This window comes from Trichoplax adhaerens, genomic scaffold (assembly GCF_000150275.1).
Source record: "Trichoplax adhaerens TRIADscaffold_4 genomic scaffold, whole genome shotgun sequence".
Lineage (NCBI taxonomy): Eukaryota > Metazoa > Placozoa > Uniplacotomia > Trichoplacea > Trichoplacidae > Trichoplax > Trichoplax adhaerens.
Window position 1 is genome coordinate 1,756,538 of NW_002060946.1, and position 144,179 is coordinate 1,900,716.

Genomic DNA, 144,179 nt, shown 5'->3' on the forward strand with positions numbered 1-144,179 from the left:
TTTCGGGGATATTAGAATTTGATGAATAGTCCATGAATTAATCGGGTAAAGTAAATTCCTAACGGAAAGTCATATATACTAGCATCCTTAATGAGAAGCTACGCATGAAATGAAATGATAATTTGCGCAGAGAGAGTTATCATGTTCCACTATTTAAAATGATTTAAAAATAACGTATCTAGAGAAATAAAATATGGAATTATTGAATACGAATTTCTTAACGGAAAAAATCTGATATGAAGTATGAGTGAATAAGGGATATGGTAGCAAGTATAATTTATTCATAAAATACCAGGATATAAAGATTTGATTACTGATCTTACAGCAATCATTTTTTAATACTATTCAACTTCTGGACCATCAATTCCGATAAACAACTTAGCGGATTGATAAATCTCTTCTGACCAGAGATCATCTTTAGGATAGAACTCTGTTTAGTTCGTAGAAGACAATACAGTATCTTAAGTTATTTTGCAATTATTATAAATTGGATAGAATACTGTAGGCTCTTTAATTCGATATTATCTATTTGATGGCAATATGCATGTTTTGATGAACAATTACGCAAACATTTATTTAAAGCCATATGAAATCGATGCTATAGCATTAAACGATAAAAGCATCCATAGTACGTATGAAAAGACTTAATAGCTATGTGGCGATATAGAAATAATAATCATAATTTCAACTACATATTTATTAGAGGATATTTATTTTCTGGTATCTTAATGTATGTAACATATACATTGAGTCATTAGATAAGATTTGATAAATATTGATATTAGAGCTTGATGGTTTATACTCCAAGATACCTTACTGTATCACTACATTCGATATCTTTGACGATATTCTGACTAATATTTTGTATAATCTAGTTTAGAAATAGTAGAGTAATGACGTCTAAAAGGAAAGCGATAGAACCTTCTCGCGAATCTGCCCACTATCAAAGTGAAGATAGTTGAAATTATTTCATTTCTTATTTCGTCGCATGCGAACTTCTACCTGTAGGACTATCCGTCATTTAAGGCTATGGACTAAATCAATTTTAGTCTAAATACCGAGTTATCTAAATACCTTTTGGACAGGGGAAAAACTGAGTGGTCTTAATTTTACAGCTTGATTAATTTGCAGTATTATCAGGATTAATACGTTGCCGGCTTATCCTTAATTAATCTTATTCTTATTACTGATAACTAAGTTATATCATCTTTGATGGTGATTTGGGTTAATAATCCTTTATGTACAGATTACACAGATATATACTGTACTATTTAAAAACACCATCCAATTCTAGTTCGATGAAAAGCCATTTCAAGAAATAACTTGTATTCTTTAGGTATCTATTTCTCCTAAGGTTGGCATGATATTATTTTACTCTATGGCACTTCCATTCTTATTTATACACTTTATTTTACTTAAATAGCATTTTAAGTACCTTAAGATCGTTATCCATGATCAAAAATTCTTCAAATACTGTAAAACTACACGATGATAGCAAAGGGAATTGTTCTTAATCATGTCCATTAAAAGGATATTGATATATCACATTAGCACGTATCATGTCTATGTAACTATCTCATCAATTTATCAATATAGAACATTAACATGAGTTTGCTAAAATGGCTAACCTAATATTTCGGTCTCTCTATGGAGTAAGAAAAATAACAATATGTACGCGTCCTATTGGCTTCATTTCATTTTTGTTCATATCGTTTATGGTCCAATAACCATGATGATATGATAGGCTAATCTATGATTATTCATTTAGAAAGTCAATGAATTTTTTTTCTACTTATGCAAGTTTAAGAAACTGAGTAGAATAAATTGAAAAAGGAATAACTAGGTCTTGTAGAAACTGCAATCTTCTAGAACGGATAGAAGTCATTTATGTATAGGGAAATTAGACTATGCTACTAATGAATAACATAGTTTTAACTATACGCAATCCTATCGAATGGCAATCATTCAAAAATAGAGTAATTCTACCCTATCACGATAGATATTATCATGATGACACAGGCAATAAACAATTTAAAGAAGGATTAAATAGCAAAAAGAACTATTTCTTTTATTGATTGGCTTAGTAGAATTGATGACGATGAAAAGATGCCATAAATAGTTTTGCTATTGTCCATTTGAAGAAAGTCTTTCACTTTCAAGACTATAACTATTCAAATTTTAATTGACTCAAATACCGGTTAAACAATATCAGTCTATATTGTCTTAAGAAGGTATTCATCAACTCTTTTTTTTCTTCCCTTTGGCTATTCCTTCTAGTTGCTGCAATATCGATCTCTTTTTTTCTCCATTGCTTTTATCTATTCGTCCACAATTTCATCTACGTGACGTGAATCCGTCTGTTATAAATAGTTTGGAAACCATTTTTTTGCTTCCAATTAGAAGTTTACAAGACTCCTTTTTCTTCTTTTAGAATAATTATCTTATCAAGGTAATCTTACTGCTTGATTTCTACTTCATTTGATATCTTGAATGCAAGTTTACCTATAGTAAAATAAAGCCATCTAACTCATCATGTTTTGAATATTAATTTGGCCGGAGAAATTAACCATTCGATTATTACGCCATCAAGACGATCCGAGAACGACAGCACCGTTGACTTTTTTAATAACAAGAAAGACTCGATCCGTTTTAAATTTGAATATTGTCCGATTTTCTACACTTTCAACTTCATCATTGAAAGAAGAACTAGCCAAAATTGATCTACTAGACATTCAATGACAAACAGTCGATTTAAAGAAATAGTGTAGTGTTTAGATCCTCCGTTTCTTTGACAACGGACCGCCTAGTTTCCTGGATGACCATTTCCATTTTGACTAGTCGTTACCGAGAGTAATCATAACAACAGCAACGTCCACTTTCACCAGACATTCAATATTTTCATCCATTTTTTAAGGCTGATCGCGTGCTATTAGCCCCATTGATAGTTGTTATCCACTGGAAATACTGGTGTTATTACATTGTAGAAGAGCATTTATAGCAAGTGATAGAGGATTGGCTTGCTTGGTCTAATTCGCTTTCAAATCTCCACGGCAACAAAACATTTCACGTTCGGCTCAGAAAGTGAATATTGGCAAACAATTCCTTGACATAAGACGACGACTTTTATTTTCTTTTCGATCCAGCTTTCATGTATTAAATTGATTATTACTTTATCGTCTTCGTTTTACCTTTCGAATCTCCACGACAACCCATTATTTCACGTTCGGTTCAGAAAGTGAATATTGGCAATCAATTCCTTGGCATAAGACGACACAAGTTAGTCGACGACTTTTATTTCTTTCCGATCTATTTTACATCCACTAAATTGACCACTACTTTATTATCTTGGTTTTACTTCCTCTATTTCCATCCAATCAGAAATACAAATTCGGGAAAAAAGTATCCTAGCCCAAGAAAATTTATGTGCGCTCATCTATAGACAATATCAAGTGTCGCTATAAAACAAGGAGTCCTTTGAAGACTTTCTTCTTCAAATCAGTTTAGCCAGTTAATAGATAAGAAATTGACGATTCCATTAAACTATTAACTAAACTTTTGATCATTGAAAGCAACATTTACTTCAATTCAAGATGACCGCTAACGATTTTGAAATTCCCAAAGGGTTAACAATGGCATTACAGGAATTCACTGTCAGTTTAATTAAAGAGAGGCCAAACAACATATACGATTATGCAGCAAGTTATTTTACTAGATTATTGAAAGAAAAGGAACGTTTGCTGAATGATGAAGGCGACTATGATGAAGGTAAGGCCATTTGGGATGATATCCATGCTACTTGCTTGACTGGAATACAGTAAGCGGAGGATTGCTTGTTCTTTTTCTTACTGTTATCCTACCCAACCGTAAAGAATTATATCAGCATGGATAGGTTGTTGTAACTGGAAATGAAGTTTAGGGTCTAGTCTTCTCCCTGTAATCTTTGTATCGTCTTTAAACGTTAGATTTCACTAAATATATTCGGTGGATGATAGGTTCTAATTTTTCCTGGATAAAAACACTCAAATCGCCACTATTGGCGATAGACTTTGTTATTATTTTTGTAAAATATTAGCCAATAGATCCACTTCACTTTGAGCTATTTTTCTTTCTCAGTCGGGGATAAATAGCGTAGATAAATTAATAATATCACGGGGATCTTAAGTTAAAAGCAATAGGCCTCTTTTCTTCCATGCTAGAAGATTAACTACGGTACTCAGACGCTACCAGCGAGCTAAAGTCAGTCTTAAATGAAAGTAAATTATCGATCTATTGATTAACCAGTAGTTCATAATTACTATATAGATTTCTTAGTTTCTTCTATCCATTAGTTTGCCTTATTCGTATCATATTCGTAATAGCGTTCTATTAGCACTAGTGTAGGACTATCCAATTCATTAATTAGTTTACGTATAGCATAGCAATATAGCATATTCCAATAGCATATTCATTCGGTGATGATATTTTTGTTGATTTTTTAATTATAATTTGCTATTGATGGAGAAGGCAAGTAAATTTCCAAAGGCACTGATAGTTTTCAGGGCTTTTAAACCTTATAACTTTAACCATAATGTACTGCGATGATCTCACTGAAATGATAGCTACTGAATATTTTAGCGATATTAACGGTTTAGAGAAACTTCTAGAGTAATATAAAGTTATTATGCTATTGTATGTTGGGAATGTTAATGCTATATGCTAGCCTAGTACCATTTTTACTCGGGAAATGGATAATTCTTCTTGTATGTGTTTGATCGTGAATAATTTACAAGCAGTAGCGCTATAGAAGATAAAAATGAGATTGAACGGTAAATAATGTCAAATCGATTCATTTTATTCCGTGCAATTGATGCTTGAAGGCTAAATATCAAGGGATCCCATACATTTTTGAACGGAATAGACTGTAGTTAAGCTAGAAAGCCAAGTAATATTTTATAAGAGACTTTAAGGAAAGTCAACCTTTAACTCGTCTCCTATAATTTTACTAAATAGCCAGAAATCGTTTAAACTATCTTCTATTTCACGGTATTAAATCTATATAGCTAGAAAGTAGTCTCAGAGATAATTTTCATATTTTTATTGCCTCTATTATTTAACAATTGTAGATGAAGAAATCGCAAAATTACGATATGCCAAGCGCCAATCCGGTAAGTAAAATTTCAAGTTGTTCAACTACCTTATGGTACCAAAGTTTTAAACCTGTACTTAAAATATATCTTATGCCACTAATTTGCAGTTGTGACGCTTGATTTAGTCTTTCTTAGTCTAATATAATCTCATTTTGATTTTAATGCGGAATAGAGAATATACGAGATACTAATTTCGATTCTATTTACGCTACCTAGTTTGTGCTGAATCATATCAACCTGAAGAGGATGAAGAAGGAGAAAACGCAGAAAAGGTTAGCCATTACATTCATTTCTATATAGAATAGACTGTAATACTTGAAGAAAAATGAATTTATATTTGATTTATTCTTCCTTCTGAATAGATTGTACTTCCTAAAACCGAAGAACAACGTAAACGATTGGAAGCATCTGTCAAGAGCTCTTTCTTATTTAAAGCACTGGATGAGGTCAGTTTTTAACTAGTTATGCACATTGGATTTTGATATAAATGATAGTGGTAATGACTCACTTTTAAATCTATACTGTGATCAAATGTTTTTGAATATCATCTTTTCAAAGATTTCCATTGCTAACCTCTTCATTAGTATGAACTCAATTTGGTTAATACTACACGCTATTGAAATAAATTAGCCTAGAGACCTTAAAGAAGTAGATAATCAAAGTGTTATTAATCATAACCCAGCTAATATCGAATAATTATAATCGTATTCTGCTTCAATATTATCGCAAAATACATTAGCTAAAATTCACAGACTTGTTTCTTACACAAGAGTGGAGCTATTGATAAGATCTTATGGAAGTAGACAGAATTAGTGCTTAATGATGGACTGGTTAAGATTGAGTAGTAGCACATTTTGCTCAAGTATCATCGCAAATGAGTTAAAAAATTCCAGACTGGCTCCATAAAAGTTACATTGCTGACAAAAATCTTATAGAAGTGGATAGTAATATTAGACATAATCTAGTTTTGCGTCGTGCAGTCCTATTCCGCTATAGTGCCATCGCGAAGAAATTAAAAACTTCGGGATATAGCTGGCACTGAGCAATTGCATTTTACTATAGTATCATCGCAAATAAGCTACAATTTTCGAGACTAGTTGTATCTAAGAATTTTGTTATTGATAGCTCTATAGTAGTCATTCTTGACTTCAATAGAGCCGCAGTTATCTATCCTTATTAGCAATTTATAGCCGTATTAATTATATTTACGTAAATGATCATCAACAATAATGAACTTTCTAGGATCAAACTATAGAAGTGTTGGACGCAATGTTTGAACGAAAGGTAATAGTGAAAGCTAAAACTATCTAAATAACATTATTAGTCAGTGACGAATAATAGTAGATTACTGATAATTTGTGTATATAGAATTGAATAGAAATTATTCTTCATTTCCCTTCAGTGCTACGTATTCTTTCTTCTCGAATAGCCCAATTAACTTGATGAATGTATTTTAAATTTGTAAAAAATGAATAGTCATCGATATACGTCCCTTTTCTATTTGTTTATAGCATAGTCATATTTTTGAAAAGCCTTAATACAGCACAAATAGCTTCAAGAGTAATGCAATTATTTTGGCATAACAATTTAAAAGTATTTTCATAATTAAAATAATATGAGAATATTTCTAAATAGTTAGAGAATGTAATGTTGATTTAGATTAGTATAGTCTTTAGTAGAATATCAAACATAATACTAGAGTAGTTAAATATCTTCCCTAGACTAAAGTAGGCAATAAATTTTGACGATTCTGGTTGATTATCGCAATAAGTGATGATAGTTTACATATATGCTGTTAACTTATATCGTCTCTTTAGTTAAGCTATCTCACATCACTAATATTAATATAAATATAATCGGCGGGTAAAGTCAATTAAAATCGATCTAATCATTGCTTTGATAGGTGAAAGTAAATGAAGATGTTATTGTTCAAGGAGATGATGGCGATAACTTTTATGTAATTGACCAGTAAGTTTTCTACTTAAATGAATGCTGTATATTAGTATCAAAAACTACTTGGCAAGAGTCTTTTACTATCACTTGCTTTTAAAAATACAAAACACTCATCATCCGTACTAACTTTCTTGTTTCTAGGGGCACTTACGATATCATCGTCGATATTAATGGAACTCCCAAAACGGTAAAAGATAATCCTTTTGAGTGTATTATGACTAATGGAATAATAATTTCGATTTCTTCATAACTAATTGATTGGATTCAGATTTTACAATAGCATTTAAGGATGTGTATAACTATGCATTATTCGTTAAACTTGCTTTATAACCATCGATATCGCTACCAAAGCATTTATTTTGATACTTTGACTTTATCAAACCACCATTAGTCGTATTTTTACTTTAAAATTCGTGTAGTGAATCCTAACGTTTACTCTATCTCGACATTTATTATGCTTATAACTGGCCTACAGTGCTAAATTTGTAATTGAGTATATTTAAATATTTTTTATACATAAATCTATAAAATTATACACTAATTTCTATTATTAAAGTATCTGTATAGTGCATGCTTGCATTAGAGCTAATTTTAAGTATTAAAGTACAAGAACTGTCTTGTTAGGTTGCGATTGAAAATACTTAAATATTTTCATACCTCGAATTATGTAAATGAACATCAGAGTCTGTTGCCAAAGCATCTATTTTGCTATTTATTAGTGTTAATTTCTGCTACTGTGGTAAAGCTTAAAATACGTTATTAACTGACCTTTAAGATTTATGAACATATTTAGGTATATTTTTTGATGCGGTACAAGTGATTTGTTAATCAGTATTTGAGTAATCGGGCTTATACTTTAAATCCATGCATACAATTGAAGGCCAATTTTTGCTATTAGTACTCTTATTATAGCACTCAAGGAACCGTGTAATTAATTAGAGTTTATCTATATCTTATTCTTGAAATTCATGCAGTTAAGCATTTGTTATTAGTGCTAAAGTCTTTATTAGTTATAAGAGACTCAGTTGCTTATATGATCAGCGTCTAAGCATACTTTCATTCTTAAAATTTATTTACTTGGCATCAATTTTTGCTATTAAAGCGTTTATTGAGATATTTATAACCCTGTTGATGAACATAATAGGTAGCAACATATACTGATTCAGGAAGTTTTGGTGAATTAGCTTTGATGTACAATACTCCTAGGTAACGATTAAGCTATATGAAGCAGCTGAAATAGCTACTTACAATTTACGGCATTTTTCTAACTATCATATCAAATTTTGAATTGTACTGATTCTTTTTAAGTATATATATAGTGAATAAATCTTATAAATTTAAAGTTTTATAATCTATAAGATACTTTGAATAATACTAATAATTAATGAATATCTTTTCACTTTTAGAGCCGCTACGATTACAGCAAGAACTGAAGGAGTACTTTGGGCTTTGGTAAGTCTGATAGTAAAGCTCTACGCGTACTTTTATTTCTGTAGCATTATTTTTTAATTACTAAGCTACCCAAAACCATGAATCTGAAAGGTGTTAGGGTCTATTGCGCATATGGAATTCATTTAGCTATCTGCACTGGGATAGCTAGTAGTTACGACAAATAATTCTTCCAAGGCTAACTTGTATGTGTTTCTTCAAACAGGATCGAAAAACATTCAGAAGAATTTTATTATCCGCTTCATCTAAAAAGGTATACTATTCATGAAATATCGGAACAAGACTTGCTCTTAAAATAAAGAACTCAGCATGATTTGATGAGGCTTTGGCCTATCTAAATTATCTTAAATATGCATTGTTTGGCTTAACGTTAATTATTTGTGCTAAAGCAAGATATACCATACTCCAAAATGAAATAATTTACATCTACAGTATTGCGCAAAAAATAGGAATAATTAACTCAGCCTTTCACCTGTCTAAAACTATTTTAATTACACATTGCTTGCCTTAGCGTAAAGTAAAGGTAGAATAAGGCATATCTAAAGATAGAGTATTTTAGATTTTTTGTAAAGAAATTATGAGAGATTTCATGGTACCTGTCTAGGATTCATTTTGTATATATTTTACTTATTTTAGCGTAAAATGTATGAGGAATTGATCGGTTCGGTCGAGATGCTGTCTGAATTGGAAGCTTATGAGAGAACGAATTTAGCAGATGCTTTAGAATCGAAGAAATTTAAAGATAACGATGTTATTATTAAACAGGTAAGGTAACAAACTGTTAAAGGTAGTAGAATTTATAGATGTGAAGAAATTACAACGACGATATTTAATTTAACTTATAGGGAGACGATGCTGATGCATTTTACTTTGTTGAGAAGGGCCAGTGTCGAGTTATTATCCAGGTAAGATTGACTAATTTAAAGTATTTTTCTAGATGGCTTGATTGCGCTCACTCTACTGTTTGGTGTACCGAATAGATAAAACTAATCTTTTATTTAAACTCAAAAATTTTAGAAAGGTAGCGAGGAAAAGGAAGTAGCACGACTAGGGAAAGGCGATTATTTTGGAGGTACAAAAGTTTTTGAAAATGGAATCCTAAGGTTTATTTATAAGCTTATATATATTTTTCCTTATTGTAGAATTAGCACTTGTAACGCATAGTAAAAGAGCAGCTTCTGTTTACGCAGTAGGAGACACTAGTATCGCAGGTAAGTCTTTGTTAACCGATAGATCTGAGACTGATATAATTTACAGTCTTGACATGATGAAATGGTGCAATTAATGATTCGTTTCACATTACTTGAATTAGCCCTCGAAGTTGGAGCTTTTGAACGCTTATTAGGTCCATGCATGGAAATTTTGAAAAGAAATATGACTAAATATCAAGATGTAGCAGACAAACTTCATAATTAATAATATTAATAGCAACTAAAAACTTCATGACTTTACTTAAAATCATATTCAATGCAAATATTTTTACTAACCATTCAATTTTCACCATCAAGTGAACTACTTTTATCATTATAAGTTAAGTAAGCTTTATTGCTGTGTGAACATTTATAAGTCACAATCGATATTAGAATATGATATACATAGTAATTAAAGACATCGTACAGTATTGTACGACAGCACTTCTTCTTAAAGACAACAATTTTTTAAATACAATAATAATACACAATACCGTAAATACAAGTTAAAGAAGGTAGCTACAAGGCTCACTTGCTGCTATCAATGTAACTATGTACTTAAAGAATTTATAATGAATTACTTAATAAAGGCATAATTATTATTAAATATTAAAAAGATTTACTAGGGATTTCAATGAGTAATCAGAAATTTATGATATGTCGTAACAATCATGTTATAATAGTATTATGATAACGCAGAAAATGATCTTGAAATTTACTGAAGTTACAATTTTTCAGGAACTCAATTACAGGAACGACATAAATGCATTCAGAATGCCAATAACTACTAGTATGTAATCATTTCATATAAATCAGCAGCACATCACAGATTCACATATGCAGGTATTGATTAATGACTGCGCTTAAAGCACAATAAGAAATATTCACCAAACATCAACAACAATTGCTGTTACATTAATTTCTAGTCCAAATCAGTTTGCAAGTTCTCACTGGACTCTATTGACGGAATATGGTGTGTACTTACAGCATCAACGCCGAAAGTAAATTTCTCTTCCTTACAGCCTATATCAAAATTCAATAGACGAAAACAATAGTATAGATAAGCAATAATAACTCAATAAGTTACCGGGCTATTTTATTTATAAAAGTTGTTGAAGCGCAGCTATTCAAACAAAGCGTGAGGTCTTGCCTACCGTAAGCAGTTGGAGATAGCTTGAAAACGGTATGCAAAGGTACTTCTAGCCACGGAAGTGCAGCTGATATTTACAGTGTTAAATCATAAAAGATAGTTAAGTCGTCAATACTACATCATTACTGCACAATTATTTCACTAAGCTATTTAGATTATTTGATATCATACTTAGTTCGTGATCCAAGAAGTATGCCAACAGACATCTCATAACACCCTATTAAATAGTAACAATCATTACAAATTAATGTATTTATGTTATAAGTCAAAAAGTTCGGAAATAAGCTAAATTTGGTATCGGATTCGATTAACTGAATTAAGGGAGGTATGAAGAAATTACAAGCCAGTTGTTATCGTTTATATCATACGAGCCTAAATTTTAATAGTTACTCACTTGATGACAAATTACTAATATGTCGCGTTTTCTTTCCAATTCCTAGCATATTTTAAAAATTAATTTAAGCGATTTCAAGATAAAATTGAAGTATAATAAAATTTGTCTTATAGTTACCATTATTACTGGCTCCAAACGATTAACTAGGTCTTCATACGACTAAATATAAAATAAGTAATATATAAAAAAGTTAAAAACGTATTTTAATCAAGGTAGCATACCATTATGCATTAATCAATTAGAATAGTAGAAATTCATTACTTCTCCACGAGGATATCGATAATAGAATTTACTCTCAGATCTAGCTTTATACTCTTCAGGAAATTTCTCTTTTATTTCATTGTATGTCAATTCATCACATATGCCCTTAAAAAGAAAGTGGTTATATATGTTAATAGACTATAAAGCTACGGCTCACTTTATTAAAATTAGGCCTACCGCATCGATTTCATTTAATGCCTTCCATTTTTCTGTGACTACATTAGAAACAGCAGCACTCACATACTCTGCTGATTGAACTGTTCTCCTTAACTGACTAGTCCAGACCTAGTTTTTGTGTCACATTATTGGTTAAAATTTTCTCAGTAATGATGATATATAGATCATTTTCATTTAAAAGAACCTTTAATTCTGGAATATTTTCACCGCTCATGAATTCAGCCAATTTTTCAGCAAACTGAATAAAAACCAAGGTAAAATTTATTTAGAATTTATGTATTTGCTAGTAGGAGGTATGCTTTAGAATGATGTAACACAAAATGAAAATTATATAATACTTGAACTCCACGATCAGATAGTTGCGGGTCACCACCAATTCTATTTTCTTGATTATATTCGGTTTCCCCATGCTGTTAAAAATAGTATTTGAGATATTTCGATCAAAGTAGAAGTGATAGACTCTTCATATTCGTATTTATAATGTTCTATGTGAGAAAAATGTTAATGTACCCTGACAAGGTATATCGTTCTGGGAATAATGTTCATGTTCATTAAATAGTACACTGATTTACTCTGGACGAAACCTATCAATTCCAGATTTTGTGTTATCGTGATATATATTCGGAAATATTAGATTATAGATATAACGTAGTGACTAGATAAAGTTTAATAAACCTTCAACTTTATTGATCTGGTATTGCTCTCCGACGTTCATGATCTTTATGAAGGATAATTTACTTATTTATAGAGAAAAAAAAGAATTTAATGATTGGAAAAAATAGCATATTATATTGAGACAATATTCCTTAAAATTTCTACCGATCATAATCCACACTTAATGGTTGATAAGCCAAGCGGTAATTCTCGATACGTGCTTTAAAATCTTTGATAGCGTCTTCAGCGTTCATATCTTTATAGTCAGGGCATCCAACTTTAACCTCCTGTAAAATAAGGTGAAATAAAATGAAGTTGTACCACCATTGAATGGATGTATCCAGTAGTACAGTCTCAATTAAAACTTTACTGCAAGATCATCACGGTTTAAAAAAATTTGCGGAAATAATTCACGATATTGTACATGCTAGCCAAATTACTAATCACGTGTACTAAAAGCTGTTTATAATCTTGTTCTTCGAAAAAGCATTAGATGATTACCGTTATATTCTGCATTTCTATCTCAGGATTTTCAAGGCAACTTTCAATAAAGAATACCTGCAAATAGTAAAAATGCATACAAAATGCTGTAATACGATCATCTAACAGATATTGCTATTTTCATAGCTACGCGTAACAACATTTCTACCTTGTGTCCGTTTTTGTCACAATGATCATAAATGAATTTACGCCGAGCTCTTGTTGTATTGGTTGCATCAAAAACCTTCAGAAAGATCAAATCCATAAGTATTTCTGGCGATCGTTAGCAGATCGACTTTCATCGATTTTTTATGATTTCAATTGACACGTTGTGATAATTGAATAATCGTTATTATAGGATATAGTAAATCATACAACGAATTACAATGCAATTGTGTAAATTGGATAAAAACTATGATGCAAATACGTACAGCTACTTCACCAGAGCCCGACTTTAAAAATTCCGTCATGTCTTCTAAAGCCAATGCACAGCATTTGCTAGTATAGAACATAATTTAGAGCGTAAGAATGGGGAAAGGGCTGCAAAGTGTTATCAGCACTATCGATAGATAGGGAATAGCTCCAACAAAAGTAGACAACAAAACAAGTTCAAAACTATAATTATTACTATTCTATTTGTATCATAGCTGGCTTATTATTTACAGGCGGGAGGCAACAGCTTCCTTGTTGTCAGGATGATAGAACGAAGGTGGCTTAGTGGCACCAAAATTTTTTCTTCGATATTCACCCAGGTTGAAAACTAAATGGCATGAAAAGGTTTGAATATTATAACTTACGTGTATAGCACATCATGATACTGTAAATAACTATCAATTAGCTAGGAATACATATGGCCGACTTGAATGATGATGATAGTTGCTAACAAAAACAATTTTTATCGTAAGGAGTTTATCATGGCTACAGCATAAAAAGAAACCAATACTTATTATGGGTCAAGAGAAGAGTAGGCTATCTCATCGTTGATGACAACGCCTCTCTAATTACTAGTTTATACCACATGGCACAATTGGGTTATCGCTTAGAATAGAATATTCTATGCGACTGAGTAAAATAATTGCAAGACAGATGCTATATTTTTTATTCCTGTAGACAACTCATCTTGTATCACTTTACTAGGGCCCGATTTCGACCGACTATTAATTTTGTATGCATGGATCGTGAAAAAGACTGCTACTGCAATGATACGTACTTCCGAGATATACATTATTTTCAGATATTTGAATAATTGAATTATTAATTGCATAATTATAAAGGTAAAATTTAGAACAGATTCTTCTTCAAGGCTAATTGTATTCTACCATTGGAACACTTCTTTAGCATCTATTGATGGTCATCAGGCTTAGTGCAGTGCCGATATGCTACGATGGACTCGTTTTAAGAGCAACATACGGTATGCTTCATCATTACGATCCATCTGCTGTAAGTATTGTGCGTTGATACTGGTAAAGACAAAAATGGGCATCGAACCCTAATGTAGATGTTTACTTCTGGTGTATATAAATAGATACATAATCAAAGGAATAAGAACGAAATATAGTGAGATAGTAGAACGGTAGTTTAGTAGTCATGTCTCTCTTCTTGAACTAAAATGATATTACTGCCATGACAGCATGGGCTACTAACTATAATGTAATCAATTTTTTTTTTTTTTTCTCGGCTGATTTTACTGTAACATTCGACTAGCTTGTGGCAAGTGATAAAATAGGAAATCAAAAAAGGAAAAAAAAAGTAGTAACATTACTCTACTGTACAAGTATTTCATCATCACAGTAAATGATTGCTTTACAAGTAATGTTACCTTTGGTTTTATAGCCAATCCAGTTTAGATAATGTGTTAATTTTCGAGCAATAAAAGTTTTCCCACGGGCTGGCAGCCCCACCATAACAATAACAGTGGGAACGTTACATAGCTTTGGACAAGGAGCTAAAAATGTAATTTCATCATTAATGTATCCATTAGCGGAAATGGATGAATTTACAGATTGACTTGATCGCATATTGTATGAATAAATTGTCTTTCTAGTATGTCAAAGTTGGCAACAACTTTATGATACAAGGATAGAAGAGGAGGAAAAGGAAAAGAAAAGAATGGACAAAATACTAGTATCATTCAAGCAACTCCACCATCGATTTGATAATCTGTCATGAATGAGCATAAGTAAATTGCAGATTGCTATCTTGGATGATTACTTTAGGCATAAATGATGGTAGTGAAGTTGTCCTACGTGGTTATATGGGAATGCAGATTGGGGAGTTGTTATTTTGGTAGCAGAGCAGTAAGCAATGTTGGATAGACTGGCAAAGGGCATACATTAATGACATGTGATACAATTTAACAATACTGATGGCTAAAAATACTGTGCAAAGAGCGTGAAATCCGCCCGATTGTTGCTTGCTATCACGTTGTCAGCTCGCGCCTTAAATAAATAATGAATTATTATCGGAAGTTCTTAATATAATAAAGAGGGAGGAGAAATAAGAGAGATCCAAAATTACAGTCGATAGGCAAGAATCTTCCCATGGATGTTATTGTTCCAAGTAGAATAAATCCATGATTGTATATACATCTGTCTACGCAGCATATACCTAGTCGAAGTCATGTAGAATGTCATTATTACTATTTTATTTTTGGATGGATCGATCTCTACTTTGGCCTACCATTCTAATGTGTTTGCATCGTAAGCTTCAAGCTGGCAACAGTGTATTGATTCTATTCAGGTTTACAACAGATTCGTATGCAGAATCGGAATATTGTACAATATGCAAACTTTCTCTTGAATACAAATAAATAAATAAAAACACTTGCAATAACGATGAAAAGATAGATATAGCAATGACGTCGAGTGTTTGGGATAAAATTTGGGGGGGGGGCAATCCAATAGAGCATAGGAAGAATGTTAAAGGGAATCCCTTTCAACTACAGCCTATTTCAATTTGATCTCTACCGTGTTGTCGTGATAGAAAAGTAGAAAGTAGAGTCTTATTTCTATGTCAATAAGGAATGGACGAGAGTATGTTCATTAAATTGAAGTTTGAATGATCCGATGATGGAGTAAGATCTAGTAAGATAATTGATCGACCTATACTGTAAGCGCTCCAGTACCATCGGCTGGATTGAGTAAATATATTTTATTTATGATGCCTACTTTTCATCCTTGCTGGAGCTATCTAAAAGTCTATCAATCTTTAATGTACTTTGCGTGCTGTGTATACAGTATGTGTAGTAAGGGAGACTACGGATATGGCCGACGTACCTACAAGGAAAAATTGGGAAATTTATTTGGCGATCGGTAAAACAGCTTCAACCAAGGCATAAAAGAATTGTAAGCAAACTAAGCTACGTGATGATTTTGGCAGTTCTCATTAAATAATTATGAAGTGGTATACACGGTACGACACGGTATGCAAAAACTTAAACAGCAGCTGTATCATGCCTAAGGAGGGCAGCCAACTCTTTGCAGGGACTCAGCATAGAAGTAGTACATCCTAAAGAATGCTAATCATTTACAGCGGTATATATTTATTTGGTAGCATGTACTGAAGCCACTTTAAGGATACCAACATCACAGGATTCATGAGTTGATGGCGTAGATGGCCGACAACGAAAAACTTACTCTGCAAAATTTCTGCAGCATACCGCTGTAAATGATTAACATTCTGCTTTAAGGATACCAAGATCACAGGATTTATGAGTTGATGGCGTAGAATGGCCGACAACGAAAAGCTTACTCTGCAAAATTTCTGCAGCATACCGCTGTATATGATTAACATTCTGCTTTAAGGATACCAAGATCACAGGATTTATGAGTTGATGGCGTAGAATGGCCGAGAACGAAAAGCTTACTCTGCAAAGTTTCTGCAGCATAACTGTTCTTATTTCTCCTTCTCCGATTCCATCGATAGTAATTTGGCAAAATGGAATTACATGCAGTGCTATAGTAGATCAAGTATCAACTTGCAAGCAAGATTTTCCATTACAATATTTTGTAGTATGATTGGACACATGTGACCTGAGAAACTTTCACAAGCATGAATATTTTAATAGTGTGGAGTAATTCCAAGGTTCTATGTTATGAATCCAATTAGTGTACTGTATGTATACGAATATATATATACACAGTATCAATATCAAAATGAAAATACTGGACATCAGTTACTTTAATTTTTAGAAATTGAAATTCCAACAGTTAATCTTAACGAGCTGTATTGAGAAATAAGTAGGATAAAATGATATAACAACAAATAGCATCTTGACATTTTCAAGATGACATACTGAATCTATTTTAATATACTGCATACTCGTATAAGTGGTATCGCTATCTTGACTGTTAAAGTAATTAGGGACTTTGTCCATATTGCAGTATCTCGTCGGGTATTGATGATTCTTCTACAAAAGTAATGACTGTTGTTTGACTGAAAACTCCATCGAATTATACTAACACATTTCGTCATCAATGTCAACAATCAGCACTATATTGTCCGACATAGTTAAAGGATAATCCCATACTATTCGGCAGTACTACGATCAAAGGGCACAGTATATCAACAATTTTACTACAGGTAGCAGGATAACAGATTAAGCCATTATGTATATAAAAAGGTTCTATCATTCAATTCTCTTACGTGTATGGGAAAATTCTTCAGATTCTTCCTGAGGTGTAGCCGAATCATCGAATAGTGACGACATGATCTAACCATACATAGGACAAATAGTTAAATGATATGTATGTACAAGATACTTTATTAATTAGCCATGCTATCAGACACTATGAATACACCCCTCTGTGTACAATCTATCGCATTGAATAATTATGATATCAATACCTATCGTTGATTGAAATTAGGATTGTATATACGTGGATAAAAAGGATACTTGAAAGGGGACTCCAAATGTCAGCAAGGATATTGACGATCTAAATAGTGTTGATCAAAGTCGTCAAAGTTGAATTTCATTGTGTATGAAGTTAATCTACTCCTCTCTACAATTAGATGATTACAAATCATTGAAGTTATGTTAAGTTCTTAGTCTATCAGCATCACTGTCTTGTACATTGGTATAACTGGTAAGCTTATGATGGATAATGATTCTTGTTTTATCTTTAACCTCACTATTTAGCAGAAACGTAGCATGAATAAATAAGGGGATGAAAAAAAAGTTCACAGTCAAAATGAACGGTTGTTGTTGGTTATACTATGGAATCGCTGATGCCTACTGTACAGTATGGATATTTGGATAGTCAATGTACGATTTTAAAGTATTGACAACTAGGTTTCGACTACAAGACATGATTATCCACTGATCGATTGGAATACCCGACACTAGGCGTCCAATAGTCCACACCAATCTTGATCATCCAGGTCGTTGGTTATCCCTTTGTAAAGATGGAAATGTCTTGAGATCCAACTCGTTGTACTTTTTACAATACCGTGGAAAATGTACCCAGTAGAATCTACTCTATCGATTGAGCTAATCCTCTACAAGGATGGCTCGATTGGAAGATCCATTCCATCAGGCTTGGTAGTCGGTGTATATTGATTATTTACTAATATCGTGCATCATCGACTGTTTACGATAAGTCAATTAATTTACTACTCGTCTATTTGATGAACTGCAGTCATGGTTTTACACTTAAGACACAAGATTGAACTTAACTGCAATGAGAATGTTGTTAGCTTAGGCAGTACCAGGCTAGCCAGTTCGATCGTTCAAGAATGAATTAATAGAAGATTGTCGATGGAAGAATTCCAAGCTTAGCAGGAAAAGGATTCAACGCCTAACTCGCTTTTAGGTCGTTGTTGTTTACTTAATAATATTGCGTTTTGAGCCAGCAGCGGAACCAAGTGGACCCATCCTGGCCGTGAGTGACTAACTCCTATACCGTCGGTTCAATGTGTGCAAAAAGATTGTCGTATAGAGCGTGGTCGTAGCTCAAGTCGTGACCCTAGAATTGAATGTATTTTGACTCGTCTTAGCAATCGGATTGTGGATGATAGTATGAAAGAGAGACGGAGGTCAAGAGATGACATTTGATTTGCACGGCATCGAACACCCAGCGGGTACGGTGGCACTTTTATTCCGTCTACTGTAGTATTGTTGAAGAGAGAGTAGGGCGGTCGTACCGGGTACCCGGTTTCGTACCATCAAGATCGACATGGCTACCCGGGTACCCGATTTGTATACTCATCAATACATCGACATGGCTACCCGGGTACCCGAATATTTTACCCGAGTTTGGAAACCCGGGTGCAATCCCTAGGCCGCTGTACCCTTGTTGGAGAGGAAAGGGGAAAACAACCGTTCGTTGGCCAAAATGAGAGTCCCGACATTTGTTATTGGTCATTTTACTATATAGAAACTCTAGTTGATGTCGAATCCCTCTATCTACTTCACGTCTAGAGACTGGAGCAGCCATCGACTTGATGGAAGCCTGGTCTGGCCGCTTACTCTCTTTTACACAGAGTGTACAGTGTACAGTCTCCTATCCGGAATTGCTCAACTATGTACTGTACACTGTACTCTTCCTCGTCGATAGTGGTAACGGAGCGGTACAACTACTGTCCAGTGTATCGTGTAGAGAGTCCGAGACCTACGTATAGTATAGTGAGTTGAGTAGTCCATGGGGTACAACCGTGGACTAATGGACTCTTGTCATTTCCAGTAGTCTGTCCGACTGGAGTCACTGGGGTGACAGGCTGTTACGTTACGTGGTGCAACAGCGCATCACACTGAAATAGTAATGAATGACCGTTACGGTACGGTACTGGTACGTCAGCGCTGGCCCCACACGTCAGTTCAAGGACCCGTTCTAGCCTGGGCCACTCGCATCGTTGTTGGCAGCCATTGCCCTGGCAGTCTTTCCATTCCACCTTCTCGCCATTTCTGGCTATTTCTGGCTATTTCTGGCCATTTCTCACCATTTCTCACCATTGATAGGAGTTGGACGATCCAATTGGATTAAGGCAGCCCTTGAAACGCTGATGAACATTAATTCATCACTATCAGTCAAGATTGAAAACCATTTGCAAACAACTTGCAACAAAGTCAATTGTATTGACGCTTGACTCCGTTGAACTCTTTTGCAATCTTGCCTGCAATCCAGTTGTTGTTGATTGATCCAAGATGGATATCAAGCAGCAAGATGATACAAGTAATCAAGAGGATGCTTCTCTTCCATCTTCAGAGAGCAATCCTACCATCATCTTGGATGAAAATGATTATTTCGATCGTAAGTGAAAGAAATGAACACGATGCGTAGAAAGCAGGGATAGATTGATCCACGATGATGTTTTTGTTGCTCTAATTTTCATCCTACTTTCATCTTCACACAACAACAAGTGCAAAACTTCATCTTAATTTATCCATTTTCAACGTATTAGACCAGTAGACTGTGCATCAATAAACTATTCCAATCCAATGCAACAATTTGCAATAGACCAGCATACCCTTTCAGTTGATGGGTTATACAGGGTACGAGTCGTATCTTTGTCTCTTGTCAAGAGCTACACATACGATAGGAATAAACTACAGTTGAAGAAGAAGAACGATGTGCCACAAGGAGTTGTCAAGTATAATCTAATTCTTGCAAAGTTGCCAATAGATCGATGGAGAAAGACTTCTTTCTCATCTCTCCAAGCTTAATGCATACTCCCTTTCGAAGGACTCCTTGCAAACCCTAAAGGTTACAAACCTAGCAATAGGAATAAACTACAGTTGAAGAAGAACGATGGGTCACAAAGAGCCGTCATAAGCTAGATGTAACTAATTCTTGCAAAGTTGCCAATAGATCGATGGAGAAAGACTTCTTTCTCATGTCTCCAAGCGTAATGTATACTCTCTTTCGAAGGACTCCTTGCAAACCCTAAAGGTTACAAACCTAGCAATAGGAATTAACTACTGTACAGTTGAAAAAGAACGATGGGTCACAAAGAGCCGCCATAAGCTAGATGTAACTAATTCTTGCAAAGTTGCCAATAGATCGATGGAGAAAGACTTCTTTCTCATCTCTCCAAGCGTAATGCATACTCCCTTTCGAAGGACTCATTGCATACCCTAAAAAAGGTTCAATAAACAAGAACGACCTCGTCCAACAACAGCAGACGATGATTCAGTAAAATCAATAAATTGACGTCAGCATTTCCAAATGGTTGTTTGCTTTTCTCCATATTTCATTTGCATGGATCGATCATTAATAATTAAATAAGTCAAAGGACATCAACGACCATCTTACCATCGATTGCTATCGCATTTAGCCTGTAGACAGTTTGAGCTCGATGCATTCTCTGTCAAGGCTATACTGCAGCGACGAGATGCTTTACTGTTTGGTCTATTCAATATCCAATAATGGAGTAGAGTTTATGGAAAGCATAAGCTACTGCTATTGAATTCAACAAGTCCCATGACAATACAACACTATGGAAATGGCGACGTCATTTGAAAAGACTTTTCAACAATCTACCTCTAGGATATTCTACTCATGTAATCGCCAGCCTTGAACCAATACTATACTGTTTTATTCTCTTGTGTCAAGATAGTCGACTCATAATCGTCATTGATTATCAATAATATGAAGAGTTATTATAATAAAACGACTTGGGATAGAATTGAAATGGAAATACTAACTTGAAAAACAATTCTTTACTGTTGTATCTTGACTATACCGTTCGACCTTACAGATTGCTTCTTTTCGTAGTCTTCCATCGGATCATGGACTTTGTATTGCTGCTTAGAAAATTCAATCAACTCTGTTTTTAGAGTTAGTAATGATGACTATATGACGACCAGCCGATAGTCAAACTGTCATTCGTTAATTTAGAATTGAATCTTGAGAAAAGCGTCTTTATTTGCCTCCCTCGACGATATCACTCCACGATTGCCACTGCCCTCTGTAGCAAGAAAGTGTTACTACTCATCGAGCAAGGACTAAACCAATCTGTCAAAATATTCATTATCACCAACGACGACTTGTGAAATTAGCTGCTGCCTACATACTGCAGCGTTCTTTACAGGACAATAAATAATGGCAAATCAATTTCCACGTTAGTTCACTGATAGATATTAAGCTATAAATATGAACTAATTAACATCCTGAAAATTCTTTCATCATGAGCGTGATTACTCCATTACAACAACTGCTTTTGCCGGCCCAATATCTGCACTCCAACAGTACAATAAGATTAATATTTGATTGATCGACAGTCATGGGTAAATTTCCATCTCATTCTTTTGAAGGCAATGTGTATATATAGACAACGTAGTTGAAGAAAATGCCCTTTTAAAATTGATCATTATGAATGAAAAACGTCGCTATCCATCATTTTGCGCAAAGGATGACATTTTTTTTTTTTCCTCAATGGGCGTACAACCATTTCATTACATTACTAGATATCAGGATAGACGGTAGTACTTGTTTTCGATATCAACTTTTTTTTATTTTGTAAAAGGATTTTTTTCAATTAGAGTTTATTGAATTCATCATATACTGTACGACTATATCGCTCTTTTTATTGGCATCTTCTAGTGTTCATGTCTATTTCGCTTCCCCTCAATTTCATCATTTCTAATACAAAGTACCGTTGTAGTAGCGTAGTTTGTGGATTGTAGATTGTATACAGCAATAGTTTTGTCACTTTGAAATGAGCTTAGTTCATCGCATTTTAAAAGCCACTAACTTCAAAAACAAGCTGGAAACGCGTATTCCTTTATACGAGTCTAAAGTTTGAGATACCCCCCTGAATGAGTACTTCCATCATGACAAAAATCCAATCAAGTACTACAGTATTGAATCTTAAATTGATTGAATATCCGCTATAAAATCAATTACATTATTTACCGCAATTATTACAATCATTAGCTCCTAATTCGTTTTGATTTTAAAAATGAATACTAATTGACGATTAAATCAATTTTTTGGGGCGGTAATTTCCAACGCCGTGTTATTAGCAACATGTCCAAGCTTATGTAATAAGCCGACTGTTATCGTCATGATGGGTCTTCCTGCTCGCGGCAAAACTTACCTCGCACGAAAATTAGCACGTTACTTTAATTGGATCAATATTTCTACCAAAGGTAAGTTAGCGTCGTACAACTTTCTTCCTCATAAAGTCTTCATATTACTGTATTACTAGTGAATGCCATTTCAATCAATATTGACATTTTTATACTAGACGTGGGTAGCGAGCTTTCTAAATTACTATACAGAATACTATAATATTGAGTTAGTGTTTTACTGTCGATTTCAGATTGTTAAGATAGCCTCTCTCGATGGCAATATTGAATGCACAACTACAATATATAGTCAATCTCTGCAAACTATTCAGTAAAACATTAGTAATTGCTATAGTATCCTACATACGGTGACGATGGTACTTGAACTGCTATCTTACAGCGAAAAGTAGCGAAATTACACTAACTACTGTACTTCCTGTGAACGCTTTCGATCCAACTATTCAGTAAAATATTAGTAATTCTCCATTGCTATAGTATTCTACGTAGATACAGTAACGATAGTAATTGAATTGCTATCTTGCCGCCAAAAGTGACGAAATTGCAGTAACTACTTCCTGTTAACGCTTTCGATCTAGTTGACTGCTTGATTATCCTCAATGACCGTTAATATACAACTGCTAGTAAACATACATGCTCGCCCACTAGGAGAAATGGTATTGGAAAGAGATCAACACAACAACTATCATAGCCGGTTATTACTGCACTACTTTACTAAAATTCTTCTTTTTTTTTTTAATTCGTTTTTCAAAGTCTTTTGCATTGGTGAGTATAGACGCCAACAGTATGGCCCTGGCAAACGTTTCGATTATTATGATCCTAGAAATAAGGAAGCAAAACAACAACTAAAGTAGGTATTCAATAATTATTCCTCTGGTTTATTGAGCAATTCAAACAGTTGCTTGTTCAACCGTTTGATTAAACAATATATCGACAACCCTTAACTTATCATTTATTTGTGACTGGCGATCTTGACGTCAATTGTATACAATACTTGTATAGTTCTAATATAAGTTTTCATAGAAGCAGTAAGTTGTAAATGATTACTTTATAAAATGATCAATAAAGCATGGATATTATAGAATCACTATGATAACCTTTTACTTTACAAAACTCTACTAATATCCTATGCTATAGTTAATTATTATCAGATAATACTAATTCTGATGGACGCGTAAAACGAAAATTTGTATTGAATAGATAAATTATTTATAGTCATCACTAGATAATTAACTCCGAATGATAATAATTTCAAAATAATCCTCTTAATCTATTCGCTTAGATGTTGTCTAAAAGTTGCTCTCGATGATATAGTTGAATTTTTAACTAAAGATGGCGAAGTGGCAGTAAGTTTGCGCTTGATACATCCATTCTTGCCAATATTGATTACTATAAATGATGGTCCAACCTTCATCATGAGTTACATACTTAATACTATTACTCTTGTATCTTATGGCTGCAATAATATCGCAATGATGTAATTATCTTATCACTGTTATACAACAATAATTAGGTACTGGATGGCTGCAATACAACTATGGGTCAGCGAAAAATGATTCTGGATTCATGCCAACACCAGTTCTTTAAAGTATGTTCAAATTGGGTGCACTATACCATAACGTATACACATTTCCTACCGCTGTTATACCAAAAACGTTACTGTAGCATATGGATTCAACTTACACATCGAAACCATGTATAATTTATAAATTTAGGTTTTTTGGATTGAATCAATTGTTGATGATCCTGAAGTTGAGCGTCATTATATCAAGGTATAAGCCGTTTATCATCATTGTTGTTAGACACTAAAGTGTCTATGTAACCGTTTTGTACTCTATGTTACACATAGTAAAAATGAATCAGCAAGTTTTAAGTTTGTCCGATATAACCATAACTGTATTCACAATATTTAGGAAGTGAAGTCGGATTCTCCTGATTATGTTGGAATGGATAGCGAACAATTTTTAGACGACTTTTATAAAAGAATAGAAAATTATAAGAAAACCTATGCTACCTTAAATGGCGAAAATGATAAGTAATGGCATTAACAACTGTAATTATCTATTTACTTATTGTATATATACATAATATACTATATTCATATTTCGTATAACTTCAACTTGTAGATGCTTATCCTATATAAAAGTGTTCAACTTGAGCAAAAAATTTCTGGTTCATAAGATATCTGGTATTTTTTAACCGACTAGTATATAATCTAGATTGAAAAATTTCAACTCCAGAAGGTTGTAACTAACCTGATCGTCTATTTCTAGGTCATATTCAAAGTCGTTCTGTATATTTTCTAATGAATACTCACATGGGCCATAGGGAAATATATTTAACCCGGGTAACACAGTAGAACTGCCATCATCATTGCATCAATGCAGTAATTGCAATAGTACTTCTAATTCTATGATTAAACTCTTTTTCGCAGCATGGCGAGAGCATGTACAATTTAGAAGGAAAAATTGGTGGTGATGCGGATCTATCTGAACGTGGCCTTTTAGTACGTATAATATTATGACTCTGTTTTACGCAAATCATTACTGACATATTTTAACTTCTTGATTTTCAGTAATTTACTCATAAAATACATATCACATAACAAGTTATCTCTGAATTGTTTTATCTATCCTCTAGTATGCTGAAAAGTTGGGAGAATTTATGAAGAATCAAAATGTATCGGGTCTTCAGGTTTCACTGCAGCATTAATTTTATTGAATCATGCTTTATATTCGCAGTTATTGACATATATTTTACATACCGATCTCATGAATAGATTTGGACTAGTCAACTAAAGCGAACTTACCAAACAGCTACATATATAGAAGAAGCTACAGTAGAAAAATGGAAAGCATTAAATGAAATTGATGCTGTAAATATAAATATGGTATACGAATTGAAAATTGAACGTAGTTTAAAACAAGATTATTACTTCTTTTATTTCTAGGGAGTTTGTGATGGATTGACATATAAAGAAATTGAGGAACGGTACCCACGTGATTTTGCATTGCGTGATGAAGATAAATATCACTATAGGTACCCTCGTGGTGAGGTAAGTACTCATATCAATTTTCAATGGAATTAGCGATGTTATAATAACAAACTGATTCATTGCGCTTCCATATTGAACTATGCTATTTACAGTCTTACGAGGATTTGGTCAACCGTCTAGAACCAGTTATCATGGTATGCTAGGCTGTTTTTAAATCACGGCTAAGCCTGAAGTGATATAAAGTATGTAAATCAATTTGATTCAGCTTAATCCTATAATTCTCTTTTGAATAACCCTCTAGGAATTAGAAAGGGCAAACAATGTTCTTGTTGTTTGTCATCAAGTGAGTTTCTTGTTATTCCTTTCTTTTATCGTGAATATAAACAATTTTTTGATAGTGATGAATTTCTATTATTAATCGATGTGGTCTTGATACTGTGTTATTAGGGTGTTATGAGATGTTTACTTTCATACTATCTGGAGAAGTCACCCCGTATGTAGATTATTTGGCACAAGTAATATATCTCTGAACAAATTTCGTTATTCGTATTCTTTTCTTATTCTATTAGGTGAGCTACCTTATTTGAAGATACCATTACACCATGTAATGAAACTTACGCCCGTTGCTTACGGTAGGTTTAGGTTTAATAATAAATTTCAGAAATCGATTCGTCATTTATGTAAGTCGAGATGAGATATCTTGCAGTATTTGGCATAATATAAGATTATTGACTGAGACCGTAACAAAGGATTATTTTTATCCTTAAACTCTTTAGGATGTAAGCAGGAATGTTTTTCGTTAAACATACAAGCTGTAGATACGCATAGAGAAAGACCTGCTGTTAGTAGAATAGTCTAATTTTATAGAAATTCTTTGAACTCAGATTTTCAACTAAAATACTTGCAATACTTCCATCTTGAATTACAGAGTGCGAGAGTTAGAAGTTTATCATCGGCAGTGAAAAAGAAAACGGAAAGCAAAACTGGCAAAACTATTGAAAGCCCTCCAGATGTAGGGGCGTTGCTTGAAAGTAGCTTAAATGTTTCAAATGCGACAACGTAAATCTTATCTTACCAGATCTTTGACTAGCAGTAAAGACTATAATTAAATATCTTAAAAGTTATATTGATATCTATATTGCTAATTATCAATATTAATTTACAAAGACAGTGATTTCAAATAAATTTTGTATTGCCTTTCTCATATTCATATTTATGAGGATGCTTTATACAGTATATGCTGAATTAATTTAACAAAAAGATGATGTATTATCTGTGCATTTGATTTCAATAATTCTACTTCCTATAAGATTGTAATTACTATAGAAGGCTACATATTTGAAAATTGATATTTTGAATAAAGTTTTTAATGGATAATGGTGCATGACTGAATGTATCAGCTAGAAAATGTATTATATTAGCAATAGTTCGTTTAAACCTGTTTACGAAAGCTAGTGCAGCTTGATAACGTAAATAAGCTGATAACTACCCAAGCATTGTCAATTAGTGGCTATAATATAGTAAAATAAAGTAATACTATAGATTTATAGACAATTACAGAGTATTTTAATTACTTTTAGCCGATAATGATTATCATATTAGTAGAAGTAACAGCAACAATTTTACGATTATAACGTTAGCTAGCATCCAATATTAGTTTTATTCGAACGCAAATTTCATAATCAAATAAGAAGCATTCATAGAGCTTATGATGGTGTATTATTGTTTATTGTTATACGTAAGTAATTTTTGTCGCCAATACGCATAGAACGTCAGTGAAGTATACTCTATTGTATGCATTCTACGCTGATAAGTAAAAGCTACCATTATTACTTTTCTACAAATCATGAATAATATTATACTGTACGTTGCAGCTCTAGATCATAACAAGCTCAAAAATTTCGCATACGTATACGTACTTCTAACAAATGAATACTTAAGCGTTACATCGATGGTTTATTCAATACAAAAATATGTTATGAAAGACAAAAGACATATATATATATCTTATTTACAACTTATAAGTATCGTGAAACAAATCTAAAGGCTTAGAAATATAAATTTGAATACAATAAAGCGTTTAGAACTCTTGGAAAGATAACAGCAAAAGAGTGGATAAATATAATAAAAGAAATATTTGTGTCTTAATATTCTATAGCAAATACAAAGTACCATAATCTTAATACTAAACATTATTACTAAACAGATTATCAAATTACTACGAAATGATTAATCATTTTGATATAAGCTAACAATTATGGCTGCATACTTGATTCTATGTGGCGGCCTTACACTTTTGATTGAAGTGAGCGATGTATATTTCTCGCGCGATTAGCTAAGTTAGCCCATGCCTCTGGGCGACGTCTGAAGTAAATGATAGATCCAATAATAACCACAAGTCCAGCTACAATGGCAATAACGATTCCGGCGATGGCTGCAGTGGCTGGCTGGGTCCTTGCTACGTAAAGTCCACCTTCGCGTTGACTAAATCTAGCAATATTATTCTCAATAGTAACATTGGGTACTCTTGTCCATGATTGAGCATTAATATAACTTGAGTGATAGATATGAATCTCTGATGAAATCTGAGAATCAAGCTTCAAAGTCACATCAAAAGATTTTGATGAAAAATTGGTGAAAGGATAAACGACCAAAAAATCGCTTGCGTAGCCATCTCCAACATTTACTGTACCATGAGCTTGCTTTATACGCTGTTCTCCATCATTACGATTCCACATTTCAAGTCGAATATTAACAAGCGACTCTAATGCACCCTGTTGGATCCATAACCCTTGTTGATTGCTTTAATGACATACGTACATAAATACATATATATGTTATTACGTCTTCTCAAGTCATACACATATATATATATATAATATATATAACTCGTAAATATATGTGTAAATCAGTGTAATTGAGCTATTATTCTTCCTTAAGTTAATTGCAGTATAACATACCTTCCGCTAACCGTCAAATTCCCACCGTTCCAACCAATTTTCTTTTCAGATATAACATAATCTATCACGACAATCCGGCCCTTTTGGCTGCGATTAGAAAAATTATTATTTCTTGTCGACATGTAGTAGTACACACCATTAGATGTAACTTTTCGCGGTCCTAAGTCAAAATAAGTGCCTGCATCATCCAATTCGGACATTTCACCACCAAATTGATCTAGCAGTGAGAGTAAAGTGTAAGCATTAAGCTCAATATCATAACTTAAAAACCGTTAGAATCAACAGTAGAAATTAGAACTGCTATTTTAACGGAGTTACTAAGTACTGCAACTATAATCATAGTACATAAAAACTGAAACATGAATTAAAGTACTGATGCATTTCTCAATGAAACACTAGAGCCTAAACTTACTTGGTGATAAGAGGGCTAAGTTTACCAAATCTTGTGCTGAAAATCCTGTGAAATTGGACCTTGCTAACATACTGGGATAGTTATTGCCCCAGTGACCAAATTGACTAGATCTAGTACTACCTTCTGGATAGTTTTTATTCCTTAACATGACGATGTTAGACCTATCTGTACCAGCCCTTCCTTGACCGTCGTTATTATTAGGATTAGTATTGGAACCAGTCCATCTATATTCAATATCAATATTAACATATTAGGCATTAACAGCCTAAACATAATCTTTTATTGATAGTAAAAATTAAAAAAATTATTATCACAAACTTACTGGACATGAACGTAGCTATTCTTAGACACCATTAATGTATTGGGCACAAAATCATACTCCACAGCAGGATAAACTTGAACAATATTACCACGCTTTCCTCGAACATTTAAATTATGTATCAACTTATCTTCCAATTCTTTCGGTCTTTTGCGAATAGCAAATCGATGAGAACTAACAAAAGGTACACAGATAAGATTATGCAATCTATAGCAATGTTGGCTAATCATGGAAAATAATACTAATGTAGTGAAGAAATAGCTAATATATTAACTTACCGATCTTGAAAAGTTCGTCCAAACTGATTAGTATTAATGGCTAACTGCAATTTAAAGCCGCTATTGCCAATCTTTTTAAATACTCGAACGTTAGGATTTTGTTCATAAACATAACCTCGGTTTTCTCCTTCTGTCTGGTTCAAGTTAAATCTACTGTGAACATCTAACCACGTTGGCTCATTCACTTTAACGCTATTTAAGGTAGAATTAATATCACCACTCCAGCCGTCAAATTCTTTGGTGGAAATGTTATATCTAGGGTAGTTAATATTTTACAGGTAACCAAGTTAAGAAACTTTGATTACTTTTACATTATTATAGAACGTATTATACACAGCAGAGATATTTTTGCTTTACCTCATTCGTAATACGCAATTTTCATGAAAATCATTTGGAATGGTCCAATTATACATCATTGGATAGCCACCTTTTGTGTTACCCAAATGGTTATCTCTACTCCAATCAGCTTCACGACAGTCTGGAGCTGGGATACCATGAGATGGATACTCCGACCATTTACCCCGCGTACCGTTTGGATCATTGCTTGGATAGACTAAGTTCTACAAATATTAAGGGAGATCATATGTTCAAGTTGTTAGTCAGTAACGAAATGCCTTTTTTATTTCCTTAAATTATTTGGCTTACTTCACAATCTTTCTTATTATTTGGTATAAAATCTTTGGAATTTCGCATGATATGAAAGCGATAGTAAGCATTTGGCACAACACACTGCCACCGTGACTTAACGTTGTGACTTTCTGCTTTGTAGTAAGGGCATCTAGTTGGCTCGGAAGTAAGGATGGCAATATCCTAAAGGAGGTATCCACCATCCCAATAGAATAACAATTCTAACTTTAATAATATATCAGGAATAAATTCAGCAATCTTGAAATACAAAATGAAATTACCTTCCATTGTGTGTGATGCCAGTAAGGGTAATAATCTCTTTCTTCAGGGCATTCATAGCCTCGTCGAGTACCAGCAGGATTCTGTCTAGTATAGATTGCACCGTTGCCTTTTAACTTCTATAAATTCAATTGATTAGGAAATTTACAAAGAATTTCAGTAACAAGTCATTTATTAAAGAGAAATGATTTTAACATTGATTAATGATACTCTACGATCAATGATATAAATCGCTAACAATATCTGCACAATGGTTACAATTACGTTTTGTTCTTTTGATTTTCATTACCTGATCAGCAGTAAATAAGCCTTTGTTACGAGTTCGATGTTCGCAGAGTTTGTAACTGTCGTAAGTTTCATGCATCCCATATCTGTATTACATGGACGAAATAATGTACGTAAATAAAGTGTTATCTACTCTAGAAGCGTACTTATGAATTCGACTAAAATCGAAGTATTATGCGGCCCACTGATCCTTTGTGTATTAAAAGTAATCATATACTACTATATATAGCGTAATCTATCGTTATATGGACGTATGAAATAAAAAGTGTACTACATCAACAAAAATTTTTAGATGGGTTAGCATGCTACATTGGACTACGTCTAATTACTCAAGTTACATAGTTAGTCGATTACCTGATGTCACGATTGCAATCATAGTTACTACACCCTGTTGGTGATTTCGGAATGGTCCTATTAAATTACCGACACAATTTACAATTTTAATGATGGCTGAAGGGCATCAATGGCTATGCAGTATTCGATCAATTTTTCCTATTAATACCTGGTAGTAACACCATCACGGATTAAATCATGACACATGTACTGCAAGATCAAATTGCAGTGGTTATTAGGATTGTTGCACGAATGTTGGTTCGTCCTATGTGATATTTAGTTATAGGTAACGAAATAGTTACATGTTAACAACCTAATAAAAAAATGCGTTGAATGCAAGATAGCGCATAGCATAGATAGCTAGTAATGAATCAACAATGACGACTATTAGATTTAATTGATTGACTGAAATGTTGAGGTAAAAACAGTATGTACAAACTTACCATTCAATATTCAAGACCGTACCAGCATAATAATACAAGTTTCCAACATTGTATCCACCGCGATTATTGTTTTCAGAATTAAAGAGCCTAAAGAGAGAGAGATTAATGTTTTATATTAAAATGATAGCGTAACAAAATGCTACTGTACTTGTTTTATTGGATGTATTCAGAACTACGGGTTTACTGTATGTTTGGTTAACTAAGTATCGCCGTCCAATTACTGTACATCCAAAAAATAATGATGATAATAACAACGGCGTCGATATCATCAAGCTACCGATAGATATTACAGTATTTGCAAGTAGCATGAATAGCTAATACTACAATCTTTCTATCCTATCGTACGCTGCTAAAACTGCAAAAAGTACAGTTAGTGTTGAAAAATTTACCTTGCGCATAGTATAGTATTACGGCACTAAGAAACGTAATTGGGTAGTAGAAACTAGATACTAACAATTGTAAAGAAATGCCATACTTTATACTCTACACTATTGCCTGTAGTATTTTTATTTGTCACGAGTTAATCTGATGTTCTGGCAGCGAAAAGACGCCATCATCATAATACTATTTCAATCGATCTAATAACAACACAGCCAGAAATCACGCTATTAATGTATCGTTGATGGTCACCAATTGCCAAAGACGCATCACTACTGTAAGCATTAGTATAGACTTGTGATTTATTAAAGTTACGTTACTAGCGAGTTCTAAATGATTCTTCGCACATCACTGTATGCAGTTAACCCATTGAGTATCATTAAAACTGACCTGTTGGCATTGGCACGAGGTCTAGTAGCTTCGTCCAGACGATTATTACTTCCTCTAAATAAAAGGATATATTCATCAAGAATTAGAAATTAAGCGTTGAATTATGTACAAAATTGAGATCCAAAATGGGAATCTAGCTTAGGAGAAAAGTCCCCCCAAAATACATTTTATAACGTTAATCTGGGTATTTACTCGTATAGAAAGATCAATGTCAGTCAACTGCAGCGAAAGTGATGTGTATCACGTTCAGTTGGCATGGGTTGGAGTATTTTGTTATTAACCTTTTTAATATCATTGCAAATATCTCCATTGCCTGGTCATGTAATGTAGACGATAAGTGTATTAGTATAATTACTCTTTTACAGTTATTAACATACTAGTGGAATGATATCATATCACTTGGTATTTTTCAATATTGTGTACTGTATTTGCCCTGTGTGATAAAGACTGATTCTCTTTCTACATTGAATATCGTGCGAAAATTATATACATACAGTATATAGTTAATCGGTAGTACTGCAGCATTGACTACATCATCGATCAAGAAAATCCCATAGGACAAATCATTTATTCATTATAGTATTAATCTACTGAGGCTAAAAGCGTTGTTAAGGGCGATTGATACTATCATCTTGATCATACAGTTGTGAAAATACAGTAGTGCAACGGTGGATTGATAGTCATTTGGTAACTATCGTCCTAGATAAGTTGAGTGTAATTAGGGACTAAGGGTAATTACTGAAAGTGTAATAATATCGACAATGAAGAGATGTGAAGTAGCAAGTATTGGTAAATTAGTCATAGGCTAATAGTTGCGACTTGTAGTAGGTTGACAATACCATCGATATTCAAGCTCTAGTCGTCCATGATAGTACTACCGTTATTATGGTTCTAAACTAAAGTAGATCAGCAGTAGATAAATATAATGATAATGGATAAAGTAAGGGTAATTCACGGCCATTACTCAAGCTCTAGTTGTCCATGACAGTATTACAGTCATAAGATAAAGTATACTCGTATAATTAATCTCGATAAATTGAATAATACTGCTGTTGACGGCGATCGAATACGATCACAGTGCAAGTAAGTAAGTAACGATTGGTTGATATTTTCTTCTAGTACTGTAGTACCACTTGATATCATAAGATAAAGTCAAGTAGATATTGGACTTGTCCTTGTTCCACTTACTTTATCTATTCCTTACAGTACAGTATCCTATGGCTAAGTGGAAGACAAAGTGTTGCTGAGGGCAACCGAATACGATCCTATCGATGACATTGATATATCCAGTAGTGGTACTGATCATGATTGATCGACATTATTTCTACTCGTTGGTGATGATAAGATTAGTTAGTAGATATAGAGTCGATCAATAACGGACAGTTAAGGGCAATCATTCGAATACACTAATAGAGCAGGTGGCAAGTACTACAGAATTCCTTATTGCCCCGATAAAATAAAAATTGTAACTGTTGTTTATGGGCGATCGATTACTGTATTTGATAACAAGTGGTAAATTGTCGAATGTTAGTCTAAAGTTATTGTTTGCTTTTCTACCTTGGATTATGGAGGTATACATCGCCATGGACAAAAAGGATAGCATGAAGAATGAATAGCAAGATCGCTATGAATTTCACCATCTTTAGTAATCCCACCGTATTCTATTTACGCGTACTGTAGTTGGCCAACGAAAACTATTTCCACCAATTCCACTGAGTGTAAGATTTTTTTTCAATTTTGGACACTCTTGTTTCTTGATATTGATTCAAGATTGAAAGATTAGTTTTTGTAATGAAGTTTGCTGTATAATGCTTGAACTCTTTGGTAATTATAGATGGAATTGAACGGATTCAAAATGATCATGTAGAAATTATAATGGACGATGAAAGGTAATTTTTGTTATTATTGGAGAAAAACGGTGATCTCCAAAAGCGAAGCGGAAATGTTGGCTTTAAAGCAAATAGTTCCCTGATAATGAATCGTTGGGTGGGTCACTGGTGCAAATCAACGTTGAGCAAATCAATCAAGTAAAGCAGTGAATGATGAAGAAATGCAATCCAAGTCAATCAATCAACGAAAGCGGTGGTATCCAAAAGCCAAGACCAAGCCGAAGCAGGAAGCAAGCGGAAATGTTGGTTTTAAAGTAAAATAGTTCCCTGATAATTCAATCGTTGGGTGGGTCACTGGTGCAAATCAACGTTGAACAAATCAATTAAGTAAAGCAGTGAAGGATGAAGAAATGCAATCCAAGTCAATCAATCAACGAAAGCGGTGGTATCCAAAAGCCGAAGCAGCAAGCAAGCGGAAATGTTGGCCCCTTAAAGTAAATAGTTCCTTGATAATGAATCGTTGGGTGGGTCACTAGTGCTAATCAACATGGACAAATCAATCAAGCAAAGCAGTGAACGGCAATAAGAATGGAGTAAATGATGGAAGAAATGCAATCCAAGTCAATCAATGGACGAAAGTGGTGATTTCCAAAGGCGAAGACCAAGTCAAGAAGGAAGCGAGCGTCAAGGTTGGGCCAAGGCTTTGAAGCCTTCAAGTCAATACTTGCCTTAATATATACAGTATGATTGATCGTTGGGTGGGTGACCGGTGCACGTCAACGTTGCTTGATTTAATTGACCTTATAAGGTAATTTATCAGCGTCAACACCGACTGGCTACAACATCCCGGACGCATCATCATCACTGCCAGCACGACACTGCACTACTGTAGACATTACAGTGTACAGTACAAGTGTACAGTCTACTGTAGACTGTAAACTCAGTGTACAGTACAGCACTGTACAGTGTACTGTACTGTAGAGACTGCCCGAGTGCCATACAGTTCTAAAGGTTGGCCAAGGCTTTCAAGGCTTCAAGCCAATACTTCCCTTATTATGTACAGTATGATTGATCGTTGGGTGGGTGACCGGTGCACGTCAACGTTGCTTGATTAAATTGAACCTTATTAGGTAATCGTCAGCGTCAACACCGACTGGCTACAGCTACACCTGTCGAAGGTTCAGGACGCATCACCATCACTTGCAGGTGAGTCGACATTACAGTCTACAGTACAGTTTACTGTAGACTGTAGACTGTAAACTCAGTGTACTGTAGAGGTTAGAGACTGCCCGAGTGCTGTACTGTACAGTGCTAGACCAGATCGCATTCTGACCCGGTCCCAGTCCCACTCCCGCTCCAATGATTTTGTACCAGACTGGAGCCTATGAATCGATCTCGGAATCATTTTCCTCTTCTGATCGCAAGCTTGTCTAAAATTAGCTATGAAGTCATGGCATGGATCAAGTTGCAAATTACAGGCAAGAAGGCAAGCAATAACATCATTCATCTCCTGCTATCCTAGTTGGAATAACAACGATGGATTCGGCACAAGTAGACAAACTCCATTGGGCGTACAAGTTCATCACACGATTGTCAACCATAGCTCATTACAAAAGGGATTTTTCATTTTTCCAATGGCCATTTTTCTTTCCTAGTCACCAAGCTGCACGTACCATTCACTTGAAAATCAAGGGTGGAGCTTGCCTATTGACTTAACATTCAACAAGAAAGCCTTCTATTATCCCTTTCACATGAATTTGTGTTGACAAAAATGCCATTAATTGACCTAATTCTCTATTCTCAAATATAGAATGGAGAACCCAATCCAAATTGATTCTTGGATTGGATAAATACGCTTATGCAAATGACTTGGACAGAAATAGTCTATAGCAATGGCTGGAGAAATTTCCGCCACTCTACTGTAGTATCCAATCCATAGTGGAGTTCCAGTAGCTCTTGGACTGTATGACGGCTCAATCCAAGCGCACTGCATCGATGACGTCACCATGGTATCATGAGGAGCAACTTGCCTCTCCCATTACCTTCAGGCTTCAGTACTGGACGACTTGCTGCTATATAGGTTCGATGGTTTGGCCATCACAACGATTCTTCTTCTTCCATCCATAGCTGCTTTCCTTGCTCTACTTTTGCACTTCATTATACCGACGACGTATTGATTGTATTCTTCACTCTTGATTCTTCTTCTATGTCAAGCTTGAAAGTGTTTGTTGCCATTTTCGATACGCCTTGATTCAATCCTAACCAAACTCCTAGTCACCGACCGACCATACGCTAAACCGTCAACAATGGCCAAAATGCCTACAACCACCTTGTTATTGCTTCTTGCCTTAACTTCAAATTGTTTCGCTGATATCTATCTCCATAATCCCCGTGGTAGTAATAATCGCCTCAATGAGAAATCAGCGAATCGACGAAATGCAAATCGATGCTTTGACTCTCAAGTAAGTAAACATATTCTCTTCAAATAGTGATTCAAGGCCAGATGATGTTCCACTTTCCTTCATACCTTACTGTAGGATCTATACCATCGACAATGATAATGATAACTAGGGAAAAGACACACGCTCTTACGTACAATATACTACACAACAAGGTTGATCCACTCTATCCAAACTATTCACCTATTGAAATAGTTTACAACCTAGAGTTCCTACACTCCATTTCTATCTTTAACTACAATCTTTCATGACAAAGCCAAAATAATTGGATAGTGTCTTTTCCAACACTCTCGTCGCTATGCTTTTAGTCTTGCCAGCAAAATGAATTCATCTAAACTATTCAACAACGATCTTTCCATTGGTGCCTTCTTCTACATTTCTCTTTACCCCTTTCCCATTTTACAAGGACATCATCAGTATCAACTGTAAACAAACCGATATTAGTTGCTAGTGTCTTTATTAAGTACTGAGTCAATTTTCAACTCAGCAATTCTATCCAACAATGAGTAGAAGAAGAAGAGCTTCTTCTTGTAGTTATCCAAGCTTCTCTTATCAGTACCCCAATGATATTGCCAAGAATGTGCTTCTAATAATAATCGTAAACTGTCAGTCGACTCAGATATGATCGTTACAAATCTCGCAAGCGTTACTTTGCGTCTTGACCATGATAATAAAACAAGATGCGTAATGATAATCATTGCCTAAATGAGCCGTCTTAATAAACTATATTGTTGTTGATCTTCTTTCGTATCTTAGAACAACAATCGTGGAGGTTACAACGTTGGCGACAAAACTAATCAAGCCTTTACTGCTGAGACGGGACAACATCGTATGGTAAGAAAGTTTAAATTACTTTACCTTATCTTACAGCAGTTCCTTCTGCATGAAAGAAATTCTAGTGATAAATAATTACTTGAAAATAAGATCCAATGGTGCTGATAATGTCCTATGTTAAAATAACGTAGAAAGTGCTTGAAGGAAGGAAGAGATTTTCATAAAACCATCTTACCATTTACTAGTTGATGACTGCCTAGTCATGATCAGGGTATCCATATTTGTAGCTATCTTTGCTACACAAGGTCAATAGTACGTTGTACAGTATCCGCAAAGGACAGCTGTAAACAATCTCTGATAATATTCTAGTTCATCAAGCACCTACTACAGTACTATAAAGCGATCAGATAGAGACTATTCTCAAACATATCATGGTCAATTCAAAACTACCCCAATAGTATATCCATAAAAGCACTTGATCGCTTAAAATCCTTTTCAATTAGTGATTATCAATTTTTAACGGTATTTCTATCCACAGTTTTAATTCCGGATTTCCCACTACCAAGTAACTTGATGATCAATGTTGTATTTTTCACGATGGGAAAATTAATATCGATAACTATACTTGTGTGATTGTTATCTCTCTTTGAAATATTTTTCCCATTGGAAATTAAGACTTGTTATTACTTCAATATATTAGCGATATTTTCAGAGCGGTCCCACTAGTGGTCGCGGAAAATCCACTCTATTATTGGAATGGACTAATCAACATGGCTGTGGTGGTAATGAAGATACTGATCCACATAAGGTCAATTGTAATCTAGTTATGCAGTATATGTGCCAACCGCAACAAGGAGGACCTGCTGATGACCGGGATAAACTCCGCAATGGCGCTAACACACTTCGACAAGATTATTCACCATTAAATAATGCTCGGGTAAATCTACTAGATGTTGCGCTCCAAATTGAGCGTTATTTTATCAATCTTTTAATCAAGTAATCATATTATTCATATTTCTGTCTTCCTAATTTATGTGTCTAATAACTTCAGGAACTAAGAACAGAAACTCAACAGCAAAAGCAGAATAGGAAAAATGGAAACGTAAAATCTGATCGAGCATTGCAGGAATCATGGGAATGGTATGATAAATGTCGCATCCGACAACGAAATCAAGGTATGTATTATTATTTGGTGTGTATAGTACTGTAATAGTTATTTATGGATATATAGTACAATATAATTTTAGCAGATCGTCCAATAAAAGATAATCTGTCCTATTGACTGTCTTCATTTTCCTTCTAGGGTTATTTACGGCTGATCAGAGATTAAGGACAAACAATGGCTTAGGCTATAGCGCTGCAATATATACTAGACAAAATCCAAACGGTAACCGCTACGGTTATGAATGCCCAGAAGAACGTGACTACTATCCATATTGGCATCCAACTGATTGGAAAGATATTGCTATCATGCCTTTTAATACATCATTATGTAATTGGTATCAAAGTGAAAGTTTCAACGTTAAAAAGCAGTTTGAGTGTATTGAAAATTATCCTAACAGCAACAATGTAAGACATCGATCACGGTGGAATAATGAAGCTGATTGTCAATCTAATGGAGGACAGTGGATCGGCTTTACTAATTACCTTGAATACGCACCACAATTGACGACCGAAACTGCATGCAATGCCGCTAATGGCAATGCTGCTAGTCCACGATATATTTGGGGTATTCCACATGATGCCCTTGCAACTCGATTGCAATCACGATGTCTTGTTGCTTTACCTGCTCCGGATTGTGTTACAGCACCATGGACGCGTGATAATCATCTCGGAAATACACGTGTAGGCCAAGCTTCTCGATACTTATGGACATTGCCTCACTTTCCATCAGGAAAAGAACATAATTGTATCATAAGAATTCGATATAATATCTCCACTGACGATTATGATCCTTTCAAAACAAATTCAAGCCATAATGAAAATAGGTAAGATAAACTAGTAGAGAGTTAGATTCATTCAAAATCTCATTGAAGGCTAGAACGACGATTTTATCTAAAAATCCCCATTTTAAGACTAGTAAGTGAATGACTTTATTATAGAGTATTGGGTATTCAATCGCCTGTTCAACAAAACCCTAATATCGACATTGGAGCCGGCAACTCACCCCTACGCTTGGCGATTAACACAGCGCAATATGGCCGTACGTTTCAAGATCGTTCCCACGTTATAAAATTAATGCCCCGTCCAGCTGGACTCGAGTCTTCAACTATCCATAACATCAACGTACGCGGCAAGCGTGGTAATATCGTGCAAACATATCCAGCTGTTGAATATGATTTTATACCAAACGATATAAAAATTAAAGCTAATGATTTAATCCATTTTCAATGGGCAGGTAAGATATCTGATGATTATTTTAAGAATGAAAAAATCGGATATTCTTGCCTACAAAATGTTTGCTTAGTTTACGGATAATAGAGGAACTTGCGCAAATGTGTCAGAAACTATAACTAACATACAGTTTTAGATTGTAATTTTCATTCCCGAATAACATCCTTATCTAATGAGGAAGCTAGCGCGCTCAGTGTATGTGTAATGTATACTTGCACAAATGTTGTGTAAGACTGTACTCAAGCGATGTAAATTGTACGAAGGACTTTGTATCCGATCGCATCATATTTATCGTTATATGTTTGTGCTCTTGTATCAGTTTATCTCCTATACTGTAGGTGTGTAGTAAATATGAAAGTCGTATATTAGAAGTAATTAGGAGACCTGTAGTTACCTCATCTTGCTTGTCAGTATGCATCTACTTTACTTTAGCAAAAATACACTACCTAAAATGATGTATACTTGCTCTTCTATTGATTATCTTAGGCTCTAACACCCACAATAATGGCAATCCAGCGGGCGACGGACAAGCTGGCGATGCCGGTGAAGGCACACGAGGTAGGAAAACGTATTGGTGCAAAACTTTTTATAGTTATGTAATCATATTATAAATCACCTTCTGATAGCACTTGCCCTATTATACTATATAATTATGATGGTGATTCTATTTATTCTATTATTTTCGTTTGATGCTAAATAAACCGACACAAATTTTCAACCTGTCATAACAATTTCAGGAACGGACAGGAATAATATTGCCCAAATTCGAGATAAAATGGAAAATTTCCCTGTTCCCTTTGAAAACAGTACTTTATGGAAGAATGCTGAGTTAATATGGTCTGGTGTAGGACAACCGTCTTCTTCATCTAGTGAAGATATCGCTGTCACTATGGCAAGTGCAGGTTACTATTTATGTATGAGAAACGCAAAATGTCAAAGCCAATCGGTTGAATCTAAAGCTGAACTGAATAATCTATTAAATAACGCTCCTGCTTCTTTTCCTGGAGCTCTATTGAGATTTAAAAGTCGTGGCACTTTTTATTACATTTGCTCTCGAAATAATAATTTTTCTAATCGTAGCCAGAAAGGAACTATTATAGTACAGTAATGAATAGATTAGCGTGAATATTTCTAGCATATCGAAAAATGTAGTAAAATCTTTTTTAATCATACTAAAAGTCGAAGAATCTGTTAGTTGATCTAGCAATAGCATATGGAAAGTCTAGGCTTTTACGTAGTTAATTATACGAATTCTTACTAATTTGGTAATATCATATAATATCGGTGCAATCTAGTTAAACTTTTATAAATAGAAAGCACATGTTTTATTTTTTTATACCTTCTTAACCAATAGATGTCTGTTTTAAAAGAATTCTTATATATCTAATACGAGTACATATTATTACTAACTGTAATAACTATTAAGTTAAAATATTCAACGATATTATTCCAGCCCATCTTGGCTGAAAGTAATCACCTAATTAACTGCAACATTGCTTTTGTCTATTTGTACATAATATTATTCCACGGACTCATCTATTAGATAATATCACTTGAATTAATTTAACGTCTGTAGAAGATTTATTCATGCATGTTTGCCTTAAAATATAACCTACTTATTTCTGACATGATACGTAATAAATAAATATTGGAAGTAGTTTCATTATAATGCCTACAATATAATTTTATTTATTGAGTTTGGAAGCGAATGCACTTTTGCGGATTGCGGTTTATAAATAGTATTTGTTGCTCTAGCATTTATTATCGTATAAGATTGCACGTTTAAATTAAATGCATCATAAGTTAGAGAATTACAATATTAAATAGAGTGCGAGTAAATTTAGAGTTTGTATCTACAGTAGAATGCTGATACGTTTTCGTTGGCTTAAATGAACAAATGCACTAGAAGGTTTAAGTATAAATTACCAAATTCCATATATTAAATTCTCCACTGACAGTATTGCACCCTTAAAGAAATAAAGTTGAATGCTGGTCTACTAGAAATTTGCAAAACTACATATTTAGAGTTGTTAGTCTAACCAACCTACGTCGTAATTATCGTGGCATGACAAAATCCTGTCTTGCTTTATTTTATTCAAGGAGTGGCATTGAAATGTAAAGTTTCTCATTCAAAAATTCTCATCTATCATCGATTTCTGAAACAAGTCTAATATTAACACATTCACGATATCACTTGTCTTCCTCTATATAATCTTATACACCGAAATTTCCTGAAACTTCATATCCTTTCAACATTCGTATCCGATATTGTCGGAAATACATTATGTGATATAATTAATTTATGAATCTAAGTAAATATGATATTTGCGAAGCCCCCAAAAAGGATGATAACAAGTTTAACAGCAGTGATCATTAATAAAACGCATTTTGCTTTTTCTAAATCGCTCTTACGAGAAATTTCTTACGTAACAATATCCACATATGACATTGTCTCTTGTCAGTTAACAATTTCTAGACCATAGTGCATCGATGAGAAACAACTCCACAACACTTTGTGGCCTAATTTAAAAGTTCTACTTGCAATAGATCAACGTTAGTGACCAGTACGTCTATACCTCGCATCATTACTAATATTGGCTATAAATTTCCACCCTATTTTTCATGTAGAAATTATTTCTCTTTAGCACCATGCCCGAAAATAATTACGTCGCATAATCATATTGAATTATATTTATTCAATTATGTCTTAAAAAAGGATTTAACGTAAACCTTAAATGATTGTTCTAGGTATCTAGAATGTATTCTGGCATAATTTAATTTAATTAGCAAAACGATTATATTTAAATGGCCAAGATCCTTCGTTTATAAGAAACATCCAACTTGCGTTACCATTGATGAACAATTTCGTATTATAATTGATCTCTAATTAATACAATAGAGAGATCCTAATGTTATAGCTTTATATGCATGGGATACATCCCACTTCTGCTAGTATTTAACAATTAAAAACTAATTTATATCCAAGCTAACAAGAGAATATTGTCTGTTTTCCTGATGTAAGTTTAACTTAGTTGGATATAATTGAAAGGCTTTACTTTACCTTCTATTGAAAAATACTAATATACATATAGATCTTTTCTACCGGTAATTAAGCTTAATATCATGCGTGTATTGTGTAGTAGGTGTTTTCCGGGAGATATTGATCGATTCTAATCTGAAGTGGATTATAAATATAGACCTTCGTCATGATCGCTACAATAGATAGATCCTGATGCCACAGCTTTATGTCCATGGGACACATCCCACTTCTACTATTAGTTAATAATTGAAAACAAATTTATATTCGAGTTAATAAGAGAATATTGCCTATTTTTCCTAATATGAGTTTAACTTAGTTGAATATAATTGAAAGGCTCTACTTTATCTTCTATTGGAAAGCACTAATATACCCGTAGATCTTTCCTACCGGTAATTATGCTTAAAATAATGTCATGCGTATATTGTAGGTGTTCTCAGGGAGATATCGATCGATTCCAGTCTGTAGAGGATTATCGATATTGAACTCCTTCTCTATGATCGCTCTGATTATAAAATATCACTAGTTGTTATTAATAATATATAACTACTTCATTTGATGAATTCAACTTATAGGTCGACGGAACTCTCGCTAACGTAGCTAGACTAGAACAATATTAATCTGCCTATGGTTTAGCTCTATTTTCATAACTCTACTCCTTCAGATTAAAATATTTTTAACCTATTTATCAAAGCTACTTCTAGCTACTATAGCAAGACTGTTGATAACCTTTTAATTATCTTCATTTTTTGCTACTCCAATTTAAGATACAGATGTCATTTATATAGGAAAATCTTTTTTATTATCTATGGTACTATTATTATTGCTTTATTATTTAATACTTTGAAATATTCCCTTAACGTATAATATTCAAATATCTAGTTTAGCGATTCCGATTTTAAAATAATGTAACCATATTCAGAACCTCCTTCAGTTATTGGAGATTCATCATTACTAATCTTAATTACTGTTCAATCTTACAGCTTCAACCTTAACTAAATACCTATTTAATTTAGGACCTAGCTTACGACATATTTATTAAGGATGACTAGAGTAATTACTAGTTCATATAGTCATAATTATAAGAAACTATTATATTATGGATGCCGCTTGAAATTTTAATCTTTTACGCTTTATTTTATCGTAACAGAATATTGTGAATCAACATATTATATACGCGTATATTACTCGATTTTGGTATAGCCAAATAATTAACATTCTTTAACGACTTTTAACATATTCTACATAGCCATAATAGGTCTTGAGCGATATTATTTTAACTATTTTAATGTTTTTATTATCTAGGGATATAAACTAAGTAAGAGTCTATTACTCATCCGCTGAGTATTATAAATTCAAATTAGTAGAATCTATTATTTTGTATCCTGTACAATAGTAAATTTTAACATAGGCTACAAATTTACAGTTATGGCTAGGTTAATAGTCTAGTATTGTTACTTTAGCAATTTAAAAGTATAAGTAAATGATATATCCTGTACTAGAGTACAGTGTTGTATATCATTTCGCTATGTAGGTTGTAAAAGATAGAATATTAACTGTTTACTTTCTTGAATACGGATTGTTTACGCCTTCCTCTAAATTGAACCATTATATCTAGATATAAAACGATAGATGTTGCAAAGCAAATTTATAAACACTGCTATTACAGTAAAATCCGGCTATTTATATAGAATACTAACAATCATTTAAGAACCTATTAATCCAATTATAATTAAATTTTTTACTATTGTAATGGCTTGCAGAAGAGCGATTACTCTAAATTGTATCCTATATTTTCTAGCTCAAACAGCGCTTTATTCTTACCAGGAGGCAATAATCTTTTTGAACCAATTTTAAATCGCTTTCATGCCAAATAAACATAGGAAATACAAATACTTGATATACCTATGTAGCCCTTCAACTCATAGCTTCAGAGCCATAGGATCTACGCAGTATACGTGCAATTGCATATCAAATCTGCGATATATTCATAAACTTTAACTATTTATAATAAAAAGATTAAATTTAATATTACTTTTCAGTTAGAGCAATTAAGATCAATACAATTTCAAATTTATTTCACTGCTATAAAAAATGTGATAATATATGTGTATAAATAATAAATATTTCACCTATTTCATGTATGTGAAGACCTAACAACTGATCAAATACATTTCCTTAACGCTTTTTAAAATTATCCAATCATTGATGCCCATGATATTGCTGAATTTAGTCTACCATAGGATGTCTTCTCTGAAGTAAGATTTATATTATTATGCATTAAGTTTGAAAAAATTCTGCTAAAAAATCAAGTACTTATTTCTGTTTTACGGAATACATAATATGAGGGTTATTATAATCATAACATTATTTCCTTAATTGATCATTTACAATATATTCTTGTTCAATATAGTCAAGCTACTATTACCGACTCTAAAGACTCTATAATCTGGTGTGGTGTATTAGTCAATATTTAGCAGATGAAGATACTCAATTAACTAACAGATGTAAAATTCTATGAATAGACTTAATTAGAATGACTTTAAATTGAAGGTATCGGTTACATCAAACCTGAGATAATGAAATTAATGACTATTGAAACTGATACGAGCATGCCAGCCATTAAGTTGAGTTATTTTATCTAAATTTTATCAATCATGTTATCAAGATCAATAGATCAAAAAGAGATAGTTGAAAGATAACCATTATACACGTATATGAGGGTATAGAATAGAAATAAAGTAATTGTCATTACTATCAAATACCTCTATAAGTATTCTTTGAAGGATGGCGTATTATGTAGTGTAGATAAATGTTAGCTACACAGGCTAATATTCTATATTCTTGATAAAATGAATACGCAAATTTTATAGATTTGATAAAAATTTTGATATAGAGTACAAGGACATTTCAAATGATAACCGAATTTATTAAATTAAATCATTTTGACAGGAAGAACCTCTAGAATAAGAGAAAATTACAATTTTCTTCTACAAGGTACCGTCATTAATCTCATCTTCACATCTTTATGTACTAGAAATAATTTAAACTCTGATTTAGATTAAGAAGAAAATTCAATCCAAATTAAAAATGGAGCATGGGAATACAATAACTAACGAATTCTTTGAAAGAGTATACGATAACCTTTCAATCTATAAACCTAATTGGATGGAGACTGATCAATTGTTATCAATCGGCTACATGTCTAACTGGTTTCGGATAGTTCAGAAAACTTTTCTATTTAGATAACTAGCCGTCAAAATAGTGGATTAAAGTGTTTGTAAAACACATTTTAGATTTCGAAGTAAAAATTCAAATTTCGATACACAGACTGTAATGCTGTGTCTAATCCTTTTATTGAATTAAAGATACTATTGCTTTTGTACAGGATATCCCTATGATCATTATGTGAGTCCATAGGTATGGTATTACAAGCTATGAATATGCTCTTTAGAGTAATTTCTTCTATCATCTCTAACGACAAGATAATCTTCATATTAAAGACATTAGAATCTTATGACAAATTATTGGATCATCATAGCGAAAAACAGAAATTCTTAATAGTTATTCAATACATTAATCGTTTCCTATTGTAATAGTTACAGAGAGAATAGAAACGGTGGCTACTTTAGCTCTTAAAGTAGATTAGCTGAAAATCTGATGAAATAATAATTTTTATCCTCTGTTTGTATAAGCTTCTCTATTGAATATCTCTAAAATACATGTAAAATAGTTCATTTTCTATATACCACCCATCACAATCCTGGCAATAATACTTTAATTAGGGCCATTCTTGAAGGACTAGCTATGTTAGAGATATTATTCATGACATAAAGGCTACATATATCAAGGTCAGCAAAACCTTTCCAACCTTCTACATTACAATCGCTAAAGGATTAGCAATGTTAGAAATATTATTTACGACGCAAAGGTTATGTGTGTTAAGGCTAGTTAAACCTTTCCAACTTTCTACGTTGCAATTCTCGAGGGATTAGTAATGTTAGAGATATTATCTACGACATAGAGGTCATATGTTAAGGTCTGTAAAACCTTTTTCAACTTTCTACATTACATAATTTATAGAGGCATTCAATAATAATAGCATTCAAACTGACTGTACCGTCAATATTTACTAATAAAAAAAACTATAATACATGATTAAACTATCCGTTAACGCCAAAAAAATCAATATCTATTCCAATCATGAATCAAATTAGAACTAGTTATCTATCCTAGATTACTGCATAACAGTATAGATTTTTTATATTTTTTTGCAACACTATCAATTAACGCAAAAATATTAACATCTAATCCAATTATAAGTCCAATTAGAACTAGTTATCTATCATAGTATGTCATATAAAAGCTTCAATTTTATATTTTTGCGATACTTGAATAGAATTTCAACCTGATAGAATCATTTAAATACTTGCGTAGCTCTTGGTTTATTCCTCTTTCCATGCTTTCTACTCTTGAGACTGCTGAATAATTTTATGATACCATCACGATATAGCTCGTTGGTTATGGCATACAGAAATGGATTAAGAGAGGAATTAGTTATAATTAGTATTTTAAAAGCTTTAGAAATATTTGGATCGAGCTGAATAACCTCAAACTGAAAGAGTGTAAAGTATAACTCATTCGGTAGCCAGCATACAATTAAAGCCATGGATGCAGTAAATGCAGTAATGGTTGCACGTCGGCGAGTTATCGATTTATTAACATTATCGTTTTGGCCAATTTTCGTTAGGAAAAATAATCGCCGAGCAATATCAATATAGCATAGGACAATAACGGTGACGGGTATAAATAAGCGTATAGTTTCCATAATTATAAAGAAGATATTTCGGGTTGCTTTATCATCAAAAACAGATCCCCACTGACATGGTGGTATAAAAGCAGGATTAAATGTCTCGTTTAGTATATTCTCTATGGTTAATATTAACTGTCCGATGATAATGCAAGCTACCATAATTCGACAATTTTTAACTGAGAATAATACTTTATAACGCCATGGTTGAGCAATAGCGAACCAACGTTCTAAAGTGATGGTTAAAACGAGGTAGATGGAGATAAAACCAAGTGAGAATAGGAAATATTCTGAATCAATTAGCTTGCAATATAGGACACCTGCTGTACCATTAGGATAAGGAAATGCCTCTGCCGGGATAACAAATCCAGGTGTAATAATTGCAAAAAGACCAGTGAGCATATCAATAATAGCTAAGCAAAATATTAAAGTATGTAGAGCTCCCTTCATAACTGCTCGTTGATGGATACTAACCAAGCAAACGAGTAAATTACCAATAATTGCAACACTAGCTAACATACCAAATACAATATGGATGCCAACTGAAGTTTTAGGATCTTCAACGATATTAGGAGTGGCCGTTACAGCTGTAGAAGCATTGGATGATAGTGTAGAATTCATAGTAGAATTGATCTGAGCAACAGTATCGGGAAATATGGTAAAATTCATCTCGATCTTGATTATCGTGAAATGATGATTGGAGAAATAATTTTAAGGTGAATTTCCACAACCAAACCTACTTGAAGGGTTGAAATTCTTACAAATTTGAACTGATCAGACAGGAATAAGAATAATGCAGTAGAAATCTTCGTATCACTAGATCGGACAGGATTGCTTTACCTATACTGCTATAATAATTGGTTGCAACTAACCTCCAAAATGACGACTTATTTGATTGACTAAAATATCAATTAGACATGATAGTTCTGTAAAGTTAGTCTATCAGAATGAATACTTTATCGATTTTGATTACAAAAGCCTTAACATATAATCCTTGCAATTTCGAATACCAATCTTTCAAATTTACAATCCAGTGGGATTAATGAGTGATTAGAAATAAAAAGCAAACGAATAAATGGTAAGAATAATAATTAATTTAATCGAGTGACAAAGTGTGCGGTAGAAATTGAGAAGTGAAAATAAAGGCCAATAGCTTCCCAATCGATTATCAATCAATTTAATCGAGTAACAAAGTATACAGTAAAATTGAGAGAGGGTAATGAAAGCCAATAACTGCTCAATTGATTATTAATCAATTTAATTGAGTAACAAAGTATATAGAGAAAATGAGAGAGGATAATGAAGGTCAATAGCTGCCCAATCTATTATTCTTTCACCAATGGAGTAACTTAAATATAGATTCAGTATTAAAATGGTAATAATGAAATAATCTTATCCCATGGCGCCGAAAAGATTTAAAAATAGAGATTCGTATAGATTCTATTTATCTAATTAAACGATTATTATGATATTGATTTAGAGAGATATTAATGATAGCATAAATTAATTAAAAGGATAGTTAAAAATGAGAAACTGACATCAAAATAGAAGAAAATGAACTGTAATAATATTTTTTTATTTTTAATTAATAAATAAATTAAATCAGCTGCAAATAGATGGATATCCACAAAAATTAGCTGATGAGTAATTTAAGCGGTAATATCATTAACTCATAGAAAATGTACAGCTTGGATTTGTTTTAACTTTCCAATTATAGCTAATACTCTATATTAAATTAGGTCTTTGTTACAAATAGTGCTATCTTCTTCAGTGCATGTAATTACCTTTTCCAGTATGATTTTGATTGATTGCTAATGGTGTCAATTTGGATTGAGAAATAATGACAAGAAATACCTTAGCATACATTTTGCCTATCTGTCCACCTGTGTTGATCACTAAGATGAATTGCAAACATACGGCAATATTCACGGATTGAAATATCTATATAGACCGAGAGAATGAGGAAGATCAATACTATTCCGCGATGATGAGATATTATTGGCTACTCTAGATCGCTACGGATATTGCTCCTGCAAGTTAGGATAACACTCAATTAAAACTCCAATTTATACAATAATATCATTGACTAATGTTGAATGCACCTGCTTCAGCTTCATAATGAACGGATTTGTCACTGTAGCAACAAAAAAAATTTAACAAAATAAAATAAAATATTGATTATGTGGGGGAAACAGATGCATTTTGCCGTGACGTCGTTGTGTGCCACTTAACGAAATTCATTTCTTTCGATAATATTCAGCAAAGATATTGGGCCCCTTCTATCCAGCCAGACTATCAAGCTAACAATATCAATTTTTTAGGCTATAGAATGCCGATTAAATATAGATGAAGGCATTTAAAAAAAATAGATCAATTTCTCTTCATGAATTTATTTATTTGTAATATGTATTAAGACCGATCAATAGTAAAAAATAAAAGCATATATTCATTCTCTATAGTTGCTATAAAAGATCATCAACAGATTAGCTTTGACCTGGGAAAATAATCAACAACAATATCTAAACATGATTAATGGACATTATTCTCCATTTTGATGAATGATAATAGCAGCGTTATAAAAAAAAAATAAGATAAACAAAATGGCGAAATGACAAAATGATTGGGCCTAGACTTGAAGACTTTGACTATTCATCATCAATAAACCATTAGCATAATATGGTTAAACAATTAACTGAGCATTTTCAATTGGAGCAACTGTATTATCATAAAAATTAGGCTTATTAAAATATCTGCCTGCCATTTTGAGCTATAATTAAGGACTTGATAATCTATCTTCTTTCTTGCTATATTTAAGACAGAGGAAATTATAGAATTACTTCTTATGATGCATAACAACGTGTTAAACAGCACAATTGATTCCTTACTCCAAAGTGATTAAACAGTCATTTTTTTTCTACAACAATAATACTTAAACATAGACCAATTCAATTTTCTATGCTTTCTACTTCCTCTGATTAGATATAGAATCGATAGGAAGTCATCAAATAGAAATTACAGTAAATAGTTCACTTTTACTGCGACAACAATAGTGAAATATGGAACAATCAATTTTTTATGCTTTCCACTTTCCTCCGATATAATCAATAAGTAATCATCAAACGGAAAATGCAATAAACAGTCCATATTTACTACGACAATAATACAATGTTGATCGACCCAATTTTCTATACTTTCTTCCAATAAGACGTATAATTAATATGTTGGCGTATTAATATAAGATTCATCAAACAGAAAACACACTAAACAGTCCATTTTTACAACGACAATAATAGTGAAATAGTCATCAATCGAATTTTCAAGATTTTCTGCTTTCCTCCGATATAATCAATAAGTAATCATCGAACGGAAAATGCAATAAACAGTCCATATTTACTACGATAATAAAAGTGAAATAGTGATTAATTGAATTTTTCGAGGTTTTCTACTTTTCTACGATATAATCAATGAATAATTACATTATCAAACTGAAAATACAGTAAACAGTCCATTTTACGACGATCATACTGTAATAGTTCAATAGTGGTTAATTTAATTTTCCATGCTTTCTACTTGCCTCCGGTTAGACGTATAGCTTATATATATAATCAATGAGTAGTCATCAAACGGAAAATACTATAAACAGTCCTATTACAATCATCGATGCAACCAATTTTTAGGTTAAAAAATATTTACTTCCATCAATATGAAATCATCTTTCGAATAGTCTTGAATCCCCAATAAGGATAGCATGGATCAGTAAGATTATACTGTGATTAAAACGACCAAGCTTGTTGATTACGATATGCAATTATAACGTTAATACAAAATAAGTTAATGATTAATGAATATAGTCAGTGGCCGGTCATCTTACGACATTATTGATCCATATATTTACCCTTCCTCAATAGAATAGCATTGGAGAGGAAATAGTGAACAATATTCTAGTAGATTATTGATTTATTCTATTAACCATATTTATTTGTATACCACTACATGGATACCAAGTAGAATACTAACTGAAGATTTTACCCTAATCTGTTATAAGCTAGTTATGCATGTAAATTAAATTAACTTATCTGTATGTTACGATCTTCATTGATCACTTCTCCTAATTCCTGCCCTTTACTTACATAGTACAGAGTTCAAGCGCTAAATTATTTATAGACTAAAGTTACTTTGCTCTGTATTTTAAAAGTACGGTTAATCTAACGTTTGATAGGTATCTGTGTTCGTAATCCAAGCTGAAACAGATGCAATTTAGTAGTAGATCGTTTTAATTCGAATAGTTGATAAAATCTTATCTAGCTGCCAGAGACATTTCAACAAGGATTCATTTTACCTGAGTTTCAATTTATTTCAATAAAGTCATGCAGCATCAAAGTATACCAAGGAGATGGCATATTTTCATTAAATCCTTGTTCGATCATAAATTATTACATAAACGATACCGGTTTTTTAATCTTGCTAGGTCGGAGTAATTAAAATTTAAATATCTGTTGTATGCGATCCTATGCAGGATTGCATATTGGGCAATCAATTAAAAAATAGGATCAATCATAAAAGTAAATCGAAGGCAGTCCATACTCTGCACCATAAAATTAAATAAATAATGAGATCAGGTATTAAATGCATCTATTTTCAAATAGCACTATGAAGTGATATCACACATGTATACCCCAATTTAGCGATTTCTAGCCAAGTAGGAAGTGGTTTGCCTCTATTCCTCTCTATATACTATGGAAGGCGAAATAAATGATCATTAATAATGATACTAATGTAACATGAATATCGTAACACTTTGGAGCTTTTAACAGATATAGATTAAATATTATAAGTAGTTTCTAAATACATTTTCCTTCACAATAATTAAAAGTTCAATGTTTATACAGGAAGAATTACCTTTTCTCTTAATCTCTATTCTCTATCAATCGTCATGATCTACCTGAAATTAATCACGGACTAGCCGTTATATATATATATATACCCGTATTACATATGTATAGGTTTCAGCTTTCGCAAATTATCCACTGTATCCCTTCTAATATTATTACTACAGGTAATATGAGAAGGATCACGGTACGGTATTTATTCAGACTTGCATCACAAGAGCAGATATTATTAGCCCCTATATAAATTCCTATTAAAGAGGCCGACTACTACTATAAACACTTTGTAATAATGGTACAATTCTACTAAAGAAACCCTCCGCTATGAATGATTCTAATTAAAATTATTTTTAGCAGATAAAAGAGACAGATTTGCGTATTTAAAAACTAGCCCTTGAACTATTAATGTTACATATTTAATCAGAACTTCATTTCCATTTATGATCTACTGATTAATATTTTTCATATTCGTTAGGAAGTAGGAAAATTGTGCAAAATATCATAATAAGAATGGCGTTGTTTATCGTTTACTATCCTGGAAAATTTTTAATATTTTGTGAAAATAATTATGTGATTAAAATTAATAGTTAAATATGAATTTCATTTATTTAGCATACTACATCATATAGCAAGTCATACGAGTGAGATAGATATATTAAGGTTAGGCTTGGGGTTACTGTAAGTCTAATTTAAATAAGCTTGCATAGTAAGATTTATTCTAGAAATAAGTTAAGATTAGGCTAGTAAACAAAACTCTTGTTTAGAATAATTGTGTATTGCTATTGTAATTTTCGATTACCTTTTTACTTCATTCAAAATCATAAAATTTAACTCCAATATTCTTTTCAACTCTGGATTACAAATAAGATATTCTAGCTTGTGTTTAAGATTATTAACTAAGTAGTTACCATAATCAATATATTGCAGACTTTTTCGATTTGTAGTTTAGGAATCATAAGTAATGATATTAAAAGAGAGAACAGATTATTTCATGTCCGAAATGCGCTACATGCTATATAAAACTTCATTCTAGTATATATCTTTTAGGTAATATGTTTATGACAGGCTAGGAATCTTTCCCATTGTAAGTATAACTTTTTTATTAGTATTTGTTATAAGATGATCATTTTAAGCTGTTAAGATGGCCATTTAAAGCTAAATACACAATAATTGATGATGAATGTATTAATAATTAATTTGCAGGTTGTTTATTAGGGTGAGCTATCACTTTAATCCGAGGAGAAAATAATTAATGACCTTGGGTTTCTTAGAAATATGTATACATGATAGTCTTCATAAATAGTATTTTACATAAATGTATGATCAGCTATTTTTATAGCATGATTATGAAATCATTATAGGAACAAAGACTAAACCGTATAAATTATATTGCTTTAATATTTCATATCATATACTAGATTCATCTATCGATTACTTAGATGTTCCTAACCCTGGTAAAGAAAAGATTTTTTTATAGGATGATTATAAATCTCATTTTCATATTTTTGTATAATTATTAAGACTGCGGACTAGTACTATGAACATCTTGGCGATCATACTTGTTATTAATAAATATAAATTATACTCTGAAAACTACAACAATAGTTAAAATTTTCATGTTAATTCATTCACTTTGCAATTGTAAAGAACTTATGAGTATTTAGAAATTAAATGCTGTCCTCATGCTGTATGGTTCGCCGTAAAGCAAAATTGTTAAGTTTGAGATTTGTTATATATCTGATGAAACTTTACTCCAATATCTAAAAGTATTTTATATCATCAAAAACTGTTATACAACGTCAGCAATTTTTTTCGATCTTATGCCGATATTGTCTTGTCTTGGCTATATTATAATCAACATCATTAATAATTCGTACTCTATCTCTATTTACGCTCTATAGACTCTCGTGGGTAAGTACGTACGCAAGTCATAATAGTATTTAGCATCCCAACTATTGTAGCTTCAGATTCTAGTCTCAGAAAATGAACTATAAAGGCAGAAAGGGTTTACTAATATTAATTATCATACAACAACATATAAAAATCACATTTGACATTTTATCTCTAGATGCAGTGCATGAACAGTTCTTAAAATTTTCAGATAGTCATATCGCAAAACGTTCGAATTAATCAAAAAAATTTTGAATTCATCTAGGACATCATTTTTATAATACGAACATATACAGTTTATAAATACGTATTTCTCTTTTTCAGATTTAAAGAATAATGAATCAAGAGGCGGGAAAACAAATACGAAGTCTATCTCTATCATTAACAATTCTCTCAATATTTAACTCTATCAGTATTATTTCTGGACTGGTTCAACCATACTATTTAACGATGTTAGAACTGGAATAAAACAAAATTTATTTCCAGCAAAAAATTGTATTCGGAAGCTGGCGATGTGAAGTACAATCAATCTATCAAGTGCAGAACAGTATGATCAATCTTACGCTACTGTTCTAGCCTTGTAAGATTACATCGAGGAAAATAAAATTATCTATATGATGTCGAAATCGAGTTAGCTATAGACAGATGAAATAATTATAATAAGATATGTTATCAGGAATGTTATTTTGTTTAGGATATATCCAGTCTATAGCAGTTTAAATAAAAACAGAATAGAGAATATATTTCCTAGCGTCTTTTCGAAAGGAGATATTACTATTCTATCAGATTATATAATAGCTGCGCTGCCCCTCTAGATTGTAAAAACAATTTATTTTTACATCGCGCAATATAGTACACGTGTAGAAAGTAAAAGTTAGTATACGCGTAAGTTTACGAATTATAGTTATTCATAACGATAGTTGTCTTCAGCTTTTGTTAGAACTGAATCTTCACCAAGAAGAGAACATAGTTCTAATAAGCGTTTTTGCATTAATGGAACACCAGCTAATTGCGATTCTAACTTTTCCTTTTCATCTTTAAGTGATAATCTTGCTTCCGTGTTTAATTCTTCTAAACGCCAGCCTCCTTCACCATCGAACTGTAGTACATGCGTATGATATTTCCTATAGTTGATATCATAGGAGTAGAGTAATTTTATTAATGGTTACTTAAAAATATGTGTGTATTGACTGTATATAATTTTGTAATTTATACAGCATTTAGAATTTTAACTACCATAATGAAGGCCGATGAGAAATGGACAGAAGAATGATTCCTTTATCTTTAGCAACTTGATAGATTTTACCTTCAACGTCAATGCTAACTGCACTCGTACATTCGTCTAAAAGAGCAAACTTTGGCCTGATAGAGAATTTATATCAGTTAACATAGCAAATACATAAATAAATGTCGACCAATAAACTAAAATGGTAACATAGTCATATATTACACTCACTTATGATAAAATAAACGAGCAGTGCCTACTCTTTGCTTTTCACCACCTGATAGCACATCCGACCAATCATTTATCGCATCCCATCCTTTGTAATAAAAATAGCAATTAGAAGAAGTAAGACCTCAAATGATTAATGATCAATTAATAAATCCATTTAAAATAGCTTGTATTAAGCAATCTTGAACATTTATACCTCCTTCCCGTTGGACTACATAATTTAAGCAAACAATGTCTAAAATATCCTCTAAATCGGCGTCAGATATCCCCTTTGATTCCATATCAGCCTTCGTATCAGGATAAATGATTTGATCTCGTAGAGTACCCAATGACATATATGGTCTGTAAAATGAATTTCATTGATTGTATTTTAATAGTTGTTTTGTAAAGTCAAAGTGAATTAATCGATATTCTGTTGGTTCATTACCTTTGTGGAATATAGAATAACGATGATACAGGAGGTTTTTTCATTTCACCCTTAAAAATTGGCCAAAGCCCGCTAAGAATTCGAAACAATGAGCTTTTACCGCAGCCATTAGGGCCAGTAATTAATAGATGCATGCCATCTGTAATCTATCATAACGATAGTCAAGTAATAATTCAATTTATATTCTATGAGCACAGATCTTTACGTTAGAATAGAGCTTTTTCTATCAACGAAGCCATGGACGATTATTACCTGTAATGTTAAATTGGGAACGATAACATCACCATTCGGTGTAACTACAGCCACTTTATTTAGCTGGATCGTAAAATCTTGGCTTTCTGTAACGTTGCCCCTTTTATTAATATCAAGGCTTCCAGTTTGTATCCCTTCATCATCATTAATATTATTGTTTTTGGAGACAGTTTTCCTTACATAATGTCCGTCACTAATATCTTTAAAGACCATCAACATGTCATAAACACGAGATGTATACCCAGCTAATTCCGTTATCTACAGTTTAATAAATTTATAATTTTAAAAATAAATGATTGATAATAATTTGTAAAAACCATTTAGAAAAGTCATCGGACAGTGTGACATAATTACACCAATCTCTTGTATACTTATGGCTTAACCTATTAACTATACCTTGTATATTTAACTAATTAATCCAACCTACCTCTTTTAACGATGACATAATCCTTTCAAATGCATCAGCTGTCGAAGCAAGGAGATGACGAGCGGTAGTTAAGGTTTGAGTTCTTTCGCTGACTACATCAATTTTGGGTAGAGTAGTTTCACCGGATTCCGTAGTAGAATCAACATCTTCATCTCGATTTAATAAGACAGGCAAAGCAATCATGACCATCCCAGTAGCACTCCAACAATATTTCATGAGGAATTGCTCCAGCACCACATACCAAAGTCTCTTTTTAAAGATCATTTCCAAATGGTTGGCTAAGACGCGATAGCTTTGATAAAGGAGATTGTGCTCGACCTAGATTACGATATATTAACAGGAAGTCATGATTACGGTTTAGGTAGATCATCACTCCATCTATTAGCAAACTAGTAAGTAAGTAAAGTATTGGATTATTGCCGCATGATATTATTTTCCAATTAAACCTCTATACTCGTTGATACCCTTAAGTACTGAAAAATGGAATTACTATTCTTTACTAAACCCTCGCAATTGAGCTACCAACTTACGATTAGAGTAGTAAAATAATTATATAGATTTATACTAAGGTAATTTTATTGATATGTGCTTCTATTCAAGGAGAAGAGATTCTAAGTAAATAGAATCGAATACTCAGGTAAGCAATAACAATGTTATAGAGTATTGAATGAATTAATTATTTATCATCCTGCCATTATTGAATGAATAAAGTAATTAACGTTAGTAAATAAAAAGCCCTTCTCCAATTAGAATAAGCAGGTAATGTCTAATCAGGCGGACAACCAACATCTTTAATCCAATATCTAGTGGTCCATCATTACTACTATTGGATCATCTACAACCTGCAGTACTATAGTCAAATATAGGCGTAGTTAGCATTACTAAAATACTGTACACTTTCTCTTAGTGTAATACGGTAGTCCTTAACGATATGAAATCAATATCCATTGGCCTTAACTGTAGAATAAAATTGGCTCCTTTTTCATAATTTAATTGTGAGTTTGTCCAGCTGAATGTGCAGTGCAGTTGCCGTAACTAAGGCATTTATTTAACTATCCATTTTCTTAACAAAGAAATTCTTGTCTAAAATTACGGTAAAATATTATGCGATCCAATAGCCATAGAATATCCTTCACAGTTTGCTGCTTCTTTTCAACATTTGGTTATGAATTATTTTACTGAATGTATAGCAGCCACAACGATAGTGTTCATTTACTGTATACTTTCCCAGTGAAGAAGTATAGAACATCCAATATGCATATGTGAAAAATAATTGCGGTAAAACATTAAGTGATCCCTTCTACAGAGATCAAAGTAATTTGATGATCAACTGATATAACTAAGGGGAATATCGAATTTTTAACATTCAATCGTCAGTTTACTTTGCTAGTGACTAATTTCTTCAGTTGAAGAAAAGGGTGATTAGAATTATGGAAGTGGATAGTATCCGATTTACAAGAGTCATTCAAAATGGATAACGACTACGATAGAGCATCTAATAATACGCATATATCAAAAAATTATAGTAAAACATGAAGTGATCCTTTGTACAGAGATGGAAATAATTTAATGATAAGCTGATATTTAGTCATGGGAATATCGAATTTTTAACATTCAATCATCAGTTTACTTTGATTGTCAATAATTTTTTTAGTTGAAGAAAAGGAGAGATTACGAGTTATCGAAATTGGATAGTATCTACTTTGCAAGGGTAATTGAAAATGGACAACGACAGTAGTAGCATTGGTGTAGAATTCATCGATTCCCTAGGGTAATATCTTTTATTTTAGTCCTACCTTATGGCCGGAATAAAATGCTATCTCTTCGGAATTGGTAATTAATCGAGAATGGACATATCTTAAATTACCACGTAATTGAGCCTCTTGAGCGGTTAATTTACCAAATTTAGGCGAGCATCGACGTAAAATTCTAGCTGTAACATAGACGACGGTATAAGCAAGTGATGGTGGAGCAATTAAGCCTAAATAACTGTAGCCACGCTGTTGAAGGCCTAGTCTAAAGAGTGCCGATGTCATGAGGATAACATCCAATACAGGCTTAGTCAATTGAGAATACAAATGTGAAATTGATGAACAAAATTCACGTATATCTTCAGTAAGGCATTCGTCGGCATTAGTTAGCCTACTGTCTAAGTTACTGACACGGTAATAAGTTTGATTTTGAAAATAAGCATTATAGGAATAATGAACTAATCGATCACGAAAAGCAAGACCCAGTTTATTTTCCATATATCGTATAGAACTATTGACAAATGTAGCCGGTATAGCAACCGCTAACCATTTGGCTATATTGATTAAGAAGATACGGAATCGTTTTTGTACAATGCATCGGACAACTCGACCCTCTAATCCAGCAACATAAATGGAAATAAATGAACGACATATTAAGGCTAATGAATGAATAGCAAGTAAAGCAAATTCAGGACTTTTCCAACTAGGAATTAGAATTTGAATGATCCATTTTAACTGTTTCATAAAGGCAGCATTTAAAGCTGGTGACGATTTCCTTTTATCCATGGATTTTGTCAAATTATGTATAAGATGATGATCGATGGTTGCATCGTTGGCAGTATCTGGAGAAGAACGACGATGGCGTCCAAACCAACGATGTAAATAACGTCTGATAAATTCATCGATCATTGATGATCGTGATACCGCTAGACCAGCACATGCTAATGCAGTAATGGTGGTTACATTTCTGAAACTGGCATGTTTATAGACTAATTTGGAAACATTGGCCATGGTAGATGTAGTTATTCCTCTTTTTCCTTTTCAATCGCAATCTCTCGGGAGAGTGGCAAAAGCGATGGCGATTGGATAAAATCACCAATACAAGGTTAATATACCTCGAAGAATGGATCGTTGACGATTAGCAATGATCGTCCAAGTAGTAACAGAGTAAATTGTCCTATTTTGAAGTAATGGATGATAATGAATCGTCTAAAATTGATCCAGGAAGAGAAATAATCATCAATCGAGAAGGATTGTTTACTTTACCGATGGCAGCTCTTGCAGTAGAAAATGAAAGATGAAAGTGCGGAAAGATGAATTTACGCCGCTATTTCTACTCGATTGAATAATGCATTAGTAACAAGGTAATTACAGTAGTACAGTACAATGTCCTGCAGTACTCTTCCACTTGAAAGAGGCCAAAAAAAAGCAGAAAAGAAGGACTTTTAACAGTTTTAATGGCTACTCCTGATGGTCTACGACAGCAAGGAAGGAACAAGCTGCTTTTGTTCTTGTCCAATTTGTGCTATGACTATAGATAGACTAACTGAGTCTCAAGTCAAAAACCTTATGAATAGAGTCATGATTAGGGATAGTGATAGACTGAGTGAGTTACCGTGATGGTGATGAGAACATGTGCTACTCAAACGTACCCTACCAATACTATGAAATGACCAGCATCGCCATCAATCTTCCCTTATGAGATCGCAATCCACGCCTTTTCTTCTCCAGGTGGCAAAAGGATTAGCTGTTAATCGAGCTACTTATACTTCAAATTTTGCACCATTGGACAGTCTATATCCTTCATTTTCCCTAGCAATCAATGGAGTAAAACTGTATAAAGAAAAGTGTAGCATGGAAAGCCATGTTGGCTCGTAGTTGATTAGATAGGGCAAGGGAGAGTTGCACACCTTAGCAGCTACGACAACTAGCTGACAACATGGGAGTAGCAAGTCTGCACTCGATGCCAACGCTTGAATACTGTGCATTGGCTAAAACGACTGCTCGATGTTACCCTTGTGCCATTATAGCACAAAATATTGAGCTAGATTGAACACTAGCATATTCCATTGATGCATGAAATGCTCAATCAACACCTTGGCAGCAGCTACAAGTAGCAAGCAAGTCTGCAGCCTATGCTGACACATTAATACTGTGCATTGGCTAAAACGACTGCTCTATGTTACCCTTGTGCTATCATGGCATAAAATACTGGACTAGATTGAACACTAGCCTATTCCATTGATGCATGAAAGCTCAATCAACACATTGACAGCAACTACAAGTAGCTGATCACATAGATTAGCAAGTCTGCAGGCTATGCCCACGCTGTGCATTAGATCCAGCCATTTTTGAATTGATTCTGAAGTGGATGGGTGTACTATGCATTGGCTAAAACGACTGCTCCATGTTATGCTTGTGCCATCACGGCACAAAATATTAGACTAGATTGGACACTAGCCTATTCCACTGATGCATGAAATGCTCAATCAACACCTTGGCAGCAGCTACAAGTAGCAAGCAAGTCTGAAGCCTATGCTGACACTTTAATACTGTGCATTGGCTAAAACGACTGCTCTATGTTACCCTTGTGCTATCATGGCATAAAATACTGGACTAGATTGAACACTAGCCTATTCCATTGATGCATAAAATGCTCAATCAACACCTTGGTAGCAGCTATAAGTAGCTGACAACATAGCGTAGTAGTCTACCGCCAATTTTGATTGCAGTCGATAGTCCATGCCGATACTTTTAATATTGTGCAATGTGCATTGGCTAAAATGACTGCTCCATGTTGCCACTATAGCCATTATAGCATAAAATATTGGCTAGATAGAACAGTAGCCTATTCCATATACGAGTGTATACATGTAATGCTCAACACTTTGCTCAAGGTGATAGTGAGTTCTTAAACCTATCTATAACAGTTTTGTACTCATTTTTTTCCAGTTATATCATGGTTATATAGGATATCAGCAGCACTAGTAATAATTATCATAAAATTGAACGAGTTTGGACGAAATAGAATCATACTAATTAATCATTGAATTTTCAATCTAGAAATATGCAAATATTTCCTGTCTATGTATTCACTACATCATCACTATTACCTAGTGGGTATCGTGAATGAAATCGAATAGGCTCGAAATAGAAATATCATATTGAACTTTCATTCTATAAACGCACATATTTCCCATTAATATATTCACTACATCCGCACTATTACCTAGTAGATATCATGAATGAAATCAAATAAATAGCTCGAAATAGAATTATCATATTATTGACTTTCCATTCCATAAACTACACTTTTATTTCTTTCAGTAATTCATATTCTACTGTACATCAATCTTGTACTATACTAACACAACCAAATTGGCTACTTGAAAGGGCACCATGATAAAGTAATATATTGCCAGAATACACTTATCATGGCATTTTAAGTCTATATTTTCATTGTAGAATGGTTCATGTAAAAACAATCACCCTTTTTCAGCATCTAAGCGATTACATAGTAGAAAATGATGATAAACGCCATCTACGTAAACATTAAGGTATACGTATTTAATATATCTATTTATGATAATTTCCTCTTCACATACATCTGATTTCTATAGATCATCCATCAGATTATTTAAGAGGAAATTTTATACCAATTCAGAATCTATTTTAACGCAATTTTTACAGGTTGCGACAAATTATCTCAATTTTTATTTCATATAACATCACACGGTATCATTTAGAGTAGTATAAGTAAGGTAATTTATATCAATATAAAATGCATATTAATATGATACCTGGAGACCAAAACCGACTATTATACTCTCGGTTTGACATAACCAAATATAATTTAAAGGTTTTTAATTCAATAGAGAATACTCTTCCATATACAGTGTATATATAATTCATATATCATATACATGATTATATTTAGAGAATACCATTGGTTATGTCAATGTTTGATTATGCAATCATAATGAATATAAAAGCTATCGTAACGCATAAAAGCGACCAATGGCGATATAAATGAAATATACAAAATCACCAAAATGGAGCTAAAATTCCCTTAGCAACCATTCAATTTTTAACCTAATCAATTAGTCAACAATAAACATGTCTCAATATTACTATACAATCAAAATCTTCATTTAATCAAGTAATAATTCATAACCAAACAGTGGTTTCACGTCACGAAATGCTGTCCATAAAATGTAATATTTTCACCAACCGAAAATAGGACAATATTAAAATCCTCGCTTTTCATAGTAAAGCGGTTATTTTAGATTCAGAATATACAAAATAATCACAACAGGGCTAAAATTACGCCTGAGTAACCTTTCAACTTTTTACCAGCGAGTAAGCTCAAAATGAACCGATATCAATATTACTATAATATACTCAATCTACTCATTGGATCAAGTAATGATAACCCGAGTAATTATTTCAGATTAGGAAAAGCTATCAATAAAATAGAATATCTGCGCATATGGAGAACAGACCAGTGTTGAATATGCTTTCTTCTACAGTCAATCGATTATTTTACATCAAACAGGGCGAAATAGTATTGCCTATTTTAGAATTCATTAATAATTGCTGAATTAAGCATTAACCCTTTCAAAGTACTGTAAAAATAAGATAAAAATATGATTATAATAATCCATTTTACTGGCCACTATCCTATCTTTGATCACAAGCGTGGGCAGCAGTGAAAGTTCCAATGTGCTAATAACCAGTAGCTAGACGCAATTCTGGTGCAGTTAATGGCTTAATATGACGTTTAGATGTCACTGGTCCACTAATGGAATAGTAAAGCCTATAAAAAATAACGGTGAATAAATGAGAAAAAGGTTGTTTAGCACATTATTACATGAAGAGCCAGAATCACTATTCTTCAAACAACTTACTTAAAATTCTTCTCGGGGTTTTGCGCATTTTTCTCTTTTTCGCATGGTATAAAATTATTTTCCAGCAGCCAACTACGATGACCTATAGGGCCACCAGTAAATGCTCTAGTAACTTCTTTGACTTCTTGTTGCCCTTTACGATTGCCAATCTTATTGGATTCAGCATCGATATTAGGATAATTCACCACACTTAAAGCAGGCACCTTGTGAAAGTTGCCTTTACCCAACCTCAAGCTCAGTTTAGCAGGTTCATCTTTTAATAGGCCTTTCAATTTATCCAGTTGACAACTTGCTTTCGGACCTCGATCATGCTGCTCCGCGGCTGTATTACAACGATGAAATCGTTGCCGAGTATCTTTAACCACTAATTTTTCTTCCCATACCTTTTGATCATCTTTCAAAAATCGTTGACTTTCCGCTCGAAGACTATCACCAGCGAGATGGATCGTAACTGGTTGTCGATTGAAATAAGGATCAGGTCTCCGATATAGATCAAAGTCATCACTTTTATTTGGCCAGGAGTAAAAAGTCCTAATCGTAGTCATAGTAGAGCATGTATAATTATAAGTAATCGAACCTTTCCCGTTCTATCATGAATAGTCATCATCTCCTACTGCTATAAAATACAATCTGAAAGGACTCGCTTACCTATCAAGAGTAGGCTTTAAAATATTGGCGTGCAATTCATTTTCAATCCATGGCTGGAATACCATAAAAATAACGTGCAAGAAAATATTGTTAGCTACTGGTACTTAGCCTTTATCTATAGTCATTCTAGATACAAACTATCTTAAAACATCAATACAAATAAAATTATTTACCTTTTTTAACTCTTCTAAACGATTCGGTGTTGGCTTTTTCTTACAAGAATTGCTATCACGACTTGTTTTGACACCTGGGTATACAAAATCATGCGAGCTTCGCCATTTCTGCCGAGATAGTTGGCGTTCTTCTTTACTTAATTCACCGCAATTAACAGGAGCAAATGTGGCCGAATGAAATTCCGTGGAGTAAGTAAACAAGTTTCTATTCATCTCCTGTTCAACAAGAAAACATGCGATGGATCTGAGCAAGTCTCTTACAACATTTTTCTCTTTCTAAAGGTGCAAATGAAGTCAAGAAATTGGTCTACACCAATCGATTCTAATCAATTTTACCTTATTAAGGCTTCTACGAATTTTTTGTAACACTTGATCATTTGAATTACGAGACTGAATACTATAATGATAAACTTCTTGGTCTTGATCAGAGCTAAAAACTGGCACTGTCGAGGGCCTAGTGCGTCGATTTTCTTCACTCTTATCCTTCACTTTAACCTGTACACAGATAGTATATTCAAATTAATTTATAGATTGGGAAAAATAAATACAAAGTAACTGATCAACTCTACAAAATTGCCATCTTAGTGACGAATAATTACCATATTTAATTTAATGAAATTGAGTCTATCATTTTCTTGACGCTCTCTTAAGTGTTCGGCAAATAATTCGTTACGAGTAAGTAATGGCGATCTTGATCTTGTAGGATAGTCAATCTCGCCTATTTTATCGCGTTTCAATTCCTCCAGACCGTCTTGTGATTCCGTAACTTCGTTATTTACGACAACTGAAATAGAAAAGTTTATCATTTGTTTAATCGTATAGCTAATTGCAGGAAAATAATAATTGATAGGGGTGAAAAATACTCATTCTTCCTCCTATGGGCAGGGAATAGCTTAGAGTACTTACTTTCGAGATCTTTATCCGTTAAAGGCATGCCAAATTCTCGACTCATTGACAAGACCATCTTAACACAGGGGAAATAATCATTTCGAATAGCTTCGCGCAAAGTTTTACATTCCGTTAGCTAAATAAATAACATAAGAAATCAGACATCGATAGACGCTAATATTGAAACATTTAAGATAGATCAATGATCATATTTCCTAATAAATAATTGAGTAGCTCCATCTTTTCCTACTTACCAAACGGAGTTTATTGAGCGCTGCAAAGCATTGACGAGGTATCATGTCTCGAATATAGAGTAAAGATTGTTGCATAATGGAAGATAAAGAGCGATGCAAGCGAATCCGGCATAAATCAACGTCTAATTTGGCATATAAACGTTTATCGAAAATAACGCTGGAATCGTAGAGGACTTTGAAATTAGGATCTAATATCATGAACAGAAACATGGAATAGAAAATAAAATTGTTAAAGTTGTCGCAATAATTTTTACTGTAATAAATAAGAAATACGAAAATAAAGGTCGCAATTCTTAGATATAGTAAAGTGATCTATTTGCAGATATTCATTCTTACTGAAAGTATCTCCTAATATTAATAACTCATGGACAGTTATCGACTAATTCGGAATTACTTACCATCATGTTGTAAATGAGGTAGCGATTGCCATAAGGTTTTAATACCTCCTTCAGCAAGACCTTCCAAAATAAACACCTGATATTCGCCATCAAGAATTTGGAATCCCGTGATGATATCTAAAGTATGGCTACATCTTTGTTCCCTACAGCAGTTCATCACCATTAGAATTAGATTAAAAATATCATAAAATCAAATATTAGCTATACAGCCTATTATAAGTCTAAGGCATGACTTACTCATTTAATTTATAAGTCGATAAAGCTGCTTCCTTAATTTTTTGTGGTAATTGAGTTAATTCTAATGCATTGGCGTTAACAGCAGAAATACTTTCAAATAGCTGATGCAAGAACTTTTTATTCTCATAGGAAAAAATATAGACAACCCTTGTAAATGGACACTAGTCCAAAATGAAAAAATGGAATTAATTGAATTTTTAAATAAAAAAATCACCAGAATAAAGTTAAAATTAAATTATTTCAAAAGAAATAATTCTAGATCAGTACAATATACTATACGAACGTAATACTAATAATCTTTGCGGTAGAAATAGATAAGAATCGTATTCCTATTTGCACAAGAAAAGATGCAGTTAGCTTGATTAATGAGTACATACATCTTGCAGCGATTTCAGCAAGGGCTCTATCACTGTAGCATCTTTTAACAGTGTTGCCTCTAATGGATAGGCAATGTTGATAGTAATAGATAGCTCACTGTTAAATTCGAGGTAATGGCCAGCAGGAATGGGTTTATACTCTATGGATGAAAATAAATTAGGCAGTAATGAGCAAATTAATGAAGGAAAATAGAATAAAATTCTCGATCAACTTATTCGTGGAATTACTACTAAGAGTAGCAATAAAAGATAATCATACTTACTTGCACTGCCACGAATGGATCGACGAATATTCTGCTCATTTTCAGCTGCAGTTGGATCAATACTTGCACAACATTGAATTGGTGCAGCTAATTTAATGGCTCGTTCGCCAAGTAAAAGATCAGATAGATTATATCTTGCTTCGCCATATGGACTCCATGGTTTAAGTTTACATTTAAATGGATTATACGTTGTTTTTCGACCTAGAAATTGATTTTTTCATACATTAATTCAAACTTTTATCCATCCTCATTATCTCGATACGACTGCTATTATCATTTAAACTGGCTTACTTGCTAAAGTATTGACACGATGAATATTTTCATCGTCAGGAGCCTGACCAAATACTACTAAATCATCTTCATTAGTCTCAATTGGCTTAGCATCACGATCATGAATTTCTATAACTAATGGTGGTCCAGTAAGGTATTGCAGTAAACCACCTTTATCTAAAGTTCCCATAAGGATAACTTGCGTTTCATTCCAAGTAACATCGCGATCATAAGGCCGCCCAGAACTTGTAAAATTAGGCTGATTATAAAATCCATAACTTGTATAGGATGGAATACACCTAATTTAAAGATAAAAGTAAAACGAATGGCGCTTTTAACTACTGTAGTGATAAATTTTCATAAAATATCATAATTAAGATTTATTCAAGTGAAAATATACATATATAGCTTTAAGATAATTAGCATTCTTCTATGATAACAACACAAAAGCTATCAATTGTCTAGTGGACTAGCAGTATCTTTTATAAACTAAGATATTATAGTGTAAGATTTAGGCATATTCGTATTCTAAGATGATCAACAATTTTATTTGTCTACAGTCATTATTCTAGTTTACTAGATCATCGAATATGTTTAGTTTACCAATAATCGTAATAAACTCTTTTAAACTGTGACAGATTAAAATTATATTTATATACGGCATAACATATTTATCATACGTAAGAAAACTATTCTAGTTAGCTAAATAAATTAAAGTACGCGAATACCTACTTTACCAAGAATTATAATAAACACTCAAATTGCAGCAGACAAAAATCGCATGTACACACTGCATACCAAATCTAACTTCTAATTAAATATTTCAAGTTTACCAATAATAAACTATCCCAAATTGTGATAAACTGAATCATATCTATAGGTACCATATTTATCACGTACAGTATAATCAAAAACATCTTGTTTACTAGTATTAAACCCTCAAAGACTATTGTAAATCATCATCATATTATATATGGTATATCTACCACACTCGTATGTAAAGTGCAGCCAAATATATCTAATTTACCACCATACAGTATATAGTCAAATACATCTAGTTTACCAATAATAACACCTACTGACTATCGTAAATCATAATTATATTTATACGCATATATGGTATATCCACTATATATAGTCAAATATAACTAGTTTACCAATAATAGCTCTCGCAAACTATCGTTAATTAAAATCTTATTTCATACGTATGCAGTGCATCCACCATTTATACATGACTGCCGCCGTAGACTTCAGAAGTCCATACTACCGTAGACTAAATTGTGAGCCTTCTACTATCTAGCTTACACTGTAGCTGGGTTAATCGATAAAGATCTAGAAATTTTACCTCTCACGAATATCATTGCATGACAATGGACGATCAGGCATCGAGGACGCAGTATTTATTTGAATAGTCATTGGATTAAGGCGACGTTTTTGCTTATCAGACATTAGTTCTCCGTCGACAATGGATACTGTAACAAACATGTCTAAAACGCCATCAGTTGGATTATCTATACGCTTGGTAACAGATATTTTACCACCGAAAAATGCTGACATATCAATTGAAATAGAAGCATTGCCACTTTTATCGATTATAGCCGCTGCTGCAGCTTCCATTTCTAACTGTTTCTTGGTCTTATGCTGCTTCTTATTTCCAAAACGACGTGTTGGACTGGATTGCTTATCTTTTTTACTACCAGCTGATTTTTTACTATGAGCTGATATAAGCGAAATACGTTCGGTTTTCCTACTATCCGACGTCTCAGGTTTAATACCATGGATCTCATCCATCGAATCCATTGCACTACCTGTCTGTCGCTGTAATATTCTCATTGCTTCTTCTTTTAAATGATTCAATATCTGCCGCTTAGAAGGTATTGCTTCAGGTAGCGGTTGGACACCAGCAAATCGTCCTAACCGACTAATCATTTTAGCATCTGCAGCCATGCTGGCTTGTTCATCATTTAATACATCAGCTGCTGTACCAAAATCTGCTTTAGTGGATGACAGAGTTGCTAAATAGGCCATCGTTTGCTTTAATACAACTGCTTGTACACCAGCAATCTGTTCAGCTCCAGCTGCATCTAGACCATGCAAATTATGTCGACTTGGTAAACGGAAAGCTTTCGGTCTATCAAATCGAGCCTTAGCGGAAACTTTATCTTTTGAGTCCCACATTCTTAAAACCATTTGATGCTCGAATAATTTTAGTAAAAATTCGGTATCCACATTGACTGTTTGGCTGTTTAATGGTAAATGAATAAGATATAATTTTAAGGTTAATCATAGTTACTCAAGAATAAAATCGATACAATACATATCAAAGACTGAATGATTCCTTTTACTATCATAATTTTCATACACAAGCTATGAGATAACACATATTTAAAAAAATAGCGGATAATGTCGACCAAATCGAAGAGTAGCTACCTTTGGGTCCAAGCAATCCATGTCTGATCGAGCTCTTGCCATGTTTTTTGGACTTTAGATTCATTTTCAGTATAGATTTTAACTGCAGGCCCATATGCTACCACGTCAACTTTACCTTGATCATCCAGATTAGGAAATAAATTGTAACAATAGTGATAATATGATTCAGCTTTCGGTGATTCATAAACCTTTTTCCTATTGCTGAAAGGATCTAAATCCGTCTTGGCTGTAGTGATTGTGCCATTATTATTGAAAAGAAAAGAAAAATGATAATTTCATAAAGATTAGACCTAAGGGTAGGATATCTTCGCAAATTTGAATTTAAAGGGATTCTCTAGAAATATCTTAGTAATACACAATACATAAAAGTGTAGTTTGTAGCATTAACGATAGATGGGTAAATTATTCTCCATCTGTATTCTCCAAACTGACTCACTATTCTAGTTAAAATAAAAGCTTATCCATTTTGTGGATAATACAGTGTAAGACCAAAAACAGTGTGTACGTCAATTGGGACTATCTTAATAGACTTTGAGCTTCTCAAAAACAAAGTCCATAAAGAAATTAAATGATGATGCTATGTTTGCCGTAGTTGTTACGTTAAACTGTTATAATATATTACACGATCTTGAAAATTTTCATTTTACTCTGTTTATATAAATTATTCAATTTCAGAACTATTTGTATATATCAGGGTAATTGAAAGAAAATCGTCTAGTTTATAATTATAAGATGTCAAAGATATGCCATATGCTTGAATTGAAAATAGAATAATATAACAATTTAAAAATTCTTTTAGTTAAGGATATTCAATAATACTTAGCATTAATAAATAATCTATCTTCGTTATAAGAATGATGATTGTGAACACTAGCCTTGACAACAATCAACTACAAATAAATTGCAGTACTCAACTTAGTTCAGACTGATTTTTTTAACCTAATTTTTAATCATGATAGCCTAATATCTGGTAATACTGTAAAGCAATTAGTTTAGCATAGCTAGCTAGTCAATATTGTAAATAACTTTTTAAAAGTATGCGAATATTGCGATAAGAGTTAACATTTGTTTAAATATTGTTGCGTAATTTTGATATATGTATATAATCCACTCTTTTTAACGGCATTGTGATTGTTATAGGAACTAATTTAGTGTTTACTTCAATCTGGGAATATCAATAAAAGAATTGATCATCTTTTCTCACTTAGCTTAATACGCTAGTGCATTAAGCGCATACAAGCATATTAATCTACATATTTGGTGATAATTTCGAAATGATATTACTAACGCAATAAAAAATTTTAATTAATCAACCGAGCAATACTCTTCCTTCATTAACGTCATATTTTGTGCGATTCTAATTATATTGATAAATTCTCTTTCTGTATCTAAAATCAGCAACTTATTTTTTCCCTTTCGTTATAGTTTGGCGATTTTAAATTTAGAGACTATCCATATTCATATTCTTAATCGATCATTGAGTTCAATTTAACTAAGGTGTATTGGTATTAGATTAATCATAGCTATGATAACCTAAAGGTTAGCCTTAGCTACTGTAAGATGATCAAAGATGTATCAACTATATTAGTGAGTTACATCATCTTTGGAGAAATATGACTTACTTCTAGGTATCGCCTGTGACACTGTAACAGTGAAGGTAACTTTATGTGTTTCTTCAAGTTCTTCCGTTGCAATTAACGGCACCGAAGTATCACTAGGCATGTCATTTTCTAGGGTAGCGGCAGCTACTGCCGTACCACTGCTTTGGGATTCTGACGGCTCCGTAATCTTGTTGAATAATCTATTACAAAATAATATTTTACCCCACTTTAAGAAACAATTTCATAGCAGCACCATCATTTAAAATCAGAACAGCCATTTTTAGTTTACCTTACTGACAATGTTATAAGTAATATTATATGGTACTAAAATTTCATCTCTAAATATTATAGCAAATCTTATGCCGTATCTGACTAAAAATAACAATAATGAAATAGATAGAATGATACTAGATTGAATTATAACTTACCTTACGTGCCTTAAGAAAATAAAAAATCCTAGCGGATAGTAAAATTTATGATTCAAAGGAAACGATCGTTTAACACTTCAGTCCTTTCCAATTTTGGAGTGTAATACACCACAAGCGATAATACTATTGATCAATGTAGGAGAAAATTATAGGGATGGTTGTATTTAGATGTCGGAATAGATTGCAACCTTGTAACCTATAAGTGCGCCCTTGTAGTAAGTAGTATATGAATAAAATGACGCGACTATTTGCTGCTTTATTCTCTATTCTATAGCTTTCCAATCCTTACACTACAGCTACCAATACGTATTCTAGGAGACTTGCATGCCCTCCAACACCACCTACAATTCTATTTCTATTTTTTATATCACCGTGGATACTCAATGATCACGCTGATGAAAGAATTATGCTCTAGCCTTAACAATTTATCTTTGTAGAGTTGCAATATCATACTATGGATATATATTCCCTTCTTGCCATAATGTCTTATACGAATCACACCACTGTTTAATACCTTAGTCTTTTGGTTATTCTTGCCTAGTGGATGTTGATGTTGCCATGGCAGCGACTATCCAAACAATGGTCGTCTAGCAAGGTAGCAAGCGGAACACCGCACCGCATTCATTATTATTATTATATGCTCTATTGGACTAGACTACTTGCAATTAATGGAGTTATTTCGTTAAAATGAAGTACAAGATCTTTCCCGATACTCTACTAATCTACTATACTTGCTATTAGTAGGGTTATTTCGTTGAAATGAATAACAGATCTTTCCCTATACTGTAGAGATTTAACGTCTAGCAAGTTTGCAGGCGAAATACTACATTCATTACATGCTGTATTGGACCAGTCGACTCGCAATTAGTAGAGTTATTTCGTTAAAGTGCAAGATCTTTCATATACTGTAGTAATTTAACGCCCTGTCAATTTACAGGTGAAATACTACATTCATTAATTATATGCTGTATTGGACTGGTCTACTTACATTTAGTAGTTATTTTGTTCAAATAAAGTAGAAGACCTTTTCCTATACTTTATTAATTTAACGTCTAGCAAGTTTGTAGCTGAAACATTACATTTATTATATGATGTATAGGATTAGTCTACCTGCAATTAGTGGTTATTTTGTTGAAATGAAATACAAGATCTGCGTTTATACTGTAGTATTTTAACGTCTTGCAAGTTTTTAGGCGAACCACTATATTCATGACATACTTAATAGGACTAGTCTACTTGCAATTAGTAATTACTTCGTTTGAAATAAGGTACAATATCTTTACCTGTACTGTAGTAATTTAAAGTCTAGTAAGTTTGTAGGTGAAATACTGCATTCATTATATACTGTATAGGACCAGTCTACTTGCTATTAATAGAGTTATTTCTCTGAAATGAATTACAAGATCTTTCCCTATGCTGCACTATCCTATAGCTTAGTAGATCGATCTTCAGTTACAGTTGTTTCAAATGAATGTACCGTAGATCGGGCTGTTGATGTAGTATGCTGTCTGTATGCTAATGATTTTCAAATTGATTAGGCAAGAGGTAAACAATCTATCATCGCAATACTGTAGGCAACTGATTTGAGTGTAGATAACATAATCAAATAAACTGTGTATTGAGCTTTTGAAACATCACTTTGCAATAGAACAGACGGATACCTTATTGATATTATTCAGTAAATACGTCACCTTTTCGTTACCGAACTCATAATAATCCAATTGATAGTATAAGGAATAAACCTTCTGTGCTGCTAATATTGGATTATTAATTTGATCGTACAAGCATGTAACTTGACCATTAAAAGACTGAATTTTCAATGCTAAATATTACAAATGCGAAAATAAAATTAAAAAAAAAATTGTTTTTGGCTAGCGATGAAATTGATTATCTGCAACTTGTCGAAAACAGATTGACCTTTAATGCTAAATAAACTGTAAAAAAGTAAACTATTTAAATGTAAAAATAAATTTATAAAAATTTAATCTACATCATACTGTATACGATAGGCGTGTTTCCAGTAACATAATTATAAAATTAAATATTGGACTTATACCGAGATAAGAAATCAACTCACTGATAATGTAGCTGTTCAGTATACATCTCACTATAATTTGATCGTGGTTGCTATAGGCTGGTGAATATGTCACGATTTGAAGAAGTTTGTACAGTATCTAACCTACTATTAAAGCTTTATATCATGGACTGTAAACCTTTCAGTGCATTTTCCTGAGTGAACCAGTGTTCGCACGAATTCAGATAGTTTAAATATGTATGTCATGCGGATCTGCATTAACTACTATCCCAATTTATTAAATCGCTAACAATCATGCACTTGAAATATTCATTCATCAGTACCACAATAATATTTAATACATCAAGAAATAATCCAATCAGAATAAATTTTAATGAGAAATTGCGGCTACTTGCGCTCGATAGGATGACTCACCAATTGAACACATCAAAAAGCTCTTAAATATAGATTTGCAACTTGCAAAAATAACCTCACAATCATTGGGATACCTAAAGTCGTTGTAATTTTGTAAACGTAGTATAACCAAAACTAATATACAGTACACCAGCAGTTAATACTAAATATTACAGAAACTTGAATGCAATTTAAACGCAGATAAACAAGACAAAGTGTTAAGAATTACGGAATATAATTCCAGCAATTAATCTCCGTCACCGGCTCAAAGCAAAGTAACGATAGTGATGTGTGTACATTGTTATCACTAGAGTGCGGAAGATTAAATTATAATACAATTTACGTAATATCATTTTAAATTGCTTTAGATGAGCTAAGCGCAAATATTTTTGATACAGCAATTTAAGATCAATCGTGAGATACTTATGTATTTACACAAGTCCAAAACCTTCAGGACATTCATTAATTGCAGTTGATAGCAAAGAATTCAACTTATCATAAGTTTCATAAGCAGGCAAATCCAGTTGATTAAAACTGTAAAGCAAAGCATACATATCGTCAGTATTTTGCAGGATAATTTCGTTATATCAAGTCTATAATCAAACGTAAAATATCGACATACCATGTATGAGCACTTGGCAAGCGATCAGTGGACATGTCATCACGATGAATACTGAACTTTTGAGGGCCATTCATTCCTTCTAAAGCAGCAAAGCCTTGCAGCGGTACCCGAGAAGTTCCTGTCACAAACTGCAGAAATTTTGCACGACTAGCTTGGTCATAAGACCGAAGAGCTCTCCAAAACCATTGGATCTATAATACGAATCAGACATAATACCAACCTGTTATTTTTAGGCTTCACATATTGCTATATGTCTTTATTACACAAAAAAGTCCATAACATGACTAACCTGTATAGAATCTTTGGTATATTTACTGTAGTCTGTATTGGCTTTTAGATCGTCGATGTCAATTGTTGGTAGTCCAGATATGAGCAACTCAAGCTCCTGCGGATCAAAAATAGATATCAAGCGCTTTGGAATAATTTCATAGAATCCTTCCAAAAATGAAGCGATTTGCTTTCTAACAGCGCCCGTCATTTTCATTTGGCACATAAGGTGGACATATTCTAGCTTATTTGCTTCAGTTACAGAAATATTGCGACCATTGGGTTTTAAATCACGAATTTCAGATTTACCAAATTCACATACATCAGTTGAATATGTTAATTCGTTATCAATTTCACTAATATTATGCTCCAATAAATACTTCATACTCTGATAAAATGTATAGTCTTCTGATTCAATGTCGGAATAGTGAACTGCGCTACCTAAGATGTGTTTATACATTGATCGGGAGAAGTAAACGTCTAAGAGCTTATTATCGAATAACGCCTTGGCAATCATTCTACCAACAAACTTGAAGTATTCCAAATGATAATGATTGACATGCGAACTGCTATTAATAATGTACGTAACTCGATCGCCAGATGATGTCGTAAATAACGCATAGTTTGGATTGAAAATCTCTCTTGATATAATAAGATACCATTCCCGCAGCAATCCGCCCGCGTCTTGCCCATCTTCTCCTTCGAAATGAATAAACATTTTACTCTTCATTTGATCAGCAGTACGTCGACTTAATTCCTTAAAAGAATCTTCAAAAACATGTGTTCTTCTGACACGAATAGTAAATCCATCCTCTGGCCGTATCGTATCGTTAAGCTTATCTAATTGTTGCCTAAAGTACTTTCTTTTAACGTCGAAATCTAGCAATCGCGTGTGGTTAACAAGTATAGAAAACGGTCCTTCCAATAGAGGCGTCGGAGACTGGCGAAGAATCTGATTTAAGACAGTTCTGTGCTTTTCTGCAAATTGGACGAATTTTACCGTATCTGGGGGCATCGAAAAGAACGACTCTGAGGTCGAAGGAGTTGGCGTCATCGGCGCAAATTTGGTCAATTGACTCAATAATTGTTTTTGCGATAAAGGCGAATCCAGGTGTAAAGATTCTTTATCTTCGTTATCGTCTTTTTCCGGACTATGGACAATGAAAAATGCTTCAACTGCTGGTTGCAATATTAAGACGGCATGACTATCTGAGTCTTCTCCTAGCTCAGACAAACATTCACCAAGTACATCCCAAAGATCATTTAAATCAATTTGCTGGCTTAAACGAAACGATATCAAATCCCCACTGTGTGGAGAATTAGATAAAATTTCTTTATCCCCGCTGGTTGAAGCAACAGGTTCTTGATTGACAACTTCAGCATTGCTAGCTACTTGCTGCGAACTCTCAGAATTTTGATTATTATCAGATTGATTACGTAATTGCAATATCACCTTCAGTATTCGTAAAAATAGTGATTGACTAGAAGTTTTACACGTTAACGGAGCCATAGCTTTAAAATGCTGCTCAACAAGACGTCTACTCCGATTTGTTATCGATATGTTATCGTAACCTGTTCTAGCATTGCCAACAGAAACTGACGAACGCAATCCTTCACCAACGTTGGGTTTATTGCTACTGGCATCCTGTACGTTTTCAAGAGATCTTTTTTTGTGTTTATTCTTCGACGATTCGCGCATTTCATCAAGGAGGCAACAAATATCCTTACGTAGCTGTATTCCTAAAGATTTAGCTCCATGAAGCAATAGATTTAACATACAACGTCTCATATGACTTAATGATCTTGATAAATGAATTAAGAAGTTTGTAGCATCTTCTAATCCATCTTCAGAGCACCGACCGGTACACATTACATCAACAAATAATCGCAAACGCTCCACTATAACATTCGATATTGACACCCTAGATGCTACAATTCCTGAGATGGCGCTTTCACCAACAGATATTAGTGGAAGACGACTTACAGATTTTTCAGTGACTTTAACCTCATCCTTTGGAGGATCTCCTGACGTTTTAGATTCGTCGATTGGCCCCTTCTCGTCTGATTTAATGCCTCCATCTAGTTTCGCCAACAATAAATTACTTGGCATATTACTTGCAATAACAAAAAGCAATTTTATGATTCTATCCGTTAAATTTGTACATTGCTTAATGACAGGATAGTTTAACATGGAAAGTATTTGGCCAAGAGGGCACCCTTCTAAAGATGACTGTCGTAATGTATTAGCATCTGTCTCCACAACTTTAGATACAGTTTTTCCGCGATGCAACAGGCTAGTTTGCTCAAGTTTAACGAGATAATCCCAAAAGTCTGTTTCCTGTAGCGAATCAGACGCACCATATTGTCTCTCCTTTGATTCTTTTATCTCAAGTGCACGGCTTGGTATAAAATGTTGATTATAATTTCTTGCTAGGAAGACTAGTAGATCAACAACCCTACGACAAACCAGAGGCGCGGCCAGTGGATGAATACTAATACGACTCTTATAACTTCTACCCTGACCAGATTCTGGCTGAGTCTTTTGAATGCTAAATACATTTGCCTTGCAGCCTAGTGCAGCATCAACACTCATTGATAACCATAAATTTCTTGATTTATTTTTGGAATTATGGGATTGCAGATGAGTCAGTAGCTCTGTTGAATTACTTGCGCCTTTTGCAAGAGCATTTTTTTTTGCTTTAGACTGCGCAATTTCATTATTCTCTTGCAGAATGGCAGTTCGACGAAGAATTGATAAAAGAGTGTGAATGATCCACGCAGCAGTGTGACCATTTTGACATAATGCTTTCACTACTTTGTGTAAGCGATTTAAATTTAACTTTGGCTCATCACAAAACAAAAGAGTTAACAAGCAAGTTAACGATTCGTGATCTAATATTTTCTGTCCATCCATAACGGTTTGAGTCTTCCTTTTCGATGATTCAATCATCCCTCTTGTATGACGTTCAGAATTACCAGGTTCATGTATAATTATCGGAGAAAATGGCAGACGATCCCTTCTTCTACTTTCCCTTCCTATTATAACAAATATCACCTCCTATCAATAATAGTTCTGTAGAAAAGTTATATAAACTTTTTAACTTGTGCAAGTAAAAAATAGTAAAAGTTATACCCTCATCAACAAAATTCAGACGCCCTTGCAGCAGTCTTGCTTGTCTTAATTCCATTTGCTGACGTAGCTGGCGCGCTTCAGTTTGCAAATCTTGCGGTAACAAATTTACATGAGTATCATCCATATCAGCTAATACAGTTCTTCGTAAACTTGGGTTTAAATCTCGTACAAACGAAGCCGGGTCGAATGATTGCTCTGACGTGGGCGCAGACGTAGCAGAATTAGTAGAGCGTAATCGACTTTCTTGCAAGAGAACCTAAGTGAAAAAATATCGTATATCAATTTAGATCAAACACAAAAAAAGGAAAAACTAGCTTCAACACTTACCTCTTCTTGAATCTCTGGAGGCAGAGCAGCTAAGAACTCTGGGTTGAATGAGCTGACAGGCTCAATCGAAGGTGTTACTGACTGTTGCTGCTGACGACGAGTGCGCTGTATATGATCTCTTATAACCTCTTCTCTCATATTCTCTGGAATCGCTGAAAGAAACGTCGGGTCAATACCTTCCGGAACGGATAATCCTTCTACAGTCACTTCAGCTTGCGCCCCACTGCTTGCTCCAACTGCCTCTGCAGTACTGGATGTTCCTCCAATCTCAAGCGTAATCGTTTCACTGCTACGCGAATCTGCTGTGGCGTTTTCTGGTAATGGCCAAATCAGACGCCCTTCAACGGATGACGCTTGCGGTTGTATGTTGATACTACCCTGCTCTGGTGGAAGTTCCACGTGACTACTACTTTGTGGAGTAACTAATTGTGATGCCATCGTTTCATCTAATGAAGCAACTTGAGATGTTTGTTCAACTGTAGTGATCGTATCTCCAAGGCGTTCTACCAGCATATTGGGATTAACCAATGGAATAATTCTTTCTGTACTTTCACTAGTATCCATTTCTTCTGGTTCTGACGTCCGAGCCTGACTAACTTCAGGTGTTGGCGTTACATCCATATCTTCAACATTGCCAGCATTACTTTCCAAGTCCTTTTTGTCATCTTCGGCATGTTTATCATCTATTTTGCTACCTTCGCCCTGAGCTACATTAGCTGCTTCTGCCATACTTTCATTTCTATACCTCGTAAGAACAGGAGTTAATGCTTCTCTAGCGTTTAAAATACAATCAAAGACGCTTCCACTATCAAGTATCCCGCATTCTTCTTTCCAACGATGGAGTGTGCTTGTAAACTGATTTCTTCCCTGTAGCTCGTCCATACCATTATCGGGGGACAACACATGAAATCCTTCACTATCAAATATAAACTCGGTATGACGTAAAGTAGATCGATCATGTAGCAGTGCAGCACGAAGATTGAGTGCTTCTGTTGCTGCGGCCTGAGCATGATCCAATAATCTCTGAAGAACACTATATGAGGAAGCTGATTGTCCAGAAAAACCTACATGCGGGTCACCGAAGAAAGAATTTTGATTAAATCTACCAAGTCTAGTCAATCTTTCGGGTCGAGACCAAGAATTCCTCGCAGCTAAATTACTATCCCTTGGTAATCTATCTGATGATCGCATAAGTAAAGGGTGGCTTGTCGGTATATGATTAGGATCAAATGTAGCAGAGTCTATATCTGAAAGGTTCGAATGAAATGTAGCCATCCGCATACTAGGCTGACGACGTGATGTGTTTACGTCACCTCTGCCAAATAAATCTATGTTTAACAGAAATATAATTATTAAATAGCTTAACACATATAACATATACTTGGCGAGTACATACAAGTATATAGATATTTAATGAATAAATAAACCCGCATCAAATTGGAATATACCATACCTCCCATTAAAGTTAGCCTTGGGTTTAGGTAGTCACTTTCATTTAAAAACTGTAAAGCACCTATTTCTTCAACATCAGCATATATCTGATCGTTATCATTCAGATATTCATCTAACTCATTTGCATCTTCAGCATCTATTAAGTCATCACCATCCTCATCGTTATCATCATTTCTATCACCATCATCATCATCATCATCTCCGTCAATATCGTCGTTATTATCATCCATTTCAATTTCATGATCATTATCTTCCGAAAATTCTTCAACATCGTATAAATTATCGTCAATATTATCTTCGCCCCTATCATTTGTCTCAATATCTTCAATTTCAATATCATTAATTTCTCGGTTTCTGGCAAGATTGCTTTCCTCAGCAACTTCGCTTACACCACTTGAACTATCAACTTCACTGTGGCTAGATTCAATTTCACTAGTACTACCAATATTTTCAGTGCAAGATCTGTCACTCTCTTCAGATTGTGATTCACCATCACTTGCCATATTATCATAAAGTCCATTGTCTTCTTCATCTGCATCATCATCATCATCGTCATCGTCATCGTCATCGTCTTCGTCATCATCATCTTCATCATCATCTTCATCTTCATCTCCATATTCTCCATCGCGAAGGAAATTTTCTATTTGTTCCTGATCAAGACTGGCATTGACGTCTGATAATATTATAAATAGTTATAAATAATATATATTCGTTACCGCTTTACAACTCAAATCGGTAATAGTTTAATGTCAACAAACGTTACCTCTAGTAAATTCCTCACGATCAACCTCTTGGCGTCCAGTAGGATCGTTCATAACAATGTCTTGCATATGTCTCTCTACAGCAACATCCATTGTCGATCCACTACTTCTTTCTTGTTGAGTATCGTCAACAGAATCTGCCACTTCCTGCGGAGAAGGTGCAGTATTTGTAACATCGTTTCTTCGCAGTTGATTATTAAATGATCGATCAAAAGAATCCGATGTCGTGTTAAACATGCGCACAAATGATTCAAGAGGTTTCAGAGCTGCATTTACAATAGTGGGCATGTACTGACTCGATAAGTCAAGATTGTGTGGTATACGAGCTAAATCGGTTACTAAACCCTTTCGTTTTAGTAGCCGAACAATATGGCTTGGTTTAAGATCTGAATTACTGGCATTAAATTTCTGTCGAAATTCAGCTGCTTTTTCATCATTAGAAGATGAATCTATTATTGAAGATATAAGATTTGCTATTGCTTGTAGCGCTAGATATTTACTGTGACAAACTGACTGAGATAATACTCTGGACATGGATGCCTTTATTTCAGAGACTAATAATCCTTGAGATTCGGGGAATTCAGACGCTAGAGAGATTGATACCAGAAACGCGCATGCAGCTGATGAAATTTCTGGATCGTCTTTATCACTTTCAGCCGGCAGTAAATTATCCAAGATATGAGCTAACACTGGAACACCCTTAATATAAATTAAAAATTTTTGCTTAAGTTACTAACTGAATTCTAGATAATTATAAATAAGAAAAAAACAGCTATCAGATGAAATTTACGGTAATAAAGTTATCTCTTTAAATACCTTATTGCTATGATTACTATCCGGTATATATTCAGTTATGAAATGACAACATATCGGATAAGAGTGAACAAGTTCCGAGAGTAGCTGTAAAATACTTGACTTCTTTAATAGCAATTTTGGAGTCTTGCTGTCGTCAACAATATCAATCTTAGACTTTTTATCAATTTCAATATCATGAAGTTTCTCACTTTCACGGTCATCAGTTGTTTTCAAAGCGATATTTTTTTCTACTTGTTTCAGATTTGGTTTCATGTACAAACAGTCTAACAATACTTTAAGAACCTGTTGTGCCGGTGTCGGCAGGGTAGATATGCTAATATCATTTTTAAAATCTCCTGCAAGTTTGACATGCTGCGGTAAAGAGTCGATATTACGTTTATCAAGTTCGGCATCCCTCCCATTCCTTTTAGGAGCTGGGATAGTGAAACGCATCATTTTCTTAGAATTTTCAACAAAAATATTTTCGCTTCGACAGATAGCTGGACCAAGTCTTCTTAGAATGTAATTAAATTCTTTTTGGCTAAGATAGCGATAATCTCTACCACCCTTCATATTCAGTACTTCTTGAATAACGTTTATCATGGCCTGATTTAATAAACTCCATTCTTCGAAAATATGACGTAATAACAAAGTAGCCAGAGGCCGAAAACCAACAAAATTAGAAGAATCACTTAGGTTAACTAGGTTACTGACACCATTGTTTTCAACAAAAATGTAAGCCAGATCATAATCTCGCGTTAATCGCAGACAAATCCTCAAAATAGCATGAACGGTATCTGGATCAGTGATAACCTTCAGCAACAAGGCAGAAGATCTACAAGACCAAGAAAACATAGAACTTTGGATTATTAGCAATACTTTTAGAAAGTGTAGTTAGTCATACAAACCTGATAATACAAATAGCTTGATCTTTATTAAATCCGTCAAATGGCTCAATATGAACTAGGGGAAAGCAATATTAAATAAACCTTATGGAAATCCGTCGAAAATTATCTCTATTATTAAAAACAATATATAATTGTCACGCATACAATTCTCGTCGTTATCTTTGGAGGATTTGGTAGCGCCTTTAGCGGTTTCATTACTAGCTTCTCCATCAACTGCAGAATGCTCTTCTTTTTGGTTAGACGGTTGAGCCATTAACATAACTGGGCGACGAGTGCCAGTGTCTTCGTTTATCTAGAAATCGGTGAGAGATAATATTAGAAATTAACCATCTGTATTACAGCTTATGTCGAAAGCCTGAAATCGTCAAGACGCCTACCTGTACCATTAACGTAAAATCAATTGTATAACGTCTTCGCCCAATCATAAATCTATTACATGGGTATCAACAAGAACAAAACATTTAGTTTATAAACATCAATTGAGACCTATGTCAAGAACACAGTAAATACCTTAGATTTGTATTTCCAGCCATGTAAGCAGCATTAATTTCTTTATTGGTAGCTTCAGAATAGTTTGACCATCTGCCATTTCGGACTTCATGCCACTGCCATTGATAGTTAAAATCCTGTAATTAAATAAATAACAATTGAGGACATAATTCACTAAAAAGAATACAGATCCGTAGTTATCTTACAGAGCCTCTCTTTGCACGTCGTTTCGAAGCAATTGCCATTTTTTCTTGCAAGTCAATGAGTAAAAGCAAAGGTCCTAACCATCTAAAGTATGCATAAACGATTACAATTTATTGACTATTTAACCTTTCCAATATTATATATACACATAAAACCTAGCTTACTTAGGATGCTCAAAATTTCCATTGCAAATCAGTAGTTCTTGAGTAAGAGTGAGTAAACGAATTAACAGGTCTACAAGTGGCGATTTGGCAAGCACAGAGGCACACGGTATCCTCAGCTCCTAAAAAAATGACTATTTTTGAGAAAAAACTTGCAATGTATGTCTTAGTAGATATTGTCTATATTACCTCCATCAGTAAGCTTATCAACAAAATCTTCGATGTCAGACTTTCAGATATAAATATATCTCTTTGGCAGTCATCCGAAGTTGCCAATCTCAGGATTGAATTAATTTCTACACTTGTCTATTAAAGTATATTACTTCAGATTAGATTTGTACTTAACAAGATTTTACTACAAAACAACATACTTTGTCTATTAGACCCATTAGAGTTTGCCTTTGCCATTCCATACCATTTCTTCTTGCTACAGTAACAATAACATCACAAATTCTATAAACTGAATCAGCAGATAATTCTAACAACATTAAACATCCATTGAGAACATCCGCCGTAAAGTTATCTAATTGCTCTTTCGAAATAGCATCGTATTCCTTTTCAGTTGACACCTGCAAGTTAATGGAGTGTAAAAATGGTTAAATTCGAATTTAAATTGATTTCTAACGTAAAATAATACCTGTTTATTTTCATCTTCAGAAGTTTTATTTTGGCCTTGTTCAACCGTAGTCTCATCATTTGAGTCTGATATCTATATAGAATAATCATCTTAGTCTAATGTAATGCATGTATTTCAGAAAATATTTCTAACGACTCACAACAGTAACGACACTAGATGAAGCCGCGGCGGCATCAGTCATTGAAGCTTCAATAGCTCTTCGCAATTGATCCTCTTCCGTAGGTTCAATTTCAGAGAGGTTATTTATGATGTACTCAGTTGCTTGTTCAACTGTTTCACAACAACGCAATGCTGCACGTGCTTGAGTATTAGAAAATCCCATGTCTAAAAGCTAAAGGTATGAAAAGGGAAATCAAGTAAATTACTGAAGTAATGCAAAGACTATTGATAATATCGTACCTGGATAAGATAATTTTCATTAATTGATCTCTCATCATCATTATCTCGCCGAGTTCGTGATTGAGAGTTGCTCGCATTACTATCAACCGTAGAGGATGAGGCTAGTTGGTTACCACTACTGCTATCAGCTGAATTAGCAAGTTTCTGCCTAATTACAGTGTCACCATTGATAATCAAGCATGAAATTGTTAGGATACATGACACAATTCCCGGAGAATGATGCTTAAAGTTGTCTTTGCTCCACATGTATCTTAAGTTATCAAACGCAACCTATCAAAAAAAATTATATTCAACAATATTTTAATATCTATCGATATTTTGAATAATCAACTTTAATGTAGTAACTTCAAAATTGAATTCATTTTCGACAATTTAATATATACCTTTTGGGTACGAATCACAAAGTGCAAAGCGTTAAATGGTTCCTCAGCAGAACTTGAGGCACTACCAGTAGTTTGCAATGGATATTGCGGATCCAACATGGTAGTTGTGTTGACAAAGCGGATAAGTAAACTTAGCCATGATTCGAAGAACTCCTCAATTATTTCAGACATATCTCGAGCTACTACATTATCTTTTGGCATAGCTGAGTAGCGTTTATCGCATTCTACTACCCATTCAAATGCAGAAAATAATGCTATATCGCATTTAGTCTCAATAAACTTTTTTAACACAATATAATATGGGTATTTTCGATCATCAAAAATAAGATTTGATGTAATTCCAATCGCACACACCAAAAATACTAATCTAAGTCTATCATATGGAAAACCAGTTGGAGGGCTCCAAGTAAGCGCTTTGTAAAGGAATGAACACAACCGAGTTATGATATTCGTAGCAAATTCAGTCGTTACTGGATAATTATTTCGATTACGGTGTTTAGCAGATGGTCCAACACAAGATTTTATTAACAAAGTGAATAAGTCAGCTATAGCGTGTCCTAAACTCGACGCAGCAGCGAAAAGAGGTTTCACAAGTGGGCGCACAATCTCCGCTAAATTCGACATTTTGGTCTGCCAAGTCGTATCATCACACTCTTCTTCAATAGTTCTAAGTGCTTCCATCATTACCCCAAATTCTTTTTTATCTTTCTTTGAAATTATCTCCGAAAAAGCATTTAATAATCCTTCGGATATTTTATTACGACGCTTTATGAAAGTACTTGGAGATACTGATACATCTTTAATATCTTCGATGGCCTTATCTCTTCCACGGATATTTCCAAATTGTATAACTTCACTTACATTTTTCTGATCGCTTTCAGAAGATTCCGCGTTTATACTTTCCTTAGAAGGTTCCTTTTCCTCTGGTGTGTTACAATATTCATTCGTAGTAGCTTTTACAGTTACGCTAGTTTGATAGGCATCAAAAACTCCTCTAAATGTCACTAAAATACTTTTCCAATACTTTTGACAAAACTTCGGTTCTTCAGGTAGTGAGCCAGATTTCCCGAGAGCATGAAGAATTCCAGTTTCAAAGATTAGGGTTAAATAAATGTCCGATAAAGATCCTAGTAAGGACAAACCATCATCTGATCCCCATTCTTTAATACATACCGCTTGAACGGATAACTATAAAATATTAAACAAACATATATATAAATATATATATATATATACAGTATATTGTACTGTATAATACTTGTAAATAAGATTAGCTAGGCTTTTAGTTACTGACTAACCTGTCCTGTTCGACAAACTTGAGTTAGCATATTGACGTAACTACTTGCTGAGCTCAAATAGTGTAATATAGGTGTAGTTTTAAACGACTCTGCTGCAGTTTCTAAATTGTTACAACACGATAGTTCCTTTAACAACATAGAACCGGACATAGATGTTGATGTAGGACATTCTTGTAAATTGACAAGTATCTTCTTGAAAGCATTAAATGCTGTCCTTAATACGGTACCATCACGAGAGAGATTCATAATATCTTTTGCAACTTGGGAAACTGATTGACAAGGTGTTGTTGTAGGATACTCCAGAGGCAAATTAGGTAATGCAAATAATTCCATAAGAGGTACAAGACCATTTTGTCGGATAAAATCATGACAATGATCATCTATTCTATGATTACCAATAATCGACTCTAAAAACTTTGCCACATTAAATATGTAGTCAAGTAGCGGAATTGATTTCCGTTTTTGAATGTCATCTTTATCCCCAACTTCCCTAGATATTATTGCTAGAGAAGATGTATTGTCTGTTTCGTCTTCTTCATCAGAGCTAACATCTGCATTTCGATTACGGGATTCTTGACCACCATCTGGGATATTCTTGCTTGGGCTAGTCAAACAAGAGTATTGATCATCTGTACCTAAGGAGACCAGCTCTTTTATTAGTTCTATAATTGCATTCATAGCGTCAGTTCTGATAGACGGCTGGTGCCGCATGAACTCGTCCATTGCAACACCTAAGTTAAAAGCCGTATCGCCAGGTTGATCAGAACTACGTCGCCGTCGCATTGCAGGTAAATATTCTTCTGATACTAAGACTCTAAAGAGCCTTCGGAACGGTTTAATCTTTACCAACTGCTCTAAACCTCTCGAATTTAGACATAAGGCACCTAACACATTAGGTAGAGAACTGAGAACTTCTCGGGTAGCAGGAACCTCTTTTTCAATTAAGGCCTTGATGATAATTGAACTAAGGCCATTATTCTGTAATACCGATAGTACAGTTGGTTCTTGAAAGATGTACACAGCTACTACATCTGTTGCAGATAAGAACAGCGATGCTCCGTAATAGTTAGCATTACTAATCATATGTTTTAATGATTTGGGCAAAGATGTATCCATTAATCCGCGTATATTATCAGAAAAAGCGGGTTCTGGCATTGCTTTTTTAAGAAAATTAAGTATCGATTTTAATAGAGCTGCACGTAAAGGAAGGCATTGCTTGTTATTGGTATTTTTCTGTTGGCATTCATCACCACGTTTACCATCTGCATCTTCAATATCCATTATTTCATCATTACTTCGAAGCGTAGTAGATTCTACTGTATTCTCTACGTCCATTTCTTCGCTTCTATTAACTAGGGTAGAACCATCATCGTCTCTAACAGTATCAGCATTATATGCATGGTCACATAGGTCAACAGACATTGGAGATGGATCACTAGCTTCTGTACCACTAGCTTCAACATTTAATCTCTGACTTGTATCTAGCCTAGCTCCTTCACTTATGTTAGTTTCATCACCATTAACAGATATTACATATGGTACTACTTGACGACATACGTTAACTTCATGCTAAAAAAAAATTTGTAATCACAATTACTGTGAAAAAAATATTTATAAGAAAAAGACAATAAAACAGAATATACAAACCTCTAATCTTGTGATGAAACAATTTAAACCATCATGATTTTGGAATGCTGTCATATCTAGATTTGTTATTAAGTCAATAACTCGCACAGCTCTAGTAACAAACTATAATTTATGGTAAAAGACAAACAATTAGACAGACCACTAGCAATGCTTACAAATGTGAAACTATTTAAATATTCTTAAGTACTAACAGAAATGTATTCATGACTGGTTCCAGGATGTCGTACAACTCGCAATAGGCAATCAACCAATCCAGATGAAACTAGAGCTTCACCGCCTTATGTTCATAAAAATTAGTAATAATTAGAAACCTAAGACTTGAACACCATGCCTTGTAAAATAATAAACTAAATCGACAAAATTTTCTAATACTTATTTATCTACCTGCTTCATAACTTGCCAAGTGGTATAAAAACGAAAACAGGGCAGTTGTCATTGGCGTTGAACGTCTACTGTGGCATTCTATATTATTACAGAATTATAATAAAAATTAACCTACGATCGCAACGGCAAATTAACAATATCTAACATACGTAAAATTATCACCTTTAGAAGAAGTCATTTTTTCAACAACGGCATGTACTAGCGAAGGTAGGAACCCATGATAAGACGAGGCACCAGTCGCTTCTATAATATTATTAATCCTGCATAATTGCATAAATTATTGAATTATTACACACTGTCGCAAACTCTGATAATTAAAATAACATACTGGCCGATTCATTTAATAGCTGAACTTTGAAGACCTTTACTTTATATAAAAAGTTCAATTAAAAAATAAATAGTAATGTACACATGACTGCCACAGCTATACCTTGGATTCCTGTCCAGATGAATAACGGATGTCAAGGTTCGAAGGACAGCAGCTTTAATTTCCATTATTTCCTTCAATTTTAAAAATATAACCGTAAATAATACGAATCCAGTCTACAGAACGAACAATTGATTACATTTAGCATACCATAGATTGCTTGCTGTGATTTCCATAATCACTTTCTAAGACTTCAACTAATTCCTCAATGAGGCCAGGATACAGAATCGAATTGAGAACATCTTGGCTGACACTACAATAAACTGTAATAATATAGTATACATGCAACGAATAAGAATTTCATAGTTGTTACATATTAGGATTATAAATCATCTGTCAAATATATTACTAAAGTCGCACCATGTAATCTAATTAATTAAACATTACCGAGGATGGATGTAGCCTGTAATCTAGCTTCTATACACTTCAAACGCTTTTCATAACGTGAAAATGTACTGGCCAGTAAAACACGCGTGAACAATTGCATCTGCGAAAAATTTTTATCAAATAAAAAAAATTGTTGGGAACAGTTAACACTGATACAATTCTCTGAAGAAATTTTAACTTTTTGGACAATAATGAACACAAACACAAAGACGCAAGTTTCATTCTTGATTAACCTGTAAACTTTCTGGTATGTTATAAACCGACATTAACTGCGACATAATCTCACAAGGATTTTCTGAATACTGCAATATTTAAATATCAAAGCGAGAAATTAAAATCAATTCTTGTTTTCATAAAGTTATGATGAGTGGATGCATATAATTACTTACCTTATCTAAATTCTCTAGGTGAATTGTGTATAACACATTAACCGCTTGGGCGTCATCCTACAAGATTAATTTCCAAAATATCACAATAATGTCACTTTTTAAATTCCAAAAAACAATAATTCTAACCTTTATAATAGCATCGGCAGGAGTATTCATGTGGTACTCAAAATGCAGTGTAGTCGCACTAGCTGGAAATTCCTATTTGTTATCGTAACGCAATACTGAGCATGATATAAGACACTAAAATAATTATAGTATTATTTGATTTCTAGTGCTCACTGTAATAGGTATGTCTCTTGCACATTTAGAAAGACCGAAACCATTTACATTGCCACCCCAGCTCTGATTACAAGTAAAATAAAAAATCTTTTAATTGTAGATACATGACATTGCAACATCTAACGTATTTAATAAAATAGATTTTGTGTTTGTTCTTCAGTCGCTAAAATAATTACCTCAGCTAGATACTGCAATCTCGTCAATAAAAATTTGCGCTTTTCCGATGGCATTCGAGATATAAAATTTGATCTTTTACTACAATCATTTTCAAAAGCGTATAAAAGCTTTCATTAATTTTAAGTTCGTAAATACATTATAATTTCTAAACTATATATTGTATAAGAAAATGCATCATATCTTTCACTAATAGCATTCACTATCAGATACTGGCAGGATATTATCATTTATTGTAATAATGGACAATAAGGGATGGACACTGTGAATGACTTACCTAAAGACGTATAGCAAATTTAGCGTCGCTAAAATAACGTTCAAGCTAGGTGATGCTAACAATGTTGTAAGATGCTGAATAGAAACAAAAGCATGATATTAGTTCTGGATAGAAATTTCGATGCAAACAGAACATATAGGCATTTACAGTAGATTGTCTGTATACACTACAGAAGTCTGTACATGATTAACAGGTTTAACATACCTCCATAGAATTATAAAGATGCCTAGCATAGGAATGTTCAATTAGTAACGCCGTAAATCGCAAGACCTCCACTATTAAATCCTGTAACTGATTCGATAAAAATAAGTTTCGATAGTATCATTGTCAATCTTTAGATGAATACTGTACTTCAATTTATGACCACAGATAAAATCTGATAACATTATCATTGCAATAATTTAGTAGCTCAGAATTTCGTTATTCGAATTTTTACTTTATAATTGCACAAATTTTAATTACCTTCCCCCCTTCTTGTAAAGAGGTGCTAAGATACTGCCACTGATCCATCCCTTCTGGTGGTTTAGCGGCTAATTCAAGAATGTGATCAAATCTGTCTAGCACATCTACCCAGTGGTATAATTCGCTCTAAATAACAAAACATTTGAACAATAAATTGTCGTTAATAGGATCGTATAATAGAATTACTTTGAGTAAAAGTTTCATATGACTAACACATCATACTATACATATACAGCACACTAGTGTGCTTATTTTAGTCGTTAAGCAACCATGCTTAATTAATGAACTATTTTACCCGTCAACGATTGTAATGTAGCATATTACTTACTTTTCCGAATGTCCAATTGCTGATTGACTTCAATATTTTAACAAGTTCGTTGGAATCCGGACATGACAAAATCTGCTTTATTAGCAAATTGCATTCCATAGGCTGGTAAAGACAAGAAATATATAATATTACGATAAAAATTTCATGGTAACATTGGTTAAGACTTCATCTTGAATTGAAACTTTGTTCAAAGAAACTGGATAAAGTAATCCATGTAATTTTATATATTCAATCCACGTTTTATGTACTATGTCTTTCTATTAAAAAAGAATACAGTACAGTAATTTAATCACAAAATTTGTTCAAAAGAACAGATTGGCTACAGCTTTTTGACTAGATAAATCATTGATGATACTAGAGTTTCGTTCCCTACGATCCAAATAGTAGTACGTAGCTCGTACTGTATTTAGAAACTTAGTATTCTAACAAAGTAGATGTTAATAATGATTTGAGGGGGTAGATAACTTTCAGAACGTTAATGCTATTTGAAATTAGAATCATATCAAATAAAGGAATAGTTAGAAATTAATTGCATTTTGAAAGTCTACTTTTACAATTTAGAGCCACGCGTATAATAAACGTTCATTTAGTATGAGTTTATTGCTGCAACCTGTAAGTAGTGACTACGTCATGCAGGCATCATGTAACTATATATAAATACCGTACAAAAAGCATTGTAATATCTCTACATATAATACTGTAAATTGTGGATTTCAAGATATTCTAAATGGCTTGGTACACAAAGTACTATCGTAATTATTAAGTGGCATCGAGTGTACAGAAATAAAACTTATTCATATCGTATATCTAGCATGCCATGATACTGTAGATGTATAGAATACGTATCGATGTATTGGTGTCCTACGGTATTTCATACTAGTAGAACTTGAAGATAAATGCATTAGAGAACAATCGATGCAATTACTATCGCTACAAGTATGGTACCGAAGATTGTTGCTTTTCGTATTTTAGCATACAGTAGTAGTAAAAAATGAACGACGGTGACAACTTGAAGCAAAACTATCTGGATGATGGATTAAAGTCACTAACGGTTTACATGATGAACAACAATTTTTTCCGAAATAACTTTTCTGATCATATTGAAAGTGAAGTGATGTCTTTAAGACGACTAAACAATCAATCTCATCATGACTATTCCAATATCAATCATCTGCAATAAGAAAATTGATTCTGAGAAAGCACGTCAATCAAGCACAACCAATGCCCACAGGATCATCAAGCATCAAGGTGTCAAATGGCCCAGCTCAACATACTCTCTATCTACTGTAGGTTTATTGTTCGACGTACGATAGCAACATGATCGCAATTGTCCACCATATTATCCTCACACTGTCCACGGAAAAGAGATTAGAAAGCTATGACTCAGCAATACACATTTAAAACATGTGTTACGTCCCAGTATGGATTATAGTCCGCTATTGATATCAGCATAGCTACTTCAATATCAGAAATGAGAGTTCAAAGAGAAAACTACACAAACTAAACGCATTGCGTTGCTATCTTATTCTAACTTTATTTGGTTCAATCCTATCTAAAAATGGATTCGCATTATGTCATAACCAGGCAGCGCGGTAGTACTGTCTACTATCCCCTGTACTGGCAGTTGTACCGTAAAATCCAACTATAGTACAGTATCATTCACAAAGTGCAGTTGCGTATACAGTGCAATACGGTACTAGTATCATACAGTATGGTGACGGCAGTATGAAGGAAAACTCAAGCAATAGCATACTGCTATCCACAGCCGACTTATGATCTATTTGGTTATATATTATATTATTATGGTTGATGGAACATGGATATGACTTTAATTTCTATTTCATTAACACTCCTATAATCGATTACCAATATCACTGTTATGATTGAGAAGTAAAATCCCGGCAAGAATTTGGAAAAAGAATAGCAAACAATTCAAATTTACAGGACAGTACTATACAGTATGCATTATCGTTATGGACAAATGCTGATGCTAATTTTGAAGAACAAATTTCAGCGCTGAAAGAGAAATAACTTGAAAGTAATAACCACAGTAGGATGTATCGTACTAGAAAACAAGAGCTAGTTAACAATTATTGACTACGCTCATTCACTCAGTTCAAGAAAGAGTAATTCTGGGGTAAAAGTGCCTTGACATTCATTTCTTACTATCATGACTGCTATGGCTGGATCAATAAAGAACAAAGTACCGCATTATGATTTGTAGGAGTACTATACAATCATCGTTGGCTATACAGTACAGCCAAATGTAATCGATCACAATACGGTATAAGAGAGATTGAATCATGATATGAAGCAATACCCTGTAGTGTAGAGTGCAGTATAAAGTACAGAGTCATCATTTTCCGATCGATACTAGAAATTGATGATTGAAATTTTTCAATCGACAATGCATATTTGGTGGTGATAGATTTGGATGAGTTTGTAGCAATTCAAGTCTTTGATACAGAACTAGTTGACTACTCTACTTTATTCTATTGCGTACAACACTGCAGAACTGGAAGTGCGCGCTTCGATATTATTAACGGGTACATCAATCGGGAAATAAAATTCTGACCATGGAGTTTCATATCATGGATAGTCATCGTACTGTAGATAGGATCAGTTCGTAAATCACTCTTGACGCTTAAACTATCTAAAAAAAGGAATGTCATACGGGGAGTTATTTGATTCTATTTGAACTCGTCAAGTAACAAGCAATCTCTTCAATCTAATTCGTAAGGGATAGACGCCAAATTCATACCAAAGCTGATGTTGACTGTATACAGTAGTCGGTAGTAAGCAATACAGTTCTCCAATAACCTGCATATCGAATCCATGAATACAGTACGGTACTACAATGGCACCATAAAGGTGGCGTAGATAAAAAAAAAAAAACCCCATTGATTATGTGCATTAGTCACATTGTGAGTCATGTACAGGTTATTAAAAAAAAAACCGCTTGAAGTTTCTTCCCAGATAATTTGAAAAAGAAGCAGATCCAGCCCATTACAGGAATTGCGTAAGTTGCAAAGATACTTTATCCCTTTGATCCAGGAAGTGAATGGACCCCAATCATTGTAGAAAGATCTGGCTAGGTAGAATCGGGGGCCCCATTTACAGTCAATCCTATCATTTTGCACGACATGCAAATAGTTTTATAACCGTACAATAGGCTTGAAGACACATGTTTGCGCGCTTCATTGTGCTGTAGGATGAGGAATTGAGCTACATCGATCAAGCTGATCGACTTGGGTATATCAAGTCCTCCAATGCTGTGCTGTCCATGATTGAAAAATAGCTTATCGAATCTTCCAGGCAATGACATATTTAGTACATTAGAAGAATGTACTAACGTCGGTCATTCCACCATATCTTCTATACAGTAGTATACTGTACAATAATACTAACCTTTATGTTGTATTGTGATAATAATACTATTCTTTAGCTTGTACCGTAGAACAGCTTTGTGCAAGAATGGACAAACTAATGACAAGTATCCTAGTACTGCATCATCAACTTGAAAATGAATTGATTGCGTAGTATGTAGATCCATGGATTCTTGCCGACAGCGATGTCGTAATCCATGTGTATCGCCGAACGCAAATCACATCACCCATTACGCTACAGTCAGCTAATCATGGCCAACTGGACAAGTACAATTCTGTACAATCTTTGAATACTTGTCGAACTAGTGTATTTATTTATGAATACATACCACGTCGGACGTGCTCTTTCGCAATTTATTTCGTTCAATTTTCATCTTTTAGGGCTTTTTCTTTGTTAAGACATTACTATTTGCATCTGAGATATATCCAGAATTTTACAAAGTAACCAACGATAGGATACAAACAAGTTCTATATCATGGATAACGAATGAGGCAATGTCTTTCTTTTCGTCACCTACAGTACAGTACAGTACGAATTGTGACTAGCTGCCTACAGTACAGTACTGTACGTACTGTATTGTGACTAGCTGCTTACAGTACAGTACAGTACTGTACGTACAGTATTCTGACTAGCTGCCTACAGTACAGTACAGTACAGTACAGTGTACAGTGTACAGTGCAGGAGAATACAATGCATCGATTGTACTGTCCATTGTGCACTGTACAGTGTACAGCATGACAGTGCATACCCATGGACTACTAGCAAAACCTAGTCATTCTAGGAGTCCATGCCATACCATACAGTACTGTACAGTCTTTTTAACCTAGCCTTAGCATAGAAGAGCACAACACTGCATTTTTACTAATTTGTTAGTAATCACGTGTAGCATGACGCGTGCGTTCATCGTCCTGATCATGGAATACAGTACGTCAGCCGCAACAACGACTTGACCATTTCTAGCATATTGGATAAGTGTTCTTTTGGGCGATCCAATAGCCCTAGCCAGTCTTTCTGTAACCGATATTGATATTAGCTGATCAAGGCATGTGACTACTGCAGTGTTTTCCATGGATTACTAAGAAAAAAGTTGTGTACAAGTAGTACCATGGTACATAGTACAGAGTCACGACGAACGACTACTGAAGAGCGACTTGAGTAGTAAAGGTTGATCGTTCTTAGTCCTTGCTCTGCTGACTCACTTTACCAGTACTGTATTTGCAAACTCAAAGACGATCCAACGATATGACACGCCAGTGATTGTTAACCTGGGCCCACAAGGGGGGGGGGGTAGGGGGCCGCTGCAGATTTTGGAGGCAATGGGAGGGAGATGCAGACTCGGATGCAATCTACTTTCTCTACAGACAGAAATAGAAGTAAGGTGCAATAGCTTTTAGCTTTTATGACCATTGCTGTCGTAGGCCATCCATCGGTAAAGGTTAGTTAACTAACAAACCACTGACGTCAGGATTGGAAGTGGAATTGTCACACGTGTCGGTCAGTCCTTCAAATTCTATACTGTAGTATACAATCGGATTATTTTCCATGTCTCACCTTGGTTCAAAAATCCAAGTTGTACATTGTGTGTACAAGTGAGTACAGTATGATTCAGTCAATGGTGGTACTCTACCGTATCATACCGTGGACCCAATTGGTCAGTGAATTGACTGCTGGTGTAGTCCATGTTTGGACCACTATCGTAAAGGACAACCTACAAAATGGTCCCATATAGTCCACGACGGTACCGTCCTCATGTGACTGGGATACTGTATGTTGACTGGACTACGTGTCCATCAAGTGACTGAGTTGACATGGTGCAACAGTTCCAGTAATGACGTACGGTACAGTAACACGACCGTTTACATGTCACAGCCTTGGCAACTTCAACCTCTCCTGCTACTTCAACCAGGCCAAGCGCGTTCCATTGAATGCTAGTCTCTGCAAATTTTCAAAATGGATCATAAAGGCAAGAAAAGCAGCCATCAACAGTCATTGCAGCTTGATTCTGCCAAGATAGATAAATGCACTGATGATAGGTAATGGTCATATTATAGCAGAAGTTCAATTGTAATTTCATAGTTCACTTTTAGCCTTGTTTAAAGATCGAAAATGAGCATTCAATACAACCTTTCCTACCAATGATTGGACTTGTTCAATCCGTAGTAAGCGTACTTAATGGACCCTATTGACACAGTAGGATGTCAAATGGTCCTCCATTTGATAGCATAAGGATATCAATGACGACTTCAGAATTTATATTCCAATTTTAGTTGCATGTTGACTTGATTATTACAAGCATTAACTTAACTAAATAGTAGTAAAAGAATTCGTAAGGGAAATGCCGCCTTGGACGGTACTGTCCTACTAAATCACCTTGTATCGAGGAAAAGGCAATCACCCTATCACTGAGTTGCAACCACATTCTTCAATAAGCCTTATTAGTGACTACACAAAATGACCTAATCCTATTTCATTGAATGAATAGCTCAACAGTTACAGTAATGACAAATACATTATCATTATTAAGAAAGAGAATAGCTTTGACTAGCCAATGTCTACCTAACTTGTGTTACTAAATACTAAGACTACTCACTATTTGATGATGGATAGCTATAAACGGGCTCATAATGAAGCCAAGAATGATATTAAAGATGAAAATGATGAAGCTACAAGCCAAAAAGACGAGGTATTTCTATCACAATAGAGTATATCAATTTTCTATTAAGGTACAATAGCAATAAATACACCAATTTGGCTAACTGATGACAATCATGGTTTGATCTTTTCCATTACATTTTGTGCTGCTATGATTGACATCAAGTACTTGCAGCCATTGAATAAAGATGGATAGACATACTCACTACGCGTACTCGACAGTCACTACAAGTTTACTCTATTTTTTATCATACTTGTACTCTTTATTCATGATAGCCTGCAGACCAGCAAGCACAAACTACTGACTCCAATCTAACGGATGAAAACGAAGAGAATAAGAAAGTAGACGAAGTAAGTCTTCACTCAAAACATGGACTTAGAGGTCTATCTAATTTAGTTCAAGTAAATTAGTGAAGTTGACCAAACTAGCCGATCTCTATCTCAGTACCACTGCTGTACTAACACAGTTTATCATACAGCACAATCACCATTAAACTCTTTATTTAGTGATGACTTGGTATAAGTGCAGCCTACTACGTCACTCTACCCAAAAATAAATAATACTGCTTTCAATGCGTGCTTATACAATAGGCAAAGTTGAACATTACATGTAGTTTAAATTGAAACAGTATTTCAAAGTCTCATGGCAGCTTGAAAAAATAAACCTGGGATCACTCATGTTCCTAAATTGTTACAAATAAATTAACCAGTCATTGCTCAATAAAGTTAAAAATTGAGATATTATGTACCTTAGAAAAAAGTTTCGCAATTCAATTAAACCAATTTAACCCTCCTCCATGACATCTTTAAATGTCTGCATTTTCCTAATCATATATATATATATATTTAAAATATTTTACTATTGATACAACATAGAATGGTAGTCAGTTACATAGACTTTCTAGCTTGTACGATTCGTCGGATTAACAGTGATGGATATCGCAATCAATCTTTTGTTTTGTAGCAACGTGCTATGCAGCTGGTAAACGAAATCCAGCAAAAGTTAGAATCTAAAATTGCTCAGAGAGAGGAAAATATCAAGTTAGCAGGTTGGATTATCTATATGATACAAATAAAATGAAAAAGTTTACATTGGTTTAGCATATATTACTATTGTTTACTATTTCCATTAAACTTTTCAATGATTGTTATCGATCTAATAGGCATAGATAGGTTACTATTTACAACGATAATATATCAAAGAGTGATGACATCCTTTAACAATTGACCACAACTTATATTGTAATGTTATGTAGCTTCAGTACTTACCAAATTAACTGTAACGATTTTTCCCCAATCAATACTAAGCCACCTAATGTAACATATACAAGACATGAATTTAGCCAAGTATAGCTAGCTTTTATTAATGATGGTTGCAAACTAGTAAGATTTTTATTACTAAATATACATATATGCACTATTTTTTTAGCTAGTAGACCAGAAGAGTCTTTCTTTCGATCGCTGGATTCTAGTGTAAAAAGAAATACAACCTTCGTTAAAAAACTGGTTTGTAAATCAATTCTATCTTAAATACTATAGCCTTTTGTAATGAAAGAAATCCTTGTAACTGTACCGTCCAAGCGCGTCAATCATGCTAAACACTAATGAAGAATATCTAAAATACATTGCACACCATTGTATCACTTAGCTTTTCGTCTTTATTTTTAAATTAGCGCACACTTAGTGATCAGCAACGTGACTCTATCTTTAAAGATGCACAATCTCTCAATCTCACTAAATACGTACCGGAAGTGGTAAGTTACGCTTTCTCATCAACGTTGTAAACTTAAACAATTCTACTCCTACTAACTTCACAAAAATGCGCTAATATGTTAGCATAACTTATGATATAATTCTTGGATGTATTTTATTGCTCCTGTAATTATTTTAGGTGTCTGCTATTTTAGAAAGTAAAATGAAGGTCGGTAAAATGAATTAAATATACAATAATTATATACTCGTATATTCCTTTTTACTACAGTAGATATATTTTACATTTTCCCGTATAGTATCTAGTGATAATGCAATCAGATCAATAACTAAGTAAGGCTTATTAGTATGATCTACACTGCTATCATTTTTAGCTATCCGATGTTTCCTGCGCTATTCAAATTTGTTGTTTGATGCACCAACGTTATTCTGAATTCGCCACTCTATTGCTGAAAGGAATGCAATCAAGCTTCACCGAAACTAAGGACGATGATAAATCAGTTAAGATCGCTCGCTATCGAGTCACTTTACGACTACTAGGCGAGGTAAATTGCAATCTTTGCCGAGATAGCTTTTAATGTATCCACAGCATAGAGTTTCTATTACTTTGCTTACAGCTGTGTTATGTTATTATATAAATTATTTAGCCCATCTTAATAAGCTAAAATTTTTAAATAATCACCTTGAAGCTGATAATTATCGGAGTATTCAATGAAAGTACAAACGGTACCGATATCTTACATTCTGCCTTCTCTGGTATAATTACAATTGACAAGGTCAGATTCATAAAAATTATCTATGCAACGCTTAAAGGTCTTTTCAGAATATAATTACCCTTTTTCAATGTTACTACAGGCCACCTTTGATTATTTACCGGTAGTAATTAGTTTCTGTCGCCATTTTTGCGAAGACTTTTTTGGAATAACTCCAAGAAAGAACCGGTATGTTTATAGACATAATATTTTCTATTATCGCACCACTATGTAATCTAATACCCTGTCTACTATTTTCGAATACCGAAGGCTGTTAATAGAGAAATTCAACTTTCAAGCTCCAGCTAGTAAAGTAAAACATTCATTATACCATTATACCATCTGTGCTATAACATTATTATTCAGTGACGATAAACTACTGCATTTAGATCATATCGGACAACAAAAAGAAGCAATTCCGTTTGGTAGTTTTTGATTATCATGCTGCGCTAGTCAAATATCTGGAGAAACAGCATAAAGAAATACAGAGAATGACACGGCAGAACTTGAAGATATTGCATGTATATCTTTATACTTCATGGTTTATGATCGTACGTTTCTAGAGATTAGCTAATGACTTCAAGTATTAAAACCTATCAGACAAAAGGAGAGTTGAATGAAGAAAGAAAGGAAAATTTGGAAAAGTCGAAGAAATCATTTGAGAAATTGCATGTTCATACGGGAACAATATCGGTATGTCTATCTATCTGAATGATATTAAAAGATAAAAGGAATTATCCCTTAATTATTAATACTCCTGCTACCTTTTCGAATATTAGGATATTTTAGACTTAGATATGCCAGATCTTCCTCAAGACGGTACAAGTGACCTATATAAATGCTTTAACACTTAAAATATGTAAAGATAATGAAGCATGAAATTGAACGTAAACTGAATATAGAGTGCACATGATATTTTTAGAGCAACTAGAAGAAGCTGAATCTTTCGGAATTTCCCTTTACTGCCCCTTTCCAGCTTCAGAGGTAATTTTATTAACTTAATTTTTTGGTTGCTTTAAATGGAAATAACTCGAAAATATTGTCACAAATTAAATAAATAGAAATCGATTGCTTTTTCGTACTAAAAATGCAAATTGTATTTATAGATCATGTAGTAAATAAATATATTTATTTTGCTTTCTGATTAGCTTAATGGTGATTATCTTTGGGAAGATGAAGAGACTAGATCGTTTTATGAAAATCTAAAGGACTTGAAAACTCTTATGCCAGCGGTAATGGCTATAAATTTAATATATGCATATCAATCTTCCTTCTTACGTATATTTCGTCTAGCCTAGTGCAAATTATGCTATCAATCAGATTTTAACTGGTATTTGATCCCTATTTACATCATAAACATATGTCAGATCTTATTCAAAGAGTCTGAATCTTCAGGAGATACAAGTGCCGAATCAAATGAAGCTAACTTTATCCAAAGTATTGCAACAGGTTCCGTATAATTTCGCACCGATAGTTTTCAGTACGGTTTTTATTAAAATTGGTACATTAACAGAAAGAAAACATTTCTAAAATTTCAATTGTAATCGATAGACAACATCAAACTAGAAACGATTGATGAAATCAGTGAAAGCATTGAAAATTTAGGCATTCAGGATGGTAAACAATTACAGTTATTATATCAATTCAAATATTAACAATTTATAACGAGCGTATAATTGTGATACATACTAATATGGTAAATTTTAACCTCACGATAAAAAATTAAATTTGTATCTACAGAGTTGAAAGATAACAACCCAGAAACTTCTGATGAATCAAAGGTGGACGAATCAATGACTAGTCTTTTCGATACCTATCTGCGCCAACTTGCGACATGTAGAAATCGAGACTTTATTGATGAAGTAAGTTTGTTACCTTTTTCAAGCTATTAATTATCGATAATGCTAAAAGTTCCTTAATAAATTACAGGCAGCAACAGAATTTATTACTAACTTTAATACAAAAGGCAACAGGAAAGCCTTAGTACGCTCATTGTTTAATGTTCCAAGGACAAGGTCAGTGTGCTACTGTACTTATTTGTATTTATTTTTAACATTCCTTCATAGCTTGAATAAATCATATTTTACGTCAAATCTAATTAATAGACTGGACTTACTACCATTCTATGCAAGATTAGTAGCAACTCTAACTGCATGCTTTTCAGAGATTGGTCCATCTCTTAATGTAATGCTTATGAAAGATTTTATGTATCGGGTAAGTAACTTGCTATATCCATTTTATCTGTATATATGTACGCATCATTTAATTGACATGTGACACCCAAAATAGGTTAGGAAAAAAGATCAGATACATCTGGAAGAAAAGATAAAGGCTGCCCGTTTTATCGGTATAGCATGTTGTATCTATGATATTTTTCTTGTATCAAAACCAAATAGCTTCACCATGATAAAAAGACCTTATCAATGTTTAAATAAAAGTGTAGTAATCGATATCAGTGATTGCTTTACCACATATATTCGTAATGTTTGTAATAGGTGAATTAACAAAGTTTAGAATCATTTCTAAGGATGAAGCCCTACTATGTTTGAAAGTATATAAAATTAATTTTTATGATAAAGTGAAAACTGCTCTCTATCTACCTTGTCAAATCCTTTTCAACAAACTATGGTACATATATTCTAGCACTTGCTTTCGGTATAACACCTATGAAATGGTTTTTATTTAGGTGGCTTTAAATAATTTTACTCACCATGTTATTGATATGGCCTGCTGTTTACTGGAAACTTGTGGACGCTTTCTCTTGCGAAATCCTGATTCTCACATTCGAACTAAAAATCTACTGGTAAAGATGCAATTTTATGTTGAACTGGAAACTTTATTTTAACAATAAATCTATTATAGGAAACAATGATGAGAATTAAATCAGCACGCCATTTAGAAGAGCGTTATGTAATTATGATTGAAAACGCTTACTACCATTGCTTGCCCCCCGAAGATGTTACGGTAATTCTACTTATATCCCATAGATGTTATTATTAGCTCATTTTAGATTATGAAATTCCGAAGGCATCGACCGCTAACTGTTAACATTTTAATAAAGGAAAAAGTGGAGGTTCGAACTCCATTACAAGAATATATAAGAAGACTTGTGATCAAACATCTGATTACTACAAACGTCGAAAAGGTGACTTCTTTCACACGTATTCTTAGCAATCCGTTAAATCTGATAAGATTTAAATATATCGAGACCTCTAACGTTTGTATAATTAATTAATTAATACTATAGATTTTACGACAGTTTCGAAAACTATCATGGAATAATCAAGAAATAGCGGACTATGCAATAAAATTCTTATCGTCGCCTTGGTATATAAAATATAATAATATCCACAACCTAGCTAATCTGCTGTCCGGTCTTGCGGAATATAGGGTATACAATATACAATATCTATAGTCCATAGTGGGTTATGTATAAGTGTTAATGTCTGATAGTATCTAAATAAAGTTCAATTACATTGTATGATAATCTAATAGGAAGATGTTGCGGTAATGGTTGTTGACAATATCATGGAGGAAATTAGGCTGGGTTTAGAGGTGAATCTATTCATTAAGAATACAGATATAATGATTAGCCCTAGTTACATTATTGACTCAATTTTCTTGACAGATTAATGCGATGAAATTAAATCAAAGGCGCATCGCTACTATCAAATACCTGGGAGAATTATATAATTACCAAATGATTGAAGCCGATGTTATTTTCAACACTCTCTATTCCCTAATCACTTTTGGATTGCTTAAAGACCACAGCTCTAATGATATCGATCCTCCAGATAATTTTGTACGATTGCGATTAGTTTCTGTTTTGTTGGATACGTGTGGAGAATTCTTCGATAGAGGATTTAAGAAGAGTAGACTTGATTGCTTTCTTGTATATGTACAGGTATATATCTCACGAATAGCTTGTTTCAATTTCAATGATCATTCTAATCTAAACTATACACTCTATATCAGCATTATTTTTGGCAAAAGAAGAGCAATGTTTACTGGGAGACGCAAACGTTTCCAATAGAAATAGAGAATTTACTATTAGACTTATTGGACTCCTTACGTCCAAAACTGAAACCGTGTAATAATCTGACGGAGGCGAAAGGAGCCATAGAGGAACTAGAGCAAAAGTATCGAGCGGAGCTGAGTAAGATTTAAACTTTCTTTTAGATGGAATAAATAAATATGCAATAAAAATTAAAATTCGGTATACTGTAGTTTGCTCCTTATTGTATCTTTATCAACTAATAATAACGTAGACTTAGAAGATCAACACCGTCAACGACATACATCTTCGGGCTCTCAATCTCACGATACACCTACTCAAGATGATGCAGAAGGGCAAGATGTTGACATTGCTGAAGAACTAGAGGCTGATGATACTGATGCTCATAAATCACAATCCGATACAGAAGATGTTTTGTTTGACGACAGGGATGAAATAGCTGAAGGAGAAAATGAAGACGTATGTTCATTTAGACACCAGTGTTATTAAGTATTATAACTTGTCCTATACAAATTAATTAATATCCGGTACTGATATTTTTTATTATGACAGGATGACTACATAAATGATACGAAAGTTGATACGAATGTAGAAGATGATGAAGTACGCCTTTGCTAGCATCGTCTATAATTTTAAAACTCTGTCAACAGTCTTAATTTTGGTAACAATTATTATGATAAAATTTTAGGTTACTATACTTTCTGGTGGTCTGAAAGCGATGCCTTGTGAGGAAGACGACGATTTTCAGAAAGAATATGAGAAGGCATTAGCAGACGATTTACTGGTGAGATACTTTTACTTATACGCGATGTTCTCGATCTTACTGTACGTGTTGAAATGATTCTTCAGTGAAATGTCGATATATTTATTCGACACCTTTGACTTTTAAATTACAGTTTTTATCGTCGTTATTTTAATCCTAAAATTATCTTATTTACAAGACACGACGTCAACATGGTCCTAAAGTTCCATCTTTGGATGCTCCATTGCCTTTCAATAGAGTAACTAAAATAGGTATTGAAAAATGTTCGTTGTTAGTGGTGCTGCGTACTGTATTCTGAAGATATGTAATTTTAGTGTGAGCTTTATTTCTAACATTTATTTCAACGTAGGCGAAAATCTCCAAACTGACGATATAAATTTCGTTTTATTGACTCGTAAGTCGAATAAGCTACAGGTTCGTATAATAATGCATTTGAACATTTATGAGCAAGTAATTATGATGAATTCACAACTGTCATATGTAAGTGATGTAATGGTTTACTTATTTCTCCTCCTACGACGTACTATGTATACGTAAACATTATAGTATAAGGAAGTTAATATTCCAGTATCAGATGCTGTAGCTGCTAACATTCGAGAAAAGATTGCTCAAGAAAAAGCTGACAAAGAAGAGATGAAACGACTTGTTTTAAGTCATGATAAACGTCAACAAGAAGAGTCCTTTAACGGTAACTAGGGCTATGCGACTCCTATAGCATTAAATTCAAATTGTTAATAATAGGGGTTATAATTATTATTATTGTATTCGAATTATATCGATTACCTACTTAGATGAAATGATATCGCAGCAAGACTTACAACAACGTCAAAGCAAGAGTAGTAAGCGAGCAAATCGTAACGATGGTCAAAAGCGCACAAGAGCCCTAGGAGATAACCCTGATTTTTACTACATTACTAAAGGAGCAAGGGGTAGACCACATTGAGACTGTTAGTGTTAAAATCCTTTCATCAATCTTTCATTGATCAATCTAAATCAACCAGATTCTTTCGATGCTATTCTTGTTATCCCAGTTCTTTCACTCCCGCTGTACATTTCACAAATATGACATTGTACATTATTTACAGATGTATTTTGAAACTGCAATAAGTATTAATTGATTGTCAATAAAATACACAGTGCGAGTATGTAACATACCTACAAGAAGATGTAATTTGACGGAAATCTATTTTATCAACGTTCATTTCGGAAAACATAACTGTTTATTTAATATTATTATTAACTCGAAACTGTAGTCAAGCATTTATTTATGTTGGTGAGAAGATGCTTTAATCATCTTTAAATGGCTTAAATCATTCTCTATCAATCCAATAAGCAAAACAATAAAATTTGTATATAAGGAGCTATTACAAAGTGTCTGCACGAAATCATTACTAACAGCTAAAAATCTTATTGAATGCTAGCTACGGCTTTCTTTGCTGCATCTTCAAAGTCATCAGCGGGTGTAATATTAAGACCACTTTCAAGCAATATTTTTCTTGCTTCATCAACATTAGTGCCTAAAGTAATAGATAGTATCAGTAAAAGATACAATATACGTGTTACCTATGATTGCTAAGCAATACATAAACATTCACAATTATATTACCTTCCAAACGAGCAATAACGGGTAAGTTGAGGTTCATTCCACGCGCTGCTTTAGTAATTCCATTAGCAATTGTTGCACAGTTGACAATACCACCGAAAATATTCACTAAGATTGATTTAACCTAGATTTGATTGACGTAAATTATCACAATTAAAGTAATGATCATAATACAATATTGTTTGCTGTAAGATCATGTCATACATCTTGATTATTACGCTTTAAAACTTACAGCTTTGTCAGAGCTAACAAGATTGAAAGCGTCATAAACTTGTTGTTCGGTGACTCCACCACCAACGTCTAAAAAGTTGGCAGGTTCTCCACCATGCAATTTAACAATATCCATAGTTGCCATAGCAAGTCCAGCTCCATTAACTAAATTTATAAATACAAATATACAAGTTATAAATACTGCATATATTGCAATCCTAATTTAGTACATAGATTATTATCATAAAAGTTGAATTCTATTAATGTAATTTTGGTATACCTAAGCATGCGATATTTCCATCTAAACCGATATAGTTAAGATTCGATTTTGCTGCTGCAATTTCTCGTGCATCACTCTCGGAAAGATCTTCCATTGCAAATACATCCTTTTGGCGATATTTGGCGCTGTCATCAAAGTTTATTTTGGCATCGAAGCATACCACTAGCCAAAATAATGGTAACGAAAAGTATCGTACATTAAGTACATTGTGTCCCATACATAATTGGGTTAATATGTAATCCAATATATTCAATAGAACGGCCTTGTCATTAACGATTATAAATATCAAACTTACCCCTTCCGTCAGTAGTCTCTCCAAATGGATTTATTTCAACTTGTGAAGCATCAACGGACAAAAACAAATTATATAATCGTTTAATTTGTTCCGCTGCCTATTGCATTAAAATATGGAATAGTATGATATTTTAATACAGAATACGTGCCTTAAAATGCAATAAAATGACGTTGAATTTTTATGAATATTCTTACCTCATTCACTTTGCTATCACTAAATTTAAGATTCTTTGCTAATTCCAAAGCTTGCTGATCATTGATACCATCCACTATATCAATAGGAACCTAAAATATGTAAAATAAAGTAAATGAAAGTATTGATTGAAAAGTTGAATATTTCTTTTTTCGTTGCTTTTATTACCTTGTATATTAACTCTGGAGAGTTAGCGGCAACTTCCTCGATATCAACACCTCCAGCTGGACTAGCAACGATAACGGGTCCATTATAATGTCTATCCATGACGATCGCAAAGTATGTCTCTTTTGAGATATCCAAAGCTTCAGCAATCATCAACTGTAGATAAGTAAAAGGATTAGGAAGTTATTACAAACGATGTATTAGCGTTATAAAGATAAGAAAATATTATAATCACAAGATTATATAAGTTATAGTGAGACCGTAGCTGAAATCAATAGCTACGTACTACAATGAGAGTAGAATATGCCATGCTTGACTACCTTCTTAACAGGAACACCTTCACCAGGTGTTTGCTTAGTTATTAAACGGTATCCTAACATTTGGGAAGCAAGATTGCCAATTTCTTCAACATCCTTGGTTAAATGGACGCCTTTTTTTAAGCCGCTAGTGAAATGGCCTTTACCACGTCCACCTGCTAAAATCTGTGCCTTGATAACAAACTCATCAACGTCTATATTGTGAATAAAATAATAATTTTATGCTATAACATAAGAAGAAATGGTTGAAAAAGATGGCTTGTAGCAGAAGTGTAAAATTATTTGGACCTATCAACATGGCCTTCAATTATTGTTCAAAAACGGAGTCATTTCAATGGTGCAACTACTAATTATAATTGCTATTATAGGAATTAAACATACAGTATAAGCCAAGTTTTACTTACTCATTTTTTTAGCTAATGCAATTGCTTCATCCGGAGTAGAAGCAATCTCAAATGGTTGTACATTAACCATGTGATCTCTCATTAAACCTTTACTCTGATATTCTTGCAAGTTTAGTGACCGACTTTGCAAAACTGATATTGCAGCCTATATAGAAAATATCTTGGAGTTAGGAATTTGATATACGCGTACGTGTATGGAAAAGTTCTGTAATCAATAAATACTCAATAGGAAAATCAACAAAAATGCAATTCTAACATTATCGTATAACATGCAAAAGTTGTCATCAGTAGCCAGCTATCGAAAGGTAAAGCAATACCGATGTAATCATTCACTAACAGTAAAGTTATATGATTGGGATTACCCGTAGCCATGATTGAATAACTACTAGAGTAAAGAGTAGTCCTTAGTCAGGAATACCCATTAATTGTCCATAGCGATTCTACATGTTAGATTGATGGTTTTAAGGACAAGTTACGTTTGGATAAGGCATTGATTGAACTGTATATCCGGATATAGGTCAGAATCAGAAAATTAATCAGCAATACCATTATTCCAGCAAGGTACGACTGAGATAGACAACAGTACCGTCTATCACCATTCTACACATGGAGTTGTTTTTCTCACTCCTCTACCCCTCTACCATTGTATCCTAAGTGATTTTTACATCAATCATCGTCTTGTCCTATTAGTCAAGGTATAACATATCGAGTGTACAATACCCAGTAATATACAGCAATAAGTCGATTCTACGCTGCATCGGCTACTGTATCCTACTCTAGTAAAGGACAATTCTTCTTGTGCAATGTTAGCTACTGTAAGCATGCAAATCCAATTTTGCATGCATGTAGGCATTTTTTTTCACTCCTCTACCCCTGTACCATTCTATCCTGAGCGAGTTTACATCAATCATCGTCTTATGATCATCCTATGAGTCAATGTATAACGAAATGGAGTGCAAACTATGCAAAAATACATGGCGACAACTGTATTTGATGCAGTACTGAACTATCTTACTCTACCCTAGTAATCCGACATAAGCCGATAATGCTTCAATAAACGCCAATTGCACCTCCAATCTGAGCTACTCTCAGTAATACAGACCAAAGATGGCATTACAAGTGAAAACGAACAAGTCTTGGTAAATTAAGAGTTTATTTTCCTACTTTACCGGAGTTAAACGTTGCTTGATGGAAGCAATATGACGTGAAAATCGCGTTATAGACGTAGCAGCCGCCATCTTCGTTGCCTAGGACCAACGCCAATGACAGGGGGGGCAAGCGGGTTACAGCTAGACCTGACTTACAGCAGACCTTCACACAGTACAGTACAACGATACTGAAGTCTCTTGAATAGTCTTTTTCTGGTACTGGACTGTACTGGACTGGCAAGTGCCCCAAACCCAGACGTCAAATCGGTAGAAACACATGTTGCACACGCCATGACCCTCGTACGCATGGTCGGTATCCAACACAACGACGAGTCCAGTGCAGTTACACTAGACCACCATCGAATGTCCATCCGTCCGCGGCCCTAGAAAACTGCAAACTCGTATACTATGCTGTGTGCACCATCGAATGTCCGTTCGTCCGCGGTCCTAGAAAACTGCAAACTCGTATACTATGCTGTGTGCACCATCGAATGTCCGTTCGTCCGCGGTCCTAGAAAACTGCAAACTCGTATACTATGCTGTGTGCACCATCGAATGTCCGTTCGTCCGCGGTCCTAGAAAACTGCAAACTCGTATACTATGCTGTGTGCACCATCGAATGTCCGTTCGTCCGCGGTCCTAGAAAACTGCAAACTCGTATACTATGCTGTGTGCACCATCGAATGTCCGTTCGTCCGCGGTCCTAGAAAACTGCAAACTCGTATACTATGCTGTGTGCACCATCGTATGTCCGTCCGTACGCGGTCCTAGAAAACTGCAAACTCGTATACTATGCAGTGTGCACCATCGAATGTCCGTCCGTACGCGGTCCTAGAAAACTGCAAACTCGTATAACTATGCTGTGTGCACCATCGAATGTCCGTCCGTACGCGGTCCTAGAAAACTGCAAACTCGTATACAATGCTGTGTGCACCATCGAATGTCCGTCCGTACGCGGTCCTAGAAAACTGCAAACTCGTATACTATGCTGTGTGCAATCAGAGATGGCAATTGTAAAATAAATAAGCATTTTCTAGTAGTCTCTGTTATATACTCAATGCCTACTTCTACGTATGCGATCCAGTGTAGTATTCTATTCTTTCTAGTCAACATTTGATAGGACATCCTCATTCATCAAGGATCTTCGATGTCCCTGGCTCAAAAAAAGATCTTCAATGCTCAAAAGAGTTTCCAATATCGTAGTCACTGCACGCATTGAGCAGTGCTGTCCTGTTGACTCGGTTACAGTATTCTCTGTCGTAATGGCAAACATGACATGATTTTATAGGGTCTGCCGTACTACCCAAAGCTCTGCGTTTTAGCAGTGATTACATAAAGTTCAACTTTTGTACCCTAACCCTAATCCTATTCTTGCTCAACTTTCCTACCAAGAAAGACAGGATCAATCAGACGGATCAGCAAATCCATCAACGAAGGCACAAACGAGCTCCAATTTCACGTCAATATCCAAAGTACTGTACCATAGTCTGTACGTAAAGAGCACAGCCTGTATGACAACGATATCAAGAGACTATATGCAACAAACTCTGTTCTCACCTCTACTGATCATGAGTACTGTATAACATGATATCAATGATGGTCAGTGCCTGAAATTAGACAACCCGAGGATGGATGGTCAGACCACAACATGTACGCGTACAGTATACCGCATGCTACCTACACCATTTAGTGTACTGTATATGACTCATAACTTTGGATGTCACAGGCTAAAATGACACTCCATTCTTTGCCAACATTCAGTAAAATAAACAGTTTCAAACGCAGTGTAGTCAAAGAAAAATTGAATTATTATTATTATCAACCTTTCATAAACAGATTACATTTCATTTTCGGTTCAATTGGAGCATTTGAAATGCAGTCCTAATGCATGATCATAACTAATTCTATTGATAATTTAAAACTGCATCCTTTTGCAAACCATTACCGTAATCTAATAATGCATTAGCCCTAATTTAACGAACCTAAGTTACAAGACTATTCAACGCTTGCAACATTTGCATATGTAAGTATACACTGCATATTTGTCAGGAATAAAACTTGGTCACAGCTCCTTCGTGATAATCACAGTACTGCATATCATTTTAGTGATTGTATATACGTATTTGAATAATATGTAACAGACTGCTACTGTTACATTTGCATATCTCTATCAAATAATATATCAATCAATTACTTATGTAAAACAATTATTTATCCCACAGCCTTATGAACCAAAGCCAACGGGGTTTCATTCTGACTGCGAGCTGTCAGTAGCATTGTTATTTGTCCTTGAGCCATAGCAAACCTTGCGCGCGCTAATACATCATCTCCAGAAACGTAAACACCCGCTAGCAATAGCGTGTGAGAATTCTTATCTCGTGCAACTTTATCTGATCGCTCACATGGCTGCATTCCCAATAAATCTGTAACCTCTTTTACAGCATCTATTGACGAATAATAACAACACGAAGTTAACAAGTATTCTATAGAGCAATCTTATCATGATAACATACCTTCAATTGTACTAATTGATGATAAAACATATGTTTCTTCACTTTGGTGTTCGCTATCAAGTTCTTCCCATGAAGCTGCGAAATTCGATTTGAGTACCCTCTGCATATAATCGGCAGGATATACTTCCACATCTTCCAACTAAACAGAAAGATTAAATTAAGCAATTACAGACCATTGACAATGTAATCAATGACTGAAACCTACCACATATTCGTCTTCATAGCCTTCTTCATCTGCCTCTCCTGTGTTGACATCACAATCTTTAACGACAAATTTCAGTGTGTTAACAAACGATCCCGTCATCAAGTCCATATCTTCAGGCACTGAAACACAGGTATAAGTTGTGCCAGGTACATTAAAAGCCAATGTTGCAACAGGAACTGTAGATTCGACTTCAAATTCATCGGACGGTTCAATTTCGACATAAGCATTTTCCAATAGTTGATCTTCCAAAGTGTTTGTACAGTCGAACTAGAATTGATAATTCCAGTAAAAAACATTTAACTCGATATATGCGCGTAGATTCTGTTTTATTCATTAAGCGATATTGCTATAACGTGCTACCCTACCTGAAAGACAATATGCTTCTGAAAGATATGCTTTACACAACGGACAACATATTCTGTCTCAGATTCGGTAACTTCGATAGGTTTATCTGAAGACTTGAATAGGGGCCCCAAGCTTGCAAACTGTGGTATCCTAGCTAGTTGTTCTAGTTATCAAAAAAATGAATAAAAAAGTACACTATAGCAATCCAATCAGATGGTAATCATAATTTAGTAATTTTACTTACCAGCCAATAGATCTTGCTTCGATGCAGTCGCAGTTGCTGATTTCTGAATAGTAGTAACATTTGGTACATCAGCTTTAGATTCTGTACGAGTGTTAGCGACCGGTACGGATTTAAGATTGAAAGGTTCCACCATATCAGTCTTGACATAGTGCATCAGAGCACGTTCCAGACCAAATACAGAAACGTTAAGACCTTGATATATACATTACAAATATTGCGTCAGGGATTGTTACCACAAACTACTGAGAGTCAAATCGCAAAGTTACACAACTATTCTAACAACCAACCATTTACAATTAAAGCATTCGACAAAGACTGACTGTTCTCTTGTAGAATCTTAACGCAAAAAGTAGCCCTATCGCGAACTTCATCATCACTATCCGTCATACACCTGCTCAGCAGTGTTACAATGCTTTCCTTTAAAGATGGGACTTGAGCTCCCAATTTGGCAAGAGCACAAATGGAAGCTGTAAAAAAACAATGAAGTTTTAATCGATAATTGCAAATTGAGATTCAATCAATCACCTATTAAAATAAGGAAAATATGATACCTGCTCTAACAGGAGAGTTTTCTAGAATAACGCGATTATAAATATATCTAATGTATTTGGAAGGTGATAAAGTCTTAGGACCCTCCTTTCCAAGAAGATGAAGAACTCTAACGGCAATTGATGTGTGTTCACAATCTTCAATAAATTCACATAGGTGTCCTAATCCAGATTCAGCAGCATCCTTGTTTTCTTCAATAATTGAAATAATCGTATTTACAATGGCTTTTTTGTATTGATACCCTCCCTCGTCTCGTAACATTGCGGATAAAAAGTTCATCATAGTTAAATGTTTTCGTGGAAACTTTAAGCAAAGAGCTCTATACAAAGGAATTACAAAAAGAAGAGAATCGGTCAGTGAGTAACGAAAACAACAAAAAGTATCTATCGGAGGAATGTAGAGTGTATGTATATATTTCATAAAGTATAAAAGCGTAACTATAACGTTCAATCTACGCCTAAAAGAACATACTTGATTGCATCTACTACTACAGTTTTAAATTCATCAGAAATTTCAGACATGAACGAAGTAATTTGCTTCATGAGGCGTTCAATGCTTGCTTCGCTTCCAGTCTGTAAACATACAATATAATTTAATATTCGCTAATCATAAAAATCACTTATTTAATGTCTAAGATAAAAACACTATTTTCCGTTAAATGAAAAATTAGCTATTTTGATACCTTTAACAAAGTCGTTATAGCCAATGTAGCAATATTTCTATTAGAATCTGTCACTAAATTTTCAAGATCCAAGTTACAAGTAGTAACTGATAACGGATGAGTAATTGCAACCTATCATGTTGTAATAGCAATTAGTATGTAAAACGAATTAAGTACATCCAGGTAAGGGCAATAAACCAAACTACATACTAGCGTAAGACTACCTTATTGAGTGTCTTGGCTGCAGCAAATCTCAAGTGAGGCTTAGGCGATCCCAAAAATAATTGCAATACTATGATAACAAGGGATTAAAGTCAAGTTCGTCGATTTCAGTACATAATCAAGACACACTTGTTCTATTACTATACCGGAAACAGCCGGAGATAAATCTTTAGATTGCACAGATTTTAAATTAACTATAGCCCTAGCAGCTTCGTAAACAACCATCTACAACAGAAAGTGTTCAAAATTATCAGCATATACAAATCATCATCCAAGGGTTAATTTTGTAAGACAACTTACTTCACTTTTGTGTCTCAAACAACTTTCCAAGTAATCGTACAGCGAACTTCCCTTACTACAAAAATAGAAATATATTCATTGCCTGATATATAGAAACATCAATCGTAATCGACTTCATATACCTATCCTCATCGTCTTCAATTATTTTACTTGCAATACGAATCTGCCAAATAGAATAACACATAGGTGTCAATAAGAGTAGTCACCATGTGGAAATAGTATTTCATCATGCAAAGTTAAAACTACCATTAAGCAATGAGCAAACGGTGATCGTAGGGAATGACGCGCTTGCTTTGAGACAAGTTTTGTTATAGCCAATTTATCGTTTTTCTTTATTTGATAAAGGAGCCCAAGGGCGTGATACTATGTATTCAATCATAAAAGGTTGGAGTTATTGTTACATCATCGAAAGTTAAAGAATCTTTACCGACACAACTAAATACATTAGGAAATAATAACCTGAACCATATGATCATCACTCGATGTCGCCTGTTGTACTTCATTTACCCATCTTTTTACAATTTCAAAATTCTCTCTACTTAAGTGCTATAAAATGATAACATGGAAATTTCAAAGTTAATGAAAATTTCAACTGTTCTATAACTAAGAATGGAAATTATGAAATAATTACTAGGCAAAGTAAACTTACAAGTGATGAAACCAAAGCAGCACTAGCTACGCTGCGATCTCTATCAACGATTGCTTGCTTCAGGTAACGCTCAATACCCTGCAACATTGAGCCCTAAAAAAGGATTGAAATATTGTTCCAATTTCAGCACAAGCTATACATAACATCACGAAATTGAAATTTACATGCCAGTATCATCAGACTCACATCAGTAATCATGCATAGCGCCCGTACAGCGCTAGCCCTAAACAGATCTTCCTTACTATTCATGTCCTTAGTAAGACTGCATCAAAATGCAAGAAGCATCATTTTATTCGTTTTTTAGTATACTCAACTAAATTGTACGTCTATACATGCTATCAATCAAAGAATGGTGCGGTATCACTCAACATCTAGTCCATGACTGTCCATCAGCGTTATTAGTACATTACCCAACAAGCAAACTAGTCCAAGCACTAACTGAATGAATACCTGCTTGTAACAATAATAACGTCCTCTGCCAATTTACTCATTTCTTTGATTGTTAAGTAAACCATGCGGCGCAAGGTAACCTTTTCAATACAGTGCAAATGATTGTAAATGAAGTAAGGAGCCAAAGATCTTCAAAGTCAAGACAGTATTTAATATCGATGTAGTTTAATAAAGCCATCATTACTTACATCTTTAGACTGGAAAAGCTTGGTCATAGCAAAGAAAGTTTCTGTTGCTTCCACAGTAGCAAGTATTTCACCCTAAGTTGACATAGCAATGATAGACAGTGGTATAAGAATGGAGGATAACCAACGCGTTGTATAAAGCTACCTCAAAACCCCATTGGCTATTGTAATCCTATTGCGCTCTAATACAAAAATGACTATCACAACACCAATTAGGCATAACTAGAAAAATACAGTAAGCATGAAATCATACATACTACTAATGCCACTTTGTTGGAAAGTACAAAAGTACCACTAGACTAATCATGCTCTCTAATCGACTATTTCAAGCATTTGTCATTGATGGACGAAGTTGCATACACCGACTTGACAAGTCCGCTGTCTAGCTTGGAGCTACAGTAATCTTCATACTAGCGTATTGTAACGTATCGATTGACCCCATTTTGTATTTTTCTCTCAATAAATATAACGAAGTGGTATCATAAGTAAAATATGATTGAAAGTTTGAACAATAACTGTGAAAAAACGTTGTCCATTGCCCCCTAATTTCATTGAATACAACATACTATCTAGTGTTGCTATTACCTGATTGATCAAGTATAACAGCTTGGTCAGAATCATACAACATTTTCGCGTATTGATGTGTTGGTCATTAAATGTTCTAGCCTAGAAGAGAATTTTCATGTTCAACTTCAAACTTTGCCATTAAGGCATAGTAGAACAATCAGTACGATAGACTCAAGTATGAGTAGAAAACTTACTTCCTGCACCACCGTTGCTTTTTCAATATTCTTGAATGGATTACCACCTAATTTATCATTTGAAATTTAGAGTTCGATTGAATCCAACATCCTACTCATAACATGGTACAACTACAACACAATAACTGCGTGATAACATGTTATTCTATCCACTTTAAAAGTTACACTCATCATGTATTTTAAAGTAAGCGACAGATTGGAATGGATCTATTACCATCCTCCTCGTCCTTTTTATCTCTCCTCATCATAACGAACGCCATGACTTTGAGTCAGCTTGGAAGTTCAACAATGGCCGCTCCTAAAAAAATATGGCGTAGGTACCACGAGTCGTGATTGACTACGTCTACAAAAACTCCGATGGCCAATAAGTACGGTTCGGTGCGGTATGGTGCGGATCGGTACGGATCGGTACGGATCGGTATGGAGCGTCGTGCAGTAGTACTGGATTGAGTTAGTCCATGCCAGTACAGTACAGTACAGTACTGTACACTGTACAGTAAACTACGAAAGTACTGTAACAATACTGTACTGTACTGTATGGACAGCAGGTGTTGTTGCTTGACTTGTACGCTACTGTTTTGTTCCGCTATGGCTACCGTACTGTCACTACGGAAAGATTGCAAGGCTTTACACTGCGGTAGAGCACTAGAGCAATACAGTACATTGTTGTCGAGGTCAATCATGGAGTGTCTGTCCGTCTCATATGGCTGAAGGAGTGAATGAAGGAATCAGAGATGGCAGACTAACTAACTTCCGACGTTGGTGTGTTTGGTATTGCGTTCCTTCATTTTTTCTCTTTTGAAAGAGGTCAATGTGGAATGGAGTGGATCGTCAAGACAGCCCAAACCAAGTGGAGTTAAGGAATGCCAATTGCTGAGAACGAACTGTGGTAGCCTTGTACGGTGATTAGATCAATCATGGGCGCTCTGACTAGAGTGTCTGTCCGTCTCACATGGCTGAAGGAGTGAATGAAAGGATAGACGATGGCAGACTAAGTAACCCCGGACGTTGGTGTGTTTGCTATTGCGTTCCTTCATTTTTCCCTCGTTCAAATAGGTCAATGTGGAATGGAGCGGATCATCAAGACAGCCCAAACCAAGTGGAGTTAAGATGTGCCAATTGCTAATTGAGAACGAACTGTGGTAGCCTTGTACGGTGATTACATCAACTCTGACGCTACGCATTGCCATGGGCATTTAAAGAAAGAAAAATAGATCGACAGGACCGCGCCGAAAGAAGAGAACCTGCTCTATCTATACTGTGTACTGTATTCAAGCTGAAGTAGACACCCATTGACATGACCAAGACGAGAGATCCCCCCAACATCATCGCTGCAAAATTATACTGCAATGCAGATATCCTGCCTGTCTACTAACGTGTCTTGGTTGACAATTTTGAAAAGGTGAAGCTCATTTGAGATCAATTTTGAATGAGTTTACTCTTAATGAACCGTAGAAGTGTCATTGAATCAAAAAGTATGCTATCCATGAAGGACCTTGCGTATACTGTCTACTGTATAAACGGCAAAGTCCTTTGACTACGATTTCTCCATCTTCCATAGGAAGAGCGAGTCAGTGGGAAGGATATCAATGACCAGAGTGGATGTGTACTGTACACTAAGTACAGTCAGGGACTGCTCAAGACTATCATGCTGTAGTCTATAAATTAGATATCGTACGTGAATTCTGCCAATGGATTCTTATAATGGAACTCTTCCTCTATCGACTGATTTGTATTTTATTGATTTTTTTATTGAAAATTTCAATTTTTGTCCATCACATTTCTCGGGAAAAAGTTCTGGGACAAAATGGACAGTAGGCCCAGCCATATATAACCCGATTACTCAGATACTCAGCGTAAATAGCTTCAACGATGATACGTTTGAGTATCTGAGTAATCGGGGTTATTATGGCTGGGACGGATGGACGGTACTGTACAGTGTACAGTGCCCTATCGTACTGTAGCGTCAACGCGGTCATGTTGTCATCCACATCCTATACCATTTATTTTACCCAAGAGCCTGGAAAGAGAACTGCCTCACATCGTACATACTGTACTGTACACTAACCCTAACCCTATCGTAGTGTTAACGCAGTGATGTTGTCATCCATGCACAGTACTATCCTCAACTCCAGAGGTACAGTACTGTGAAGACGATGTAAATCAGCAGCAAAGTATAAAAATCGATGAGCACCATTTACAAACTATGGCCCACCTCCATGGCTATTCGAGGAAAAGAACAGAAATATTCAGCATACCAGTAGGCTCAACATTGTTACAGTAGTTGCTTTCAAACAGGGATCATTTCACCCAATGACATTGGCATGGTCAATCCATTATGATTAAGTTTAGTTGCAATAAGTGATCTTATTGGCATGTGTTTACAAACTTAAACTCATGCAAAAGTGTTGAGAATAATTATTCAATGTATTCAGCTTGAAAGTTGCACCAAATCTTCATGCCGGTCATAAGCTATTGCCTAGGTAATGAATTAAAACCAGATTTTGCAAACTGTATCATGAAGAATACTGCAATATCTTTCTATCTTGCTCTTATTATCCCATAAACACCTGTTCATAAACAGTAGTATTCAATCATGACCTACTGCATCGAGCTAGACGCCGTTAATGCTTGCTTACAAGTATGAGCATAGGTGTAGTATACCGTACTGTAGTTCAAATTGAATAGATGATAATAATTAACCTTTTCATTTGTCTTCTATTCTAGTATAAACCTTCTTACTTACCTATTCAATCAACACATAGCTCATGCTGTAGACGAATGGAATGAACTTTATGGACACTTTGTAGCTTTCAGCAAAATGAAATACAACAACGACTGAACTAACGAACCATTAACTCGACAGTTGCATTGGTAAACTTACTCGTAGATTGACGAATGAGCCACCGATTGATTCTTGCTTTACATATTCTATATTTTATCGATCAGCTTCTATGAACAGCTGCCTATTTGCGTACAATGCAAAAATCTCACGCCTATATCTAATTGGTAAAACTATTATCGGTGTAATACATTTACGATTGGTCTACGTCCAAGATTAACATTGAAATGATACGTCAAAAAGCATTCATCTATTTGGCACTTTCTTCCCATATTATTATCTTAACTGCAATCAATAATGCGATATCCTTTATCTTGGTAGCTTCTATCTTCTCTGCATTTATTAATTACTTGCAATCGCTTAAGAAAGAAAAATGGTAAGTGACGAATATCAATGCACTAGCCATGCCAACTTTATATAATTTATAATTTTCATTCATGAACGACAGTATTATTAACCTCATTACTTGTGGGACGATAGAAGCATTCATCCTTTCTGTACATTTACAGTAGAATGTAATGTCTATCCACGCAAAAATTGGCGAGTTGTGGTGACTCGCAAATAAACAAATATTAAAATTGGAAGCTTCACATTCTGATTGATTGTCCACCATTTTTATGCTTACGCGTACAAACAACACCCCACTATTAACCCAAGTCATTATCTCATCCCTATCTAGTAACTAGAACGATCTTGCAATATACTAATGTACTCTTTTAATATGAAATACGTGTACGCGCATTCAATTTTATCAATACAAATTGAATAAATAAATTCTATTCTTTATAGGGCTATACTACTGTACTTACTCTCAGCAATATGCCTATTACTGCTAATGGTTTTCTATTGCACAACAACGTGGCTGCGACATCCTCTGGCTGTCACTCTTGCATTCCAAATTTGTATTTCAATACATTTCTTCTTAACTGCCTTATGGGGTTTACTGCAATTCGATCTCATGAACGACCAATACCCAATAATATATCAAAAAATACAAAAATTATTATTATACATTTACCCTGTGACCCATTCTGTTATTATAACCTGGATTATATCGAGCGTGGTAGGACCTACATTCTTGTCGTTTATCCTATCTCTTACAATGTAAGTATACAATTTGTACCTTTCAACTGTTATGGCAGTGATGTGACTCCTACTTATTAATGATAACAGTCAATGTAGTTACCTTAATTAGACAAAATATTTAATTACTAATTTTAAGACGCAACGACCATATCCGACATCGCATTCATATCTTAAGAACAATAACTTGATACTGCCAATATTTTCCTCTCTTATTAACTTTAAACGACTGCGAAATAGGTTCTCTACGTTTGCTTTTGTCCTACAATCTTACCACAAGAAACCATTGAAACTATCATCAGTCCGAAACAGAGTCATCGATACTGATGATGCTTTAAAATTACCTAAGAATACCTTCCTAATTTGGACATTATTTGCTACCTTAATCTACGCAGTTGATGTTATCAAAAGCGTCAATAGTAGCAATTCATATCAAGTAGCAATTGTGGAAGCATTCTGTCCAACAAGTCTTTACGTTTTTCTTATATCATTGCTTCGATCACATTACGGATTGTTTGAAAATAATGAAGGTATATTTAAGACAAAAGGATTTATTGCATATTTCGCCTTAATGAACAGCAATCTCATCAACGATAATTCTAAATACTCGCATTTTAAATTAATGTCATGAAATTTAACATATTATATAACGTATATTCATGCAGTTGACCATAATAGAAAGATTAAGCGTTACACCGGTGCCATTTGGTCTATCTTAGTGCTTGTTATAATTTTAAGAAAACCTATGGTCCGATCTACTAAAACAGTTTGGTATCAAGTAGTACAAACATTTTTACATGTAACTCTTTTATTTATAAATGAATCGGATAGACCACAGGTAACCTTTCCTACAACCTTTTTGATCAAAAATTACAGCACCAACAGTATGCGAAGATTGTGTGCACTCAATATATATATATATATCTTACTTTTTAGGGCTTAAAGAAGATCGCTGCTACTTGTTCCTCACTATTTATTTACTTCTTAATGTTATCTGCAACCCCATGGTCTACCTTACTGCATAATATATCTATAACATTTTTCAAGATCACTATTTTACTCGCATCTACGTTAGCTCTTGCTATTACTTATATCTCAACCAGCCGTCACGGAAGCTCTTTCAATCTCCTCTTTACGTTATATTCAATAAAATACTGTATCCTGGAATATGTCATAACCATGACATTGTCATACAAATTGGAAGTTTGTTGTCTTACTTCGGCTATTGCCAGTGGCGTTATACTTCGGTAAGGCTTATGCGTGAATAGTAACGCTGTATAATGACATCACTACAAATTACTCAATGTATAATATTAACTCTTCAACGTAGACTATATCATTGTAACAAGATAGAAAGAACTTCTGCGTGGATCTCTTTATCGTTATACATCTTGAAAGGCCTTATTGTTTTTTGTTGCCGAAAAGTAACCATCCATCTGGTTATATCTAGCCTTCCTTTAATACTTGGATTAACTGATAACCTTTACTTTAGAAAAATATATCGCAATTATAAACAGGTTAGCGTTGTTAAATTTTAATGTACAATCAATTATAGTTTTCAGTACTTCTAATACGTCAATAATCTTTCGTTAGGTGTTGCTATGGTCATTTACTATAGTTTTACTAAGTAATTTAGCCGCCGAGCTTCTTGAAAATATTTGCAAAATGATATTCCGTTTTATCGGACTACAGCTCTCTTCTACTTCGTTTGGATTAATACTCTCTGCTGCAGTCATTTACAAAGGGGCAATATCTATTCCGTCACTCTCAAAACACCATAAAAATACCTTCTTTTCATTGAGTATTTGTTTAAACTTATTAGTTATTCTACAACCAGATTATAGCATCGAATCCCTAGCGAATTTTACGAAAATCTTTATGTCCACAGGCGACGTATCTCCTGAAGATATTTTTTGTTTTCGATGGTCGTTAATAATTCTTACGATAATAGTCATTAATTTATCAATGCAAACGGTCGATCTCGAAAAGAATAGATTTCGAATCGTAGCATTTGCTGCAGTCTTTGGAATATGTTCTGGAGCAGCTTATACGGTCAAGGTAATTAAATGTTTACAAAATATTTAATTTAAATTTCCCAAACTCTGCGATTTAAACACCTATTTGCATTTTTTTCGTCTAAAACTGCTCACAAGACTATCTGATTTTTTATCTTATCTAGTTTATCTCCAAGTCTCATCGTAATGCTATAACGGGCGTTTGCTCATCATCGTGTTGTGCTACATTTATTATTTACTATATCATACGCAATCTTGAAACGAAACTATTTACATCTAAGTGGATCCGTTGCATCTATTCATTATTTATGTTAAACACCGTATGGACATTATCGATTTTTTTCGGGACATGCCAGGCTGACTTTTTCAATCAGGACTTATTTCATCTATGTTTTGGTAAGAAATCATATTTTAAAAATATTATTTGTTTGTCAGTCATCTTGAAATCTCTCTCAATGTCTTTAAAATTAATCAGACAATGGCCTGCTACTACCGTTGATATCAGAAACAATTGTTCTTCACTTCCTTGTTGGCGGTGCAAGCAAATATAAAAGATTATGGAATCCGTCAGTTTTTCGTTACGAAAATGAAGATTCATTTATGGAGATCATAGGAAATATTTCGATACTACTAGCTTATGTGTTACTACAACTGATACTGTTCTGGATACCCTATTCTATCCGTGCTCTAATTAGTTTCCCGTTATTGTCTCTCTTAAATCTTAATATCTCTGTTTCTCAAAAGTTGCAAGGAAGAGATACAATTTTTTTGGCTGTGAGTGTGACAATAGTACAACTATTTGTTGCTGCATTCATCACTGTCATTCCTGATGATTTCACATTATTGAATATAGGCGGTAATAAATTATCTCGTACAATATAAATTAAAATTGTATATCTCCACTAAGGACAAATATCGTGATTAACTGATAACTTTCTCGTATATTTCCATTAGAATCCTTGGTATTGACAATAGGTTTACTAGCAGCCATAGCAATCTTGTACTGTGGTTCATGTCTGGTACTTTCCTCGAAGCCTTTACAAGTCTATATTCAAGTTATATACTGGAGTTTTCCGCTCTGTTTTCTTACTCTATGTTACGGAGCAAATATTGCAAAATTTCTTAGCCTCTGTTCAATTGGACTTACTATATTCATCTATCGAATTTTGCCTCATGATAAAAACCTTAATATTTATGAGTTCAAAAATAGCTAACATTGTAAAAGATTAAAATTTATATTAATGATGTACATTTAACTTGTGTTCATTTTTATATCAAATTTTAACATAGTCTGATGTTTCAGAAGCAATTGATGTCTTTAAGCTATTACATCAATAAGATCAAAATTGATAAAATTACAATTATGAACTTCATACGCATCCATAAAAGACTTTTTCAGTCTCTAAAGATAAACATCTTGTTAACTAGATTTTAATCTTTACTGCAGAATAATAGTAAATATAAGTTACTGGTATTTTTTAGATAATCTTGAAAAGATTTTGTGAAGTTCTTATCCGTAAAGTTTTTCTATATTTTTACTAATGAATGACCCCGGTGTAACTTTTTTGGATATATTAGTCAGAATTATCTGCTGTGTATTTGTTACCTAGGTACTTAAGTGTGGAATCATGGCATAACTTACTAACAGATAAAGTTAGACATCAGCCTGTAAGAATTTGATATTTCATGCTACAATAAATACTTTATGGGCGGGTTACACAATAAAAAAATTTAATTTTATAATTGTTTTTTTATTCGTAAAACACTTAGCATCCAGATTATTGTCTGATATTAAATTTTGCTTTACATAATGTTACGTAAAATTGAGACAGTCTCTTCAATGCTGAAGAAATTATTTAAACTTTAGGTTAATACCAAACATAGCATATATTGTAAGAAGGTATAAAAATGAGCAAAATAAGCAATCATTATCATGAAGGGAAATGGAGGTAAAAAGTAAAATAATGAATGATAAAATTATACAAAATTATATACCTTATAGTTTTACAGTATTGCAATTAAAATTTGGTTTATGAAAATCATTTCATAAAAAGGCAATAAAAGACTGCAAAATTATGATATCTTAGAAATTTGATCTAGATGATTGCGTCATACATTATGATATGAGCCTAGCTGTCAGTCTAAAGCTTGACATTGATAATGTAAATAAAATATGAAATAATACAGTCACGTTATTAATACAAACAGTGACTTGATATCCGCCATTTAAATTAAATTTAATACAAGCAATTGGGCAGCTTTTTCACATAGCTTGGTCACTGATCACTAGATGTCATCGAAATAATATTGTTCGACAATTGGAGGTGGAACAAGAAGATATATTTTAAAGCCTACAATAGAGATTGTAACGTTCTAAGAACAAGGTAAAAGTATAAACTATTATAAATATTAGAAAATATATTGTTTAGTACATTACCTTTAATTTAGCATGATAGCAATACAGATGGAACATAAGACTATCACACTAGGCAGTTAAACAAAGCTTAATAATACAACATTGTTTGGTTTGTAATCATTAATTGTTTAACGAAAGATATGTTGTATGATCAACGGTAATTTATCTTCGATATCTAAATTTTTGCAGATTCATTCTAAGATAATATAGAGCATGGTATATTTATCAAGGAATACAATAACCTAACTCCTTTAAAAGCATTATTTATATAGAATAATCTGCTTTCCATCGAAGTACAGAGCACAAATTCTTTGCAACTCTAGCATAGAGAAAAGTAGCATATGATGAAATGTCAAGATCATTTAAAATCAACAGTATTCAAGTATTGAAAATGAGTAGTTAAATAAATAAGTTATGTCAATAACTTTTTTTGACAGAATTAAATTAGGGTAGATTAGGCTGAATTATACAACATTTAGTCTCTCGACGTTGATCACGCAAACCTTTCGTATAAATAATACATTGAAGCGACGCAGTGGTAATTAAAATTTGATTAAATAGTCACGATTTTTTAAGAAAATTCATTAACAACTCATTATGAATATGATATCGTAATTACAAAAGTGCGAACATGAATAATATTCAGAATTAATTCTTATTTTAAATATTGTCTCTAATGTTTGTAGCCCATTTTTTAGTTAAAATTTTTAAACAAAGACAAAGCCATCGCAAGTGAATAGAATAAAAAATTTTTGATAGAATTTCAATAAGAAGGTGGCGCAAGATGAAAAGAGAATTGTAATAGAAATCAATCTTATTTCTGAAAATCGATCATGTCAAAACATGACTCATCGCTAGACAATGAAAATTTTGATCAATTCAGTTGTTTTATCGAATAGTGCAGCAAGTAGCTGATGTGGAATAATAATCATTACTAACAGTAAATGTACTAAATTAACTCTTATTCTACCTTCTAGCGATCATATGAATCAATTTTATTACTGTATATAATTATCCAAATTTAACGTAGGACAAGGAGATCAAATTGTAATCAACTGAAATTCCTTACCAAAATATTCGATTAGCGTGCTCAGGGCTGCATTACTCTTATCTTCAGCGTGGAAATTAAATGAAATTTCAATAATTGGAAGAAAAAATTGATTTGATTAATAAATTCGTATTGTCTAATATAACCATTTAATTCCGTTATTATTGTCAAAAGGGCTAAATATCCTATGACTGTAGATTAGTATGCAAGATGCATTTTATACATTCAATTTGGCGTCATTTACCTTCTCATTTTTTCGCGTTTTATACAGTATCGTAGCATGCTCTTAACGATTAATTATAGACAAATTCAAAGACTGTAATTCTAATCAATTATAGAGTACGGTAGTTAATTCTGATAATAACTCGAATAGAAAATGATTGCACAGTAACGAATGTATATAATCGAATTGATCCTATAATTGCTATCAATACATTATTATATCTGTACATGTTTTAACACTTAACACAACCTATTACAAATACATTTCAGTTTATTTATCTTCGATTGAAAATAATTAATAACATTGGAATTGTGGAAACAATTAGACAGTCGAATCAAGAGAATTCTTTCTGCAAATTTGAAACTATCTAACATCGATAGATATACAGTACCCGTATACGCAGATAAATAGTACAATAGGAAGATATATCTTACATTTAGTCTTTATGCAGACATAACATATGTAAGTATAATTCAGAAGAAATACCTCTCTTCTATTGTATCGATGTTGATCATATCATAAGATGATGAAAACACCTTGATCAATTGTCGACATTATGTCTAGCCATCATTTATCCTATCAAAAGTCTTAATTTTTTTTCTCATGTTATTCTTCATTGTTGTTAATGACTCATATTCTTTCCATGATAATCAAAACAAAAAATCTATTGCCATTACATCACCTTCATTGTTAACCTTGACCGTAAAAGCCAACAACTTTTAGAATTTATTCTTCACGAAGCGTTCTTAAACTGCATTAACTAATGTATCTAGCATTTGCGTAAAACGATGGTCATATACACGAAATTTTATTTTAACCCCAGTTGCAGATTGAACTGACTCTTATACTTTTTTTCCTAACTTTCAATTTCATACCCTTGAAACAATACTAAAAAAAGAAATAATTATTGGTTTGTTAGTACGGCGTGTAGTCATAAATAACTTAATACTTGAACCATAAATCGTCGCTAAAGCACGCTATTTACCCAGTATATTTCACTTTTGTGAACAAATACACATTATTAAAACCAATCCTACAATAAAGCTGCTCAAAGAAGATATGGTCGGAGGCGTACGATTTAGCTAACAGGTAAGGAAGCTAATCATAAATCTAGTCCATAATTGAAGAATTTTAACTGCATTAATAATTTTTATCATTTTATCTTATTAATCATCGGAAAGATTACGTTGGGGCTGTGCCCCACCAGTTCCATCTTCTAGTTATAAACGTGTTTAATACGCGTAACATCAAATGGAAAAGTACGGTATACCACTGCTAACCGTCAGACTTAAAATAATTCAATAGCCATCGTCAATATAAACGGTTAAATTTGAAAACACTCCAAAAGTCAGCGTTAATAAAAATCTCCACGATATAAAACTCTTTAAGCGTTAGTCCTGCCACGCGTACGAACAAAGCATTAAAATCGAAAGTAAACCAAGCATAAATCTAATAACGCTTTTACTACCGAAGTTAACAATCCTTTCACTAGCTTAAATCCATCATTACGGTAACCATAAAGATTCTATAACGCCCACCATATTCGTATAATCTTTACGGAAGCTATCGTACTACAATTTGAGATTCGGTTAATATATAAATGAAATGTTCTTCATCATCATAATAGGTAAAAATGATGTTGTAAAAACGGGAATAGGTACCTTCATTTCACTTAGTAAACACGTTTTAAGTCCGAGTGCCACGGATGTGGATTTAGCTATCATGAATAAACTATGCAATTATTTTTTATAGAAATAATCGTGTGATTACTGCGTTAGTTTGTTGGATCTTCAAATAATGTAATTATAATTCTAGCATCATCCGTATAATATGGCAGACTTACTTCTTTTCGAATCTAGAATAAAACCTAAATCTAATTGTGCGTAGGTGTTAGCTAGTTAGTACATATGTTATTCTAGTTGTGTAATTATCCGAGATTATCCACAGTTTATCCATCAGCATATGAAATATCAACAACGATATTCCATCAACTAATGTATTTTATACGAGATAATTCGCGATTGACGAGCATAAAAGAGTGATAGCGGTAAGATGCTAATACTATACTCCACTTTATTCATTTTACCAGAGCTATAAAATCAATACTACATCATATGAGATAGCATTAAGATGTTGATAATTGAAGAAATATTAATCACCTAGTGTCTTCTAAATCATCTGAAAGTTAAAACTCGCTTCGTCTTTACTATACTGTCTCTACTTCTCGTAAGTCTCTAAATAAAAGGATACACTGATATTCACGATCAACGCTGATTTCGCCTACAGCTCTATTAATTGCTAGGTTTGAAGTGGCATTTCTAACATATTCTGTGAGGCTGCATCATTTGTAGATCGACATCATAACCTAACATAATTACTTTGATCGCTTAACCCTAGAAGTAACGCTTGTTTACTTCTACCCCAGTTCTTAAATTACGAATGAATTTTAAAGTATATGAAGACGTACTATTAACGTTGATTTATTATTAACGCTGCTGTTTTCCTGATTTGAGGAGTTTCTTTGTTGATACTGCAGTTCTACTTTTTCGATATAAGATAAAATTTAGCAAAATACAGAGGTAACCGCCGTAGATAGTAAACCTTGCATTGGTCAGTCATTGTATAACTAACTTACTCCACATAGACATTTTAACATGCAGTCAGGCATTATACGATTATGTACAAGTATTATTAGGGACTCTTGTGGTGTGATAACTCCCCATTCGATATCGAAATCACTTAAACAAAACTTTCACTTCGAAGTGATTGAATTTCTCTCTTACGAGATAATTTTAGCTGCTGATAATGAATAAGATACTAGCATATGTGCACGAAGGATTTTCACGAATTAAATACTATCACGGCTACGGAATATGCATCATATCGAGAAATCCATATCAGTGTTTACTGTAAAGAATATCTGAAAATTGAGATAGCTGTACATAGCCGCAAAAACCATTGGAAATTAATAAATGAGACAAGCACCTTGATGAAAGAGAAATTATAATATCTCACCTTACTTACCGTATAGCAAGTTTAATTGGCCATAAGAGATCATACTGATCCACTGATCAGTTTTTTCGGTGCTGAGTGGTGAATATTACATATAGGAGTACCCTTCATTCTTCCATAGGAAAGTATTTATAACACTATACACAAAAGTAGAATTTAAAATTCTCTATGGAGCGATAGTCTTCCCTGACATACTTATAATACTATCAGACATTAGTCAGGGGATATACAGTACTGTTACCAGTTATTCATCCTGTTATAGGAGCTAAAACATATCTCAGGATTGAAATTTTATAGCAACGATCTTAAAAACAATTATCGGCAGCCTGTATTACTCCCCGTATAGAAGAATGCGTACTTAGCTAGATTGAAATTTGTTCCTTTACTCTATAAATGTTGCTACTGTTGTGTAATCCCATATACATATCATATCCTGTACATTGTAGCATACAATTAATAGAGATTTTATTTTCTAATGGACTATAATAATGTCCATAACTTAAAGCTTGCACCTTTACATTATTACGTCACTAATTTACCGCTACGTATATCCTTCCTTCAAATTGATTGACTACTATTCGTTTACGCAGGTAATCTTTCACAATAAATATATCTAGCTTAGAATATAAATTTTTAAGATTATCTAGCAATACCTAAGTGGCCAGTATGTGATATATCTTCCTGTAATAAATTGCGTAGTTAATATGTTGAAATTTGAATAATATAGAGTACGTAAACGCATTTAGTATTCAATTTATTACTTGTATCATATTAGTTGACCAAAAGTTATAGGGGTCTATAGAATTCTACCTTCTATAATAAGGAACAACTACTAATACAAGCCTTGGTGTAGATTTATGACAACTAAGGCTAGCGTAGCTATTAAAATGTAACTTCTACAGCAGTATTGATGCACATTACTTATTATAATTGTAGAACTTTTGACAATATTCATCGATAAGTTTTATGGTTGCTCACTGTTCTTAGCTTATATCATTTAATCATTGCGTCCCACAAATCATCTCAAAGAAGTTACAATATATACAGATTGACTATTCATATATCACCGGAATAGCTCGTAACTTATTATAAAAACTGAGGTAATGGGAAAACTTTCCTTAAGAGGAGAAGTAAGACCGGAGATCTAAAAATTACTTATAGCACTTATATTCCTGCAATGATACAAAACAGTAAGTACCTAACCTGTGTCCTCTCTCGCTTAATGTACAGTGTATCACTATAATATGATTTTTGTTTTATTAACTTGGTCCAACGATTTGCGTTCGCAAATTATTTCATTATTTACGAACAACTTTTACAAGCAGTACTTTTGAATTTCAGAATATTTTAGGATATTTCTTGCCGTTCATTTGCAGGAAGTACTAATTAATTAAACAGCATTTAAAATTCTTTATCCTGTAATCTGCAAATCTTTGACACTTTTTACTGTACCGTCATATTGAAAATAGTGGATACTAAGACAAGTCGTCTCACATTGATATTGAAGGCTTTCAATGTTTATCTGATAACATATTATGCATTGAATATTAACTTGAGCACATGAGGATGCTTGCTCTTCTGACTTATCTGGAAAGTAATATGCAGACTTGCGACATAGATCTTTCAATACGTTAGACACTGTACAAGCACTAACATCTACATTGATGGAAAGTGATCCACCTATAAGATTTTCACGCTGCCGAGTCTTACATGCTGATGAATTTACCACAAAATACTTGCAGCATTGGAAGTAAAACTTTAATGGGTGCAATATACGTACTTTTCTTCAGTATAAATCATATATTATTACATAATATATATTAATAGATAAACGTACGAGAATTAGCGAGATCGTTATTCATAATCGCGAGCATTGACTACTTCAATCTAAGTAAAATGTCTTTGACGTATACGATTTTAGATATTGCTTCATTTACGATGGACCATGTTAAGTAGGAAATGTTGTACATAGCGGAACGTAAATTCTGTTATTTTCCATCTAGGACTCTAAGCCTATTTATAATTAAAATGATCCAATCAGATACAGTGTCTAGTATATAGAGGAATATATACCAGCATAGCAAATGATGTGCTTGTATTTGCATCGTAAAGTGCAAGAGTGAAAACATGTACTGGTTCAAGAAAAAGTTAAAATTTTCATAAGGAGGCAATCTGACTATGGCTAAATTAGTATATCAGGGGCTTTAAAAAATCCACAGTATCCTTGGATATCGCATTGTCGGCATGAGGATATCGTATATACTAGCTTGTGACCATTTCTTAAAATAATGTACCTTAAGACTCTGACCGTACAAAACTTTTCTAAAATACAATATCTACATGCGGCATAGACACAGGTTACTTTAATCAAAATCTTATTTGTGAGCAGCGCAGTTACTTTAAGTACGGTCTTTGATATCATTTACTACAGTAATAAAGCACATTAAAGCAGCCATAATCGGTACCTATACGTAATTATCAACTTGTTCCTTGGTGGTTAACAAAATTACCGAACGAAGGTCGCTTTACAGAGTAATAACTACCGCAACTGCAAGAATTTAATTACTGTGCAGTCATAATTACATGATGTTGTCTTTCCTATTTTTAGACACTCGAATGCGACATCTTGTAAATTAGTATATGGCTAATGTTAAAATATTTCTCACGATCTGTCCAAAATCCATCCAAAATGTCGGTATCAAAAGACACATCAATAGTACTGTATACGTATGGTAATGCACTGAATAAATGATAGACAGGTTATTTTCCCTTTTGCAGCACAGACCAAAAAGTTTTATAAATTAATGCAACTATACGGTCTAGAAGTCCATGGACATTAAATTATCACTACAGATAATTGCATAACTTCCTAATCGACATCTATAGGTCTATAGAATCTTTCATCAGTCGTCTTTTACCACCCGCCAAACACAATTGAGCGTAAACCAACACACTGGATTTTCGCGATCATAAAGCTAACTACTGCTTATTAATCAAGTTGTCAATTTTGTTATTACTGTACAAAATAATGCAGTATAAATTACACTATACTTGAACGGGTATTCATACTTTTTACGCTATTAAGTTAAGTAGAAAGCCCCTTACATCGCTCGCCTAAAAACCTCAGGAAGTTATCATACTATTGTATATGGTCAATGTAGTCCCCGCCTTTTTAGTTCTTTCAATTTCTATCCGGCCCTAATGGGAGGGGTATGGTTAAAATTCGTTGAAATTGAAATTTCCGCTGTCAGTTTGGTTGACGTAATGATTGATTTAAAAAAATACAAAATGCGTAATCGTACAAGTATATTAATAATCATGAAGAAAACTTGCGATGACTAGATCTCAGTCAAAGTTGCTATCAACATTGGCAAATAAATACGAGTATGGGCGACGCTAATGGCTATTGCACCGCATCTTATAGTATCCAATAATTGAATTCTTGGTCAGTCAATATATCTTAGGCAAATTCGTTATACTCAATTTAAGCAGAGATATTCTGTACGTGCGTGTATCCACTCAGTTTAATACAGTAAAAAGCAACATAACGAAAATAGAAATTACTCCTTTATAAGCTATTGAATCACTAGATCACTGTATCTAAGTCAAAAAATTTCAACCAATACGTACAGTAAGGAAGTCATTCAGCTCTGCCATGTACAGTATTAAGCTTTACATCGTTTTAAGGGAGCTATTGAAATAAAAGATTGAAGTTTATTTTGATTCAGATTGAAAGGTCTCTTGTGTAGATAAATATTAGCTGTTTAAAATTTCAATTATAAGGCTAAATTACAGGAATTCTTCATTGCCAGCCATCATCACCCTAATGTTATTTTAATTTTGCCCGGTTAATTTATTAATGATGATGTAATGGTTAAATTACTCAACGTTTCCTGAAATACTTTTGTTTACAAATATTGTAAGATTACAGAGTGCTATAGCTGTATAATTTTGCATACAGATATCTGAGCAAACTCATGCTTTGGCGAATCGTCATAATAAAATTATATTAAATTACTCACAAATCCAATTTAGGGTATTACATTGGCTATCAGTAGTGCGGTTACAGCAATGGATGCCCGTAAATTATGAAATTTTCATGAGACCTTATATAATATATACAGATTATCTTAAGGACTAGTCCAAATCCGTGCATCTCAAATAGCTTTAGAAATGTTTTACCATTTGCTACCGATTAGTCATTTACCGGTCATCACTATTACATTAATTCTGTGCTATGTGCTTCTTTCGGCTGTATTGAAATCTTTTTCCAATGCATATTGAATTGATTTTCTAGTTCTTACTCTATCTGCTGCGTATTATTCAGCACCTAAAAAGCTGAAGACTGGCAGTTGACTATGAGAGCCATCTCGTTGGACTGGATTACCATTTTACCGCCCATCAAGAATACTTTTAATATAAAAGTTAGGAAAATAGTGTAGATTGTAATACTATGATTAGCGCAATAGTCCTAGATTTGAATCATCCATCGTATCTAGCAAAGAAATCCGTTTAGTAAAGCCCGGCTCATGTCATTTAGCCGACAACACAAATGTGACATACTGCCATCGGCAAAGTCAATATCAGCAGGCTTTGATCATAATCAAATTCATTGTACAATATATTGAGCATATCCATAAAATGATAGCAAAGGTATCCTGCGTTTACACAGCATCGATTCGAAAATAAGCCAATAAACTATTGTATGATACAATACAGGGCCGCTTCCTGACACACTTCCGCAATACTCTATAGGGCCACACTAGCGACTGTAAATAAATCTGCAATGGTCCATAATATATAATAGGTGGCCAAATCAATCTTTGCTCAAATTATTAGTTCTAAGTCTTTTTTGTATGCTAGTACTTCGCTATTGTTTCATGCATGTATTTACTAAATCTGCTTTTTTGAAATTTCGTTTCTATCTTTCGTGACAAGTAAAAGAGTCACAAAGTAACGGAGAAGAAATGTCAATCAATTGAAGAAATAGGGTGCAATCTTGTGTTAAAGTTGTATTTCACGATGAAAATGACAATCGTTATCAAAGGAAATAATCAGCCACTACTATTAGACTTGTCACTATCTTGGAGATTCGTTAAAATGATCCAATTACAGTTTATAATCTACGATCTACTTAAGGTCCCCTTGCCTCGCGGGAAAATGAATCGTGATCGTATCATAAAAGATGACTGCCGCAATCATATTATTGACTCTTTCAGTGCTAATTTTCTTGGTTACCCTGCCAACTGTCGTAGATTGATAGCCAATTATCATACAGTACTGAAATAAACATGTCAAGTAGATCTGTTAACACCCTACCCAATGTTTCTCGTCTTAATTAATTATTATTCAATAGAACGAAGGTCACTATTGATCACCAAGTTCAAATTTATTACTGTAAATTTAATTTTAATTATTTTTGTGTTTTTATTCTCTCCATCTGTTATCCTTCATCATTTTCTTTCATTGTTATACTTTAGCTACGGTAAAAGCAGAAAGATAATAATTGTTTATTATCTAGTGTCCTACCAGTCGTCATCGTCAAATGTTAGTCGATAGTAATTCATCTATTGCAAAGGTAAATATCCGAAATATTGTCGTTAATGTAAGCAAATTACGAAGCCCTTGCAATGTTTTCCCATTTCGTAGATGTTGATATACTAATTCACTACTGTCATATGTATTAAAATACTTGTATCTGGTAAAATAACATCAAATATCAACATAATGCATCCTTCTGTATTCAATAGATAAGCCACCGTCCAAAGATAAATTCTCATATATACTTACAAGGTGCGGTTTATTGAGTCAAATTTATGCCCCCCAAAATACCTGTCATCCATTTTTATCGCCAGCTAGCAACGCTAAATTCAATATCTTCGTCGATCTGCATCTTGCACCCATGTTGCTAGATGAAAAGCATCGAGGGTTAAATTAACACGGTATACGTTCATAGCTTGTATCGTATACCGTTTCAAGCTTTACTGCGAAAGAGTAAGAAAGTTATCAACGTTCAATTCACAATATTAACAATACTTTGACTATGCAAGGGGCAAATATTCATCTACATTTTCATCATGGTTTTAATGATGACTGTTACGGTAGCGAAGATGATGATTATCAGGTTAATAGATGGAATGAAATTGGTCAAAATTTACAACAACTAGCTGATCAATTTGATTTGCAGACAAGGAAAAATTCTTCTTCTTGCTGGAGTAAAAGAATAGTTCGGATGGTTTTACTTCTTGGGATTACCTTAATAATATTTGTCTTGGCTTGGATCTACGCCTTTCATTGAGGATTAATGATTCACTATAGTTGCGATTGACTATGGTAAGTCGAGCATCCAGTAATCTGCACTTAAATAGCAAACTAGCATAGTACCTCTATGTTACACTAGAACAAAATTGATGCCATCATTAATTATCAGTATTTCTTTACCCATTCAAGAAGATAATATATTGTAAAAATGAATTTTATAGTTTAAATTAAATGTGATACCAAAACATTTTAATGCAGTCAAGTTTTATAGTTTTCGTCCTCATCAACACATTTATTTGATGAGTTATAATCCGCGTTTAAATCAAACTAATTAACGAAATTATTAAAACTTTTGCATTCGTAGACCATTCTTATATCATGATCACAGCCTGTATAAAAAGAGAAAAATAATACCGCCTACGCTACGTGTTCTTCTCCTTACAAATTGTAATTGTTACCGCGATATTGCTTGGGTTGTTTAGTTACGTTAACAAAAGATGGCTACTAAATTACAGTATACGCCTATGCGAATTAAAGTACTGTAACACTTTTCCAAAAGATAGGAAAATTTCAGCTCCGCATAGATGTTATAGTCTCTCACTTCGCATAATTTAGTATCTACAATAATAAATCTACTTATCATCAAGTTATACACCGTAAATTGGATTACTCTATGGTAAATTAATACTAGCAAATCGATCAAATACATGCGAATCTGTCGATAATAATAATGTTGCAATTGAAATTTCTCGGCATATCATAATGAAATCAAGTTAATCCTTCCTATTTTTTTCTGTATCATCAAAGGACTGAATCACTTCCATGGATTTCATTTGATACCAATAGAATTACCGATATTAAGGTACCGAATTTCAGTGAAACTCGCTGACAAAAGCATTTTAACTGGATACGTCATTTCGACAACTTCAAGCGGTTACTGTATGAAGATCTAATTACTAAGAAGTTTGTAGAAACAAACATATTGCTGCTATATTGTAAATGAACTATAACAATATGCAACCAATACTTATCGGTATTGATCGCGTAGCTGCAAGATCCCCTACTGTATTGATTGCTTAAAAGCGTGTTAAAATAGCATAAATTAAGTAACTGATTGCTGCAGTATTTTATTATACTGTATATACACGAGATGCTTTAAAGAAAAGGCGCCGGTTCGATATCAAGCAACAAGTTTGGTGTCAAATTGAGTAGGCTTACAGGCAGGGCAGCTTGGAAAACATTTGTTATGAGGCGGTGCGAATTGTAAGATATGAATAGCATGATGTCATGCATAAAAAGAGGCTTTTTCTCGCATTTTAAGACTAGAGTTAGTACAAAACTGCCTGTTCATAGAGTACCTTTTTACAGGAAATCAGTAATACTAAATCGTATATTGATTTTGTTGATAGAAGTGCTGCTACATTTACAAAAACTGATCATAAACTACAAGGAACTGTCTAACTATTTTTACTTCGTTCTAATTCCTGACATACTCATAGATTCTAAATAATAATTGATTTAATGCTTGGAGCTGTTAGAGTATGATATATCATTACAGATTGATACAGTTTACGTATTTTATGACAACATCAGAGGATAACTACGTATCTCGATTAATGTTGTCACTCGTTTTAAACAAAGAAATATCTATGCGTGCACATTCATAGTACTATTTTAATTTTTAATCTACTATGAAGTAAAGCCTTGCGATCTTAAAGGATAGCACGGTCTTGACTTTTTTTGTGCTTCTTTGCTAGTTAGATGTCAGTACCTTTGTTGGCTCAAGTGAACAGTAGCCAATCGAATAGTTAGGCAATTACTTTTGCCTATGCACTCAAGTACTTTAGTACTGGTACGTAATATTGATGCGCTTTCCGCTGAACATAGCTAAATTTGAATATGTTATAATAATTTAAGCTACATGTATTATCATAAATCATAAATTGTAAAGTTACATTGCTTTTGTATAAGATTACAGGATAAACACTTATGTTATGGTATTAAATTTTTATTATCCGAATAACAATAAAAATTTAAGAAAATTTTCTATATACATAACTCATTTGCGAAATTGTAAGTTGTAATATATGACATAGCTAGCCTATTTATCCAAAATATATCTAATCCTATACCTTATGTTGCATGCCTAAAATCATTTATTGATGTACCATACCGTATATGTTTTTGCGATTTTTATTTACTTATGGCTTTATGAGCTATGACTCACCGAAGTGCGCCATTATGTAAAACTCGCATGACTGCAACTCTTTGGCAATCAAACTTCTCCTGGATTCCCTTCAAGTACACTAGTATTGATAACGTACAGTATCTGAATATTATGCCGAGTCATCTTGCATATTCTTAACTGATGTAATGTAGGTTAAAACTTACTGGTACCATTATGAAAGTTCATATAAAACATTAAGGGTTCTAAGTTAATGATTTGAAGCATAATTAACTATTTCTAACGTATACCGCAACAGTACAAACAGTATAGTGCTAAAAACAGAATGAATTTATATGCATCTACAGTACACCGTATCAAAAGAGATTCTATTTTCACGCACTGTTAGTAGACATTTGTTGTATAAATTTGAGTGTGGATATTTATGAAATTGCACATTAGGATGCAGTGTTACCACCAGCGATGACTGTCTACTGGCAATCCATAATATTTACAACTATACAAAGAATGCTATCGGGCTTACTCCTATAAAATGTAACATATCTACCATAACATACAGGAATGATATTTAGTTGACAGCGAACTCTACAGTACTTCAATATAGATTTGTCACCTTATGCTAATGTCAGGTAGAAATAAGCTGGCACTAAGATAGACGGTAATATAATTACATATTTAATAAGGCTTTGGTATAGGTGAAGAACTGACAACTATCGCAGACCAAAATTTTTAATACTAGAACGTACAAGACATTCATTCTTACTTATTGATACTTTATATCATCAATACATCGATATACTAAAATTCGCAGTAGTATGGTATATTTCACTTTACCGCAAACTAGTATTTCAAAATAAGTTAGGGATAAAAAAAGGTAAGATATAGAGGCTGACCATGCTTAGAGTTTAATTATTACGTTAAGAATTTAATTTAAAGCTTCATTAACCATGACATTGAATACATAAGTAAGTAATGGAGTAAAAGCATAATATTCAGATTATATATCTTTATTATTACGAATGTGAATTCATGTGATTAGTTAATAAGGTAGTATCAAATCCTAAATAATATAGACAATAAGTAGTTGATTAATCATAAGTCAATAAAGTAATTAGTAGAAATAATGATGTGATGTCAAAATTTTTTGATTATCAATCTGTCATAATATTAATCAGTAATGTTGAACAATTGCTAATAAAAAAACATCAAGAAATGAACTGCTTAAAGATTTATCTTTCGGTAGAAGTCAATGTAACTCTTTAGATTGATAGCCTTTAACCTATTGGTATCAAATCTCGTTTAATTCAGTTCAATGTGTTAATATGTTGATTATACTTTAACCGTTGTAAAACTTATTATTAAATGGCCTCCCTTACTGGTGCGCAATATAGTGTTAAATCACGTTAAGCAGCAATTTCTCGAATTTTCATCACTCCTAAAAGGATGATGTCATTGTAAGCTATTAATTACTTGAACGCCGTGTTATACGAACGTATGTCTTTTCTCATACATTGTTAAATTGCTTACCTAAAAATAAGAGCAATGTAAAGAGTAAAATAACAACCGTGTAAAGCTTTGAAATTAACGCGCATTGAATATTAATAGGATAAATTCTGAAGCTCAAGTTGTGTACACTGTCGGAACCAGTACTCAATTTGACAACGGATGAAAGTATTCATTAATATCATTACCGCTTCAGCGATTACATTTTAAATCTTACAGGAAATTTTCAGGAAAAAAAATATTTCTATGCAGGTGTAAATAGTATTCCGCGAAAAATATGGGATTTGTATTAACGAGCCATGCGTACTTTATTAGGCGGCCGACAACATACGAGCAGATGCCATTAAAGCTTCTTTCATTATATAACATATTATAGCGTGCTTTCGTATATGAATCAGAAAAGCATGAGTCATACTGCGTATTTAGTAAGTGAACGTATTGGTTAATTTTTGTCGTCGGAGAACCCATATTGAATTCGGCGCCGTTTCTAGACAAACCGGGCTGTTGCATCTTTGTTCACGGTATAAGGAGTATCAATTTATAATGGCGTCGATGGGCAAGTTAGCATAATGTACAGCAGTAAGTTTACATAATAAGTATGTATATTTATGTAGAAGTCCTACGTAATATTCAATATCTAAGCTATTACGACTTTATCAGACTGGACGCCATTGTACGCAAACAATGTGACCTTTATAAAAAAGTCAATCTAGCAATTTATTGCCTGTATTATGACAAGATTGTTGATAAGTGAACTAGCTTGCGATCCATTAAGTTATCATTTTAATTCAACAGGACTTACTACTAAGTTAGTAGAATTTACTAGATTAGCCTACGCTTTAAACAAATAATGTACAGAATACTTGAGTGACTGTGAATCCAATGTAGTAGTAATATACTGTAATATGCATTAAAATTAATTATTATTATTTTTCCCTTCTAGTAAATATACGACGGAATCTATTTTTTCTGAATAAAATGTATATAAACAATCAAGGCAATAAACAAGAATATTCAACATCAATTTCATTTTATTTGATGGGGAATCGTAAATGGGTGTTTATGTGCTGTTTATTGACATTCAAAATGGGCAAGATTATGCCGTAGAAATGTAACCTGTTAACATCAACACGCAGTACAATACAGCAGTATTAGTACAGTATATGTCCGAGCGATCAGTTCGTTTCAATGCCATTTGATAGAAAGGAACAAGTCAACAAACAACACACTGCAGTCGCCGCTTTACATGCAATTCTATTCTTCTGTAGTCATGGTAAATCCAATAAAAAATATGTTTCTTGCATCGGTGACTACCATTGGATCCAGTTTCACAAGTGGAAATGCTCATTGCGTGTATGAGACAAAAGGCGGAAATTTTATTAGCGTCTAGTTGTTTCTTTTTTTCATGTCGTTGTTGATCTCTCTTTACTATTGCCCACTCACAGTAGAGTGGAGATTTTGTTGCATTCTACTGAGGGCTGTCCACTGTCCACACTTGACAGTGGTGTACTGTGGCGTTTTCAATTTTTATTTTATTTTACTTCATTTTATTGATTGATTTTGTTTTGAATTTATTTTGATTTTATTTCATTTCCCATCGGCCTCACGACTGCACTCTGCTGCAGTCGTAATATTGACCGTACACCCGTACAGTACAGTACAGTGTACAGTGTACAGTGTACAGTGTGGCGGGGATTGATGTGTTTGTGATGGTGACTACACCTGACACCCGGTATACTGAATCCACGTTCCTTTGTAAAATGCGCGGGAAATGTAATGTCAACATTGCCTCTCACTTTTCATTCATCCTGGAACCTTTACAATACATTGTACTGTAATTTACAGTACAATGTATTTTTGGATCACAATGATCACTTCTTCACCAGGTTAGAATGACAGGTGCAGTGGAAAAACTTGAAAAGGCAAGCTTGGACACGTTTATCACTCACAGCTGAGCACTGTACTGCACATCATTAATATTGAGTTGATGAACAGGACTCTAGATATCGATACAGTATTTACTGGATAATGACGCCATTTCAATCAGGCAAATCGATATTCAACACCGTATTATTGAATTGGGTTTGGGTAAGATGATTTCCCACCATCACCTGTTCAATGATGACCGATACAGTATTTGGTTATCACGCAAACTAAGTCACTAAAAGTACGATGTTGTAGATCCGCACTATTTCATAGATGCATGCGTACGGTATGGGTGCCTCGGACAGAGTTGAATGATCGTTTTTTTGAACACAAGCCACTTTCCTGTCCTATAACATATAGTATTATGTTGTATTCGACGGTAAGTACAGCGATGATTTTATTTCTATATCCGTTGGGTTAATCGTGAAAGGGCAGCATTACAGTGGCGATCATTGCGTGAGGTTCTTTTGTTCGATCAATACAGTACAACTAAGATTAGAATACTGTAATACTTCCTTTGCATAATCTTGTACAGTGTACAGTACAGTAGTCTAAATCTCCATGTAAATTGATGTCAATCACGGCTTACTGATCCAAAGTACAAGTGGATGCCAATGTTCCGTAAAGTGATTAATCAATTAGTTAAATAAACATGAGTCAAACTTCTTGAATTCATGATGCATGTGTACTCTACACTTATTGTACAGTACAGAATAGGGTTGTTGCGATATACAGTGCAAAATGACAGAAACTTGTTATGATAAACAGTGTAAAAATGTTGATGCTCAATTGCACATTTTGCAATCTGCAGACTCCTGAGTGTAGTCGCTCGGCAACGAAGACTGTACAGTGTACAGTACGGACTGGCGCTCTCCAGTAGTGAGTAAATAAATAAAGTACTGTACTCTAGAGCATGTTGGCCACGACAGCATGTACAGTACATTGTACAGTACAGCGGGATTAAATTGGCTGGCACTAAGGAAAATAAGCTGTGTAGGCTAAATCAAGCCCCAAGTAGATAAAAGCTTCAATGCAGACGTAGCCCAATAACTCAGGGATGTAAACCTGGCTTTCATTTCTATCCATTTGTTCTTATTTTTTCTCGTACAGTACTGTAGAATCTGTAAATAATGGAAAATTGTTACAGTACTGAATGAAAATTGTACAGTTCGCACAAATCCCGCCCATTCTCTGATAGTCTACTGTACAGTGTACTGTACATTGTACAGTCATTTCAACTCACACATGACGAGGAAGGCTTGAATAATGGAATACAGTACTGTAATAATAATAATGATAATTATTATTATTGTTAATAATATCATTATTAATCAATCGTTCCAGTACTCAATATTTTTTTTTTTCTAATGTTGGATTTGTGAGCAGACAACAACAACTTCTTGTCAACATAATAATTACTAATTATACATACTGTACTATATATACAGTACTATACTGTATAGTGTATACCTGCATTTGTTGGTGAACACCCAACAACATCAATAACAATGGCTATCGTATTCAATTTCGCTAGTCATTGCAACTGACATAACTTAACTCGTGAAATGGAATAAAAAGTTGAATGAGTAATGAATTGAGTACAGAACACCATAATAGGATCATACTGTATAGTGTATATCCATTGTTAAAGAAGAGAACTGTTGTTGGAATGATTACGCTAAAGATAAGGTCACGAGGAGGTGGACTATACAGTACAGATCATCATGCACTACCGTACTGTGAAAGTAGTGTACGTCAATAAAGCCGGGCTGGGAACACAGTAGTCGTTGTACGCTTATCCCTGGGATCGTTAATGTGGATGACGACTATCGTTCTGTGTTACCTTTTACCGACGTTTCATAATAGATCTCTAGGAAGTGGTATAGGTTGATCAATTTATTGATATTCATCAGGTGGTTGTACTCTTCACTAGAAAACTTGGAGTAACAAGTCATCTTGATTTTTTAACCCAGGATGAAATGGAATTTTTGTTTTGAGTGATTCATCCAACTACAGTACCGTACTTTGATACTGGTAGTCAGGGCCTACTTACTACGATAGCCTACACGTCCAAGTTGGAGTAGAGGACAGTCGTCGCAGTAGTCTCTAGTTAGTGATTTCATTTTTTATTTATTTATTTCTATTTATCTTTTCTTTTTTATTGATTTCAACCTGTCATGGGCGTGTCTGTACTCCACAGTACGCTCAATCTACAGTGCAGTGCCGTATTGTACTCTACAGTACAAGTACTGTAGAGATGGAAAGCGACAACTACTACTGTACTGTACCGGTGCGGTCTCGTCATCACGGTTGGGAAGTTCAAGTTGTAACCAGTCATAGGGTCATTGGAATAGTACGGTATTGTACCGTGCTGTCATGTACCGGTACGGCCTCATCATCGCTGTTGGTAAGTTCAAGCTGTAACCAGTCTTGGGTGATTGGAACAGTACGGTATTGTACTGGTGCTGTAATGTGAAGTACCGTACTCAACCGTACCGAACCGTACCGTGCATGCTCGACAGTACGTTCTGCATCCTACAGTACTTTTTCAAAGTTTGGACTTGATGTACAAAAACAACTTCTTCATCTTTTACTACTATAACGCCACCAGTCTTGCCCGAGCATACAGTCGATCTTTTCCTATCCGTCGCCTATGACAGTACTAGCTTACAGTACAAAGCACAGTTCGGTACTGTAAGGTCAGCAGACCCGTTAAAGTTCACCACAATATAAAACCAAGCTTCGCTCACTTTCATAGTCAATTCTCAAAAATTTTTACTACCGTGTAGTGGAAGATTGCGTAACAACATTTTGCTAACGCTCTTGATTGCTTATATTTTTTTTTTTTCCTTTTGCCAACTTTTCCAGTCAACTACTTTCAACTTTACTTTTCAAGACTTTAGAGTAGATAGTAACATCTTTTTAAGCCTGTTTTACTGTCATTTTATTCGTCCAAAATACCGTCGCCATTTCAGTGTAGTCATTTTCATTGAATCGAATTTTCACTGTCAAGTGTACACACACACAACGATACATTACAAACGCGCACAACGATGGATCAAGATACAACCAACGAGATCGATGAACAAGTTTGGCCTGATATAGGGGCTGATCTAAGGCTCCATGCAGACGAATTTGACAATCAATATCGCCGAAACTCCAATCTTGAAATGGTCATTGCCACATTTGATGGTATAGTTCAATCAGTGCTATTTCATCAAGTTCTCCGGATCGTACTTCACATCACCGGCAATTATCATCGCCTCTAGTCTTGTCGGATTCATCTCTGAAAATTGCGGTAAGTACACTAGTAATGCATACATCAATTGATTGCCTACCATCAACAAAATGAAGGCCAAACCTTTCATCAACTTTCTATTATACCATGACTTGTTTTGCAGCATAAGTCCCCCGACAAATGGAGGCTTTTACACGTCCAATTTTCAATCAGTTTCTGACCCTTTCAACATTCCTTTATTTCATTTTATTTCACTCTATCTTAATATCGACAATACGCGCGGTCAATCGACCACTTCCATACGCATTCTAAAAAATATCGTCACTGAAATACTTGAAATCAAGAACGCCGGCCGTATACGTTATAAGGTCTTTGATCTAGTACATTACTGTACGTGCATAGGGCTTACCCCACCAAATAGAGAAGTACTGTACAAGTATACGGTGTCTTATTGATTGGATGATACGCTTATATACAGTACTTGAATTAGTTGATCTGTTTTCATCGCAGTTGAACTTTGGAGTTACTATAAATTACCAACAAGTAACTGACTGACAATAATCATGCACCAGTATTGAAGCACCTTTGTTGTGTATTGGCATTTCCGACTGG

General features: G+C 33.9%; 13 protein-coding genes across 13 annotated transcripts; 4 read left to right on the plus strand and 9 right to left on the minus strand.

Moving 5' to 3' along the window:
• Positions 1-3,590: 3,590 nt before the first annotated feature.
• Positions 3,591-9,944, plus strand: TRIADDRAFT_55323 (uncharacterized protein; the record flags this gene model as incomplete). Its single annotated transcript, XM_002111342.1, has 15 exons — positions 3,591-3,765; positions 5,103-5,144; positions 5,343-5,398; positions 5,489-5,572; positions 6,369-6,410; positions 7,030-7,094; positions 7,221-7,266; positions 8,224-8,285; positions 8,486-8,531; positions 8,734-8,781; positions 9,165-9,293; positions 9,374-9,433; positions 9,546-9,600; positions 9,671-9,739; positions 9,841-9,944. 15 exons carry the CDS (start codon positions 3,591-3,593, stop codon positions 9,942-9,944), a joined length of 1,083 nt encoding a protein of 360 aa, XP_002111378.1.
• Positions 9,945-10,640: 696 nt separating this feature from the next.
• On the minus strand, positions 10,641-14,852 carry TRIADDRAFT_37504 (uncharacterized protein; the record flags this gene model as incomplete). Its single annotated transcript, XM_002111830.1, has 17 exons — positions 10,641-10,741; positions 10,873-10,935; positions 11,040-11,085; positions 11,263-11,304; positions 11,380-11,421; positions 11,524-11,628; positions 11,701-11,808; positions 11,885-11,938; positions 12,039-12,110; positions 12,211-12,284; positions 12,376-12,437; positions 12,520-12,641; positions 12,856-12,912; positions 13,004-13,078; positions 13,266-13,332; positions 13,498-13,594; positions 14,654-14,852. 17 exons carry the CDS (start codon positions 14,850-14,852, stop codon positions 10,641-10,643), a joined length of 1,386 nt encoding a protein of 461 aa, XP_002111866.1.
• Positions 14,853-16,504: 1,652 nt separating this feature from the next.
• Positions 16,505-19,268, minus strand: TRIADDRAFT_55326 (uncharacterized protein; the record flags this gene model as incomplete). Its single annotated transcript, XM_002111831.1, has 5 exons — positions 16,505-16,609; positions 16,700-16,788; positions 17,479-17,545; positions 17,729-17,768; positions 18,976-19,268. The coding sequence occupies 5 exons, from the start codon at positions 19,266-19,268 to the stop codon at positions 16,505-16,507; spliced, it is 594 nt and encodes a 197-aa protein (XP_002111867.1).
• A 3,526-nt stretch (positions 19,269-22,794) lies between these two features.
• On the plus strand, positions 22,795-26,712 carry TRIADDRAFT_24566 (uncharacterized protein; the record flags this gene model as incomplete). Its single annotated transcript, XM_002111343.1, has 17 exons — positions 22,795-22,921; positions 23,612-23,708; positions 24,141-24,204; positions 24,372-24,446; positions 24,574-24,630; positions 24,772-24,893; positions 24,985-25,046; positions 25,132-25,205; positions 25,293-25,364; positions 25,499-25,552; positions 25,638-25,733; positions 25,809-25,913; positions 26,006-26,047; positions 26,155-26,196; positions 26,301-26,346; positions 26,423-26,485; positions 26,630-26,712. Coding segments are annotated over 17 exons (1,281 nt in total), but the record flags the coding sequence as incomplete, so codon positions are not given.
• A 1,477-nt stretch (positions 26,713-28,189) lies between these two features.
• Positions 28,190-34,179, minus strand: TRIADDRAFT_11340 (uncharacterized protein; the record flags this gene model as incomplete). The annotated part of the gene is made up of 14 exons (XM_002111832.1): positions 28,190-28,655; positions 28,814-29,030; positions 29,226-29,449; positions 29,548-29,718; positions 29,823-30,077; positions 30,180-30,382; positions 30,468-30,632; positions 30,731-30,847; positions 31,018-31,099; positions 31,368-31,424; positions 31,516-31,611; positions 31,790-31,876; positions 32,558-32,611; positions 34,115-34,179. Coding segments are annotated over 14 exons (2,259 nt in total), but the record flags the coding sequence as incomplete, so codon positions are not given.
• A 2,522-nt stretch (positions 34,180-36,701) lies between these two features.
• Positions 36,702-41,624, plus strand: TRIADDRAFT_55329 (uncharacterized protein; the record flags this gene model as incomplete). Its single annotated transcript, XM_002111344.1, has 9 exons — positions 36,702-36,848; positions 37,602-37,679; positions 38,320-38,556; positions 38,671-38,794; positions 38,923-39,607; positions 39,722-40,017; positions 40,500-40,571; positions 40,751-40,915; positions 41,590-41,624. 9 exons carry the CDS (start codon positions 36,702-36,704, stop codon positions 41,622-41,624), a joined length of 1,839 nt encoding a protein of 612 aa, XP_002111380.1.
• A 5,843-nt stretch (positions 41,625-47,467) lies between these two features.
• On the minus strand, positions 47,468-49,726 carry TRIADDRAFT_55330 (uncharacterized protein; the record flags this gene model as incomplete). The annotated part of the gene is made up of 3 exons (XM_002111833.1): positions 47,468-48,447; positions 48,733-48,759; positions 49,645-49,726. 3 exons carry the CDS (start codon positions 49,724-49,726, stop codon positions 47,468-47,470), a joined length of 1,089 nt encoding a protein of 362 aa, XP_002111869.1.
• Positions 49,727-55,540: 5,814 nt separating this feature from the next.
• On the minus strand, positions 55,541-59,957 carry TRIADDRAFT_55331 (uncharacterized protein; the record flags this gene model as incomplete). The annotated part of the gene is made up of 8 exons (XM_002111834.1): positions 55,541-55,760; positions 55,873-55,998; positions 56,093-56,177; positions 56,286-56,431; positions 56,517-56,662; positions 56,769-57,026; positions 57,196-57,513; positions 58,992-59,957. 8 exons carry the CDS (start codon positions 59,955-59,957, stop codon positions 55,541-55,543), a joined length of 2,265 nt encoding a protein of 754 aa, XP_002111870.1.
• A 3,892-nt stretch (positions 59,958-63,849) lies between these two features.
• Positions 63,850-67,656, minus strand: TRIADDRAFT_23652 (uncharacterized protein; the record flags this gene model as incomplete). The annotated part of the gene is made up of 10 exons (XM_002111835.1): positions 63,850-64,384; positions 64,502-64,554; positions 64,675-64,918; positions 65,538-65,698; positions 65,817-66,004; positions 66,215-66,357; positions 66,452-66,612; positions 66,829-66,968; positions 67,092-67,292; positions 67,383-67,656. Coding segments are annotated over 10 exons (2,100 nt in total), but the record flags the coding sequence as incomplete, so codon positions are not given.
• A 7,023-nt stretch (positions 67,657-74,679) lies between these two features.
• TRIADDRAFT_37508 (uncharacterized protein) lies at positions 74,680-94,598 on the minus strand (the record flags this gene model as incomplete). Its single annotated transcript, XM_002111836.1, has 39 exons — positions 74,680-74,782; positions 74,871-75,061; positions 75,160-78,173; positions 78,232-78,526; positions 78,598-79,838; positions 80,111-80,699; positions 80,955-81,509; positions 81,627-82,483; positions 82,652-82,805; positions 82,891-82,942; positions 83,024-83,139; positions 83,209-83,290; positions 83,371-83,489; positions 83,557-83,673; positions 83,727-83,936; positions 83,993-84,055; positions 84,147-84,335; positions 84,404-84,673; positions 84,787-85,609; positions 85,811-85,974; positions 86,085-87,299; positions 87,546-87,653; positions 87,732-87,833; positions 87,923-88,008; positions 88,116-88,180; positions 88,265-88,375; positions 88,546-88,658; positions 88,735-88,805; positions 88,930-89,029; positions 89,163-89,231; positions 89,319-89,375; positions 89,445-89,516; positions 89,598-89,660; positions 89,774-89,852; positions 90,049-90,122; positions 90,253-90,333; positions 90,511-90,636; positions 90,839-90,940; positions 94,554-94,598. 39 exons carry the CDS (start codon positions 94,596-94,598, stop codon positions 74,680-74,682), a joined length of 11,943 nt encoding a protein of 3,980 aa, XP_002111872.1.
• A 3,710-nt stretch (positions 94,599-98,308) lies between these two features.
• On the plus strand, positions 98,309-104,813 carry TRIADDRAFT_24207 (uncharacterized protein; the record flags this gene model as incomplete). Its single annotated transcript, XM_002111345.1, has 31 exons — positions 98,309-98,383; positions 98,551-98,631; positions 98,769-98,798; positions 98,962-99,132; positions 99,277-99,363; positions 99,443-99,528; positions 99,610-99,652; positions 99,729-99,860; positions 99,940-100,032; positions 100,119-100,158; positions 100,262-100,323; positions 100,488-100,571; positions 100,707-100,776; positions 100,891-100,956; positions 101,080-101,201; positions 101,269-101,354; positions 101,445-101,553; positions 101,629-101,686; positions 101,835-101,890; positions 102,026-102,142; positions 102,202-102,297; positions 102,401-102,484; positions 102,587-102,730; positions 102,835-102,894; positions 102,968-103,243; positions 103,315-103,478; positions 103,567-103,813; positions 104,043-104,138; positions 104,296-104,355; positions 104,418-104,531; positions 104,664-104,813. Coding segments are annotated over 31 exons (3,159 nt in total), but the record flags the coding sequence as incomplete, so codon positions are not given.
• Positions 104,814-105,524: 711 nt separating this feature from the next.
• TRIADDRAFT_55336 (uncharacterized protein) lies at positions 105,525-108,821 on the minus strand (the record flags this gene model as incomplete). Its single annotated transcript, XM_002111837.1, has 10 exons — positions 105,525-105,634; positions 105,724-105,844; positions 105,953-106,095; positions 106,211-106,372; positions 106,506-106,602; positions 106,700-106,789; positions 106,866-107,018; positions 107,183-107,373; positions 107,584-107,728; positions 108,753-108,821. 10 exons carry the CDS (start codon positions 108,819-108,821, stop codon positions 105,525-105,527), a joined length of 1,281 nt encoding a protein of 426 aa, XP_002111873.1.
• A 2,121-nt stretch (positions 108,822-110,942) lies between these two features.
• Positions 110,943-116,075, minus strand: TRIADDRAFT_55337 (uncharacterized protein; the record flags this gene model as incomplete). The annotated part of the gene is made up of 21 exons (XM_002111838.1): positions 110,943-111,175; positions 111,245-111,383; positions 111,450-111,716; positions 111,815-111,957; positions 112,039-112,230; positions 112,359-112,505; positions 112,590-112,906; positions 113,059-113,159; positions 113,270-113,380; positions 113,600-113,695; positions 113,771-113,825; positions 113,893-113,933; positions 114,017-114,133; positions 114,230-114,316; positions 114,420-114,512; positions 114,606-114,681; positions 114,870-114,949; positions 115,058-115,129; positions 115,640-115,720; positions 115,816-115,862; positions 116,030-116,075. The coding sequence occupies 21 exons, from the start codon at positions 116,073-116,075 to the stop codon at positions 110,943-110,945; spliced, it is 2,541 nt and encodes an 846-aa protein (XP_002111874.1).
• Between the last annotated feature and the right edge of the window lie 28,104 nt (positions 116,076-144,179).